Below are 139,921 nucleotides of genomic sequence, written 5' to 3'. Positions count from 1 at the left end.
CTTGCACTGTGTGGGAATAATACTGAGTTGCACTGCACTTGTCGCACATTTTAATTCATATCCACATGTATGATACGTTTTGAGAAGAGTTGTCCGAAAATGACTTTTTTAACAGATATATGCGGTCGTAGGCTGAACATGTTATTGCTAATTGTATTGTAATTTCCCACTGGATGCTTTAATAATGATAAATGTAACAACTTAAAAGCTTTCCAGATAAAATAAACATTTTGTGAAAAATAAGAGAACAACTTCAACTGAACTAACAAAAGTGCCAAAATAATGTCCCATGTAAATAAAATCAATTGAACGTAATTCAATAAAAGGAAAAACACAACTAGCGCTGCAACGATTAATCGATTAGCTCGAGTAATTCGATTGGGGAAAAAAAAGCTTCGACTCAAATTTTGATTCTTCGAAGATATCGTTTGAATAGGCGTGACATTGTAATAGTTTGTTACACACCTCCAGTGGCACCCGTGAATATGCCATAACTCGTCTAACATGGCTGAATTCAGCTGCTCCCTGTTAAGACCAACATAAGGTGTTTTTGTCTGAGCTATGATGTTTGTTTATGCATTCGTCATTTAGTTTAGAAGTATATTTATCAGTTTTTTGTGGAAATATGTGTTTGATCAATTTAAGAGCTTTGTGAAAAATATGTTCGCATTTTACAGCATTTAAGCTAGCTGACTTGAGGTTAGCCAATTGCTAATTTTGTTGTATTTAGATCTTCATTTATTTATTGTTTTATACCGTTTGAGGCTCAGCAGGTATATTAATTTGGATTTAAAGGCATTTATTGCTCTTGTGAAATGAAAGTGCAGTTCTGCATAGTTTGAAGCCAAAATAAATGTTATTGCAGGCATAAACACTTTCTTTGTTTTTCCATCTCCTAAAATTTATTCAGCAACGCATTAAATGTTCCTAATCCGATGACTCGATTACTCGAACTAACCAATCGATAGATTAAGCGATTACCTAAATTATTGGTACCTGGATTCATTACCCCATTATTGTTCGTCCTTCACTTAGCCTCTGGAAACAGAAATGTTGTCTAATCCATCTGCAGGCGGCAGGGAGATTGTTTTTTGATTGACTGATGATTTTACGACAATCTGCCTGTGTGCGGTGGTCCTCAGGGGCAACACAGTCTTCCTTTAGGCAAATCACTACCGCTTATGTCCACCGGCGTGGCTGAAATCAACCAAAACTGAAAAGTTACCAAGTGTGTCTTTAAGACATACGTCAAAGTATTACGAGGTTGAAGTCTTAAATTTATAATAAAAGCTGTAATATTACAAGATTCAAATCATAATATTACGATTTTTAAAAAATCATAGTATTTCGAGATGAACATCATAATGATATGTCACGGTATGTACCCTATGTAATATTACAACTTTACGTAACTATGTACTTTACGCAATATTACGAGATGTAGTATTGCACCACCTACATTAAAATAATGTAATAACAATATTTAGTTATACTAATATATATATATATATATATTTTGGGTTGTCAAACGATTAAAATTTTTAATCGAGTTAATTACAGCTTAAAAATGAATTAATCGTAATTAATCGCAATTCAAACCATCTATAAAATATGCCATATTTTTCTGTAAATTATTGTTGGAACGGAAAGATAACACACAAGACCGAAATATACATTCAACATACAGTACATAAGTACTGTATTTGTTTATTATAACAATAAATCAACAAGATGGCATTAACATTAACATTCTTTTAAAGTGATCCATGGATAGAAAGACTTGCAGTTCTTAAAAGATAAATGTTAGTACAAGTTATAGAAATTTTATATTAAATCCCCTCTTAATGTTTTTGTTTTATAAAAATTGTTAAATTTTCAATCAAAAAATAACTAGTAGCCCGCCACTGTTATGTCAATAATTACACAATACTCATGGGTGCTTAAGCCCAGTCGCACCCAAGCGCCAGCAGAGGGCGACAAAACTCCAAAAAACACAAGTAGCAAGTAACATTGCACTGTGCTGTCATTTTAATCTGTTTGAGCGGGGCATGTGCGTTAATTGCGTCAAATATTTTAACGTGATTAATTTAAAAAAATAATTACCGCGCGTTAACGCGATAATTTTGACAGCCCTACTTATTTTAAATGATACATTTATAGCTAACGGCTAGCTACAAATACAAAGGAAGTTCCACCAAACTCTTCTGTAGTTAGTTTTTCCCCAATTAAATTCCACGGCAAGCTTTTTACTGACCTTAAATGTATTTACCTAATGATCGCCTACGTCTAATAATACTAATCAACTACCGCAGCCTACTGTTGGCCTTGCGGCGCCGCGGGACGTGGGCGTAATGATTTGCGAGTCACCGGGGACCGGCGTTTAAGGGATAAATCACGATGAGGCAATGCTCAATGTGTAGTAAGTCTTGCTCTCTGGCCACAAATCCCCACACTGACACTGAATCTCCAAGGTATTACAGCAGGAATGCCTGCTATGTTGTTTCAACTAATGAAAGAATAAAGGAAAACAAATAGAGAGGGACAAAATTAATTAAAAAAAGAGGAGAGGGAAGAAAACAAAATTTGTGTCAATCAATTTCAGAATCTTTTGTTTGGACGAAAGATAACGCCGACAAATCGTTTTTTTTTTTTGTTTTTTTTTTATACTTATGAAAGATAAGCTAATCAAGCTAATGAAGCATCAACCAATCACAGTCAACCACAGTTTATCCTATATTAGGTGAAAATTTGAACTCGCAAGTTATAGTGCACTCATTTGAGTCATTACCTGCAATGGACAATGATAGACGTCCAATCCATTTTGCTGTTGAAACAGATTGGACGTCTATCAATGACAGCAGAATTAACTAGCGGAGTTCCACAAGGCTCTATACTAAATCCACTTTACATAAAGGAAAAATGAGCAAAGTCAAGGCATCAATAAAGAGAATATTAGCAGAAAATTTGCATTTTTTTCTCATATTTTGTGCTGATGTTTCTCCTTCTGGTGTGCACATCGTGGCCACCTGGGGGCAGTATGAAACTGATATACCGATATAGTCATATTAGTTGTTCTTCACAGAGGATACAGAAAATATGCTCGTCGCTATTGTTATATTATCTTTATGTGTCTTCGACGAGTTCACGTCTTCTAAAACTTTCAATGCTAATTTTTAGCAAGTTAACTAGGTTTTTCACTGTATGTTAGCATTAAGCTAGCAGGGCCTTTAGTTTTGAACATGGATTTGGCATATATAATGCTAAATGTCTGAACGGGGTTCAGGGGGTCAAGACATTCGATGTTTTTATGTCCTATATTTTAGTACTGCGACGATTAATCGATTAACTCGAGTAATTCGATTAGAAAAAAAGCTTCGAATAAATTTTGATGCTTTGAGTATTCATTATTATTGATTTGGCTGGATACACTACCCTCTAGTGGCAACAGTGAATATGTCAGAGCTCATTTAACATGGCTTGAACCAGCTGCTCCCTGTTTAGATCAACGTAAGGTAAGTTTTTTTGTGCTAATGTTTTTTAAATGCATTTGTAATTTAGGCTTGTTGGTACATTTAGCCGTTTTTTTTGTGGGAACACGTGTATGAATGATTTGTCAAGAGATGCTCAGCCCTGATGCGGTTAAAGACATTGCTAAAGTCCCACTGTCTGATAATTTTGAGCTTTTCAAGCCTAACTGCTATAAAAAAATAGTAATAATAAAATTAAAAAACTGAGCGAGACTGAGAGCTGTTGAAAAAGATTCCTGCCAGGATATCGGGTTTGCGTTCATCTAAACAGGCCTAAGTTTCACATCGAGTAAATATAAATAGAAATTGTTTTATAATTAAATATACTGTATAGAAATTAATTTTGGAACATTACACTGGCTTATATCACATGGTACAAGCTATCCGACGTATATAAAGACACACAAATTCATACCTATAAAACCCCCGTCCCCCAAATTTATGCGTCAATTGTGTCGTTTTCCTCACTTTTCACTATACAACCACAATCCACAAATCCCGAGTTAATCAAACTCGACTTTTGTTTAGTTTGGTATTGGCTTGTCTGTTTTTTCCCTCATTCAGAATTCAAACATAACATTCTCACACACACGTAGCCTCGATTGAGCTTCAGTCTGGTCTTTATAACGCTGGAGATGGAGATTGCACGTGTCACTGCGGACCTCACAGGAAGAAATGCATATTAAATGGAGTTAATATACTTATCTATATCACACATGAGGATAGCGAAGTGCTTAAATGAAGTGCTGTCTGCTGTTCTCTCACTCTTCAATGCCCCCGAGAGCAGATCGATACTCCCGCGGCATCAGATGACCGTTAATGTCTTCATCTTTTTGACCCAGGCGCTGAATAAAAAATAAAAAAAAACAGCGCCCTCTAGGGAGACTTGAAATGGGGAGCAATTCATTAACTAAATGGCTGCCTACTGCTGTGAATTTCAATGACTTTATTGCTTGTAGACGTCCAATCCATTTGAAGTGGGAGGGTTGGCAGCTAATGAACCTAGTAGGGCTGCAGCTATCGAATATTTTAGTAGTCGATTAATCGATAGACTAGTTAGTTCGAATAATCGAGTAATCGGATAAGGAACATGAAAAATTAAAATACCTGAGCTGAGCCTCAAACGGTATATACCAGTATATATTTTTTAAAATGAGGATCCATGTACAACAAAAGATCAATTGGCTAACTTACATAGAAAAAGTCCGCTAGCTTAGATGCTATAAAATGCTAGTGTTTTTTTAAAAAAAAAATTTTAACAATCCTCTTAACAAATGGTTCAGACACATATTCCCACAAAAAAACGGCTAAATAGACCTATAAACTAAACTATGAATGCATTAAAAAACATGAGTTCAAACAAAAACTTTGTTTACTTAGTCTTAACAGGGAGCAGTTGGATTCAGCCATGTGAAAAGAGGCAGACCAGAGGGCAGTGTATCCACCCTAATCAATAAAACTTAATCCAAACACTTTCAAAATAAACCATTACAACGTCACTTTAATTAAACGAATACTCGAAAGAACCTAATTTAATTCAAATATTTTTTTCTAATTGAATACTCGAGTTAATCGATTAATCGTTGCAGCTCTAGAGCCTAGTGCCATCATTGGCAACCAACAAATTAGGCATTACTTTTTTTCTAATCAAATTGATTAATCATTGCAGCAGTAATTCGCATGTCCAATCGTTCGTTCATTCGCTGCCGACCTTCCCACTCCAAATGGCTCAGATGTAAATTAGTTGCTAGTAACTCTATTGCTGACACTTAGCCTTAAGGCTTCTGTGCAAGTGTAAATTTAGTCATGGAACAAAATCTTTGGGCCCCATTGACAGCAATACACGTCCAATCCGTTTGAACTGGTATCGGACGTCTATAGCCGTCAATGATACACTTCCAAAACAAAAGCTGAATTTACTCTCTTCCTTTCAGCACTGCTCATCCCTCCATCCCAATCAAGCCCCCCCCCCCCACTTCACTAATGCACTCTTTCATGTGCTCTCCTGTTACCTAGCTCTGCCTCCGTCACCCTCCTGTCTCGTTGCTCTTTTGTAGGCATTTTTGGGGAGTAACGTGATCCAGCTCCCTATTTTCTCCCCACGGTGGTCCCGCTGGCCGCACCCCCTTTCCCAACGGGGTCCACCCGAGAAACAATGGGAAGACGACGGGGATGGAGTTGAGTCTGTGTGTTGTACCTGTGCCATCTGTTTGCTCATATCTAACAGCTGCCGATCTGAACTTTTATGTCAAACCTTTTTTCATACATTAACTTAAAAAGTAAATGAATTCAACTTATTACTCACTGACAACGGTGTTGTGTTGCACAAGTTCTGAAATAATCTTACAGTAATAATGATTTTCACCTTATCTCATAAAGGTTGCAGGCATGAAAATCTCACCTTTCGGCGAAATTTGCTGTTTTGAAGTCAAAAAAGGGTGACCTACGTGAATCGTGTAGATCCGAGGAGAAACTTTTTAAGGGTCGGGAGTAGGCATGTGCTGGTTTCCGGGGTCACGGTTTACCATGGTATGAAAACGTCGCGGTTTCAAAACCACTAAAATTATCTGTCATACCTTAGTACGGGATTCGCTATTATTTGTCATGTGTCAAAAATGCAGCCAAAATTGGCACGGCAGCGCTCATCCCTTCCCCTGTTGGTTGCTTTGTGTGTCAGTGACGCTATTCCAGCAAAACACAACACAAGGCGTTCTTCAATTTATTCAGCTGTCAAATCGTGATAACTGAAATATACAAAATGAATACATTTAAAACGTTGTACAATTGTATTTTTCCATTTGTGAGTAGCTTCAAGAGATTAGCACCAAGAAAAAGTTCGCCAAAAACAAAACACATTTTCCTTTCAAATTCAAAATACAAACTAATTAAAAATTTACAAAGGCGAATGTTAGCCTAGGCTTAGCTGGAAGAGCAACTTCGTCAAGGTTTTAAGTCTCACAACCGCTGAGTGAGACACAAGCTTCAAGTGGAAAAAAAGGATAGCGTGAAAGATCGCTAATTGCGACAGATGATCTTGCCCTAAGCACAAATTCACGTTCGCTGGACGGGGAGAGGTCTCCCTCCCAATATTTTTTTCAGATGAATGAATTTTCCAGCATCTTGGATTGTGGTAGCTTTAAAGCAGATTGTTGATCTGTTGATCTCATTAGTCAACACTTATTTGATATTACGATGTTTGAGTATTTTCTTAAGGCATCTTTAGTAGGTCCCGTCTGCATGTATCTAAATAAAACAAGCTGAAACCGCATGGTAGAACTTTGGGTGTCAAATTCGCCTCTTGTATGGCGTTTCGTCGGTGTAGCAAATTTTGGTAGAACAACGGTTTTGTCATACTCTCGTCTCAACCCGTCTATCCTGTTCATTTTGCTTTTGCTGCTAGTTTTATGAAATACCGACATTGCTGTCATGCTCATTAATGTCCCTCTCGGGCTCAAATTGAAAAGCTTGATGACATGTTTATGTCGCTAGAGTCATTTTCCGGAAGCCCGGCAGCGTAACCATGTTCCATTATTGCCCTGTGACGTCAACAACAATGGCGACCTACTAGTTAAACTAAGAGTGGTTTCAATACCAAATTATTTTAACTCATAGTAACGTTTATCTTTTAAGAACTACAAGTCTTTCTATCTGTGGATCCGTTTAAAATGCGTGCCGTTTTTGAACATAAGTGTACATATGTGTGTTACAGCTTTACAAATTGCCAAAAGTGAAGTAAAAAGCTTCAAAAAGCACAATTCCCTTGTTTGCTGTCTATAAAGCTGAACAACTTCACATTGAGTGAGGACAGAACACGTCGTAAAAAATAAGAGACTGAGGTACAATAAGGTACTGTTTACGCGACAAAAAAAAATGGCGGACGAGACTTTGGTGTTGTGAAGTCGAAATCATGTAAGTCAAGTACATCGTAACCTGGCGATTACCTGTACTTTTTGTTGTTCGAAATGCAAATAGGCAGGCCCCCCTGTCAGCCCATAGAGTGGCTCACAAGAAAGTGGCATTTTGGGCAGCTGTGGTATCCTGAGAGCTGCAGTCTTACATAAATTCAGAATTCAGAAAAACAATATAGAAAAGAATTATATCAAGTAAAATGAGCAAAGATAGGGGAACAAATATTTCTACAACATATGCAGTATATACAGTGGGGCAAATAAGTATTTAGTCAACCACTAATTGTGCAAGTTCTCCCTCTTGAAAATATTAGGCCTGTAATTGTCAACATAGGTAAACCTCAACCATGAGAGACAGAATGTGGAAAAAAAACAGAAAATCACATTGTTTGATTTTCAAAGAATTTATTTGCAAATCATGATTAAAAATAAGTATTTGGTCAATACCAAAAGTTCATCTCAATACTTTGTTACGTACCCTTTGTTGGCAATAACGGAGGCCAAACATTTTCTGTAACTCTTCACAAGCTTTTCACACACTGTTGCTGGTATTTTGGTCCATTCCTCCATGCAGATCTCCTCTAGAGCATGCATGCTGAAAGACCCAGCCACGTCTCATCTTCAATGCCCTTGCTGATGGAAGGAGATTTTCACTCAAAATCTCTCGATACATGGCCCCATTCATTCTTTCCTTTACACAGATCAGTTGTGCTGGTCCCTTTGCAGAAAAACAGCCCCAAAGCATGATGTTTCCACCCCCAATGCTTCACAGTGGGTATGGTGCAATTCAGTATTCTTTTTCCTCCAAACACGAGAACCTGTGTTTCTACCAAAACGTTCTATTTTGGTTTCATCTGACCGTAACACATTCTCCCAGTGCTCTTCTGGATCATCCAAATGCTCTCGAGCGAACCGCAGACGGGCCTGGACGTGTACTTTCTTCAGCAGGGGGACACGTCTGGCAGTGCAGGATTTGAGTCCCTGGCAGCGCATTGTGTTACTGATAGTAGCCTTTGTTACTGTGGTCCCAGCTCTCTGGAGGTCATTTACCCGGTCCCCTCATGTGGTTCTGTTATTTTTGCTCCCCATTCTTGTTATCATTTTGACGCCACTGGGTGAGGAGGGAGTTGAATGTCCGTGTTGCCTAACGACTGCCCCAAAACATCACTGCTCTAGAGGAGATCTGCATGGAGGAATGGGCCAAAATACCAGCAACAGTGTGTGAAAAGCTTGTGAAGAGTTACAGAAAACATTTGGCCTCCGTTATTGCCAACAAAGGGTACGTAACGCAAGTTTTGAGATGCACTATTGGTATTGACCAAATACTTATTTTCCACCATGATCTGCAAATAAATTCTTTAAAAATAAAACAATGTGATTTTCTGTTTTTTTTTCCACATTCTCTCTCATGGTTGAGGTTTACCCATGTTGACAATTACAGGCCTCTAATATTTTCAAGTGGGAGAACTTGCACAATTAGTGGTTGACTAAATACTTATTTGGCCCACTGTAAGTCTCTGTCTTATCAATCTTTGCATGTCAAGACTTCTTTTTCTTCTTCATCCCCCAAATCGATCCCCCTTTCTGTCCACTTTTTCTCTTTGAATCCACTTTGTCCACTCGGGTCCTGATGCCCTTCCGGAGACTGGAGCGTCATCTTTCATCCCTTAGGAGCAGAGAAGCGCCCCCCACCGGCGTCCCGCTGCCCCCACCCCTGCGAACGCCATGCATATTTAATGGCCACGCTCATGCAGCGGACAAATGATTTTTATTTTTGACAGGGGTGGGCGGCTCCAGTTACATAGGCCCGACGGTGAAGAATGCGCGCGCTCATGTGCAAAACAAGAGTCAAGAATGAACTTTTTGATAAGACGCGTACGTCCTCTTACTTCGCATGGAGCATTTGCTTAAATGTCCGACTGACTTGCGACGGGCCGGCGTCCAAGCCCGCAGAGGCCTTCATTAAATGGGGATTAGAGTCAATCTGAAAACCATTAACAACGACTTTAAAAGCCGCTTTAATACAGATTAGGTCCGAATTAGAATTGGCATTGTGAGACCACACGTGGTGACTCATGAGTACTGTATATGCACCCAGGTGGCTGCATATAGTCCTTCCTAAATAAATACAGTTGTATGAAAAAGTAAACCTATTGGAATTTGTCACATTTCTGCGTAAAATCACCATCAAATGTGAGCTGATCGCGGTCAAAATCACACAGATGAAATAACAGTGTCTGCTTTAACTAAAACCACCCAAACATTTATAGGTTTTCATATTTTAATGAGGATAGCATGCAAACAATGACAGAAGGGGGGAAAATAAGTAAGTGAACCATCACATTTAATATTTTGTGGTCCCCTTTGGCAGCAATAACTTCACCCAGACGCTTCCTGTAGCTGGAGATCAGTCTGGCACATCAATCAGGACAAATCTTGGCGCATTCTTCTCTACAAAACTGCTGTAGTTCAGTCAGATTCCTGGAATGTCTGGCATGAATCGCTGTCTTTAGGTTATGCCACAGCATCTCAATGGGGTTCACGTCTGGACTTTGACTTGGCCACTCCAGAACGTGTATTTTGTTCTTCTGAAACCATTCTGACGTTGATTTACTTCTGTGTTTTGGATCATTGTCTTGTTGGAGCATCCACCCTCTTTTCAGCTTCAATTGTCTGAAAGACGGCATCAGGTTTTCCTGCAAAACATCCTGATAAACTTTTGAATTAATTCTTCGATTAATGATTGCAAGTTGTCCAGGCCTTGAGGTAGCAAAACAGCCCCAAACCATGATGCTCCCTCCACCATGCTTCACAGTGGGGATGAAGTCTTGATGTTGGTGAGCTGTTCCATTTTTCCTCAACACAGTAAGTTGTGTGTTACTCCCAAATAATTCAACTTTGGTTTTATCAGTCCACAAAATATTTTGCCACAACTTCTGTGGAGTGTCCAAGTGACTTTATGCGAACATTAAACGAGCGGCAATGTTTTTTTTTAGACAGCAGTGGCTTCCTCCGTGGAGTCCTCTAATGAACACCATTCTTTTACCATAGTTTTACATATAGTTGACCTGTGCACAGAATTATTGGACTGTGCCAGTGATTTCTGTAAGTCTTTAGCAGACACTCTAGGGTTCTTTTTTACCTCCTGAGTATTCTGCGCTGAACTCTTGGCGTCATCTTTGGTGGACGGCCACTCCTTGGAAGGGAAGCAACTGTGCCAAACTCTCTCAATTTGTAGACGACTTCTCTAACTGTCGATTGATGAACATCCACACTTTTAGAGATGGTTTTGTATCCTTTCCCAGCTTTATACAAATTAACAATCCTTGACTGCAGGTCTTCAGACAGCTCTTTTGACCGATGATGCACTTCAGACAATCTTCTCATCAAGACAATTCTTACCTGGTGTGTGTTTTATAGTGGGCAGGGCAGCTTTAAACCACTCATCAGTGATCGGGCACACACCTAACTTAAATTGTTTGGTAATAATTGGTTTTAATTGCTCTTTAAGTCTCCTTAGTCAGAGGCTTCACTTACTAATTTTTCCCCTTTTGGCATTGTGTGCATGCTGTGTTCATTAGAATATGAAAACCTATAAATGTTTTGGTGGTTTTATTTTAAGCAGACAGTTTTTACATCTGTATGATGTTGACAAAGATCAGATCACATTTGATCGTGATTTTATGCAGAAATGTGAGAAATTCTAAAAGATTCAGATACTCGAACCACTGTAAATTGATCATCAAAAATGTTCAAAGAAGCAGGAACACACCATGATTCCATCACTGCCAGCCCTTCTCTCCCAGTCCAAATAGATCGGACGTCTATCACCGTCAATGGCATCCAATGTGTGTTCGTGCTCTGTTTTCTATTTCTGGTGTCTGTTTTCTTTCCTTTCTCCGCTCCCTCTAAGCCACTCGGAGGAATCTCGGCCATTTATTGGCACACAAGCAAAATCGCCCCGCGACCAAATAAGCCGGTGCTTTTTCAATCGGGTGGTCAAATCTGGACCCAATTAAACGGGGGACCCCCCCTCTTGTATTTCCTTCACACCCATTTTGAGGAAGACCCCAGATTAGAGGAATATTTTCCTTATTGCCGACTACTTTTGCGGAATTCCACGCAATGGTAATGGAAGCCACGTGTGGGCTCTAGTCGGAGGTGTCGCCGTTTTTTACAGTCGGACAGTTCTTTGATGAATTCCTATGAATTGACTCTTAACTGTATATTCCCTGCATTTCCATTGGTTGGATTGACTCCCATTTTGCTTATTTGGATGCTCGATTTTTGCTTGTCCAATCAGATTGCAGCGTTTTTGTATTGCTATGTTGAGCTCACCCGCCCAAATTCGTCTTTTCAGTGCGTGAGTGGCTCTTGATGATGTCAACATTTTCCTGTCGTCTGATTGGTTGGTCAACACTAACTATCAGCGTCCCTGGTGAGTACAATGCATTTTTTGAGTTGTTTTTGTCATATTATTAGGTAAAGATATATACTTTTCAAGATCTGGTTTGCAATGGTGTACCGCAAGCAACACGTCACTTCCGCTCATTAATATTCATGACGTTAGCTACTGTTGCTAAGGGAGGACACGGAACCGTTTGTCCCCAATAGGAAATGAATAGAAATCGTGTACGAAGGAGATGTTTACAAAGCTAAACCTACCAATTCTCTCCGAAAATTATGTCCCTGGTGCCAAATACACTTGCAAAGATGTGGAAGTACATAAAAATGTTCAGTTAAAGAAATGGCTTGAGTGTTGAAGGCTGAAAAAGACGAAAAAAAACAAGCCCACCTTAGCATAGCCTTCGCTTTTTTATCGTCACCTTTTTCTTACGCAACTCACAATGACATTCTCCTGTTTCAACAAGCTATCCTTTACCACCAGCCCTGTCTTTCTTATATATTATATCCTCTGGTTGTCCTACGTCTCTGACCGTTCTTGGGGGTAATTTATATTTTGTGCAGCGATTACAAATGCTACTCAATGACAGCCAACGAACACTTTTAATTTTTTTCATTGATAACGAATCTTAATTCTATAATTTATTTACACGTTCCCCTTCCTAAAGTTGGTTTTTTACAACATGGCCGCCGTAAAAAAAAGGAGCACTTTGTTGCCCATCCCTGGACGATGATAGACGTCCAATCATGTGGCCTTCCATCATCTGTTTGCTGTGAATTTTAAGGAAATTATCACTAGTAAATGTCCAATCGTTCATTACTTTGCTGTCGATCCTCCCAGTCCAAATTGATTAGAAATGTAGCGCCATCAAGATTTGAAATTGATCAAATAATCTTTTGAAAATCGGTTGAGAAATAAACTAGGTGTGACTTCATTTTACTGTCAATGCGTTGACTTTGATTGGAACGTAGCCTCACGGCGGCCATGTTGGTTGGGGCAATGAAAGATATTTTTAATGTGTCTGCTGTGATTTTATATGAGCTTAATGATAGTAGACGTCCAATCCAATTGAAGTGGGAGGACTGACTGCAAATGAACAAACGAGCTGTATTGTCTGACCAGGCTATGATAGCAATTACTTTACATTCAAGAGAGTGTGAATTAATTTAGTATTAAAAACATATTCGAATGTATATTTTCAAAAAACATATCGGTGCAACAATAGCATTAAGCAACTCTTAATTCTTGACGTGGACGCCTAATTTAGATCAAGCAATTAAATCGATACATGCTAACACAGGTTAGCATGTCACGTTCCTCACATCTATTGAAACTGCGACAAATAGTGATAAATTTATTTTAATTTTATATATTTGTTATGTATACTATATACATTTGGTTGCGTCCACACTGCCATTAACTCATTGTCTACCATTGACGGCACTAGACGTCTAATCTATTGAAACAAGGAGGGCTGGCAGTGAATAGTTTGCTACTACTAGTCATAAACTCATTTAAATTTACAACAGAAGGACAGTAAGCGCCACAAGACTGGACGTTTATCACCGTCAATGGAAGCCACTTAAACTAAGTATCGTGAAATTACTTCTTTGACCTTTGACCTCATCAACCTCAAATTTAATAGTTTAACCGTTTCCTGTTATACACACGTCCCACAAATTTGATAATAATATTAATCTCTTTATTCATTTTTGAGTTATCTTGAACATTTTCATAAGTAAATGTCGGTTTCGCCTACTGGTGGAGGTAATAATGTAAAGTAGTAGGGGTGCACGATATCCATTTTTTGAAACCGATACTGATATCGATAACTTCCTGCTCCTCATGGCCGATACCGATAATATATATATGATTTTCAATGTACATTCACCTGAGTTTTTGAACAACTGTAGGTCAAAAAATACTAGTGGTTGATTCAGCTTAGATTTGCCTTTGACCGAACCAGAATTTTCATGATGACATAAACATTATTATAATGAACAAAACAAAGACAGTAACAAAACTTTGCATACTGGAAAAACAGGAGTGGAAACAAACGCACAAATCCCAATCCGACACCGTGCCAAAAATATTGTTAATAGGGCCGATAATATATTATGTGATTGTATTTATTGGGATGACGTCATAATTCCTATTATCGGACTGATAATTATCGAACCGATAATTATCGTGCACCTCTATAAAGTAGTAAAGATCATCAGATTAATTCTGAGTGATGACGTCACTCACAGCTTTTCCGTATCCAACTCCAGTGGCTGACGGAGTGTACCAACTCACTCATTAACTGGGGTGTCACAAAAACTAGCGCAAATGTAGCACAAACAGATGGCATCCCTATGGGTCCATTTTGAAGTAAATGAGGGGCTGCGAGTCACGCCATCACTCGAAATTAATATGTTAAGCCCTCCATGTACCGCCATTTACATTCTTGCGCTACACGCAAAAATTGACCAAGCCGACGTCTTAACATTTGTATGATCAACATTTGTTGTTCAATGATTTCGCGCTGAACCGGAAACAACGTTCTGAGCGGGCCAATCGCAGTCCATTGACGGTCACGTCACTATGCGTTGACGTGATGCGTAGTCAGGATTTTGTGGAGGTGCACGTCAGGCTACGCTTAGGGTTGTCAGTGGTGGTTAACCTGGGTTCGGTGGGTAAGCCTAAGGGGTTTGGCGGAGGTAAACGCAGACCCCTCTTTTGGTACACTGATTAAATCTTGGCAAAGTGGCTTTTTGGACCAGGTTTTGGACTGGTTTGCTCTGCATTTACAGGCTTAATCGATTTCTTTTAACTGCTAGTCCTCGAGGAGGAAGGAGGAACTGGTTTGCTCAGTGGAAGGTTGACTCGCATTTTGTATGAGGGAATACAACAGACCAATAAGCAGCGTTGTCTCAAATTTTGACCTGTTTATAAAACATGCTGTCAAAATGAGAATAATTTTGAACTTCAATTCGCTAAATTATTAGCTTGCTAGCTTGGATATATCAGTTTTGAATTTGAAAAAAAAAAAGCTCTATTAACTAATTCCATTGAATCCACATGTTGAACATTTGGGGTTCGGTACATTTTTGCGAGAGTTGGTACGCTCCATCAGCCGCGGGGCAGGGATTGATGTCATCACTCAAAATTAATATATCAATATCTATAAAACGATAGCACAAACGAAAATTTGTACAGTACAATTAAGCACTAACGTAGCATAAATGAATGGCACCATTTTGGGTACAATTTGCAATAAATGGGAGCTGCGTGACATCATCACTTTTAATTAATATCTCAATATCTCAAAAACGCTAGCAGCACAAACTAAACATTTTACCGCACAAACGAAGCACAAACTATTGTAGTGCTGAAACGATTATTCAATTAACTCGAGTATTCGATTAGAAAATTAGAAGAAAAAAAATTCAAATTTTGCTGCTTCGAGTATTCGATTAATTAAAGTGGCGTTGTAATGGTGTGTTTTCAAAGTCTTTACATTTAGTTTTATTGATTTGGGTGGATACAGTGCCCTCTAATCTGCCTCGTTTCACATGGCTGAATCCAGCTGCTCCCTGTTAAGACCAACATAAGCTAAGTTTTTGTTGGAGCTAATGTTTTATTAATGCATTTGTAATTTAGTTTAAAAGGTATATTTAGCCGTTTTTTTGTGGGAATATGTGTTTAAACTATTTGTTAAGAGCATTGTAAGAAAAAAAAAAAAGGTTGGCATTTTATAGCATTTAAGCTAGCGGACTTTTGCTATGTAAGTTGGCCAATTGTTATTTTGTTGTACATATATCCTAAATATTTTTTTATACTGTTTGAGGCTCAGGTCAGGTACTTTTTTATATTCTTTATCGGATTATTCGAACAAACTAGTTCATCGATTAATCGACTACTAAAATATTCGATAGCTGCAGCCCTAAACTATTGACAACATTTTTAGCCATTTTTAATCAAAATGAGGGGCTGGTTGACCTCAGATTGACCAATAAAAGAATTGTAAATATTTTAAAAACGATAGCAGCACAAAACTTTACAGCACAAACTAGCACAAACAATTGACATCATTTTTTAAATAAATTTTCATCTGAACTTCACAGAGCTCTGCATTTGTACTCTTAATCCCCGAATCGGACGTCTAATTTAAATCAAGCAATTAAATATCGCCTGTTAGCCATCTCAACTCGATACATGCTAACACAAGCGTTAGCATGCCGCGTGCCTCCGCTAGCTTCTAGTTTAACCCTGCCCGCCCCGGTATTAGCCTCCTCAACAGTGAGCGCTTGTCTCCAGCGACGTTCGGACTTCCTGCCAACGTCGTCGGGGAATGAATGGCCGCTTGTTGGGACACTTTCACGGAATCCCGCTTGTCTGCGCCCTATCATTCTAAGTGGCGTTATTAACAAGGAAAGCAGAAGGAAACGGAGTCATCTGGCGGGCAAAAAAAAGTGCAAAAACACACGGCAGGTGATTGTGATTCATGTCTTCCTAATTGTAATGGACTTCAATCCCGTAAAAACAACACGCGGAGTAATTGTGCTGCGCGCCGAGTAATTGTGCCCACCTGGTAAAACATCATTTAGCGCGGCGCCCCTTTCCGTCCACTAACGCGGCTCTCACTACACCTCGGGGGAGCGGCCGCCTCTACCCTCGGACCGAGCTTTGATCGGCGTAATTGGATCGGATCGGCGCAGAAATCAAAGTCGAGGAGCGGAACACGTTGCGGTACAAGCAGTTGGGCGACGACACGTGGTTGAAATCACTGGCTGCGTTGGACGTCTAATTCATTGTATTTTTTCTGACTCCAGTTCCAAAATTTCCTGATTTGTATTTGTATTTTTATGTGTTTGCCTTTAATTCATTTTTTAAAATATATTTTACCTACAACCAATAGTGAACCCTAAAGTATGCTGACTTTATGCTAACACATTATGGGAAACAGCATACAAGGGCTAACAATTAGCATAAAGTTTAAATTGCTCCAAGCAATATGTCCTCACGCTGCCTGAGTGCGGACTATTTTTCTGTACTCTGCTGCAGTGAGATATTGCCATCTTGTGGTTGGAGGGGGAAACGGCAGCAAAATGAGGACTCATTTCAAAATGCAGAATAGGAAACGTTTTAAATTTTATGTGATTCGGTACCATTACTGTGATCCCTCGCTACTTCGCGCCCTCAGTCTATCGCAGATTTTTTTTCAATTAAAAATACAGTATTTTATCTAAAATGTTCAGTTACATGCATGCATACATGTAAAAATCAAAGTTTTCTTTTATATATATCGTATTCATGTCATAATAATGACATTTTCAGTGCTTAAATACCATTTATTGAAATATACATTTAATGTTTTTAAGGGAAAAACATGTCTTATATGTACTGTATCGCTTTCCAAGGTTGTTAAATCTGAATAAATACATTAGAAACACAACAATATATATATATATATATATATATATATATATATATATTTTTTTTTTTTTAGTTTAAATAACCTCTACTTCGCGTATATTTTATTTTCGCAGGGAGCGTTCCCCATTCCCAAATTTTCTTTTATACTGGCGCAAATGGGCTTGTTTTGTTGAAAAAAAGTTTTCATACTTTAAAAAAAAATTTTTTTTAGTTTTTTTTTAGCTTAGCTTCCATACCATTCACAGCAAAAAAAAAAAAAAAAAAAGAGGGATCTCTTAATATTGACCGCTAGGTGGGAGTGTTACTTTAAGGGATCCTTCATTGGTTAAAAAGAAAAAAATCTGTTCTTTTTTAACGAAAATAAATTAAAAGCTAAAAAACAAAATAAATGTTTTTTTAAAAAAATCATAATCAAATATTGTTTTTTTTTTTAACCACAAAAGTAGTCTTTAAAATTAACAGAACAAGGAAATAAATGCAATTTTTGAGAAAAGAAAAAAAAAAAATCAAAATTATATGCATACACGTTTGACCCTAAAGGGAGTTTTTTAATATCAAACAAAATAATAATTTAAAAAAAAATGTTGATTTAAAAACAACAAATTCTTACTGACATGATTGTTTTTGGAAAAGTAATTATAGTATTTACAGAACTAAGTTAAGCCCTAACATTCCAAACGGTCTATTGCTGTCAATGGCAGCCAATTGCTTCGAGTCCCTGTGAAGTGAGAGATTTGTTTCCTCGCTGAAATCCTTGTTAACTTTTTCTTCCGAAATTCTCATGGGAACAAAGTGAAAGCAAGCCGAAAAAATGACAGCATCAGCTGCCACTAAACGGGACGTATCGTATCCTTCCCTCCCTTTTCTTTTTCCCCTTTCGGGCAAACGTCCAACAAAACTATTAGCAAGTATGGGAATCCTCCCCTCCCTCCAGCGCCGAGGGGCAGACGGCCAAGTTTATTTTCTCCCAGGTGGTCCCTCAAAGGGTGGTGTCGGGGGCCCTGCCACGCCACCGCTGATGTATTAGGTGAGGGTCCTTGAAGTGACATCGCTGCGTCTCTTTTATTGCGTCGTCGGTTTCCTGTGGGCTAGACTTTGGCTCGACGTACTAGTGCAGTTTTGCTTCGCTTAGTGATGTTGTTTTGTACCAAAGTTGCTTTAGAGGCGTCCGTTTAGAATTAGAGGGGTTATTGTGTAAATTCGCTCTCGAATTCTAAGATTTAAGGAGCAAAACCTGGGCTGTCCCGTTTTCAAGATTCCTTTTTAGGCACATTTACAAAGTGGCGTCAAATGCTGGCATCTGGTGGTTGATAGTGGAATTGCAAGGGGATAAATATATACAGTATACATGAAATAGAATTAAAAATAAATGAATGTGTAAATAAAATAGAGGATTAATTAAAAAATATATATAAAATATCTTAAATAAATGATGCCTTCTGAATATAATAGACAAAAGCAACAAACAAACAACAAAATCAACTCATTCATTCATTCATTTAAAAGACGTAACCCTTTGTTGAATCTTTGATATTTACGACCATTTTTAATCAGTTTTGTTAAAAAAAAAAAAAAAAAAAAAAGGATAAATAAAGGATAAGTGGAGGAATAATAATTTAAAAAATAGAAATGGAAAATTTTTTTTTAAAAATGAACACAAACAAAATTATTGACGCCGTCCTAAAATACAGTGATCCTTTGTTTTTCGCAGATAATGGGGACCAGAACCCGCCACAATAGGTGAAGTAGTGTCACAACGTGTGTGTGTGTGTTCAACGTATTTATTCAGATTTAGCATTGGAAAGATATAAATATAAGACTTGTTTTTTCACTTTTTTTTCTGAGAGTATAATTAAAAAAAAACATGTGTATAAATATATTTTAATTCTAAGCACTTCAAGTTTTAAACATTTTACTGTCCCACCGAATTCTTTTTAGACAAGAATAAAGTAGAAAAATGCTTGTCTTTATCAAATGCTTCATTGAGTGAGTCCAGTCAAATTTGCTCAAGCTGCTCACTTAGAATGAGTTGCCACAGCAACAAGTTAAATGATGATTGACGCATGCGGCGCTTTGAAGTTCGAGTCTCTGGCAAGATCAAACCCAAACGTCTGTCAATCATCATTAAGCCTGACCAACAAAGAGCAGTGAGAGGGAGGAAGAGTGAGACTACGCGATCGGCTCGGAACAGCTCATCTGTATTTCATTTTTAATATGAAAAAAACATTTTAAGACGGACTGAGGGCTCAAAGTTTGAAGCGCGAAGTAGCGAGGGCTCACTGTTGTCACTTTTCCAGATTTATAAGGAAATGGGGGAAAAAAACAGCCATTGGTGGAGATGTAATTATTTTTGTTAAAAGTTAAAAAAAAAAAGATAAATTCATATTGAATTAAAAACTCAATGACAGAAATAAAATGAATGAATACAAATTTTAAAAATAATAGAAGCTCATTAATGAATTGAAAAATTCTGTGACTACCTGGCAACCAGTTTGGGGCTTTCCCTGCCTCCTGCCACATTGACTCCAGCACCCCCTTGACCCTTGTGAGAATAAGCGGTTCAGTAGATGTATGAATGAGTTGGAAAAAAAACTATAACAAAACTAAAAAACATAAAGTACAGCGCTGGCCAAAAGTATTGGCCCCCTTGCAATTCTGTCAGGTAATGCTCAATTTCTCCCAGAAAATGATCGCAATTACAAATGTTTTGGTAGTAATATCTTCATTTTTTTTGCTTGCAATGAAAAACCACAAAAAAGAATGAAAAAAATAATTACATCATTATCATTTTACACCAAAATGAAAAAAATAATTACATCATTATCATTTTACACCAAACTCCAATATTGGGTGGGTGGGAAACAAAAGTATTAGCACTTGGTAGCACAACCTTTAGACAAAATACCTGCGAACAACCGCTTCCGGTATCCATCAATGAATTTCTTACAATGCTCTGCTGGAATTTTTCTTTGCCCAACTGGTCCAGGTCCCTGAGATTTAAAGGGTGCCTTCTCCAAACTGCCATTTTCGGAATTAGCTCTGGACTCATTGCTGGCTACTTTAGAAGTCTCCAGTGCTTTCTCTCAAACCATTTTCTAGTGCGTTTTAAAGTGTGTCTTGGGTCATTTTCCTGCTGGAAGACCCATGACCTCTGAGGGAGACCCAGCTTTCTCACACTGGGCCCTACATTATGCTGCAAAATTTGTTGGTAGTCTTCAGACTTCATAATGCCATGCACACGGTCAAGCAGTCCAGTGCCATAGGCAGCAAAGCAACCCCAAAACATTAAGGAACCGCCGCCATGTTTGACAGTGGGGACCGTGTTCTTGTTTTTGAAGGCCTCGTTTTTTTTTGCCCTATAAACTCTATGTTGATGCATTTTCCCAAAAAGCTCTACTTTTGTCTCATCTGATCAGAGAACATTCTTCCAAAAGGTTTTTGGCTTTCTCAGGTAAGTTTTGGCAAACTCAGCCTCACTTTTTTATGTCTCTGGTTCAGAAGTGAGGTCTTCCTGGGTAGAGTCCCTTTTTATTCAGACGCCGACGGATAGTATGGGTTGACACTGTTGTACACTCGGACTGCAGGAGAGCTCGAACTTTTTTGGATGTTAGTCGAGGTTCTTTATCCACCATCAGCGCAATCTTTCGTCCAAATCTCTCAATTTTTCTTTCCCGTCCACATCTAGGGAGGTTAGCTACAGTGCCATGGGCTTTACACTTATTGATGACATTGCGCACGGTAGACACAGGAAGATTAAGGTCTTTGGAGATGGACTTGTAGCCTTACGTTTGCCCATGCTTCCTCACAATTTTACTTCTCAAGTCCTCAGACAGTTCTTTGGTCTTCTTTCTTTTCTCCATGCTCAATGTGGTACACACAAGGACACAGGTTGAGTCACCTTTAATCCATTTTAACTGGCTGCAAGTGTGATTTAGTTAATGCCACCACCGGTTATGTGCCACAGGTAAGTAACAGGTGCTGTTAATGACACAAATTAGAGAAGCATCACATGATTTTTCAAAGGGTGCCAATCAGTGTTTTTAATAACGGCGTTAGAATATAACGGCGTTACTAATGGCGTTATTTTTTTCAGTAATGAGTAATCTAATTAATTACTTTTCTCATCTTGGCAACGCCGTTACCATTACTGAGGCCGGAAAGGCGCCTGTTACTATGTGTTACTAAGTTGGTTGGATAGAAAAAGTCTGAGCGAGACGGACTCACGGAGACGAGAGAGCAGAGCAGGAGTGGGGAAGACGCCGTTGCAAACGCAATGCTATTGCTAGGTGGCTCCAATAATACCTGACTGTAGCCGATAGCCTACAAACTACGCCCACATGATACGGTAGATGTCACATATTATAGAAGTAGATGCAAATGACAGACACGGCTGCACTGGCAACATGTTTTAAGGACTACATGCGTTAGTAAATAGCCGCCATCTTAAAGCAGTGGACCTCTCAGGAAGGCTCTCTTGTCCTTCCTAGCGAACCTAAGTAACTTTTTTTTTTTTTTTTACCTAAAATGCTCCTAAATCGGCAAAATCTTGACTTAAATCTATCTTTAAATGATGAAACAGTTTTAAAACTTACACATGTTGAAAGTAGACAGAAGGGAACTAATGCAATAACGGGAGCAATTTTAACAACTTTAATGGTTGATTCACAACATTAAATGACTTCCACACATAGCAAAGGCTACTAGTTATCGCAATACCTCTGTGTCTAGTTAAGTGGAGGGTAAAGAATTGGGCTCGGGCCAATTGTCCCAAAAACCCTTTAAACTTCACATTATGTGACCGTTTTTTTGTTGTTGTTTGTTTTGGTTTTTTTTGAGAAAAAAAAACATGAAAATTATCACCAGTTACTTTGCCAAGTAACTGATTACTCTTACATTCAGGTAACTGAGTTACTAATAGGGTTGTTCCGATCATGTTTTTTTGCTCCCGATCCGATCCCGATCGTTTTAGTTTGAGTATCTGCCGATCCCGATATTTCCCGATCCGATTGCTTTTTTTTTTTTTTTTGCTCCCTATTCAATTCCAATCATTCCCGATAATTTTTCCCAATCATATACATTTTGACAATGCGTTAAGAAAAAAAATGAAAAAAACTCAAGTGAATATATACGTTCAATATACAGTACATAAGTACTGTATTTGTTTATTATGACAATAAATCCTCAAGATGGCATTTACATTATTAACATTCTTTCTGTGAGAGGGATCCACGGATAGAAAGACTTGTAATTCATAAAGGATAAATGTGACTTTGTATATTGTGACTAAATATTGCCATCTAGTATATTTGTTGAGCTTTCAGTAAATGATACTGTAGCCATTTAACTGTTCTGTGCAACCATGACTGTGCGTAGTGGCACAAATTGATATATCTTCTCTGTGTTGGGAAGTAACATAGGGGAGTAGGTGGCGGTAATGCCCCACGGCACCGAGGGGTAAACTGCCAATAAACAAAAAGAAGAAGAAGAAGAAGAAGTAACATAGGGTGTTAAGGAAAAGATCAACTACTACCGTTCTTCCCCACTTTGCTTCCCACGATATTTCTAATTGTTGAGAGGGGGATTTTAAGGCTTTAGCCAATTAAAAAGAGGCTCCAAAGATTGCCAAAATTCACTCTACTCATTTTACGCTGCCTGTTAGCTCTATATATACGTAAAACGGTGCCATTATAGGTTGAACGCGACAATGCGTGAGTGGGTCGTGCAGCGCTTGCGTTGATTGCATTAAATATTCTAACGTGATTAATCTTTAAAAAATTAATTACCGCCGTTTACGAGATAAATTTGATAGCCCTACTTTAAGCCAAAACTAAAGACTCTTGATGAATGTAAGACATTTGGTCTGTAACATTAAATACAATTAGAAAACGATTTATTTAAAATATATATATATATTTTAAAAAAGGCATGTTGGCACGATATTTTTTTGCCAATTCCGATACTTTGAAAATGATGCCGATCGATCGGGACATCTTTAGTTACTAACGCAATTACTTTTTGGAAGAAGTCATTTGTAACTGTAATTAATTACTTTTTTAAAGTAAGATTAACAACACTGGTGCCAATACTTTTGTCCGGCCCATTTTTGGAGTTTTGTGTAAAATGATAATGATTTTTTCCCCCATTCTCATGTGTTTTTTCATTGCAAGCAAAATAAATGAAGATATTACTACCAAAACATTTGTAACTGCAATCATTTTCTTGGAGAAATAGAGCATTTTCTGACAGAATTGCAGGGGTGCCAATACTTTTGGCCAGCACTGTATGAACCCAAACGCTAGTTCATCCGACAACATTCTTAGCTGTTTTTAACCGACTAGAAAACGTCTTCTCTCAGTTTTAGCAACTCTCTTGTTTTTTCTCTCCCAATGAAAGTATTTGCCAACAAAATGGCGACCAAGAGGGTGGGGGTGGAGGGGTGCTATCAGAGGAGGAGAGTGCGCCAGAGAGGCCTTTTGTCAGAATGCATAAATAACTGTCCGCGGGATGTAAACATCACCGGTCATAACCCAGTAGAATTAAAACAAGCGCTCTGGGCAAGATGAACTGAATTTTTTTTCCCTTTTTCTCTTAATTCCACTCACAAAGCACAAAAACAACTTCACGTTTACAGTTTTTTTTTTTTTTTTGCCTGAAATCACACAAATGGGAGCTTTTTAAAGCCGTCTTTCGTTGCGTTTGTTTACACAAAGGCGACCGCGTCCAGCGTTATCTTTTAGCAACAACACGGCTTATCTACTCGGGTCGGACTATTATTCCGAGGGGGGAACACAAACACACCAAAGGATAGCAAAATGTCAAAAGTGATACAAATATATATTTATAACATCTGTACAACTTCACTAGACATTTAAAAACACTTATGCATGAGTACGAATACAGACAGTTTGTCTTTGGACCAGCAAAGACAATTAAAAAAAGAAGAGTGACTTCAAAAAAAGAAGACGATGCATTTAAATAGTTGTGGGGTTTTTTACGGGAATGAAAAAGTTATTCCCACTCGAGAGTTTGAGGAGATGAGAGGCTGACTTTGAGTTCTCGTGAAGAGGGGGGTCACGACGCGGTGGTCCCGCATAAACGCGTGGAGCTCAGCATCTCCTTCAGATCGCTTTCCGGCTTGCCCGCCACCATGAAGGGCCACGTCTGTTGAGCCAAAAGATTCTTTACAAAATGTGATTTGTCCCTTTAAAACACCTAGATGCCTGATATTAATATTGAACAAAAATACATCAAAAAGTATTAGGAAATACTCGTACATAAGTACATGAAATGATAAAGATATATTGTTAGCCCCTTAGCATATTTGCCTAAATGATGTTTCACTGGATTAGGAAAACAAAAAAAACATATTTGTCTGAAAACAAATTGGCATTTTTTCTTGATATAGGAATGGTTTGTAAAAAGTGTTATGATTAGTTAAGATTACAAGCAGAAAGGCACGATTATGCAGAACTGAAAGGAGCATAAAGTGAGGCAGATTTCACAATTTGGCCAAAACTGACTTATACTATGAGGATAACTATATATTTTACATATATAGAAAATTAAAGTAAACTATACAACAAAATAGTGAAAAATTCTACATTGGTAACAAAAACAACAACAAAATAATTAAAGAAAATATTTCTGGAGTAAATTAAAACATAAATAAGAAGGAGGAATATTTTATTAATTTTTTTAAAAATTAAAATTGCATATTCTTTTTGAAATTTTTAAAAATTATTTAATTAATTTTTTTACTTAAAAAAAATCTTTAATGATTTTTTTTAGTTTGAGAATTTCTAATATTTAGCTTTATTTTATTTTTTTTTACCTTAAATTATCTGTATTTTTAAAATTAATTTCCCTTATTTAGTTTTTTAATTCAAAATTTTAGCTGTTTTTTTAAAAATTAATATTCTTTATTTAGTATTTTTTTAGATATAAATTAGTGCTGCAACGATTAATCAATTGACTCGAGTAATTAGATTAAAAAAAAGATTCAAATTATATTTTGCTTGGTTTGGCTTGTCATGGTTTTGAAAGTGTTTGCATTTAGTTTTATTGATTTGGGTGGATACAATGCTCTCTAGTGGCAACAGTGTTGAATGTTATATAACTCATTTCACATGGCTGGATCCAGCTGATCCCTGTTAAGACCAACATAAGCTGAGTTTTTGTTTAAGCTAATGTTTTTTTTTATGCTTTCGTAATTTTTTTTCTCCATTATTTTATTCATTTACTTTTTTTTTTTTTTTTTAACTTTTTAAAAAAAACATGATTTTTAAAAATTTGGGAATGTGTAATATTTGGCTTTATTTTTTTATTTCAAAATTTTAGCTGTATTTTTAAAACTAATTTTCTATATTTAGTTTTTTCTAATTCAAATTTTTAGCTGTGTGTTTTTTTTTATTTATTAATCTCAATTTAGTACTTTATATATAAATTAGTGCTGCAACGATTAATCGATTGACTTCAGTAATTTGATTTAAAAAAAAAAAAAAAAGATTCCAATTAAATTTTGCTGCTTCGAGGATTTATTTAATTAAAGTGGCGTTGTCATGGTTTGTTTTGAAAGTGTTTACATTTCGTTTTATTGATTTGGGTGGATACAGTGCCCTCTAGTGGCAACAGGGAATGGGATACAACTCATTTCACATGGCTGAATCCAGCTTCTCCCTGTTATGACCAACATAAGCTAAGTCTTTGAGCTAATTGTTTTTTAATGCATTCGTAATTTTTTTTCATGATTTTATCCATTTACTTTAAAAAAAAATGTTTCACTTAAAAAAAAAAAAACTTTTATGATTTTTTTTTTACTTTGGGAATTTGTAATATTTACCTTTATTTTTTTATTTCAAATTTGTAGCTGTATTTTTTTTAGACATTTTTTCAATGTTTAGTTTTTTTTAATTCACATTTTTGGCTGTATTTTTTTTTAAATTAATATTCTTTGTTTAGTATTTTTTAGATAAAAATTAGTGCTGCAATGATTAATCGATTGACTCAAGTAATTTGATTAAGAAAAATATTCGGATTAAATTTTGGTGCTTCGAGGATTCGTTTTAATAAAGTGGCATTTGTAATGGGGATGGATGAGGATTTGGGTGGATACACTGCCCTCTAGTGGCAACAGCGAATATGATATAACTCATTTCACATGGCTGAATCCAGCTGCTCCCTGTTAAGACCAACATCAGCTAAGTTTTTGTTTGAGCTAATTTTTTTTAATGCATTTGTAATTTAGTTTATAGGTATGTTGATCCGTTTTTTTTTTTTTTTTTTTTGGGAATATGTATTTGAACCATTTGTTAAGAGCATTGTTTAAAAAAAATTTTTTTTTTTAAAACATTAGCATTTTATAGCATTTAAGATAGCGGACTTTTGCTATGTAAGTTAGCCAATTGTTCTTTTGTTGTACTTAGATCCTCGTTTATTTTGTTATAGTGTTTGGGTCTCAGCTCAGGTATTTTAATTCTTTTATGATCCTTATCTGATTATTCGAACTAACAAGTTCATCGATTTATCGACTACTAAAATAATTGATAGCTGCAGCCCCAATATAAATCATGTTAATTGCAGTTATTTTACATTGGGCCTAATATTTTTTGCAATACGTGTGCATTGCTAGCCAGAAGCTAATGCTTTGTAATGGTATCATTTTTTTTTTTTTTTAAAGCAAAAGCATAAGTTTATTAATGTCTTAACTATTTAGCATTTATTTTTTTAGACAAGTTTACTTGGATATAAATCATGTTAATTATTCTTAATATTATTTTACTATGGGCTTAATATTTTTTGTGAGCCAAAAGTTAATGCTTTGTAACGGTTGTAAGTTTTTGTTTAAGCTAATGTTTTTTTAATGCATTTGTAATTTAGTTTAGTTTAATTTAGGTATTATTAGCCGGGTTTTTTTTAAACTGTGGGAATATGTGTTTGAACCATTTGTTAAGAGTAACGTTAGCATTTTATAGGATTTAAGCTAGCGGACTTTTGCTATGTAAGTTAGCCAATTGTTCTTTTGTTGTACTTAGATCCTCATTTATTATTATTTTTTTTTATACCGTTTGAGGCTCAGTTCAGGTATCTGAATTTTTATGTTCTTTATCCGATTACTCGATTATTGGAACTAACTAGTTCATCGATTAATCGACTACTAAAATAATCGATAGCTGCAGGCCTAATATAAATACTGTTTTTATGTACCAGTGTCTATACTGTATATATTTGTTAAGTGTCAATTCATGCATCATTGGGTTAAAACGTGTTCAAATAAATCATTTTAAACACAATTTTACACAATATCTCCCAAGCAATGCAAGAAAGTTTGAAGTTTACTGTATATTGGCCTTAGGTGTTTTAGAACAAAAATCTAGCTTTTAAAAAAAGGTCACACTAAAGGTTTGAAGTGTTGTTTTGTTTTTCTCTGAGAAAGCACACGTCCGCCTAAGAAGCCAAATTCAAAGCATCGCCATATTTGTTAGCGTCAACACTCCGACTCATTGTCTGCTTTTGATGGCACTAGACGTCCAATCTATTGGAACAGGGAGGGTTGGACCTTTGCGACTACTAATGGTAAACTCATTTAAATTCACAACAGAAGGACGTCTATCACTGTCAATGGCAGCCAGTGAGTTAAGCATGAAATGAGGTATCTTGAAAATCCTTATCTGACCTTTGACCTCATCACCACAAAATGTAATAGTTTAACCATTTACAAACATATTCTGAAAGTTTGAAAATAATCTTTTTGTTCATTCTTAAATTATCTTGAATTTACCTACTAGTGGAGGTAATAATGATGTAGTAAAGTAAAGAAAGACTACTTCAATTTTTTATGCCTGCGTAAAATCCATTCAGAACTTGTTCTCACCAGGTTGACAGGATGGACGTATCCGCTCTCGTACTTGTCGTTGGCCAGAACTTGCCTGAGGTGGGCGATGTAACTCGACGCCAGCCGCAAGGTGTCCAACTTGGATAGCTTGGTATCGGCCGGCACCCACGGCAGGGACGTCTTGAGCCGCGAAAAGGCTTTGGACAGGACCCGCATGCGGGCCCTCTCCCTCGCGTTGGCCGCATTGCGTTGCACCTGCTTGCCCTCCCGCAAGGTCCCGCTGCCGTCTTCGTCCTCCGCCGCGGAGGCGCGGCGCGACGCGGCCTTGCGCGCCGCCGTCCTGCGCCGCTTAGCGGGCGGCACTCGGCCCTCGCCGTTGGAGCTCTCCTCGGCGCTGGAGGTCAACTTGAGGATGCCGTCCAGCAGCTCGTCGTCCACGTCGCTCAGGGAGCCCGTGGACATGATCGGGGCGAGGCGGGTAAGGAGGCCGGCTTCAGAACGGGGGTGGCGTGGGTGCGCTCATGAGTGGTGGTCCACATCCAGGCTGGGGTTGTTTTATCTCTGTGAGCAGGGAGGGCGGCGGCCTGACAGAAGGGGAGGAGGAAAGCCGGCGGGACCTCCCAAATTGAATGAAGAAGCCTGGATTCAAGGTTTGTCAACTTTTCAAGCCTAAGCACAAACAAATATTACTGCTTTTTTTCTCATATGGTGTAAAAAGATCCAAGGTGACAGTATGACTGTATGATAACCTTAAACCAAAATGTTCCTGTTTCACACTGTTTTGCAATTACAGCTCTAAAATATGTTACTTTGAGATATCTGGGTTAAAAAGAAGAAAAAAAAACACCTTCTTTCCATTGAACAGGATTTTTAACATAAGTATAATGTTAAAGCAACACTTTGTAACTTTTGAGTTTGGTCCATTTTAGCGACACTGATGGACAAAAGCGGTAGTATTTTGCCTTTAGGAAGACTGTGTTTCCCATGAGGACCAGCGCACACCCGAACAGTGTCGTAAAATCATCAGTCAACCAAAAATCATTCTCCAGGTCACCTGCAGATGGATTAAACAAAATTTCTGTTTCCAGCGGCTCTGTGAAGGACGAATAGTAATAAATTAATTTAATTTAAAAAAAAATAATCCAGTTGTGACTAAATAATGGCATATGACGGTTAGCAACTGTGTGGCTTAGTATGGCTAAGCTCCTGCACCCCACCGAGTTCGGTTGAGGGGCGGGGGGTCACGCCAGTGAGTGATAGCCAGGCCAAAAATGTTTATTCTGTACATCCTGGTAGCCTCCCTTTTTTTCCCCCTCAGACAAAACTTTTGTCTTTTGTTGCTCTGCCATCTTAGCAGCATTAGCGCGAAAGCGTTTGCATTGACTTCCGTTTTTTATAATAAAAGGGGCAAGTGACGTATGCCGTAAAGCAGTCAGCACATTTGAAGGGTGTTTTTTTTTTTTGTGTGGCTGGGTTACTGCCACCTTCCTCAAAGTTAATTAGTGCCGGTCAAAGCGATACGGATCCGGTGTCATTCAACTAGTTGTCAGTCGACATATTATCACAAATGTTATGAAAATATTTATAAAGGTTCAAAAGTTGCCTAGTGTTGCTTTAAGTTAAAATAAACGGAAAAATATAACTGAAATATTCTAAAAGAAAGTAAAATAAATGCTGTTCTTTAGGTGATCCTAAACCCACAGTCGCAGCTAAACATTATTACCATTAGAAGAAAAATAATTGAATTATTTTCCATAAAATGCACATGTGTATGACTCGTCTCATGTTTACTTTAAACGCACACACTATTTCCTAGCACAGAGTTGTCAGAGAAAAAAAACACCAACTTTTACCACCGCTAGACACACTAACCACGCTGGTGTTAACTCTCATAGCTGGTGGGAAACGTTCATGACAGTGTTTACTTACGTTTAATTTTGTATAAATGCAAAATCACATTGGAGGTATTGGTTGGCCATCCTCCTTTGAGACGCGGCCGTCTGTAACTTTTCTGTAGCTGATGTAATCCCATACCAGCGATTTCGTTTTCTTCGTTGGGGAAAAAGTTTCACCCTTACAAAAAAATCCATGACAGAAAATTAACAATTTCAAGGCAACATTTCACATTAAAAAACGTTTGTAAGATAGCAGTCATGGAAAAATATATATAAATATCAATACAGTATAATATAGTGTAATATAATAATAGAATACATAATAAATATAATTGGCATGAAAAAGTCAGCTTCCTAAAAAAGTAATGTTAATGGAAAAATATGTGGTTTAAAAAATGCTTTTTAAAAAAAATGGTGTAAAAATATACTTCAAAATCAATGTGTAAATGGCATGGGTAAAAGTCCACATCTCAATCAGACAAAATTAAATTTTTTTAGGAAAATTTGAGCATCTATAAAAATATGGTTTGAAAAATCTCAGTCAAAAAAATGGGCAATTTTTGTAAATAGATTTCTATAGTTCAAAAGCAGTGTAAAAATATGGGAAAGAGTCAGCCTCTTAAAAAAAAATTCAATGAAAGGATATTTACATTTTGGTGGAAAAATTAAAACGTCTAAAACAAATCTGCACAAAATGGTTAAACCATATCAAAAGAAAAAAACTGGAGAGAAAATGAGTGTAAAAATATTTTTAAATCAATGTAGGGACCTAAAACAAAAGTTTTTGAAGAAAATTTTAACAAAGTATGTAAATGTAACGGGTACACAGAAAGTGTATCCGTTGAAGCACGTGGAAACCTCCCCGCCGATTCCTTCATGTAAGGTCGCTAACGGCTGCGCCGTTGGCCCGAGCTTTATTGGCGCAGTGGTTACCGAACTTGCCTGCCGACTAGAATCGTCGCGGCGCGCGGGTTCGCGTCCCAGCCTAGTCAGAGGTGGGAGCGGAACGCGGGGCGGCACAGAACAGACTCGGGTTACATAAACAAAAAAATTTGTAAAATCTCAGTCAAAAAAATTGTCAAAAAACAACAAAATTTCATTGTACTTGATATTACTTTAGATAAAATGGTGCTGATTGTGTTAAAAGACTACATACAGTATTATTGTATAAAATTGATCGAAGGCCCTTGAATCAACTCCAATTGAGTAATATCGGCAGATCTGTAACTCGCGTCAAGTTTTTATGTGCAACGAAAAAGGTCAAAAACCAAGTCGCATGTAAACCAAAGCATATAATTTTTCCCCCCGATTTTATTTCTTCCCACCGCTGATTAAGTCCAGCTATGTCATGACATTTCTAACAGGAAGTTAGCAAGATCAAGAGATCAAGTGTCCTTCGTTCGCATCCCCTTCCACTCACGCAACTTTCAGCACATCTTGCCAGTTAGCGGGGTGGAGTGCAAGGACAAGTGCTGTTTTGGGGGGGCTGGGTTAAAGATTAAGCGGGGGGTCTCATCTCAAATGGCAAAGAGGCGCCTTGGTCCCCTCTGATGTAATGGATACGAGGTACCCCGCAACCCCCCGTTTGGCCTTCCGCATCATTCGGCACCGATGCGCCACGCACCGGATCGCTGCCGCTTGAAAACGCTGGAAATAAGAGGTGAAGGGATAGCCACAAAGTCTCTCCTGGGTGGGCCCGGACGCAAAGTCGTAGAATTGGCGAGATTGATGATGCACCTCTGAGCTGCGCACGTCCGCCAGAGAGAAGAAGGGGAATACATGGTGAATAAAAGATGTCCGTGTCATTTTTTTGTTTGCTGAAAAAACATTATTTAGGAATTTATGATTCTTATTTATATTTGGTGCAAAGGTCTTCTGGCAATTGCTTCATTTTCTTGTCATTGTTATTCTTAGGACAAATAAATTGGCTTCATAGCGCGCTCAGATTTTTTTTTCTTCGAAAAGTCAGCCCTCGAAGCCGGTTTCACTTAGCAACATGAATTTTGGTAGGCGTGTCTATAATGAGTAGACCCAGAAAAAAGTCTCAACAACCTATGCCCAAAAAGACGCAGTCTGCCATTGCCCTTTCAATTAGCTATTTTATAGCCATTTTAAAAAATTTGAGGGTTACATTAAAACAAAATTCAGCCCACGAAGCCAGTTTCACTAAGGAACATGAATTTTGGTAGTCATGAGTAGACCCACAAAAAGTCTCAAGAGCCTATGCCCAAAAAGACACAGGCAGTCTGCCATTGCCCTTTCAATCAGCTATTTTATAGTCATTTTAAAAATTTTGGGGGTTCCCTTCAAAGAAAATTCAGCCCCCAAAGCCAGTTACACTTAGCAACATGAATTTTGGTAGGCATGTCTATCATGAGTAGACCTTCAAAAAAGTCTCAAGAATCAATGCCCAAAAAAACACACTCAATCTGATTTTCTCCTTTGAATCAGCTATATAATAGTCATTTTTAAAATTTTGAGTGTTCCCTTCAAAGAAAATTCAGCCCCCGAAGCCATTTACACTTAGCAACATGAATTTTTGTAGGCAAGTCTATCAAAAGTAGACCCACAAAAAAGTCTCAAGAACCCTTGCCCAAAAAGATACAGGCAGTCTGCCATTGCCCTTAAAATCAACTATTTTATAGTCGTCTTTAAATTTTTGAGGGTTCCCTTCAAAGAAAATTCAGCCCCCAAAGCCAGTTACACTTAGCAACATGAATTTTGGTAGGCAAGTCTATCAAAAGTAGACCCACAATAAAGTCTCAAGAACCCTTGCCCAAAAAGACACAGGCAATCTGCTTTTATCCTTTAAATCAGCTACTTTATAGTCAATTTTTAAAATTTTGAAGGTTGCCTTTAAAGAAAATTCAGCCCCCAAAGCCAGTTACACTTAGCAACATGAATTTTGGTAGGCATGTCTATCAAAAGTAGACCCACAAAAAACTCTGAAGAACCTATGCCCAAAAAGACACGCAGTCTGCCATTGCCCTTTCAATCAGCTATTTTATAGTCATTTTTTAAAAATTTGTGGGTTCCCTTCAATGAAAATTCAGCCCCCAAAGCCAGTTACACTTAGCAACATGAATTTTGGTAGCCATGTCTATCAAAAGTAGACCCACAAATAAGTTTCAAGAACCCATGCCCAAAAAGACAGTCTGCCATTGCCCTTTCAATTAGGTGTTTTCTGGTCATTTTAAAAATTTTGAGTGTTCCTTTCAAGAAAATTCAACCCCCAAGCCAGTTTCACTTAGCAACATGAATGTACGTATGCATTTATGACATAGGTAGACCCAAAAAAAGTAAAGTTGCATCGTTGTATATTGATCTTGACTCCTCATGGTGCTATTAAAACAAAGACCAAAGGATTCCCTCGTGTTCTTTGCCAGCTGTGACATTAGGCAACAGGTGGAAATAGGGGTGTTAGCGGTGGGGAGAGGTTGAAGAAAGACAAAATCGGGGGACCCGGGTGCTTATGGAAGGACACGCTGCTAATTAGCCGGTTAAGTGTCAAAGGTCACTCTGGTGGTCTGATGTCACCACCAAGGGACGGCTTCCAGATGTTGTTTGTAACAGGGGGGGTGCTTGTGGTCATCTAATCTCATAAGATAGTTCCCAAATTTTGTCTCGATAGAGACAATAATGCTTCTATTTAACTCATTTGCTACCATTGACGACAATAGACTTCTTCATAGGGCTGGCAGTGATCATTAATCAGTAATAATAAATGTCTCTGACTGAATTATTATGGAAAGGGGTGTTTCTGACTTGTTTAAAATAATTCAGCCCTTGGAAACAGTTTATTTCAGAAATTTGAATCTTGTTAGACATGTCCACGAGAGGTGGACCCACAAAAAAGTCTCAAGAAGCCATGTCTTAAAAGAGACAGGAAGTCAGCCATTTTTCTGTAAAGCAACCATTTTAGAGTCATTTTTCTGGCTCGATATTCTTCCTTTGAGCTTTTTAAAAATTCCGCCCCTTGAGCCAGTTTCACGTAGCAACTTAAAACTTAGTAGTCATGTCTATCATGAGTAGACCTGCAAAAAAGTCTCAAGTACTCATGCCCGAAAAGACACAGGAAGTCGGCGATTCTGCTGTAAAACACACATTTTAGGGTAATTTTTTGCTTGATAGCACCACCTCGATTTTTCAAAAATTCATCCCCTTGAGCCATTTTCACCTAGCAGTTTAAAACTTTGTAGGTGTGTCTATCATTAGTAGACCTACAAAAAAGTCTCAATAAGCAATGCTTGAAAAGACACAAAAACTCAGCCATTTTGCTGTAAAGCAACCGATTTTTGGCTTGAGAGCACCACCTTTATCTTTCAAAAAAATCAGCCCCTTCAGTCAGTTTCATCTATCAACTTAAAATTTATTAAGTATGTCTAACGTGAGTAGGCCTACAAAAAAGTCTCAAGAACCTATGCCCAAAAAGACACAGGAAGTCAGCCATTTTGCTGTAAAGTAACCATTTTAGGCTCATTTTTTGGCCTGATAGCACCACCTTGATTTTTCAAAAAATTCAGCCCGTTCACCCAGTTTCACCTAGCAACCTACAACTTAGTATGCATGCCTATCATTAGTAGACCTACAAAAAAGTCTCATGATGAAACCATGTCTGAAAATACACAGGAAGTCGGCCATTTTACAGTAAAGCAACCATTTTTGGGTCATTTTTTAGCTTGATACCACTACCTCGATTTTTCAAAAATTCAGCCCCTTGAGCCAGATTCACCTAGCAACTTAAATCTTTGTAGGCATGTGTATCATGAGTAGACCTACAGAAAAGTCACAAGAAGCCATGACTGAAAAGAGACAGGAAGTCGGCCATTTTGCTGTAAAGCACCCATTTTAGGGTCATTTTTTTGGCATGGGAGCACCACCTCGATTTTTCGAAAATTCAGCCCTTTGAGCCAGTTTCACCTAGCAACTTAAAACTTAGTGGGCATGTCTATCATGAGTAGACCTACAGAAAAGTCTCAAGAACCTATGCTCAAAAAGACACAGGAAGTCAGCCATTTTGCTGTAAAGTAACCCTTTTAGGCTCATTTTTTGCCTTGATAGCACCACCTTGATTTTTCAAAAATTCAGCCCCTTGAGCCAGTTTCACCGATCAACTTAAAACTTAGTAGGCATGTCTATCATGGGTAGACCTACAAAAAAGTCTCAAGAACCCATGCTCAAAAAGACACAGGAAGTCAGCCATTTTGCTGTAAAGTAACCCTTTTAGGCTCATTTTTTGGCTTGATAGCACCACCTTGATTTTTCGAAAATTCAGCCCCTTGAGCCAATTTCACCTATCAACTTAAAACTTAGTGGGCATGTCTATCATGAGTAGACCTACAAAAAAAGTCCAAGAACCCATGCCCGAAAAGACACAGGAAGTCGGCGATTTTGCTGTAAAGCACCCATTTTAGGGTCATGTTTTGCTTGATAGCACCAACTCGATTTTTCAAAAATTCAGCCCCTTGAGCCAGTTTTACCTGGGAACTTTAATCTCAGTAGGGATGTCTATCATGAGTAGACCTACAAAAAAGTCTGTATAACGCATGCCCGAAAAGACACAGGAAGTCGGCGATTTTGCTGTAAAGCACCCATTTTATGGTCATGTTTTGCTTGATAGCACCAACTCGATTTTTCAAAAATTCAGCCCCTTGAGCCAGTTTTACCTGGGAACTTTAATCTCAGTAGGGATGTCTATCATGAGTAGACCTACAAAAAAGTCTGCATAACGCATGCCCGAAAAGACACAGGAAATCGGCCATTTTGCTGTAAAGCAATCATTATTTTGACAACAAGCTTAACAAGAAACCAAACGTAGTCTTATTCACCACTGGGGAAACATCCCACGCATTTTCTATCACACAGAGGATTAAATCATAATTATAAAACAGGAAAAGGGAAAAACAACATCCAAAACGGAGCAGTTGCCGGGGAGTCTTTGCGAGGAATAACAACTGTAATCTGCGAGTGAAGCCGGGGGCGAGAAAAACATCATCCATCTTTGTCCGAGCGCTTCGGCTCTGTGTCCATTATCACACCCTACTCCCACCAACCCCCCACCCCGACGCACCCACACAACTTCATCCCAGTTCAAGTCCGTCTTTAGGCACATGCAAAAAAAAAAAAAAAAAATCAAAGTAAAACAAATAAAAAAAACAAAAACGGGAGGGCCAGGAGTGCAAAAACCCAGTGGGGAGTAACGGGGGACAGGATGTAGCGGACAATAAGAAAGAGTTATGAACATGTTTATTGGATTAGAAATATGATTACTCTATTTCAAAACGACAACAATCCCTTTGATAATCAGTATCCGGCGAGTTAATGGCCTGGAAGTCTTCCTTAGGAGTTGTTCAGATCGCTCATATCTCAAATCGCATTCCCAAAAAACTACATTTTTTTATCATGTAATGTGCTTGATGATGCTTAAACAAGGTGGGTGGGTCCCTCAATAGTTCTGCTCTCCGTCACATTAAACCAGTCTGGAGTTTATAAACAAAACCAAGCCACACCGTTGACTTTTCTGTCTGCCATGAAAGCGTTTTGTCCATGTTTATGTGTGCGAGTCTTCTAAATCCTCCGCGATCCCTTCACCAATCTAAGCTGAAAGTCCAGACACAACACGGAGAGTCAAAACAGTTGAGCGCAAACAAACTTTTAACAGCTAAGACAGAACAACACACAAACAGTTTAGGCTTTGCTTAAGAATTCAAAATAAATTGGGATAAAAAGGGAAGCCCACGTTTATTTTTGCTGTTTTGGTAGTTATATTTAGTAACATTTTTTAATTATGTGATATTTGTGTGTGTGTTTTTTTTTTTTTTTTTTTTTTTAATTAATCATAATACTTTTTACTTTTATAGTTGTATCCATTTCAGTACTTATGAGATTTGTTCAAATTTTTTTTTTGTAGTTTAATACTTGATTATCTCTGTATTTTTAGTTACATATTTTTATTTTATAAATTTTAAATTTAATTTGTTTTATTATGTTTATTGACTAATTACATATCTATTTGTATGTATTTTTTGAAATATTTTTTAATGAAATGTTTTCACTCGCATACAAAATGTATTTTTATTTAGATTTTTGTTGATTATGTATTTTATTTTACTTTAATATTTTTATCTAAATTGAGACATAAAGTTTGAATTTACATTTATTTTTTGTTTTCTGTTAGATTTTTAAGTGTTTTCTTTTTCATGAAGTAATTTGCGTTTATTTTCATTGCATTTATTTTATAAAAATGTTTATTTTATGTTAATTGGATAACTTTTTACATGAATAGTTGTGAAATATTTAAAAACTTGTTCAAACTTTTTTTTTTAAGAGAAGCATTTTATTGATTAATTGTATTTATTTAATTTTAAGTTCTTTAAATTTATTTACTTACATTTTTCTATTATATATGTTTTATATATGTTATATATATGTTTTATATTGCATATGCTGATTATGTATTTTATTAACTTTAATATTTTTGTGTAAATTGAGACATAAAGGTTGAATCAAAAGTTGTTTTTTCCTTGTTTTTTTTTTTTAGATTTTTAAATATTTTCTTTTTCATGAAGTAATTTGCGTGTATTTTTATTGCATTTATTTTATAAAAATGTTTATTTTATGTTAATCCAATAACTTTTTACATTAATAGTTGTGAAATATTTAAAAACTTGTTCAAACTTTCTTTTTTTAAAGTGAGGCATTTTATCGATGAATTGTATTTATTTAATTTTAATTTCTTTAAATTTATTTACTGACATTTTTTTCTATTGTATATGTTTTTAAAAAGTATTTTTAAGTGCTCATGAACATTTTTTATTTCAATTTCTGTTTATGTATTTTATTTGTATTTTATTTTTAAATTTTTATTTTATATATATATATATAGTATTTGTACCGTTTTATTTTTTAAAAAAAATTTTATTCCATATTTTGGTATATTATAAACACAATTATTTATTTATTTTAAAAGTTTTTTTATTTATTTATTTATTTTATTATTTTTTTTTGCTTTACTACTGTTCACCTTTAGTGCATCGTTTTTTACAAGCAAAAAAAAAAAGCATGATCTCACAGCATCCCTATCTTCCTCGACTGGCTCACTGATAGTAACCTGCTCTCATTATCAGTTCCCGGTTGCTCCCCAGCAAAATCTCGTCTCCTGCGAGCTGAGCCCGCCGCCCCGTCGGCGGATAAAGCCAAACCCCCGAAGTCCGATAGGGCCAGCGTGTTGACTGCTCTCCCTTGCCTTCCTGCCGCCAGGTCCCGCGGGCCCACCGCCGAGACTCTTTCCGGGCTAGCATCCACGTCCACCGTCCCCGCCTCCTCCTCCGCACGTCTGTCGAGGGAGTCATTCTGATGCACAGGGAGGTAACGCGTACAAATATTTGACTCAAGTGTTACGTGCACATAGTGTGCAGACACAGTATACAATCTCCACTTAATGTATAAACAGCACATCAATGTGGAATGAGTTTACATATAATAGGTGAAAATCAGAGGTGGGTAGTAACGCCTTATATTTGCTCAGTTTAGGTTTATGTATTTAGGTACTAGTTTATTAGTTTAGGTGACAATTATTATTGTGCTACCATCGCCAAAGAGATCGCCAACTTCTTCAGGTTTTTAAATGTTTCTTTCAGATCTTGTGCAACATAACACGCCTACTGTCCGCCCAGTGTTGTTAATAACGGCGTTAGAGTTTACTGTAACGGCATTACTAACGGTGTTATTTTTTGTCAGTAGTGAGTAATTACTTTTCCCATCTTTACAATGCCATTACCGTTATTGAAGATGGAAAGGCGTCCGTTACTAACCGTTACTACGTTGGTTGAATGACGAATGACGAGTGTCTGAGAGACACGGAGAGAGCAGAGCGGGAGAGGGAAGGAAGGGAAAGGGGTTGTGACGCCATTGCAAACGCGATGCTAGGTGGTTCGGGGCGTTAGCATAGCATTTGCGTTCTCGCTAGCATTAGCATTTGGTGTGGCGAGCGTCATGTTAATCGCTCAGGAAACTTTTTACATACAGTCGGTTGGGTTCAAGTGGGTACAATTAATTGAAAATAATGGACTGCTTTCATTTCAGTATGCATTATCATCACCAAGTGGATGTTGTCCTTGTAGATGCTACAATATAATAATAATAATTTGTTTTTTATAACCAAAAATAGTCACTTGCCTAAACTTTTCTTGAATGACATATCCATAAACCGTGTTTTTTTTTTTTTTTTTTTTTTAAATCAAAACAACTAGAGCAAATATTGAAGAGGGAAGAGATTCAAGCCTCACCTGCATATTGGGAAAAAAATATTATATATATATATATATATATATATATATATATATATATATATATATATATATATATATATATATATATATATATATATATATATATATATATATATATATATATTAGGGCTGTCAAAATTATCGCATTAACGAGCGGTAATTAATTTTTTAAATTAATCCCGTTAAAATATTTGACGCAATTAACGCACAAATGCCCTGCTCAAACAGATTAAAATGACAGCATAGTGAAAGGTGTACTTGTTGTGTTTTTCAGAGTTTTGCCGCCCTCTGCTGGCGCTTGGGTGCGACTGATTTTATAGACTTCAGCACCCATGAGCATTGTGTAAGTAATTATTGACATCAACAATGGCGGGCTACTAGTTTATTTTTTGATTGAAAATTTTACAAATTTTATTAAAACGAAAACATGAAGAGGGGTTTTAATATAAAATTTCTATAACTTGTACTAAAATTTATCTTTTCTATCTTTCTATCCATGGATCGCTTTAAGAGAATGTTAATAATGTTAATGTTGATTTATTGTTATAATAAACAAATACAGTACTTATGTACTGTATGAATGTCTATATCCATCTTGTGTCTTATCTTTCCATTCCAACAATAATTTACTGAAAAATATGGCATATTTTATAGATGGTTTGAATTGCGATTAATTACGATTAATTAATTTTTAAGCTGTAATTAACTCGATTAAAGATTTAAATTGTTTGACACCCCTAATATATATATATATATATATATATATATATATATATATATATATATATATATACAGTATGGTGTCTGTAATTCTGCTCTCGTGTGCTCTCGACTCCAGATAGGGTTTTGCTGTTTAAAAAAAAATATTTTTTTTGAAAATGCCTTCCTGTTCAAATTTTTTCTTCCCCAGAAAATTTAGATTTAAAGCTTTTCAATGCGTTATCACACGTGCATATCGGACACTTTTGAAAGTTGGCTAAATTGGGGGTCTCGGAGCGGAACTTCAAGTCACCTGAGTGTTTTCCGCCATATACAAACAAACACGAGCGCGTTAATGAGCAGGCACTTGTCTTCTTCCTGCCGGTGGGTTCACAGGATTGCAGGGGGTCCCGGGAGATTTGCGTTGCACCTCCTGTTGGCGTCCGGTCGCATTATGTCGGCCAAATCTCAAGGGACGATAAGAGTCGCACTCTTGGGGCTGAAACGTCAAAGCGCGGCTCATGGGCTACGTAAGGCCCGTCAATTTCTTTTGACTGGCCGATCTGGCGTTACATTCACAAGATTGTTTTATTGTTTGCATGAATGGGACCATTTTTTTGTCCAGTCGTAATTAATCTCATGAGATTTAGTGTGATTGGACAAATTGAACATCTAGCATCGTCAACGATAGTTAATGAATTAAATAACTGTTTGAGTTATGAATACTAACAGAATGAATTAAAAATCTTCATTTCAAGGTTGAGACAAGTTGGAGTGAAGTTGGGGTAAATGATCCAGCTCAATAGGGCTGGGCGATGTGGGCTAAAGTTTTGACAAGGTTAGAGCCGCTATCCGACTCCATCACGTTCATTTTGTAGCGTTAACCGCTAGCGTTAGCCTGTGGCCTGGCTACCAGTAGCCTGATTGGAGGCCGCCAAGAGTCTACTTAATGTTGGGGGAAAGTTTGGCAAAGCTCCCTTAAGTCCGACTCCATCACATTTGCTTGTAGCGATAGACGCTAGCGTTAGCCTACCGGGCTTCTGTTTGTTTGAGTTCCTAATAACCATGTGACTTAATATGTAAGCACACTGACTGCTTTCATAAAGGCGAATGAACATGGCCAAACAACACAGAGTCAAAGCGGGATGAAAAGACTATATTTTCATGTTTTATTAAATTACCGAATTTACGGACATGGTCAAAATTATGTAGGTCATCGTGAAGAATTTCGGTAACGGTAAATTTTTGGTATCCCGCCCAGCTCTCCAACACAAACACACGATTAACATTACTTGAGTAATTGATAGATATTATTTTATTGAATAAAATAAGTAATAATTATAAAATTATGGACTAAAACAGACGTAAAAATTCACAAATTTATTCATCTTCCATTGTGCTTATCATCACGAGGGTCGCGGGGGTGCTGGAGCTCACAATGGGCAGTAGACGTGTTAAGACCCCGGGGCAAAAGGAGACAAACATACTAAATATGAATGTTTAATAAATAACGATGGTATCGTCTGATCGATATTTCAATATAAAAAATATAATACAAATTCTATAACAGTAAAGAGAATAATGATCGCAATAATAATAAAAACATGCTAAAATGACCTTTTTTGTGCTCAATGAGGAAGCAAAAACGAGCAGAAAAGCGATGACACTTTTCTTCCAGCTCATTTTACAAGACTTGAGTCAAAAGGGGGGCACAGATCCCATCCATCAGTTAAATGGCGCTCCTTATCTATCTTTTCTTTTCCACCTGGGATGCTAATTAAAGATAATAAACCGTGCGGATCATTTCTCCGGCGCTCCAAACGGCACGTCACGCCTGTCCGCCGGACCTCGCACTCGCGCACATGTGGCCGCCCCGCCGCAGGTGCTCGCCGTACATCCAAAGTTCACGCCGCGATACGTGTTTACACTAGTGGTGAATGATGACGCATCGACTCGGACACACGTACGTCGATTCATTTGTCTTTGCTTTTTTTTTTTTGTTCTCCCGACACTGTTACTAGCCAAAACTAAGGCTTCACTGACGTAAACAGTTTGGGTCAAATTTTGCCTAAAACGCCTTCAAGGCAGGCTGCAGAATGTTTTTTTCCCCCTGAAAATTCAGCCCTTGAAGCCAGTTTCACATAGCAACAGGAATTTTGGTAGATATGTGTATAGTAGACCCACAAAAAAGTCTGAAGAAGCCATATCAAAAAACACCAAGGAAAGCTATAGCTGTAGTTGTGCTTTGAAGCAGCCATTTTGGTTTGGTTTTGGTTTTCAAAGAAAATTCAGCCCCTGAAGCCAGTTTCACACAGCAGCATGAAACTTGGTAGGCATGTCTTTCATGTGTAAACCCACAAAAAAGTCTCAAGAACCCATATCCAAAAACATACAAGAAAGCTGTAGTTGTGCTTTGAAGCAGCCATTTTGTAGGTTATTTTTAGGGTTCTTTTCAAAGAAAATTCAGCCCCTGAAGCCTGTTTCAAATAGAAACATGAATTTTGGTAGATACGTCTACAATAAAAAGACCTACAAAAAAAGTCTCAAGAACCCATGCCCGAAAAGACACAGGAAGTCGGCCATTTTGCTGTAAAGCACCCATTTTAGTGTCTTTTTTTTTGGGCTTGAGAGCGCCACCTCAATTTTTCAAAAATTCAGCCCCTTGGGCCAGTTTCACCTAGCAACTTAAATCTTTGTAGGCATGTGTATCATGAGTAGACCTACAAAAAGTCTCAAGAAGACATGCCTGAAAAGACACAGAAAATCAGACATTTTGCAACAAGCAACCATTTTAGGCTCATTTTTTGGCCTGATAGCACCACCTCGTTTTTTCAAAAATTCAGCCCCTTGAGCCAGTTTCACCTAGCAACTTAAAACTTAGTAGGCATGTCTATCATTAGTAGACCTACAAAAAAGTCTAAGAAGCCATGCCTGATAAGACACACAAAGTCAGCCAATTAGCTACAAAGCAACCATTTTAAGGTCGATTTTTGTATTGATAGCACCATCTTGATTTTTCGAAAATTCAGCCCCTTGAGCCAGTTTTACCTAGCAACTCTAATGTCATCAGGCATGTGTATCATGAGTAGACCAACAAAAAAGTCTCAAGAACCCATGCCGGAAAAGACACTGGAAATTGGCCATTGTTGGCTACTTAGAAGCAGCCATGTTATTTTCATGTAAGATTTTTTTCTAGTTTCTGTTAAACAAAAATTCAGCTCTTGAAGCCTGTTTTACTTAGCAACATAAATTTTGGTAGACATGTCTATCATGAGTAGACCAACAAAAAAGTCTCAAGAACCCATGCCCAAAAAGACACAAGAAGTGCGCTATTGTGCTTTGAAGCAGTAATTTTGGATATTTTGTAGAAGCCCTTCAAAAACATTTCAGCCTCCAAATGCTGTTTCACTTAGCAACATGAATTTTGGTAGACTTCTCTACCATGAGTAGATACACAAAAAAGACTCAAGAACCCATGCTAGAAAAGAAACAGGAAGTCTGCCATTGTGCTTTGATGATAAATTTGAATATTTCCACGAGCCCTTAAAAATTGCATGCAGCAACTTAACTTGTTTCTGTATACTAAAACACCTTGACATATGATTTTATAGAAACTCATAACACAAATTGTTGGAATACATCTATCGATCTAAGACTACCCCAAATAAAAATAACCAATTTTTTTCCCCCACACTATACAAACATAGCCCCATCTGCTGTTCCAACCTGCGCCATTGCATTTTCCACTCAGGCCACTTTTAACAGCATTATCTTTGACTTTTTATTGAGCACTAAGATGAAAGCACTCTTTGTCCATTAGCGAACAAAAGTTCAAATGGAATAAACTGTTGCGGAACGATTACGTTGCATTGCGTTTGGCCGGTGAGGACGAACCTGACCACACACCCACTTGATGCGGCTCTGTATTTATACTCCGACATAACTCAGAGGACAGATAATGGCCGAATGGACAGTCGTTAAAATAAGCGGGTGCACTTTTGTTTGAATGAACAAACCATCCTTGGCGTCCTTCCATCACGAGCCCGCTATCTGTATTAGGGTTGGGAACCTCTGGGTACCTTCCAATACAATATGATTTGCGATACAAGGTGTTATAGTTAGCCTTGTAACGATCATTTCACAATATGCCGATGCAAAAAACCTAGAAAATATTCTCGAATTGCCCTAAAATGAACAAGACCTGACAAATGCAACAAAATAATCAGAAATTTCCCCCAAACCAACAAAAAATGTCCCAACAGGAAATTATGTGTGGCAGATGCTGGTCTTTCAATGACGGGAAGCTCAAAGTGTGTCCGCCTGTGAATGCTTTGTGACGGTGGAGGGGCTGCTCGGTAGGGAAAGAAACTAGAGTGACAGAAGTCAAGTCTCCAAACAAAGAACACCAAAAATAGAAGTTCAGTTTTCCGCTAGTCGTTTTCAACAAACCAAGTATCGCTAGGATGATTATTATTTATTTTTATAAAAACCTGTCCTGTTCAGCTGTTTGACACAGTGTCCGGTTGGTCTGAACAGTTTTAATGTTTCAAGTATGACTTACTCCCATTGTGATGATTCAACATATCTCGGTTATTATGACAAAGCAGCGAATAGGAAGGGGTTATGGGGGAACAGAAGAAAAGAAACACAAGAGAAGAAAGAACAGAAACACAAACAAAATATGTTGGTGCTCTCGTCAGCTAGATGTATTTCCGGTTGACACCATGTGGGGGGCCTGTTGACCAAGGAAAGAAGAGGAGGGGGGTGGGGAAGTCTATAAGCTAAGTGATGGAAAGGGGTAGAGTGTACACAAATCAGCTCTGTGATCTAGAACCCAGTAATCGTGTGAATCTCTTGTGAGTGTAAGCTCGTTGGCAACCGACCCTACGCCGCACCACCGCCAGTCCGGCACCGGGACCCCCGACCTGAGTGTGCCCAATCACATCCAGCCATACACAAGCCCCACCAAACACGCGACAGCGACGCAGCGAGCGCCGATCCAGGGCCACGGCCCCCACCCAGCCAGCCCGGGGAGGGAGGGCGGTCCAGCAAAGAAGCCATCACGCCCGCCCTCATCCCCGTCCGTCCACTCGGCCCATGAGCCACAGCAACAGAATTCAAATTGATAAAATGCCTCTTGTGGATGCTAATATGACAAGATCAATCAAAAAGGGATTTAGCCTTGGAGAGATCATCCAATCATCATGCATAGAAACTGAGCGTCCAGGCCAGCTGAGCCCCTCCCACTGCCCAAAGACCCCCAGAGATGCACGTCGGATGGGTGGGATAAACCCAGCCTTTAGCTAATGACTCGTCTGGTTTCGCTGAGTGGAACAATGCAGTCAAAATGAATTGGACGTCTATTCGTGATAAACACATTGAAATTACGTTCGACATTCATCAGCGGCAATGAAATACGATTCCAAATTTGCTTCCGTCCACCCGTCGTATGTCGCAATTGGTTTCCAAGGAGGTGGAAAAACAAGTCCCAGTACAAAGAAAACAGCATACATCATCACAAGTACTTCCTCGCTTGGAGGGGTTGAAGCAGGGCTCGCTCGTGACAGATATGCATTCGAGAATAAAGCGTAAATGTGGTCTTCAGGAAGCACACTTGGAATGTTGAAAATAAGCAATCTGGTAAACATTAGAATTATACAGCATTTAAGCTAGCAGACTTTTGCTAATCAAGTTAGCCAATTGTTCTTTTGTTGTACTTAGATCCTCATTTATTCATTTTTTTTAATATAGTTTGAGGCTAAGCTTAGGTGCTAGTTGAGTCCAAGATTGAAGTAAAGCTCTGTCATGTACCAATGTACCAGCATATTGCCAGCATATTGCATCACACTCATGCATCACAAAGCTTCCATCACAAAGACTGTGTACTCTTTAATATGTCACAGAGACAACTGAGAACAGTATATAAGGCACGAAACCATAGCGTTCAGTGTCAGGTCGTCAGCAATTCAGGATACGTTTGCATGCTAACTAGCCATTACCGCTTGAACTGATTGTTTTCTTTGCCAGTCAACATCAATAAAATCCTGTGTCTGTGGTTCCTCCGTCGTGTACCAGACAAGCTCATCTAAATCCTGTATTATCATTGTTAGCACGCTAAAACTGCTGGTTTCCGATGCGCGCCTGAGCTTAGCCTCAAATGATATAAATAAATGAAGATCTTACGAAAGAACAAAAATTAGCAAAAAGGCTTTGATGCTATATAATGCTAATGTTTACCAGATTGTTCCTGGTGTGCACTAGAAACAATCAGGTGCGCACCAGAGGGTTTATTTTATTTCTGTCCATGTCCCTTTAGGTGCACTGTATGTCTTACCTATTTAAGACACCAAAGGTAGATTTCCTTTCTGGACAGCGACAGAAATGAAATAAATTTAAGCAATCTGGTGCACACCAGAAACAAGTTGGTGCACACTAAATTGTTTCTGGTGCGGACCAGAAACTGGTGCACACTATAAATAATTTGAAAAACAAAACCTGGTAAACATTAGTATTATATAGCACTTAATCTAGCCAACTTTTGCTATGCAAGTTGGCCAATTGTTGTAAACATTAGCATTACATATAGCATTTCAGCTAGCCGACTTTTGCTATGCAAGTTGGCCAATTGTTGTAAACATTAGCATGATATAGCATTTAAGCTAGCCGACTTTTGCTATGCAAGTTAGCCAGTTGTTGTAAACATTAGCATTATATAGCATTTAAGCTAGCTGACTTTTGCTATGCACGTTAGCCAGTTGTTGTAAACATAAGCATTATATAGCATTCAAGCTAGCTGACTTTTGCTATGCAAGTTAGCCAATTGTTGTAAACATTAGCATTATATAGCATTTAAGCTAGCTGACGTTTGCTATGCAAGTTAGCCAATAGTTGTAAACATTAGCATTATATAGCATTTAGGCTAGCTGACTTTTGCTATGCAAGTTAGCCAATTGTTGTAAACATTAGCATTATATAGCATTTAAACTAGCTGACTTTTGCTAAGCAAGTTAGCGAATTGTTGTAAACATTAGCATTATATAGCATTTAGGCTAGCTGACTTTTGCTATGCAAGTTAGCCACTTGTTGCAAACATTAGCATTATATAGCATTTAAGCTAGCTGACGTTTGCTATGCAAGTTAGCCAATTGTTGTAAACATTAGCATTTTATATAGCATTTAAGCTAGCCGACTTTTGCCATGCAAGTTAGCCATTTGTTGTAAACATTAGCATGATATAGCATTTAAGCTAGCCGACTTTTGCTATGCAAGTTAGCCAGTTGTTGGAACATTAGAATTATTTAGCGTTTAGGCTAGTGGACTTTTGCTATACAAGTTAGCCATTTGCGACAATGCAACAATTGGCTAAGTCGCATAGCGAAAGTCTTCTACCTTAAATGCTATATATTGCTAATGTTTACCAGATAGTTTCTGGTGCCCACTAAAAGCTTAATTTTTTTTTATTTCTCTGGATGTACCTTTTGGGGCTCAGTAGATTGATAAAAGATGCTTTTACAAAAACTTTTTTTTTGTGTGTCTAAATTGTTTTTTTTAAGATGAGATGAGCCGTTATTGGTCGCACATTGAGTCATTGATTTTTAACACACACACACATTAGAAACAAAGCAAAACCATCTAATATATAAAATATACATCTAAAAATTTTTTTTAATTATTATATAATATTTTTATTACAAAATATCTCTTCACATGTTAAAGCAGTACTTCTCAAAGAGCGGGGTTGCGCATGTGACCTCGCAGAACACTTTTTTGCCGTACTAGAATAAAGTGCAATTGCACATCCCCTCAGTGGGTGGCAGTGGCGCTCTCATTCTCAGTGTGTTCGCAGTATTTTTGCATTAAACAAGAGCACACAGCAAAGAGCAGGATATATGAAGTCTCCCGAAAGCTAAGAAGAGGAAATATGACAAAGTGTGCGTAGCATTTGGCTACACTTTTAATACAGTGGGTGACGAGGAAGGTATTGGCCCAAATATAAGACGGTTTTTTTTGCATTGAAATAAGACTGAAAAAGTGGGAGTCGTCTTATATTCGAGGTCTAGACATTATACCCATTCACGATGCTAGATGGCGCCAGATATCATTGAAGCGATGTTCTGTCATGATAGAGCGCAGCTACTAGTTTAACCAGTTTGCATTATTTTATTGCAATGTTTTTCCTCATTCAGATTTGTTTCAAGACTACAGTTCGACTTCACTTTGATGGTTAATGCAGTTTTGTTGTTTTATTGCAATAGATTGGTTTATTTACATTTGAAAAACCAGAAGCCCATCATTTACAAATGTGATTGCACTTTAGTTTACATATTTAAATGTTCAAATATTAAAATTTGAATGAGGCAAAATAACATGCTTTTACTCTCAAATATATTGTCATAATCATTCGTTTAAGATGTAATGTAATTATTTTCTGTATAGAAATTAATTTGGTGTTCAAAAAGTCTTTTTTTCAAACTTGAGTCTTGAAAAAGAGGGGGTCGTCTTATAATCAGGGCCGTCTTATATTCGGGCCAATATGGTATATTGAGTGTCCAAAAATTGGAGATCGACCGATATGGGCTTTTCAGGACTGATTAATAGTAGTTAGAGGGGCCAAAAACCGATTTTTGTAGCTGATATTCATTTGCAGTAATAGTGTAAAAATTGGCGTAAAAAAATAAAATGAATAATGCAAACACTGAACTTCATTGAAATGCCCAAAGCATGTTTATTGAATCACACAAATAATATACACAAAATAATAGGTATAAAAATAACTTTAGAGACAAATGATACTATTTATAGTGGTGGAAATTTGGGGGGGGGCGAAACATTTTCTTCTTCCTGGGGGGACGTAACAGAAAATAAGTGAGAAGCACAGTTTAGAGAAATAGAAAATAAACAGATATTGCATAAATCAATTTTTAAAAAAATATTTTTAAACCACCGGACTTTATTTCGCTCACGCAGTTGTTCACAAAGCGGTGAACCTTGCCTCATCGCTTGCCAACAACCCAGCCTGTTTAATGAAAAAGCCCTTCCATTGTCCATCATTGCCTTTCTTCTAAGGCTTCTCGTTGCAGTTCCCAAACTCCAAATGAAAGCGGGTAACCCAAGCTGACCTTTTTTTCACAATCAAAGCGGAAACTGCGCCGTCGAAAGCCAGCAACTCCATCTCCCGAAATTTTCGGGCCCGTAAATCTCGGCGCGATGGGAACGGGAGGTCCGGGACGCCGCATGTCTGAGTCCCGTTTTATAGGCTCCATCTTTGAAGGACTTCCTGCTTCGGAGTCATACTAAAAGAGGATCGCTCATCTTTTGTGTTTTTCCTGATCGAACGCCGTCAATTTGACCACGTCGGCGTATTTAGTTAACGTAAGCGAACCCCTAAGATGTGGTTAGCAGTGAGCAAATATTTTGATGATGATGAAGTTTTCCGAGAAGTTTTACTCTCAAACGCCCGTGGCCTTTGGATGACTCCCCGAGGAGACCATTCATTTCGATAGTAGTGCGTGCGCATTTGTGTGTGTGTGTGTGTGTGTGCAAACAACACTCACTCTGTCAAGGTCAAGAATTTTTGTGAGCTTAATCATATTCACTAGAGATGTCCCGATCGATCGGATCGGGTTCGATCACGTCATTTTCAAAGTATTGGAATCGGCAAAAAAATATCGGCCATGCCTTTAAAAAAAAAAATTATTTCTTTTTTTAATTAAATCGTTTTCTAATTGTTTTTAACGTTACAGACATAATATGTTACACTCATCCAGAGTCTTTAGTTTAGGCTTAAGGTAGGGTTATCAAATTTATCCTGATAACGGCGGTAATTAATTTTTAAAAAAATGTATCACGTTAATATATTTAACGCAATTAATGCATGCGTTGCACAACCCACTCTCGCATTGTCGCGCTCAATCTGTAATGGCGCCGTTTTACCTATATAGAGAGATAAAAGGCAGTGTAAAATGAGTAGAGTGAATTATGGCAGCCTTTGGAGCTTTTTTTTAATTGGCTAAAGCCTTACTATCCCTCTGTCAACAATTAGAAATATCGTGGGAAGCAATGTGGGGAAGCAAGGTAGCAATTGATCTTTTTCTTAACACCTTATGTTATTTCCCAACGCAGAGAAGATATATGAATTGGTAGCACTACGCACAGTCATGGTTCCACTTCCCATCATGCATTTGGGCATGGCTACAGTATCATTTACTGAAAGGTCAACAAATACACTAGATGGCAATATTTAGTCACAATATACAAAGTCACAAGTCTTTCTATCCGTGGATCCCTCTCACAGAAAGAATGTTAATAATGTAAATGCCATCTTGAGGATTTATTGTCATAATAAACAAATACAGTACTTATGTACTGTATGTTGAATGTATATATTCATTATTTTCTTAATGCATTGCCAAAATGTATATGATCGGGAAAAATTATCGAGAATGATTGGAATTGAATCGGGAGCAAAAAAAAAAAAGCAATCGATCGGGAAATATCGGGATCGGCAGATACTCAAACTAAAACGATCGGATCGGGAGCAAAAAAACATGATCGGAACAACCCTAATGTTCACGAAGAAAAACTCCGTCGGTGCAGTGGATTGCCATCCCAATACTTTTGTCCTTTTATTTTGGGCGTGACCCTTGACCTTTCCTGCCGCGCACTTACGCTTCATGTTTGTTTTCATAAGCTCGGCGAGAGGAAGAAGACACTTATCATCGCTTGCGGTGTTGATTATTTAGGGTTTTGTCAAGTTTTTAGGATAATTGTTTTCTGTTTAATTTTTTTTAAGCCTTTCAGAGCCCGTGGTGACTACAGTGGACAAAGATACTATTAGCTTAACGATCGTTTCCAGTTAAAATGAACTGGACGTCTATTGCCTAAGTGGCAGCCAAGGATTGAAGCTATATGAGATCACTAAATAAGATTTCCAGAGCAAAATACACAGGGGTCACACTTATTTCAATTCGTTTATTTATTCTTTTTTTTTTTTCTTTTTTCAATTTAATAAAAATTTGTTTTCATTTACAGTGCCCTCCATAATTATTGGCACCCCTGAAAAAGATGTTTTTTAGCTTTTTTTTAAAAAAAATTCAAATAATATGGGACCCTAATGGAAAAAAGAGAAAAATCCAACCTTCAATACAAGTGCATTCATTCAGTAGGGAAAAAATCCCACATAAAGAAAAAATAACTTGACACCAAATAATGTGTGTCACAATTATTAGCACCCCTGGTGTTAATACTTTGTACAACCCCCTTTTGCCAACAAAACAAGGTCTGGGGACTGAGATGGCCATGGGAGGAGCTGGATTTTGTGTCTGGTGAACCATTTCTGTGTAGATTTGGCCATATGTTTAGGGTCATTGTCTTGCTGAAAGACCCAGTGACGACCCATCTTCAGCTTACGGGCAGAGGGCAACAGATTTTGATTGAAAATGTCCTGGTATTTCAAAGCATTCATGATGCCATGCACCCTAACAAGGTTCCCAGGGCCTTTGGAAGCAAAACAGCCCCACAGCATCACTGACCCACCCCCATACTTCACAGTGGGTATGAGGTGCTTTTCAGCATGCGCATCTTTCGTGGCACGCCAGACCCACTTAGGGTGTTTGTTGCCAAAAAGCTCAATCTTGGTCCCACACAAAAATACGCACAGTCGCTGGGACCGTGTGCTTTGGTCAGATGAGAATCGAGACTGTTTTGCATCCATATCTATAAATAATTCAGGGATTTAAGCATTTATTCACAAGAATTTAACCGGACAAGCTCTGTTTACATCAAGCGGCCGCTAGCTACGTTCACTAACAGACTAGCATTGTACTTTGCCATATTTATGGAAAATAAAAGCTAACTTCATGTTTTTTTTTTTCTTTCTTTTAACCAAGAATCAAGACTGTTTTACATCCATATCTATAACTAATTCGGGGATTTAAGCATTTATTCACAGGAATTTCCACCGGAAAACCTCAGTTTATATACGGCAGCCGCCACATTGACTGACAGACTAGCATCGTACTTCGACATATTTACGTAAAATAAATGCTAACTGCACTTTTTTTTTTTTTTTTTGCTTTTAACCAAGAATCAAGACTGTTTGGCGTCCATGTCTATAAAGAATTCAGGGATTTAAGCATTTTTTGAAAATAATTTTCAACGAGAAAAGCTCTTTGTCTCTAAATCTCTAAATCCACTCGGTTAGCTTTGACGGCCATGCCAATAATGCAGGCCCCCTATTAATCGGCCCCGTGTCCTGTCAATATCATTATGAAGTCTATACCTCAATTAATTCAATTTGATTTTTTTTTTTTATTATTTGTATTTCTGTTTATCTATTTCTGCAAAATACACTAATACTACAATTGAATGTCAAATTGTGGCCACAAACCTTTGTCCTGCTGGCCACAAGTGGCCCCTGGACCAAAGGTTTAAAACCCTTGACTGCCTAAAAAAAATGACCCCCCCCACACACACACACACAAAAAATTCGTGCATGAATGAGTTAAACACATTTTTTAAATCACATCAATGTATTGCTTTAGAATATAAATAAACTCCCAGTCAAAATGGATTGGACGTGTATCGACGTCAATGGCAGCCAGTGAGTAAATATATATATATATATATATATATATATACTTTTTTTTTTTACTGATTTAAAAAAAAAAAAAAAAAAAAATTTTCTAATTCATCTAAAATGTGCTTTTTTTTTTTAATTATTTGTTTTTTTTTGTATTCAAGTCCATTTGTTTATAAACATTTCTCATTTTTAATGTTTTTTTAACTAAATCTTACTTTAAGTGTCTAGTTGTGGAAACTAACAGTAAATTAAGGACCAGAAACAGAGTTATCTCAACCTAATAAAAAATAGCGCACACATTAAACTGTCTTTACTTTTTTTTTAAGGTACATTAAATTACAGCCCCTTAGAGACCGTCCTGTTCTTTATTTTGTGTGTGTAATGTTTCCGCTGTATTTAAGGATAAATCTAATCCACGTGCGAAATGAAAATGTCAAAGATAAATGACGTGATGATGTCTGAAGGGTGTGTCAGCAGATTTGAATAAATGATCAAAATCAACATGCTTTTCGTGACAAATGTTGAGCAGGTGGTCTAGGAATACACTTGGCGTTACACAATTTCCTATGGAGAAAAATGCTAAAAATACCGCTACGTGAATGACAACTAGACACTCCTGACGGATGCTCGTTATTCCCCTTTAGCGGTGGTTTTCGGCGCGAAGCCAAAGATTGCGCATGCGTCAGTGTTATCGTTAGTCGGGCTAGTCTAAACACGGTTTGTGCAGGTGTGTTGGCGTTAGCGCCGTAAATCAAGCTTCTTGCGCTTACTTCAACTCCTCCGGGCTGGAAAGACAGATTTAGCATTCTTTTTCAATAGGTGATGATTTCTTTTAATTAGGAGAAATGACATGAGTTGGTTGATTGGTAGGCTGGTTGGGTAATTCATGTTCTTTAATGGGTCTTAGTTAAATTGGTTGGTTGTTTGGTTGGGTGTTTTTTAAGTTGATGATTGGTTGTTGTTTTTTGTAGGTTATTGGTTGGTTAGATTGTGTTTGGGATTATGTTTTTTGGTTGTGTGGCTGACTTTTTGGTTGGTACTACTAGGTTGGGTGCTTGTTATGAGGAGTTGGATAGTTGGGTGGTTGATGGTTGGTAGGCTGGGTGGTTAATAAATGTTCATGGGTGGTTGGTAAATTGGTTGGGCGTTTTTTTAAGTGGAGGATTGAGGTTTTTGGTTGGTTGGTTGGTTGGTTGGTTGGTTGGTTGGTTGGTTGGTTGGTTGGTTGGTTGGTTGGTTGGTTGGTTGGTTGGTTGGTTGGTTGATTGGTTGATTGATTGGCTGTTTTGTTATATGTTTGTTGGTTGTTTGACTGGCAGGTTGGTTTTTGGTAAGTAGGTTGGTTGCTTTGTATGAGGAGTTGGATGGACAGGAGGTTTGTTGTTTGGCTGGCTGGCTTGTTATGTTGTTTGTTGGTTGTTTGGCTGACTGACTGGTTGGTTGGTTGGTTGGTTGGTTGGTTGGTTGGTTGGTTGGTTGGTTGGTTGGTTGGTTGGTTGGTTGGTTGGTTGGTTGGTTGGTTGGTTGGTTGGTTGGTTGGTTGGGTGAAGTGATTGGTTTGTTATTGATTTGTTGGTGGGTTGGTTAGTAAATGGGTTGGAGGTTGGTTGGTTTTTTGTGGGTTGGTGAGATTGTTGTTGGTTGGTTAGCTGGCTGGCTTACTGGCTGGGAAGTTGGTTGGTTTTTGTGGGTTGGTTGGTTGGTTGGTTGGCTGGCTGGCTGGCTGGCTTACTGGCAGGTTGTGTTGGTTGGATTGATGGTAAGTTGGGTGCTTGGTTAGTTGGTTTGGGGGTCGTTTGAATGGGTGATTGACGGTTGTTTTTTTATTGATTTGTTTATTCATTCATTGGCTAGTTGTTTGGCGTCCTGGTTGGTTGGTAGGATTGGTGGTAAATTTGTTTTTTGGTTAGTTGGTTTGGTGGCTGGCTGGTTGGATGTGTGGGTGGATTGATTGTTTCATTATTGATTTGTTGGTGAGTTGGTTAGTAAATTGGTTGGTTGTTTGGTTGGGTGTTTTTTAAGTAGATGATTGTGGTTTTTTGTAAGTGGTTGGTTGGGAGGTTGGGTGGTGCCTGTTATGAGGAGTTGGATGGTCGGGAGGTTGATGGTTGGTTAGTTAGTTGTTGGTGAATTGGTTGGTAGGTTGGTTGGGTGATTATTGTGGGCTGGTTAATGGCAGTTGGTTCGTTGGTTGATTGTTTGGGTTACTAGTTGGTTGGGTTGGTTGGTAGGATTGGTGGTAGGTTTGGTTCTTGGCTAGTTGGTTTGGCGGTTGGTCGGTCGGTCGGTCGGTTGGTTGGGTGAAGTGATTGGTTTGTTATTGATTTGTTGGTGAGTTGGTTAGTAACTGGGTTGGAGGTTGGTTGTTTTTTGTGGGTTGGTGAGATTGTTGTTGGTTGGTTGGTTGGTTAGCTGGCTGGCTGGCTTACTGGCTGGGAAGTTGGATGGTTTTTGTGGGTTGGTTGGTTGGCTGGCTTACTGGCAGGTTGTGTTGGTTGGACTGATGGTAAGTTGAGTACTTGGTCAGTTGGTTTGGGGGTCGTTTGAATGGGTGATTGACGGTTGCTTCTTTATTGATTTGTTTATTCATTTGTTGGCTGGTTGTTTGGCGTCCTGCTTGGTTGGTAGGATTGGTGGTAAATTTGTTTCTTGGTTAGTTGGTTTGGCGGCTGGCTGGTTGGATGCGTGGGTGGATTGATTGTTTCATTATTGATTTGTTGGTGAGTTGGTTAGTAAATTGGTTGGTTGAGTGTTTGGTTTACTGGCCGGTTTGGTTGGTTGGCAGTATCGCTGGTAAATTAAATACTTGGTCACTTGTTTTGGTTGGATGGGTGATTGACAGTTGGTTCGTTATTGATATGTTGGTTGGTAAATTGGTTGGTCTGGTGGTGGGTTGGTTTGTGGATGTGAAGTTGGTTAGGAGTATCGGTGCTCGGTGCATGTTATGTAATTATGTAGAGGGTTAGTCGGCAGTTCCTGATAGGTAAGTAAGATTCTGTTGCTAAGTAGGTATGTAGTGTAGAATGGCTAGAGGTAGATAAATGCTTGTTCAATCAAACATTAAAAAACATGTAGATATTTAACATAAAACAAATAATAAGAGTGGCATTTTGAATGCTGCGTGTGTGCGTACAATGTCGAGTGGTTCCACTAAGAATGAAGATGATGTAAACAGGCTGGGTCGTTCCCACGTCTCTGTTTACTCTGGCAGATCCCAGAGCTGCACCGGTACGCTGCTGGATTGACTCACACGCCGTCTGTCTTTGTCTCCGACACACGTACACACATGACAGCTACAGAGTCCTATTCATTAGGCGTTATAGTTCCATATACATCCACGATTGTTGAAAATTCACAATGAAGTCAACTGTATCAATGAGAGAATGTTTTTTTGAAGAACTTGTTGTTTATTCTCACACATATCTGCGTGCTTTAAGTGCTCACATCTGCCTAAGAAAGAAAAGCAGCATTGTAAACCTCTGCAATAAACATCTCCGGACATCTCAACAACGCTCTCGAGCACCATGAACGTGAATTATAAAGATACATTTCTCTTTACGGCACTCATTCATGAGGCCCAACGCTCTCATTGATAACACAAACATTCCCACTAGCTTGTAAACACTATCTCAGCTCTCCTCCTTCTTTTCATAGCCTCCCCAGAAGCTTTCCAGAGCAGATGTCGGTTCCTCGCCTCCCCATTGGAGAAGTAGCGAAATCTCCACGTAAAACTGCTTTTGAAATCAAAAGCCAGTAAAACATTTTGCTCAGAAATCGTTCAGTTTTGTTCAAAATTTCTTGAAATATCGGAATGTGTTTAAGTGATGACAATTTGGAAATTGGGAATTTTTGCAAGAAAGATGAAGTCGATGGACATAATTTGCTTTTCTGGGCCTCACAGAACAATGTCCCCCAAGCCTTGAGTTTGACACCTTTCGCTCTTAAGAATATAAAATTTATAGTAGGGCTGTCAAATTTAACACTTTAACGGGCGGTAATTTTTTTTTTTTAATTAATCACTTTAAAATTTTTGACGCAATTAACGCATGCACGGAATGACCCTTTCATGCGTTGCCTCAAACAGTTTACAATGATGCCGTTTTAGCACATGGAGAGCGAAAAGGCAGAGAAATGCGAGTGGACACAGGCTTTCATTGGGCCGCGCCTTTAATTGGCTTAACCTTTGGCAGCCACTACTAACATTCATGGTTCCCCAACTTCCCATCATGCATTTGGGCAGAGCATGAGACGATTTTTTTCATAACACGCTTAATTGAACACAACGCAGAACATATTGTATACCATTTGCAGCCACTACTGACAGTCATGGTTGCCCAACTTCCCATCATGCATTTGGGCGGAGTAGAAGACGTTCTGTTTCTTAATACGCCTAATTGAACACAACGCAGAACCTACTGTATACCATTTGCAGCCACCATTGACAGCCATGTTTGCCCAACGTCCCATCATGCATTTGGACTAGGGTTGTTCTGATCATGTTTTTTTGCTCCCGATCCGATCCCGATCGTTTTAGTTTGAGTATCTGCCGATCCCGATATTTCCCGATCCGATTGCTTTTTTTTTTTTTTGCTCCCGATTCAATTCCAATCATTCCTGATAATTTTTCCCGATCATATACATTTTGGCAATGCAAGAAAAAAATGAATAAAACTCGGACGAATATATACATTCAACATACAGTACATAAGTATTGCATTTGTTTATTATGACAATAAATCCTCAAGATGGCATTTACATTATTAACATTCTTTCTGTGAGAGGGATCCACGGATAGAAAGACTTGTGACTTTGTATATTGTGACTAAATATTGCCATCTTGTGTATTTGTTGAGCTTTCAGTAAATGATACTGTGGCCATCCCAAATGCATGATGGGAAGTGGAACCATGACTGTGCAACGTGCTACCAATTGCTCCACATTGCTTCCCATGATATTTCTAATTATAGGGAGAGGGATTGCAAGGCTTTAGCCAATTAATAAAAGGCTCCAAAGGCTGCTAAAGTTCACTCTACTCATTTTGCGCTGCCTTTTATCTCTCTACATCGGTCAAACGGCGTCATTACAGATTGAGCGCGACAATGAGTGAGAGGGTCATGCAGCGCATGCATTAATTGCGTTAAATATTTTAACGTGACACATTTTTTTAAAAATTAATTGCCGCCGTTATCGGGATAAATTTGATAACCCTACCTTAAGCCTAAACTAAAGACTCTGGATGAGGGTAACATAATATGTCTGTGACGGTTGCTCAAATTCCCATCATGCATTTGAGCAGTTAAGAGCATTTAAGTCAATACAGTATCATTTAATGAAAGCACAACAAAAATAATATCCCCATCTCTCAAAAATAAAATAATGTTCACAAAAAGAAAAGCGCTCAATGCAAAGAGATCTGGCATTCCCAATCAAAATACCTATGCAAAATAATACTCTATTCAAACATTAAGTTTAGCTCATCCAATACACTAGATGGCAATATTTAGTCACAATATACAAACTATCAAAGTTACTATAACTTGTACTCACATTTATCTTTTAAGAATTACAAGTCTTTCTATCCGTGGATCCCTTTCACAGAAAGAATGTTAATGTTAATGCCGTCTTGTGGATTTATTGTTATAATAAACAAATACAGTACTTATGTACAGTATGTTGAATGTATATATCTGTCTTATCTTTCCATTCCAACAATAATTTACAGAAAAATATGGCATATTTTAGAGATGGTTTGAATTGCGACTAATTACGATTAATTAGTTTTTAAGCTGTGATTAACTCGATTAAAAATTTTAGTTATTAGCAATTGTTTCTACAAAATGGATAAGCGACAAGACTTTTGTCAGGGACTGTATGTTAATTGTTGTGTCTTTATGTTGCGATTAAAAGATGTAATTATTGTCCAACCCTAAATTTAATTAAACACGTAATGTGTTGCAATATTATTTTACCTTAATTTAAAAATTTTGTGGCATGACAAAACGCAGTAATGTAACCGACACTGTTGCATTTATTTCTAATTTCTCGATTTAGTGAACAATTAATAGGCTACCGTTTAACTTTATTGGTATTATTTACAGCTATAGTGTACTGCAATGTTTCGTTATTGTTTCATCTACAATTTAACACTGAAGGCTTCAACCGGAAAATACTTTTATTTTTTTAAGCTGAACCCGGAAACTGTTTTCGTCGTTGGCACAGTCGTTTGTATTGTTTTTTTTTTTCTCGCCAAAACTGCGGAAGGAATAAACAATTCTGTTGACGGGGTTCACTCTTAGAACTTCGGGGGCTCCCGCAATGAAAAGCGGATGAGGTAGCGAAAACAACTCAATAGCAACATTTCACATCGATTCATCACGAAATGATATATAAAGGCGGCTACACAATTAGCTCGGGATGCTAACAACTTTTCATTCATAGTCAAAACCGCTCTGGTGCTTATAATTATTCCCTTTTCTCCTTTTTAACGTCACAACGCTACGATAATTCGTATGCCGGTTGTTGCGTGGCGGTGAATTGATAATAAGTATCCGTAATTTGATAAATAGCATCACACCCTTCACTAGAGCTTAGATTAGCTTTCAAGCTAGCCGAGTTGACGTAAACGTGCGCGTAACGCACGATTTTGTCCCTGCTCGACTATTGCGTTTATTAATCAAAGCGTCTGTCGTGTTTAGTCGGAGGGGAAACTCGCAAAAGTAGCTTGTGAGGGTTCTCAACAAAGCTAAGAAACAGGTGTAACACAGTCTTTGTTTGTATTAAGGAGGTTTGTGGCTAAAAGACTGCTTGCGGTTGAGGATCTGGGACAGGAAGTGGGCAAATTTACTCGGAAGCGGGCAAAATAAAACGATCAAAGAGCATTATCTACACGTCAAGGTAGGTTGGAAAGCATTGATCAATCATGTTCAAGTGCCGTTTTCGACTGTGGGGTTTGGCAATTAGCCCTAATTAGACGTCTATTGTCGCCAATGGCATCTAATAAGTAAACGGTTTCAGCGCCAATGAATTAATATGGCGCAAATAGTAATGGCTGGTGAAATAAAAGTTTGGACGTCTTGAACCGTCGATGGCAGCCAGGGAGTTGAATTCTTTTAGATGTATTTTCCACAGTTTTTAAAATAATAGAATATTTAATATTAACTTATTACCTGCCGTAGACAATAATAGACGTCAATTTGAATTAAACTCGAAGGAAAAGCTGTGAATGCTCATCTTTTAGCGGTATCGTCATATTTACGTATATGATTACAAAATAAGTGAAATTTTGAATATCACATTCATAGAAAAATGTAGAGATGTCTAATGTTATCAGGTGACCGATAATAGTGGCCGATAAAAGCATATTAAAATGATAAGGGATGATATCGACTAGGGCTGCAGCTATCGATTATTTTAGCAATCGACTAATTGATCCACTACTTATTTCGAATAATCGAGTAATTGGATCAGGAGCTTTTAATGTCTTAAAGAATCAATTTTGGGAGGCTTGCTAAGATTTCACTTTCAAAACAGCATTAAAAGCGGATACAAAATAACATTCCTGAGTGTTTCTTCAAATAATGCATAATTGCACTTTCATTTTTCAATTAAACTATCTGAGTTTAGCCTTGAACACTATTAAAAAAATGAATATCTAAGTACTATTAGTAAGACTTAAGTACTACAACAAAAGAACAATTGGCTAACTTGCATAGCAAAAGTTTACTGGCTTAGTTTTTTAAAAATTATTATTACAATGCTTTTAACAAATCGTTCAAACACGGTATTCCCACAAAAAATGGCTAAATGTCTCTTTAAACTAAATTACAAATGCATAAAAAACATTATGGCACAAACAGACACTTAACTAATGTTGGTCTTAACAGGGAGCAGCTGGATTCAACCATGTTAAATGAGTTATGTCATATTCACTGTTGCCACTAGAGGGCAATGTATCCACCCAAATCAATAAAACTAAATGCAAACACTTTCAAAACAAATTACTAAAACGCCACTGTAATTAAACGAATAATCGATGTATCAAAATTTGAATCTTTTTCCTAATCGATTTACTCGAGTTAATCGATGAATCGTTGCAGCACTGATTTTGACATCGGTTTTTCAGTATCGTTTTGGACCATTATGTATGTTGTAGGGCTGCAGCTATCGATTATTTAAGTAGTTGATTAATCGATGAACTAGTTCGAAAAATAGAATAATCGGATAAGGAACATAAAAAATTAAAATACCTGACCTGAGCCTCAAACGGTATTAAAAAAAAAAAAATACTAGCAAATGATCTGTGTACAATAAAAGAACTGTTGGCTAACTTACATAGCAAAAGTCCTCTAGCTTTAATGCTATAAAATGCTAACTTTTTTTTTTACAACGCTCTTAACAAATGGATCGGATACATATTCCCACAAAAAATGGCTAACTATACCTATAAACAAAATTACGAATGCATTAAAAAAAAAAAAAAAGCTTATGTTGGTCTTAACAGGGAGCAGATGGATTCAGCCATGTGAATTAGGTAGACTAGAGGGCCTTGTATCCACCCAAATCAATAAAACTAAATGCAAACATTTTCAAAACAAACCATTACATTGCCACTTTAAATTAATGTGAATGAATACTCGAAGCAGCAAAATTTAATTTGAATCTTTTTTTCTAATTGAATACTCGAGTTAATCGATTAATCATTGCAGCACTAGTATGTTGTCTTCAAGGTGAATGTAGAAGCCTTAGTACAAGGGCTGGTCACAGTTTAGCACAGCAGTTCTGCTTATTGACCATTAGATGTCACCAAACTAAGATGCTTGTGACTTTTAATATCAGCATCCAGTGGGGTATTACAATACAATTAGCCATCATATGTTAGGTTCACGACCACATGTATCGGGATCGGGTTTTGGGAATTGGACAATATCAGGTTATCTGTTCAAAAGTCATTATCGGACAACTCTGGAAAAATGGATTTCTGTTCTCGCCAGCCTTGAATCTGCGCCACCAGCGCTTCACGTCATGACGATGGCGGACGAGTGAGAAGCGAGCCCCGCGCGGTCGTCTGTTTGCAACCCTCACACACACTTCCTCCATGGATTCCAGCAACGATGACACTCTGGACATCATCGTCACCAACGTGGTGGCGACCTTCCGTACCAGGTGCCACCTCAACCTGCGCACCATCGCCCTGGAAGGAACCAACGTCATCTACAAGCCGGAGGTGGGGGTAAGGAGCTTGACGCCTCAACGTTTAGGTTTGTGATATTTTGGGGGGTTTATCATCATTAGAGTCTGTGCCATTTTTTAGAAAGTCCTCATGAAGCTTCGGAAGCCCAAGATCACCGCATCCATTTGGTCCTCAGGGAAAATTATTTGCACTGGTGCAACGAGGTAGGACGTTGAAGTTTGACTAATTTGCGGTCTGTTCAAACTCCTGACTTTTGTTGTTGTTGCATTTTTAGTGAAGAAGAGGCGAAGCTAGGCGCCCGTAGGTTGGCCAGATGTCTGCAGAAAATTGGCTTTAAGGTGGGAAACCGCCATTCATGTGTAGATCCGTCAATCTAGAGGGCTGACGGCGTAACCTGGCTTGTGTTCAGGTGCGCTTTTCTGCCTTCAAGGTCGTGAACGTGCTGGCCGTCTGCTCCATGCCCTTTGCTATCCATCTGGTGGATTTCACCAAGAAGAACCGGCCTATTGCCAGGTGGGTTTGTATTTTAACATTGGCCAAGTGGGACCTCTAGTGGTGAGAGTGATGTAAGGCAATCCAGCAAAATGACGTGAATTTTTGATTTTTTTTTTTGCATACGTTTTATTTTTTAGAGTTAGTGCTTGTGTTTGATTATATAGGTGTTTTACATTTTATTGTTATATTAGTTTAACTTAGTACATACCTTTTGGTTTTATTTGAGTTGTCATTATTATTTTTTTGTTCGGTCTATATTTAATACGTTTTTGATATCTTTCAATAGCTTATTTTTACTTCTTAGAGTTGATACTAGGGCTGTCAAACGATTAAAATTTTTAATCGAGTTAATTACAGCTTAGAAATGAATTAATCGCAATTCAAACCATCTATAAAATATGCCATATTTTTCTGTAAATTATATATATATTCTGTAAAATAAATTGTTGGAATGGAAAGATAAGACACAAGATGGATATATATACATCCAACATACGGTACATAAGGACTGTAGTGGGCATTTCACTCTACTGTCATTTAAATCTGTCTATACTGTCCTCACTCCGAAGCGTCTACTTTTTCCAAAGCTAGACAGCTAGTGAACGACGCCTTAATAATTAGACTTCTTCATTTTTCATCTGATTTATTAATAAAATGGCCTCAAACCATTGTCCTCTTTAGACCGTCGTAAAACTACAACAACAAAAAGTACACAAGCATTGCATTAGCAACAACGTTAGCTTAGCACGCTATACAGGTTCACTAAACATAAACAAAAAGCGTCTCATACAAAATATATGGCGGAAAACACAGACAAGACTGGAAAAGCAGTTTCTGCTCTTGCACCCCTCTGTAAAAGAAACTGCTGTATTTTAAGCCAAAACAACTGTTGAGTTTGATAGAACAATATGTCTATATGCTGAAATAGCAGATTCATGGCGCATTAAGCACCCGAACTATTTTTAATTTGTCCGTTTTACTCCAAAAACCCCCGTTTACAGACGTCGCGCAACCGCTTTTGTTTCAACCCAGCCATAAAACGAAGGTAATTAATTATATTTATTATTCAAAATGTCTGTCGTTTTTAGATTAGAATCATTCATTGATGTCTCATATTTCGTTTAAAAAAGAAAAAAAAATTTTTTTTTAATTATTCACTCACATATTTTAAACCTTTAAACAAATGATGTTACAATGAAAAAAATGGCGTCTGTAAAAAAGTCACGGATAGCGACCTCATAAATATCGCTTAATTGTATTTTTTTGTTACTGTCGCATTTTCTCCGATATATTAGATGATTAATAATCGATCCAAAGAAAGAAAAATGGGGGAAAAAACGGTTTAAAAGGGTAAATATATGAAAAAGAAAATCTCGACCACTCCTTGATGTCTGCAATTTCTGCATCGCGACCCTTGTTATATTACCATGTTTCACCCATAAAATCCCCCCAAAATCTGGCTGTGGCCATTCACAGCTATGTCTTGACTCTCAGCGACACATGCTACATGGAGTTTTTGGATCGAAACAAGGTAAGTATGCGATAATATCTCGTTAAAGTCATGGCGTCTGTAATTCTGCTCTTGCGTGTTCTCACCTTCAGATAGGGTTTAGCTGTTTAAAAAACATTTTTAAAAAAATGCCCTCCTGTTCAAAATTTTTCTTCCCCCAGAAAATTGAGATTTTAAGCTTTCCAATGATGTATCACACATGCATATCGGACAATTTTGAAAGCTGGCCAAATTGGGGGTCTCAGAGCGGAACTTCAAGTCACCTGAGTGTTTTCTGCCATATAACATTTCGCTTACTAACATAATATGTACATTTTTTACACCAACCATACTTACGGACAAATCTTGTCCAAGGATATAAGCACAACATTATTAGCCCGAGACGTCGTGCAGCCATAATGAACTGGCAAGAAAACAATAAACCATGTCGCAAAGCGACCACAAGAGTTCGCTGTTGGACAGGACAAAAAGCCTTGCTGTAAAACTTACCAAAAGGCAGAATACTTTCTGAGCGGGACATGTGCGTTAATTGCGTCAAATATTTTAACGTGATTAATAAAAAAAAAATAATTACCGCGCGTTAACGCAATAATTTTGACAGCCCTAGTTGATACTTTTTAATTTTTTAAAGGGCTAGCTTTTTATAATTATTTTATGGATTTAGAAGGTAGGAAGGTTTGCATTATATTATTTTTTGGGGGGGTCATATTTTGTCTTCCTTCATTTATCGCACCACCTGATTGTTTCTGGTGCGCACCAGAAACAATCTGGTAAACATTAGCATTATATAGCATTTAAGTGGGCGGACTTTTGCTATTATCAAATGAACCACCCTGAAGCTTTGAACCAATTGGCTGCAAAGCTTCATTGCTTCAAGAAGCTTCATTTGGCCATCAGTGTTCTCTTAGGGGAAACAGTCAACCTCTGCTATCACCACTGTTGTCGTCCAACATGCCTCTTAGCATGCATTGTAGCGCTACAGATGTAAATAACAATCAAAATTCATGTTCTGTGCTAATTATTTCATCAGTTACTGTTCTAGTTATTTCATTAATTGCTAGTTATGCTATTTGGTAACACTTTATTTGACAATGGCGCCATAAGACTCTCATAAGACCATCATAATTATGACATGACACTGCCATAAGCATGAATGAATGCTTATGACATGTCAATTTGTGTCATCCGGCAGATTATCTCACTTTTGAATGGATGTAAAGATCCGAGCTGGACATAAATGGAGTTAGTGACCTAATTCATATTGTCATTAACTCATTCACTCCCAGCCATTTTCACCGGTGCAACCCCCTTCGGTCCCGGCCGTTTCACTGGATTATGACTGATTTTGCAAGGCCCACAGAAAATTCTGTTCTATTGCTATACAAACCAAAGAAAAGATTACTCTTCTTTCAGCAGGAAAAAAAAAGTTAGTTCATATCTTTTTCCATTCTTTAGAAATCAGCATGAGAAAATAGCTTAGTTTGAGCAATTTTCCAATTTCTTTTTGTAGACGTAAACATTTCAAACATAACTTTGACTTTAACATGGCTATTTTTTGCTTTATTTACATCCCAAACATCTGAATAATGTTTTCCTTTTACAAAATAACATAAACAACAAGACAAATAGAGCTTTTGATAGCAAAGTAACAATTTATTTACACATAACTAACTGAGAGATGACGCTGTTGTTGCCGCGACAACCACGTAAACTTTTCCCTCATCCCCGCCTGTCTCATGAAGATGGATTTTTTTGAGTCCATGCGGGGTCTGCTTGGCGAGTAGCACGGACTCAACGACATTGTCCACTGCACTGGTGGTCCTGGTCGTTCTGCTCGGTCATCCAGCGCCTGGCATCCCGTAGAACGTATTTATACATTTTTGGGAGCAAATGAGTTAATGCCTTTGATACTGTCATGTCATAATTGTAACGGTCTTATGGCAGTCTTATGACGCCGCTGTCAAAGAAAGTGTTATCTATTAACCCCCTAGAATCAACAAATAAGCCGCAGGATTCCAAATGAGGGGAAAAAAGTAGCGACCTATAGTCCGAAAATTACGGTAATTACTTGTTATTTTATATTCACACTATTTCCCCCTCTGATTTGTGCCGTTTTTATCTACTTTAAACTACTCTTAAATCCTGTGATTTTGTTGAAACCAATTCTTGTGCTACTAAATGTCCAAATAGAATAAGTAAAAATGTTAAGGTTTTTAAAAATCTATGGATAAATATTGAGTATAAAATGTTGTTTTTGTCCAAGTTATGAGCCGGAGCTCCACCCCGCCGCCACTTATAGGATCAAAACCATAAGAGCCACCATCCAGGTGTTCTCCACGGGCAGCCTCACAGTCACAGGTACCTTACACGCACACCAAAAAAGCATTCCGGTCACGTTGCGTCAATAATCCTGATCCCCGGAAGAATTTTGGCGCCGCCGTACTGATGTGTGGCTCTCTTCTCACGTCGGGCCAGGACCAAACGTGCAGAACGTGGCCACGGCCGTGGAGCAGGTCTACCCGCTCCTCTTTGAGTGCAAGAAACCGCTCTGCAAGTGAGTCTCGGTCCAGTCACGCCAAAACGGAGCGCTTCTTGTGGACTCGCTACCGTTTAAAAAGTGCACACGCTAAAAAATCGTTCCGCCACGATGGCGCCGAAGCTCATTTTCTCCGTCCACGGATCAAAACTTCTCATCTCATGTTCAACAGCGACATACACTAAGTTGCTCACTTCTTGTACATTTCTATATATACTCACTGTAAATTGTAAATATATGAATTGTGTGGTTTTTTTTTTATGCTAACGATTCCAGGATTAGCCCTGTGAGTGTATGGACAAAATTTTAGGATTTCCGCACAGGTTGATACAAAGTTTCAAACTGTAATGATTGCCGTGACGGGAGAGCCCTTCCTAATATTTATGCTAACGTGAAAACCCCAACTTTTAAAACTCGTGTATTATTAATTCCCGTCAACGTAATTTAAATGGCATCCAAGATAGCTCGATGTTTTTCCACCGCTTAAAAATGTGTGACTTTTGTATTTTATATGAAAATAAAGATCTTAAAAAAACATAGAAGCTGTTTGTGTTGTTGAAAGAATGGGAACAACTTTTAAAAAAGGATATTTAATAGTCATTGTTTGGAAAAGTTTACATTTTGCTACACCTGCTAGCATAAAAAATGCTATGTCATTCTCAATTTTTAGCAAATTGTGGGGTAAAAAATGCATACTAAAGCTCATCGTTATTTTTTGGAACACATGAACATAGGCGTGTGACAATATATCGAAAAGGTGATATACAGTGCTGGCCAAAAGTATTGGCACCCCCGCAATTCTGTCAGATAACGCTCAATTTCTCCCAGAAAATGATTGCAATTACAAATGCTTTGGTAGTAATATCTTCATTTGTTTTGCTTGCAATGAAAAGACAAAATTTAGAACATGAGCATTTTACAGAAAACTCAGGTGGGAAAAATGGGCTGGACAAAAGTATTGGCACCCTTTGGAAAATCGTGATGCTTCTCTAATTTGTGTAATTAACAGCACCTGTTACTTAAATGTGGCACATAATAGTTGGTGGCAATAACTAAATCACACTTGCAGCCAGTTAAAATGGATTAAAGTTGACTCAACCTGTGTCCTTGTGTGTACCACATTGAGCATGGAGAAAAGAAAGAAGACCACAGAACTGTCTGAGGACTTGAGAAGTAAAATTGTGAGGAAGCATGGGCAAATGTAAGGCTACAAGTCCATCTCCAAAGACCTGAATGTTCCTGTGTCTATGCACAGTGCCATCAATAAGCGTAAAGCCCACGGAACTGTGACTAACTTCCCTAGAGTGGACGGAAAAGAAAAATTGACGAGAAATTTCAACGAAAGATTGTGCGGATGGTGGATAAAGAACCTCAACTAACATCCAAACAAGTTCAAGCTGTCCTGAAGTCCGAGGGTACAACAGTGTCAACCCGTACTATCCGTCGGCGTCTGAATGTAAAGGGACTATGATAGGATACTCAGGTAGACCCCACTTCTGACCTGGAGACATAAAAAAGACAGCCTGGAGTTTGCCAAAACTTAGCCGAGAAAGCGGAGGATCCCTGATGTTTTGGGGTTGCTTTGCTACCTCTGCCACTGGACCGCTTGACTGTGCATGGCATTATGAAGTCTACAAATTTTGCAGCATAATGTAGGGCCTAGTCTGAGAAAGCTGGGTCTCCTTCAGAGGTCATGGGTTTTCCAGCAGGACAAATTTCCACAACACACTTAAAAAAGCACTAGAAAATGGTTTGAGAGAAAGCACTGGAGACTTCTAAAGTGGCCAGCGATGAGTCCAAACCTTAATCCCATAGAACACCTGTGGAGAGATCTGAAAATGGTAGTTTTGAGAAGGCACTTTTCAAATCTCAGAGACCTGGAGCTGTTGGAGATGGACTTGTAGCCTTGAGATTGCCCATGCTTCCTCACAATTTTGCTTCTTAAGTCCTCAGACAGTTCTTTGGTCTTCTTTCTTTTCTCCATGCTCAATGTGGTACACACAAGGACACAGGTTGAGTTGACTTTAATCCATTTTAACTGGCTTCAAGTGTGATTGTTATTGCAACCACCTGTTATGTGACACGTGTAAGTAACAGGTGCTGTTAATGACACAAATTAGAGAAGCATCACATGATTTTTCAAAGGGTGAATACTTTTGTCCGGCCCATTTTTGGAGTTTTGCGTATAATGATAATGATTTGGGTTTTTTTTCCATTCTCTTTTGTGTTTTGTCATTGCAAGCAAAATAAATGAAGATATTACTACCAAAGCATTTGTAATTGCAATCATTTTCTGGGAGAAGTTGAGCATTATCTGACAGAATTGCAGGGGTGCAAATACTTTTGGCCAGCACTGTATTAGTGATAAACTCATACCAGAATGACAAAAATATTTTGTTTTTCTGTGTATTAGTTGATTTGTTGAATGACTTCCTCACATGTGTATCGATAATTGTTGTATCACCATATTGTGAGATTAGCGTGAGCCTTGTATCGTATCGTTAGGTGCCCAGATGTTGTCACCCCGACATGACAAACCATGTAACGTGAATTTGGAGATTTCTAATAGCGCTGTTAAAATAGCGGCGCGTGTTGTCCACCATTTTGTTTTTGCAAATTTACCGGTGATAAAACAGCACATTTTTCATTATCTTGATATACTTTTTTTTGGGATCATTCACATTTGTAAAGGTTGTTATCACTTATCTGTAGTGTGAAAATAACACAAACATCCCCTTTACAGCAACTTGAATGGTAAATATTCCCGTTTTTCTTGTAGTCGTCACAAGATGTTTGAAGGCATCTCTTTGTTTTTCGGGACTTTCTTGCACAAGCTGAATTGAAAGTGCTTCCTAGATAGAGAAAGCAAAAAAAAAAAAAAAAAAAAAGAAGTTGTGTGACTATTAGCGTCGTAATTTAGCCGCTACTCACTTTTTAGCTAGTTCTTTAGAGATTTCCTCCAGCGTGCGTCCTCGCGTGTCAGGCACGCAGAGGATGACGAAAACCAGCAGGATGAAGCTCATGGCGGCGTACAGGAACATCATGTTGGGGACGCCAATTCTCTCTGGAAGGAAAGCATTTTTGGCAGGAAAGGCTAGCATGTTTCAGTGCGGTTTACGAACCTGTCATGGTGAGGAAGGTCATTGAGATGAGCAGGTTGGTAGCCCAGTTGACAGCCGACACCACTGACACTGCTCGCCCTCGGATGCTTGTGGGGAAGATCTCGCTGAGGACCACGTACACCACTACAGAAACATGCAAATAGTGGAAGCTTGGCGTATTGGATGGATTTTTATGAGCAAATGAACATGCTAACTTGTGTCATGGTTACGTTGCAAATTTAGGGGCGTTCAGAGACAACTTGCTAGCGCATGTGACATTATCCATCAACATAGTATCTGAAAGTAGCAGTGTACTTTTGTCGTGCTAGCTTTTTTGCTACGTTTGTGAGGAGACAAGTTATTTCCAGGTACATGTTGTGTTCGTGAGAAGACACTTGGTGCCACTACTGAAGGATTTAGGACTAACACTAGATGGTTTGACAGATTGAAAAAAATGGATATCCACAGTTTTCTATGACATAGCAGCTTTGCTAGCATTGTCAACGAAGGCTTCGTCTAATGTTTGGTGCTGGTAAAAGCTAGCCGTGAGGGCTCTGACAGATTTCAAAGGAACTGCCAACTAGAGTGCAAGTTAAAGTTGCTATGTTAGCACACGTATAAGTTTTTCTTTGATTTGCTAACGCGTGTGACGTTATCCAACAACATAGTTTCTGAAAGAAGCAGTGTACAGTCGTAGCTTTGTTGATGTTTGTGAGGAGACGAGTTACTTCCAGGTCCATGTTTGTGAGAAGACATTTGGTGTCACTACTGAAGAAGGATTTAAGGCAAAAAAGATATCCACAATCAGGGGCGGACTGGGACTAAAAAGCAGCCCTGGACTTTGACTCAGCCCAGCCCACAAGAATCGCTATACGAAGGGAAACACAGACCCCCTAGGGGGTCCGGGGGCATGCCCCCCCCGGGAGACTTTTTATTTATTTATTTTTTTTTACATTTCATTGTAAAATGCGGCAATTTCGTTCACTTTGAGAGAAAATGAAGAAAATGTGTCTAGACTGTGACTGTCTGACTTGGGGCGCTCAAAGTATTGCAAGGCTGAACTGGAGTTGGGTTCATTTTCTGCACTAGCTCTATGATCAGCCTGAAAAAACAAATGAAAATGTATTTTTCAAAGCAAATTTTATGTATCCAATCGATTACAATATATCTCTGTCTATAAAATGATTTCATTTCATTGTTTATGCCATAATTCAGTGGTCTCCAAACTATTCCACATAGGGCCGCAGCGGGCGCAGGATTTCATTCCAACAAAACAAGACAACACCTATGCACCAATCTGGACTCTTACAAGTGTAATCAGTTGATTGCAGTCAGGTGCTGCAGAAACTTCATTGGTTAAACTGTCGGTACTCAATCGGTTGAAACAAAAACCAGGCCCCACAGCGGCCCTTGAGGACCGGTTTGGAGACCCCTGCCATAATTAATCTTGCCATACAAATAATAAATTTCAATGAAAATACAATAACATTTTCAAGACAAATCCTGGATACATAACCTTCATTGGAAAGTATTAACCAGGAAACAAAACGATATATACATGATTAAAAATATATATCATATCAATTTAACGAACTAATCTTTAAAGTAAAACCATTCATTTTATTAATATTTTGTTATGTTTCTTCTGAATTAATATTGCTGCTGCGTGTGCATATGTTGTTTTACAGCTAAAATATTTTTCCTTAGGAGAGTGATAGTAGGACTAGCATACTGTAACTTGACACGATTGCAAACGGACTAGCTGGCACTAACCCTTTAATTGTCATTTATTTCATTTAAAATGTACCTACCTGGTGGATAACAATTGCAAGTATACCGAGCAAGTGACCCTCTTCGTCCCTTTTTACTTGCCCTGCGCTTGTCTGGGGAACTTCCTCCAGCTAATCGTTACACCCTCCCTCTTCTTTTCTCTCTCCCTGCACCGGCGGCGGCTGCACGTCAGAGCGGCTCCCCCTCTCACCATCGCCGGGGCTGGGCTGTTGACTTGTTACCCGACGCGGCCGTTGCAGCCAGACTGCTGCTTGCGAAAATATTTGTCAACATATGACATTTTAATGCTTCGCTCTCCAGTTTCTTTAATTTTTTTCTCCCTAACCTTCTCTGCGCCACCCTTCTCTTTTCTTTTTTTGCCACCACCATCCATATTGCGCATTGACGCTCGTCGCTAGTTTGCTTCCACAAAGAACCAATGAAGGCTACTTTGTGCTTTCTTCGTTCGGACCGGCGATGAACAGCAAGGCGCATTGCTGCCACCTGTCAGATTGGATACGAACTGTAGATAATCAGAGGCTAGGGGGGATAAAAACAGTGATGTATAATGAATGGCGGCCGCCGGCCGTCCAGGGCACCGGCCGTTCTGTGATCCTCCAGAACCCACAGATTACCAGTCCGCCCCTGTCCACAATTTTCTATGACATAGCTGCTCTGCTAGCATCGTCAACGAAGGCTTCGTCTGATGTTTGGTGCTGTTAAAGAACAAGTTAAAGCGAGCTGTGAGTGCTCTGACAGATTTCCAAGGAACTGACATCCGCAGCGTGCCAAGTCAAATTTGTTATGTTAGCACACGTTTAGTTTGAGGCACTAATTGACGGAAGCACCATCTGATTATTTCCATCACAGAAGACATTTACAATGCGCTATTACCAAGCTACAGTGGTACGAAAAAGTATCTGAACTAGGGCTGCAGCTATCGAATATTTTAGTAATCGAGTAAACGACTGAAAATTCTATCGATTAATCGAGTAATCGGATAAAACAAATATATTTTTAGGTGAAGAGCAATTATAAATATACATGAGAAAACAAGACATTTCATCTAATCTTGAACCATTTTCAGTCAATCAATGTCTTTATTTTCGATGTATATTGTTGAAAACAGCCAACAATTGCATCTCAGATGTAACTAGAATTAAAAAAAAAAGACAAATTCACTACTTTCACTCAAAAAACCTTTAGATCATATTAAAAAATATATATATTTATACCTAAAAATGCCATTACGCTTGATAACACACATCACTTAAAAGTTAGGATTTTTTCCCACCTGTTTCAATTGAATTTCTATTTGTGTCAAGCCATTTTTAAGTTCTAGTTAAGTTTTACGCTACTCTAAACTGTAAGTCCTGATAGGATTTTGTGTTTTTGCAGTGTTCAAGATAAATGTATGATACAGGCTGTATTGGAGCACATTAGTGACCAGTGCTACTTGGTGTTTTATCCAGCAATGACTACTAAGCTAAAATTGATAGTTAGCATTATTGAGTTTTTATTTTACACCCTTATCACTCAACAAAGCTATGTTATGTTAAAGCCTGTATGTAAGACACGTTAGCCACGCATCGAAAGTGGTCATAATTAATAGAAACCTAGCCCTCCGCAGGGCTAACGTTACGTGAGCTAGTGACTCAGACAGTAACGTTAATCTTATTTTTTAGCGCTTAGCGCTCTTTATTAGCGCTTAGCGCTCTACTGCTTTAAGATGGCCGCTGTTTATTAACGCTGCCCAGACGCGGCCGAGTCTATCACATTGCATCTAGTTCAACGTACATGTGATCTCTATGAGACTCCTCAGATGCTACCTGCTACCAACTTAACATCATGCGGGCTAGTTTTTAGCAACGTCGGCGTAGTTTGGAGCGGCTGTCGGCTGCGGAAATGTTTTTTATATTTTTTTATTGCTTCTTCCTCTACGCATGTGACGTCAGCGCGTTGTCCCGTTAAAAGTAGTCCGAGCGAAACGTGATGCTTAGAGCTGTCAAAATAAACAATTACTCGAGGTGAATAAAATTACTCGGATCAGTTTTTAAACTCAAGTTACTCGAGTTGCTCGAGTATTCGTTTCAGCTCTAATCTGAACCTTTTGGAATTTCTCACTTTTCTGTATAAAATCACCAATCAAAATCACACAGATGAAAATACAGTGTCTGCTTTAACTAAAACCACCCAATCATTTATAGGTTTTGATTTTTTAATGAGGATAGCATGCAAACAATGACAGAAGGGGGAAGAATAAGTAAGTGAACCCTCTGCCTAAGAACACTTAAAGAGTAATTAAAAACAATTTTTACCAAACATTTGAAGTCAGGTGTGTGCCCAATCACTGATGAGTGGTTTAAAGCTGCCCTGCACTCTATAAAACACACCTGGTAAGAATTGTCTTGATGAGAAGCATTGTCTGATGTGCATCATGGCTCGGTCAAAAGAGCTTGACCTGCGATCAAGGATTGTTGATTTGTATAAAGCTGGGAAAGGATACAAAACCATCTCTAAAAGACTGGTTATCTATCAATCAACAGTTAGAGAAGTTGTCTACAAATGCAGAGAGTTTGGCACTGTTGCTTCTCTCCCAAGGAGTGGCCGTCCACCAAAGATGATGCCAAGAGTTCAGCGCAGAATACTCAGAGAAGTAAAAAAAGAACCCTATGATGTATGCTAAAGACTTAGAGAAATCACTGGCACAATCCAACATCTCTGTGCACGCATCAACTATATGTAAAACTATGGCCAAAAATGGTGTCCGTGGGAGGACTCCATGGAGGAAGCCACTGCTGTCTAAAAAAAAAAAAAAAAAACGTTGCTTGTTTAATGTTTGCATAAAGGCACTTGGACACTCCACAGATGTTTTGGCAAAATATTTTGTGGACTGATGAAACCAAAGTTGAATTGTTTGGTAGTAAAAATGGAACAGCTCACCAAAATCAACACATCATCCCCACCGTGAAGCATGGTGGAGGGAGCATCATGATTTGGGGCTGTTTTGGTACCTCGGGGCCTGGACAACTTGCAATCATTAATGGCAGAATGAATTTAAAAGTTTATCAGGAAGTTTTGCAGGAAAACCTGAGACCGTCTGTCAGACACTTGAAGCTAAAAAGAGGATGAACGCTGCAACAAGACAATGATCCAAAACACAGAAGTAAGTCAACTTCAGAATGGTTTCTGAAGAACAAAATACACGTTCTAGAGTGGCCAAGTCAAAGTCCTGACTTGAGATGCTCTGGCATAACCTCAAGACAGCAATTCATCCTAGGAATCTGACTGAACTAAAGCAGTTTTGTAGAGAAGAATGGGCCAAGATTAGTCCTGATCGATGTGCTAGACTGATCTGCAGCTACAGGAAGCATCTGTTTGAAGTTATTGCTCCCAGAGGGGGGGGCACAAAATTCACTTACTTATTTTCCCCCTTCTATCATTGTTTGCATACAATCCTCATTAAAATCTTAAAACTAGGGCTGTCAATATTATCGTGTTAACGGGCGGTAATTAATTTTTTAAATTAATCACGTTAAAATATTTGACGCAATTAACGCACATGCCCCACTCAAACAGATTAAAATGACAGCACAGTCTAATTTCCACTTGTTACTTGTTTTTTGGAGTTTTGTTGCCCTCTGCTGGCGCTTGGGTGCGACTGATTTTATGGGTTTCAGCACCATGAGTGAGCATTGTGTAATTACTGACATCAATAATTGCACAATGGCGTGCTACTAGTTTATTTTTTGATTGAAAACATTAAGAGGGGTTTTAATATAAAATTTCTATAACTTGTACTAACATTTATCTTTTAAGAGCTACAAGTCTTTCTATCAATGGATCGCTTTACCAGAATGTTAATGCCATCTTGTTTATTTATTGTTATAATAAACAAATACAGTACTTATGTACCGTATGTTGAATGTATATATCCGTCTTGTGTCGTTCCATTCCAACAATAATTTACAGAAAAATATGGCATATTTTATAGATGGTTTGAATTGCGATTTATTACGATTAATTCATTTTTAAGCTGTAATTAACTCGATTAAAAATTGTAATCGTTTGACAGCCCTACTTAAAGCCTCAAAATGTTTGGGTGGTTTTAATTAAAGCAGTTTTTTCATCTGTGTGATTTTGACAAAGATCAGATCATATTTGATGATTTTATGCAGAAATGTGAGAAATTCCAAAAGGTTCAGATACTTTTTCATCCCACTGTATGCTAGCGTGCTGCAAGCCAAGAAAGTTAAGCCAATGCTTAGCTCCAAGAAGAACAAGTTGAGGCTAGCAATGAGTGGTTTGACAGATTGCTGCAATGCGCCATGACCAAGCTATCCTAAGGCTAGCACGGACAAACATTAAAGTTCATCAAGTCATGTGATGCTTACTTGGCCCCAATCCGATGGAGAAGGCGGCGACAAACACCAGTAAACTGATGAGCGACGCCCACTTCAGCGAGGAAGATCCTCCGTCCAAGACCCCGCTCAACACCGACTCTTGATTGTCCGTAACCCATACGGGGGTGACGAGCGTCGGGGTGTCAGTCCAGTTCCGATCCCACGCGAAGACGGTGTCGTTGGGTGGCGGCTGGCTGACGCACAGGCTGGAAAGTTCGGTGTGACTCTGCAGCGTCAGCGCACCCAGTGCCGCTAGGGACATCATCATGGCGACCGCGCCGGCGCACAGGAAGCTCTTGGGCCCCACGCGGTCCACCAAAAGCACGGCCGGGATGGTGCCCACCACTTTGACCACGCCGAAGCCGGTGGACGCCAGGGCGGCAGCGGCGTCGCTGTGGAAGCCTACGCCGCGTAGCAGGGGCGACGCGTACGACAAGATGTTGGGCTGCCCCGTGGCTTGCTGGAGAAACGCTAGCGCCACGCCAGTCAGGAGTCGTGATCTTAGATTTGACGCTTTGCTAAAGAGCTCTGCGAATCCGTGTTCCGACTCCTCCTTCAACGCCATCTGAATTTCCCGCAGTTCTCCTTCCACGTCATCCCCGGCGCAAACCCTCAGGCGCGCCAGAACCTCTCTGGCGCGTTCCGACTCGCCCCGCGCTACTAGAAACCTCGGACTGGACGGGAGGAAGGCCATCGCGCCGATTTGAAGCAGCGCCGGCGGGATCACCAGTCCGAATGTGTACGCCCAGCCTTCGGGGAGCGTGGCGAAAGCGTAGCTACACCCGAACCCCAACATCACACCCAACACTAGCATCAGCTCATAGAGCGTCACTAGCAAGCCCCGCCTCTCCCGCGGCGAGATCTCCGCGATGTACAGGCACGCCGCCGTGCCAGAAAGTGACGTGCCCATTCCGACCACGATGCGGCCCGACACTAGTGCCGCTAGCGAAGCAGGCGCCACTAGCGGGATGGTGCCCGCCACCACTAGGGCGGCGCTTAGTAGCAGGGAGCGCCGGCGCCCGTAGCGGTCCAGGACAGGACCGCCGGCTAGGCAGATGAGCAGAGCGCCCACCAACGGAGAGCTGACCAGCAGCTCCTGTTGGCGGCACGAAAGCGTCAGAACGCCGCGTAGTTGAAGGAGCACGCTAGACGTCAGGCCCATCTCGTAGCCTAGCATAAGCCCGCTCAAGGACGCCGCCGCAGCAGCCACTGCCACCAACCGGCTGCAACCTGGAGAAGAAAGAAATGCATGTCTGTGAGTATTGTTGTCTGTTTTTGCTAACGTGAGTCGACACATTAGCTTAAACTAGGGCCGTCAAAATTATCGCGTTAACAAGCGGTAATTTTTTTTAAAAATTCATCACGTTAAAATATTTGACGCAATTAACGCACATGCCCCGCTCAGATTAAAATGACAGCACTGTAATGTCCGCTTGTTACTTGTTTTTTGTTGTTTGGCGCCCTCTGCTGGCGCTTGGGTCCAAATGATTTTATGGGTTTGGGGAGTGAGCATGGTGTAATGACATCAACAATGGCGAGCTCCTAATTTATTTTTCAATTGAAAATGTTACAAATTTTATTAAAACGAAAAGATTAAGAGGGGTTTTAATATAAAATTTCTTTAATTTGTACTAACATTATCTTTTAAGAACTACAAGTTTTTCTATCCATGGATCGCTTTAAGAGAATGTTAATAATGTTAATGCCATCTTGTTGATTTATTGTTATAATAAACAAATACAGTACTTATGTATCGTATGTTGAATGTATATATCCGTCTTGTCTTTTCGTTCCAACAATAATTTACAGAAAAATATGGCATATTTTATAGATGGTTTGAATTTCGATTAATAACGATTAATTAATTTTTAAGCTGTAATTAACTCGATTAAAAATTTTAATCGTTTGACAGCCCTAACTTAAACATAAATCATGTTGACTGTTATTACTCTGAGATGTACGATTTTTTGGCTCCCCATTCCGATACACGGCCATGCTGATACGTATTTTTAAGGATTTTTTTTTTTTTTTAATACTAAATTTCTGCATACTCACTTAAATGTAAAGTCATTGTATCATGGCTTGGTCAGACACTGCTTAACTCATTGGCTATTGACAGCGCTAGACGTCCAATCTAGAGCTGAAACGAATACTCGAGTAACTCGAGTTTAAAAACTGCTCCGAGTTATTTTATTCACCTCGAGGAATTGTTTAATTTTGCCAGCTCTAAGCATCACGTTTTGACCAGACTACTTTTAATGCGGGACAACGCGCTGATGTCACGTGCGTAGAGGCGGAAGCAATAAAAAAATTTAAAATACCTTTCTGTAGCCGACAGCCGCTACAAACTACGCCGGTGTTGCTAAAAACTAGCCCGCATGATGCTACCGCAGTAGCAGTTAGCATCTAATGCGTCTCATAGATATCACATGTACAGTGCCTTGCAAAAGTATTCGCCTCCCTTGAATCTTGCAACCTTTCGCCACATTTCAGGCTCCAAATAAAGATATGAAATTTTATTTTTTTGTAAAGAATCAACAAGTGGGACACAATCGTGAAGTGGAACAACATTTATTGGATAATTTAAACTTTTTTAACAAATAAAAAACTGAAAAGTGGGGCGTGCAATATTATTCGGCCCCTTTACTTTCAGTGCAGCAAGCTCACTCCAGAAGTTCAGTGAGGATCTCTGAATGATCCAATGTTGTCCTAAATGACCGATGATGATAAATAGAATCCACCTGTGAGTAATCAAGTCTCCGTATAAATGCACCTTCTCTGTGATAGTCTCAGGGTTCTGTTTAAAGTGCAGAGAGCATTATGAAAACCAAGGAACACACCAGGCAGGTCCGAGATACTGTTGTGGAGAAGTTTAAAGCCGGATTTGGATGCAAAAAGATTTCCCAAGCTTTAAACATCTCAAGGAGCACTATGCAAGCCATCATATTGGAATGAAAGGAGCATCAGACCACTGCAAATCTACCAAGACCCGGCCGTCCTTCCAAACTTTCTTCTCAAACAAGGAGAAAACTGATCAGAGATGCAGCCAAGAGGCCCATGATCACTCTGGATGAACTGCAGAGATCTACAGCTGAGGTGGGAGAGTCTGTCCATAGGACAACAATCAGTCGTACACTGCACAAATCTGGCCTTTATGGAAGAGTGGCAAGAAGAAAGCCATTTCTCAAAGATATCCATAAAAAGTCTCCTTTAAAGTTTGCCACAAGCCACCTGGGAGACACACCAAACATGTGGAAGAAGGTGCTCTGGTCAGATGAAACCAAAATTGAACTTTTTGGCCACAATGCAAAACGATATGTTTGGCGTAAAAGCAACACAGCTCATCACTCTGAACACACCAATCCCCACTGTCAAACATGGTGGTGGCAGCATCATGGTTTGGGCCTGCTTTTCTTCAGCAGGGACAGGGAAGATGATTAAAATTGATGGGAAGATGGATGCAGCCAAATACAGGAACATTCTGGAAGAAAACCTGTTGGTATCTGCACAAGACCTGAGACTGGGACGGAGATTTATCTTCCAACAGGACAATGATCCAAAACATAAAGCCAAATCTACAATGGAATGGTTCAAAAATAAACGTATCCAGGTGTTAGAATGGCCAAGTCAAAGTCCAGACCTGAATCCAATGGAGAATCTGTGGAAAGAGCTGAAGACTGATGTTCACAAACACTCTCCATCCAACCTCACTGAGCTCGAGCTGTTTTGCAAGGAAGAATGGGCAAGAATGTCAGTCTCTCGATGTGCAAAACTGATAGAAACATACCCCAAGCGACTTGCAGCTGTAATTGGAGCAAAAGGTGGCGCTACAAAGTATTAACGCAAGGGGGCCGAATAATGTTGCACGCCCCACTTTTCAGTTTTTTATTTGTTAAAAAAGTTTAAATTATCCAATAAAAGTTGTTCCACTTCCGATTGTGTCCCACTTGTTGTTGATTCTTGACAAAAAATTTAAATTTTATATCTTTTTGAAGCCTGAAATGTGGCGAAAGGTTGCAAGGTTCAAGGGGGCCGAATACTTTTGCAAGGCACTGTATGTTGAACTAGATGCGAAATGCCAGAGTCAGCGGTGTTAGTAAACAGCCGCCATCTTAAAGCAATACACTTCACAGCGCTAATAAATAAGATTGTTACTCGCTCACGTAACGTTAGCCCTGCGCGTGGCTAACGTGTCTTACATACAGGTTTTATTTAATCTGTGAAAACATAGCGTTGTAGAGTGATGAGGATGTAAAATGAAAATATGATAAAGCTAACTGTCAATTTTAGTTCAGTAGTCATTGCTGGATAAAACACCCAGTTGCACTGGTCCCTAATGTGCTCCAATACAGCAGGTATCATACTGTAACGTTGACAAAGAGTCACCCGCTTCGTTAGGTTGCAATTATTTATTTTTTGAGATCTTGTGAAACGACAACAACAACAGAAAGGCACGTCTCTCGCTCTCCCGCACCTCCCTCACCCCCGCACGTCACGCGGTGCATTCAGGAAAGCATGCAAATATCCCCGCCATATTATAACCTGATATGTTACAATACATTTATTTTGAACACAGCAAAAACTCAAAATCCTATCAGGACTTACAGTTTAGACTAACTTAAAACTTAACTAGAACTTAAAAATGGCTTGACACAAATAGAAATTCAATTGAAACAGGTGGGAAAAAATCCTAACTTTTAAGTGATGTGTGTTATCAAGCGTAATGGCATTTTTAGGTAAGAAATATATATATATGTGTACACATATATATGTATATATATATTTTTTTTTTTATAAGATCTAAAAGTTTTTCGAGTGAAAGCAGTGAATTGGTCTTTTTTTTATTCTAGTCACATCTGAGGCAATTGTGGGCTGTTTTCAACAACGTACATTGAAAATAAAGACATTGATTGACTGAAAATGGTTCAATATTAGATGAATTGTCTTGTTTTCTCATGTATATTTATAATTGCTTTTTACCTAAAAAGAAATGTTTTATCCGATTACTCGATTAATCAATACGATTTTCAGTCGATTACTAAAATATTCGATAGCTGCAGCTCTAGTCCAATCTCATGCCGCAACGATTAATTAACTCGAGTAATTCGATTACAAAAAAAGCTTCAAATCAGATTTTCAAGGATTCGTTTTAATTAGAGTGGCGTTGTAATGGTTTGTTTTGAAAGTGTTTGCATTTAGTTTTACTGATTTGGGTGGATACACTGCCTTCTAGTGGCAACAGTTGATGAATACATTGATTCTGAAATAATCGATAGTTGCAGCTCTAGACCAATCCATTGAAGGTGGGAGCAAATGAACAAACGTGAAATTAGCACTGATGCTAAATCCCGTTAGCCTCTCTTTAGTGTTTTACATAATATATTAGCATTAAGCACACAAGACTTTTAGACAAAACTACGAGGTTTGGTTGAACATTTTGTTGTCTTCAAATATACAGAATGTAGTTTTCTTGAACTAAATGATAAAACGTAATATTTTCGAGTGGCTTCCAACCGTTAGCTATAAACAAAGTCTGTTACGTAAAGAAATCCCACGACTAATACAAAAGCCGTCATAATCTGTGACACAATGTTTGTACTTTTGGAATTTGTGCCTTTTTCCTCGCCAACTCAATATTCATATCACAAAAAGCTTAGCATTTAAACCAGGGTGTGTAGACTTTTATCCTCACTATGTGTACACAGCGCGAGTACGTTAGCGCAACATTCCACAGCTGATTGCGTCTTTGCTCTCAAAAAGTGCCGAGTAAGCCACAAAAGAGTAAACGAGAAGCACGCAGTCGTAATCTAATTATTCGACCTCATCAGAAATTCCCGTCAGTGAGGTTTTTTTTTGTCCCCTCCCCCGTTGCGCCTGTCGTGACTAGCTTAAACAGGCGTCGTAATAATGTAAAGAAACACAGCTGCAGACTGCGGGATTCTCGACAGACATTTTATGTGGATGAATGTATGTATGTGGTTTTTGCTCGTTAAAAAAACTGGAAAAACAAACCCAATAACCTACGTTGTATAAGGAACATAATGTACAGAATGTACTCTGCGCACGCTAGCCGCGATTTATGAATGTGATGATTGGACGAATATGGCCATCAGCATTTTAACAATTTTTACTAATGCAACGATTAATCGATTAACTCGAGAAAAAAGCTTTGAATCAAATTTTGCTGCTGCAAGAATTTGTTCAATTCGAGTGGCGTTGTAATGGTTTGTTTTGAAAGTGTTGGCATTGTTTTATTGATTTAGGTGGATAAACTGCCCTCTAGTAGCAACAGTGATTGTGACATTTTTATGGTAATATGTGTTTGAACGATTTGTTAAGAGCTTTGTAAAAAAAATATATATATATATATATTTTTTAAAAAGCGCGACCATTTTATAGCATTTATTAGTTAATTGTTAAGTTAGTTAATTGTTCTTTCATTGTACTTAGTTCAGAATTTTTTCTATACCGTCGTGGTAATATGTGTTTGAACTATTTGTAAAGAGCTTTGTAAAAAAAAAAAAAAAAAGTTAGGATTTTATAGCATTTAAGCTAGCAGAGTTGTGCTTTGCAAGTTAGCATATTGTTCTTGTGTTGTACTGAAATCAGAATTTATTTATTTTTATACCGTTGTGGTAATGTGTTTGAACAATTTGATAAGAGCTTTGTTAAAAAAAAAAGTTTTTTTTTAAAAAGCGCGACGATTTTATAGCATTTATTAGTTAATTGTTAAGTTAGTTAATTGTTCTTTCATTGTACTTAGTTCAGAATTTTTTTTTATACCGTCGTGGTAATATGTGTTTGAACTATTTGTAAAGAGCTTTGTAAAAAAAAAAAAAAAAAAAAAGTTAGGATTTTATAGCATTTAAGCTAGCAGAGTTGTGCTTTGCAAGTTAGCCAATTGTTCTTGTGTTGTACTGAAATCAGTATTTATTTTTATACCGTTGTGGTAATGTGTTTGAACAATTTGTTAAGAGCTTTGTAGAAAAAAAAAAAAAGCGCGACGATTTTATAGCATTTATTAGTTAATTGTTAAGTTAGTTAATTGTTCTTTCATTGTACTTAGTTCAGAATTTTTTTTTTATACCGTCGTGGTAATATGTGTTTGAAATATTTGTAAAGAGCTTTGTAAAAAAAAAAAAAAAAAAAAAAAAAAAAAAAAAAGTTAGGATTTTATAGCATTTAAGCTAGCAGAGTTGTGCTTTGCAAGTTAGCCAATTGTTCTTGTGTTGTACTGAAATCAGAATTTATTTATTTTTATACCGTTGTGGTAATGTGTTTGAACAATTTGTTAAGAGCTTTGTAGAGAAAAAAAAAAAAGTTTTATATATTTATTTACATTTATAGCATTTACGCTAGCCGACTTCTGCTTTGCAAGTTAGCCAGTTGTTCTTTCGTTGTACTTAGATCAGCATTTATTTTTTTACCGTTGTGATAATGTGTTTGAATGATTTGTTAAGAACAATGGAAAAATAAAATAAAAGAATTAAGCATTTAAGCTAGCGAATTTTTGCCAAGCAAGGTAGCCAATTGTTCTTCTGTTGTACTTAGATCAGCATTTATTTATTTTTTTATACCGTTGTGGTAATATGTGTTTGAACGATTTGTAAAGAGCTTTGTTTTAAAAAAAAAAAAAAAAAGTTTGCATTTTATAGCATTTAAGGTAGCGGAGTTGTGCTTTAGAAGTTAGCCAATTGTTCTTTTGTTGTACTTAGATCAGCTTTTCAGTAGTATTTATTTTATATACCGTTGTGGTAATACGTGTGAACGATTTGTCAAGAGCTTTGTAAAAAAAAAAAAAAAAAAACATTAGCATTTTATAGCATTTAAGCTAGCGGACTTTTGCGAAGCAAGTTGGCCAATTGTTGTTTTGTTGTACTTAGATTTTTTTTATGCAGTTGTGGTAATATGTGTTAGGACGATTTGTTAAAAGCTTTGTATAAAAAAAAAATAAAAATAAAAAAAAAGACAAAAACAGTTGGCATTTTATAACATTTAAGCTAGCGGTCTTTTGCTATGCAAGTTAGCCAATTGTTCTTTTGTTGTACTTAAATCAGCATTTATTTATTTTTATATCATTGTGGTAATATGTTTGAATAATTTGTTGAGAGATTTGTAAGAATAAAGAATTTTATAGCATTTAAGCTAGCGGATTTTTGCTAAGCAAGTTAACCAATTGTTATTTTGTTGTACTTAGATCAGCATTTATTTTGGTTTTTATACTGTTGTGGTAATGTGTGTTTGAACGATTCGTTAAGAGCTTTGTACAAAAAAAAAAAACCTTAGCATTTTATAGCCTTTAAGCTAGCAGAGTTGTGCTTGCAAGTTAGCCAATTGTTCTTTTGTTATTTTTTATACTGTTGTGGTAATATGTGTGAACAATTTGTTAAGAGCACTGTAAAAAAAAAAAAAAAAAAAAAAAAAGTTAGCATTTTATAGCATTTAAGCTAGCGGACGATCGCTAAGCAAGTTAGCCAATCGTTCTTTTATTGTACTTGTATCGGCATTTATTTCATTTTTTTAATACCGTTTGAGGCTAAGCTAATGTATTTTAATTTAGTTTTAAATGCATTTATTGCTCTCGTGAAATGAAAGTGCAATTCTGCACAGTTTGAAGAAACACTCAGTAATGTTTGTAATTCAATTATTCGAACTAACTCATCTATATATTACTCAATTACTTAAATAATGGATAGTTAGTATGTTAGTTTGTATTTGCAAAAAATAAAAATGCCCCTACCTGGACCCGGTGCTGTTTTTTCGGTGTCATGGCAGGTCATCTTGGTTTTGCTGTCAGAGTCCATCTGCGAGAGCCGAGCAGCAAACCTGCCAAATTTTGAAGCAAAAAAACAACTTTGTTGCAAAGACTAGAAAATAATCATTATGATCAATGTGTCAAGGCCTAATCTTTGTCTTCCACTCAAAAGTTGTGCTGACCTCAAATCTACACCCGTCTGTAAGTTTGTTACAACAGTCAAGCTAGGAACACTTACTCATTGAAAAATATACTAGAAGAAGACCAATTTCTTGCTTATACGCCAAATTACTGACAACAGATAAGCTCGTTTTTGACCTACGACGCAATATATGTTCCTGTTCCCTGGAATTTGCAGATTTTCACCAGAAATGGGTAGAGGAGCCAAAAGAATTTACTCAAGTAAGAGTACTGTTACTTCTAAATAATATTACTTAAGTACAAGTAAAGTATTCGCTGAAAAGAATACTCAAGTAATGAGTAACATTGTGACTAACTGCTTACAAGTTCTATTGTAAATATTTTTTCCCCCAGCACAACTTAATCTTAATGAACTGTTATTACACTGTACTATAACCTATTACATGACCATACTAGGCCAAAAAGATACACAAAAATCATCAAATTCAGACTAGAACAACACTACAAAACATCACCTGTCCAAAGAGCATGAGTGCCCTCTAGTGGGGAAATAAGTTACCTCTCATTAGTATAATGGAGTCATGTGGTTATTGTTGTGACGTCTCATTGGCAAAACTGAGACGGCCACTGTCGGCATCTTTGGCAATAATAAAGTCAATATGGAGAATAAAGATTATAAATTAGGGCTGTCAAAATTATCGCGTTAACGCGCAGTAATTAATTTTTTAAAATTAATCACGTTAAAATATTTGACGCAATTAACGCACATGTCCCGCTCAGACAGTATTCTGCCTTTTGGTAAGTTTTGCAGCAAGGCGTTTTGTGCTGCAGCACAACAGCGAACTCTTGTGGTCGCTTTGCGACATGTTTTTTTTTTTTCTTCTTGCCAGTTCATATGGCTGCACGACGTCTCGGGCTGAAGCCTACGTTGTAATGTTGTGCTTATATGATCCTTGGACAAGATTTGTCCGTAAGTATGGTTGTTGTAAAGAATGTACATATTATGTTAGTAAGCGAAATGTTCTATTTTTTGTGTGAGACGCTTTTTGTTTATGTTTAGTGAACCTGTATAGCGTGCTAAGCTAACGTTGTTGCTAATGCAATGCTTGTGTACTTTTTTTTTGTAGTTTTATGACGGTCTAAAGAGGACAATGGTTTGAGGCTATTTTATTAATAAATCAGATGAAAAAGGAAGAAGTCTGATTATTAAGGCGTCGTTCACTAGCTGTCTAGCTTTGGAAAAAGTAGACGCTTCGGAGTGAGGACAGCATAGACAGATTTAAATGACAGTAGAGTGAAATGCCCACTACAGTCCTTATGTACCGTATGTTGAATGTACAGTGGGAAAATCCATTGGCAGTGTATCAAATACTTGTTCTCCCCACTGTATATATCCATCTTGTGTCTTACCTTTCCATTCCAACAATTTATTTTACAGAATATATATAATTCACAGAAAAATATGGCATATTTTATAGATGGTTTGAATTGCGATTAATTGCGATTAATTACGATTAATTAATTTTTAAGCTGTAATTAACTCGATTAAAATTTTTAATCGTTTGACAGCCCTATTATAAATGTAACGACTCTAGTGTAGCCCAAAGTCGTGGAGTGCGCTATATAAGTATAACACCATAACACCATAACACCATAGTGTTTCTTCACAGATCTACTCAAGTAAAAGTAAAAAGTATTGCGTGATAAAACTACTCTGAGAAGTAATTTTTACTCAAAACGTTACTCAAGTAAATGTAACTGAGTAAATGTATTGTGTTACTACCCACCTCTGATTTTCACTATAAATTGGTGAATTTAATAATTACTGTAAATCTTGTAAATAAGTATTTTATTACTTTTTCTGTTGAAAACAGGTCCATGTTTTCCAGGAACTGACGTCATTATGACACTTTTAAGACAATGTTTAGAAAATGGGTGTGCATAAGTCTTCTGTTGGTTTTGCGTTCCATATGTTAATAAAATCTTGTGGAAGATTCAAACAAAAACAAAAAAAGACTTAGAAATGTTATTGAGTGAGTGTTTTTAGGGAAAAATGCTTTTAATGGACATTAATGATTTAAAAAAATCAGGTAAACTAGTAAACACTACTAACTTTGAGCCTTGCGGCCTTACTTTTTAATCTTTACTTCTCAGTATCCATGGTTTGAAGATTACCCCCAAAAGTTAGACATTACCCCATCCAATAATAATAATGCCCGAGTCCACTCGTGACGTCACATTGTGACGTCGTCTAAATCGTTCTGGTGCAAAGCCTTCAAAAAACTGACAAAAGTTGACACAAAGTTTAAAAACAAATCAAAAGAAGTAATACTGACAGATTTTTCGTTTCCTACCTGCTTGCTGTCTGTTTCAGACTCGACTTTGTACCTCCATTAGCTTTCGTCACGCAGTTTTTCTCGACTTACTCCTAAGCTCGTGCTCGCGGGCCTTCTTGTTTTGGTCAAGCTAACTTCGCTAGCCACGCCTGCTTTCGCCGGAAGGACCAATAGGAAGCGCGGGTACTCAAAGGCAACACCCATATTCGCTTGCTATTGGTCCAAACCTATTCAATAATATAAATGAATGCTGTCTAGCGAAAAAGTACCAAGAATGTGATAATATTTGTTGTTTTGTGTTGAACGTATATCCCTGGAAGCTATTCTTCTCGGAAATAACCACATTTTAGAATTTTTTTATATCCTTGTGAAGCCTTTTATATCACCACACACCTGTCCCAACACGAGGTCAGACAAGAAATACAAACATGAGACCTCCATTGCCCCCCAACGCTGCATTTGTCTCACGTACTTACTAATATACACTTACAAACGTGTATTTCGGAGCCGGGTCATATTTTCAGAGCATTTGATTCCCACCGCGAGCTTATTATGTAACGCAATAATCAACAAAAAAGGTGATGGGGGCGGTGTCCTGCTATGTCAGCAAATATTCTCTGGACATAAATTCATAATGTTATATATCTACCCATTATCTGACGTTTTTATTACCGGTAGCCTAATAGCGACAGTCTAAAGGTCACTGCTAATTTCCATGTGTAGTTTTTTCTCAAGTCGATTGTCAATAAATTCAAGACGAAAATTGTCCGAAACTTGTGCTTTTCTTTTTTTAAACGCTCCCTATCGCCTCTTACGTCATTATAATGCGACACAATTAACTATTAAATATATTGGAGTAAAAATATATATTGTTAAATGAAGTATGTTGCTTAAAAGTTGCCAGAAGTCCAAATTTGAAAATAAACAGTGACACCTTACTGAACGTAGAGTGCACTACAGGTTTACGACAGTATACTAATTTACGACAGGGTCACTAAGGCAACGCTAGCCAGTTTTTAAACTTTTTATGCCTCGTTCTCAGCCGTCGTCAGTATTACCTCATTGGTAAGCATTAAAATCCATTACATAATTGTCATCCGCATTTTAATTCATCACAAATATGGCCGTCATGTTGAACTTTACCGCGTTTGTTTTTAAATGGAAATTGCTAACCGATAGTTAGCAGCTATGCTAAGCGTCGTTTATATACTGCACGTTTATTGGTGTTTTCATTATACAGTTTATTTCATGCTCAGTGTCGTAATATGTTTTACCGTGCAATGTGTGCACAATTTACGATATAATCTTCTGTGTACAAATTGAAGTATGTTCATGATAGTTTCTAACGCTTACACAATGTCAATATTTTCCTTGTTAGTGTTTTGGTGTCCCATTTCAACTTTGCTACTGCTTCTGGATGACCTCAAATGACACGTCCTGACACGTTCAATAATCATGAGCTCTTGACTATTTTTCAGTTGTTTTGAAGATTTTCTTGCAAATACATGAAATATGTATAAGGATAATTGCACAAGCTGAAAACAAATGAGCCACAAACCTTAGTTTTTTTGCCTGGATTTTTTTGAAATTTTAAAAATTGAATTAGGTGACTTCACCTAAATTTCTCTTTTCCTGGCTATTCCTGATTAGTCGGTTGTTCATTTTACTAAAGGCTCATACCGCGATGCCTTTAAAATGCACATTCCCTGGATGTCACAGCGCACCGCAAAACACGGTGACGTTATTTAAACTACCGAAAAATTTGGAGGTGAAAAAGAGGTGGGTGGACATCTTTAAAAGCTACGCGCACCGAGATCTACGAGTTAACAATCAAACCCGTCTCTGCAGCGATCATTTAACAATGGACTGTTTTGTCGACTTCAACCAGAAGCAGCAGGGCTTCACCCGACATTTTATACTGGTTAACGGGGCGGTACCGACTGTCTCGCCAGCTGGACTTCAACCGGAGCCCCCGGGCGGCAGTGACTCACGCCTATCCTCTCCAACGACGAGTGTAAGTTGAAATTTGCACTGAAAAAATTAGTATTTGAACTAGGCCTGCAAGCAGGACTAAACGAGCCCTCGCACTTTGACGCAACTCGGACGGGAACCAGGTCAGGGTGGTGGCAGATCGTCTCCCTCTCATCATCTCCTGAGAACCTAACTTTCGGAACTTGCCTCTTGTTTTTGGGATTACAAATACATTCACACACCTAGGTGAAAAAGCCCCTATTGAAGACAGTCCTTCAAAAAAGGGGGCGCTATTGAACTGTGCAGCCAAAATGAATCTTCTAATTGGGCTAATTCGACCAAGTGTGCCAAATTTTGTGGGTTTATAAGCTGCCTAAGTCCCTGAAAAAAATCTACTTCCTTTTAATGGCGAGCAAAGGGCCATCACGGCAACAGACGGAGACATGTGGACATGGGCCTTAAATTGTAGTCTTACAAAAGGTCTAGAAACTACAGTGACCAACCTGAAAAGAACTAAATATGTATAAGTAAGATGAGTGACTTTCTGTTGCCACTAGTTGGTGCTACAGAGTTGATGCAAATGACCCCTCAGGGTATGACTCAGATCGCGCAGATATGTTGTATGTCTGCCAAGTTATGACTGTTCAGAATTTGTGGCGAGACGAAATGGCGACGGTCATTTTCACTTTCCTGTTTGGACCCCTCCGCTTCAATGAAACCTCAATATTTTTTATCAGGCACCTGAACACATTTCTTAGGGCTTCCCTGAAACAGGTTTGAGGTCAATGGATTTTTTTCCCTTGGAGGAAGAGCCTGTCTCATAAAAAAATCGCATTTCCTGTATAGGCCTAATGGGTAATATTTCAATGCGGTCGTGTTCAGGCTGGGATACCTCACATACATGCCAGATATGAAAAAGATTGAACCTTGTATGAGGGAGTTTTTAGTCATTTTCTGAATGTGGTGTTTCGCCCCAAAAAATGGCCGACTTTGGCACCCCGCCCAGGTCAGGCCTGTGAATTAAACTCAAGTTTTGAGAACCTAAGATCTCATATGTCTCACCAACTTTGAGGAGGATCCAAATAACACTCTAGGCACCAAGGTCTCAAATGTGCACCCTGTTAATCAATAAAAATTTTGCATTCAATCTAAAATACCTGATTTCCTGTTGGGTTTGGAATATGGATGCAAGAGACTTTTTGAAGCAGTTTTGCACAATGTATCGACACCCCAAATTTCATCGCTCTATGCTGAAAAAACCTTAATGGAGAGGCCTTTTTTAAAAATTCAAGGGGGCGCCACTGAGCCATTTTGTCACTTTTTTTTTTTGCAACGTTGCAAAATAATCCAAATTTACGTGAAGCAAAGGTGCAAATTATGGTGAGTTTTCGAGCATGTTCAGGCCTCTAATTTGGCCATTTTCATTCGCTGAGGAGAAAAAATAATAAGAATCCTTTGCATTACAATAGGGCTTTCGCACACTTAGTGCTTGGGCCCTAAAAATATCGTAGTCCACATGAAACGGGTTTAAAGTTGGGCTGTCAAACAATTAACATTTTTAATCGAGTTAATTACGGCTTAAAAATTAATTAATCGTAATTAATCGCAATTCAAATCATCTATAAAATATGCCATATTTTTCTGTAAATTATTGTTGGAATGGAAAGACACAAGACGGATATATACATTCAACATACAGTACATAAGTACTGTATTATAACAATAAATCAACAAGATGGCATTTACATTATTAACATTCTCTTAAAGCGATCCATGGATAGAAAAACTTGTAGTTATTAAAAGATAGATTGATAGATAAATAGAAATTTTATATTAAAACCCCTCTTAATGTTTTCGTTTTATTAAAATTTGTAAAATTTTCAATCAAAAAATAATCTAGTAGCTCGCCATTGTTGATGTCAATAATTACACCATGCTCACTCCCCAAACCCATAAAATCATTTGGACCCAAGCGCCAGCAGAGGGCGCCAAACAACAAAAAACAAGTAACAACCGGACATTACACCCCCGTCATTTTAATTTGTTTGAGCGGGGCATGTGCGTTAATTGCGTCAAATATTTTAACGCGATTAATTTTTAAAATTAATTACCGCCCGTTAACGCGATAATTTTGACAGCCGTAGTTTAAAGTTGAGCACCTTGCCGTTGTTGGTTTGTTTTCAAACAGCTTGCCATTCCAAAAAGAGTGGAGAAAGCCTGCCAGTATGAGGAGACGCCTAAATATTATCGAGAAATTAGATGCCAAACTGACTATTTCATAAGTAGAAAACATGCCAAAACGCAACTCTCATATCATACCCTGGGAAGAAGATGTTCTAAAGGTAAATTTTCTTTATGGTTACTGTCAAAAACACTACTCAGTGTCTCTCACTTTCTATTCATAATTTTAAGAATGCTGTCAATTCAAACAAATGGATTGGATATCTACTACTGATTGGCTGATTCGTCTACAACTAATTGGTGAGAAGGTTCTTCATGGCAAATTTTTTTGTTCAACTTATTGGGTGTCGCTGACAGTGCTAGATGTCCAATCTATTTGAAGCGGGAGTGGTGCCAGATGATGATGTAATTTTTAGTGCTTTATTAATACCGATACCAATACTAGTATCAGTACAACAGTAATTAATACAAACATATGCGTGTATGTTTTCCAGGTGTACAAGTTGCATTCGACGCTACTAATGTGCTTATGGGTGAAACATTAGCACATCTTCATCCTTTGGGTTCCTCAACTCCCCTAAAGCGAAAAAACGGGCAATCAGATGACCCACCGGCAAAGCAAGCGGTTGTTGGGTCTGCTTCTTTTCAAGAATCGCAAACAGATTCCATTAGTGCAGATTGTAAGGAAAACTCCTCATCAGAATTTGACAGCAGCGACAGCGAGCGGTAAGTCAACGTTTTTCTGTTATATTGTGTCAGAGAGACAATAGAGCTTTATAAAATAGTTATTGTCATCAATTTAAAATCAGCTAGTTCCCGGATTATGAACGAGTTCCGTTCCAATGCTGGCAATCTAACTCGAATTTCCGCATAAGTTGAAACGAACCTTTTAAGTGCCCCAAAATAACTATCCAAAAAGTCCAAAAGTATTGCATTTTGTTTAATGATGAAGGATACACTGCCCTCTGGTGGTAGCATTAGGTCTGGCTGGACTGTCGCCTTTTATAATAATAATACCGTAATTTCCCGAGTATAACGCGCACTTTTTTTCCCCTAAAATCAACTTGTAAAATCATGGTGCGCATTATAAACGGGTCCATGGATGGAGACAGAAATATATCTATATATTATATACAGTGCCCTCCATAATTATTGGCAACCCTGAAAAAGATGTGGTTTTTAGCTTCTAATATTTTTTTTTTATTCCAATAATATGGGACCTTAATGGAAAAAAAAAAAAGAAAAATCCAACCTTCTATACAAGGGCATTCATTCAGTTTGGGAAAAAATCCCACATAAAGAAAAAAATATTTGACATCAAATAATGTGTGTCACAATTATTAGCACCCCTGTTGTTAATACTTTCTACAACCCCCTTTTGGCAACAAAACAAGGTCTGGGGACTGAGATGGCCTTGGGAGGAGCTTGATTTTGTGTCTGGTGAACCATTTCTGTGTAGATTTGGCCATATGTTTAGGGTCATTGTCTTGCTGAAAGACCCAGTTACGACCCATCTTCAGCTTTCGGGCAGAGGGCAACAGATTTTGAATTAAAATGTCCTGGTATTTCAAAGCATTCATGATGCCATGTACCCTAACAAGGTTCCCAGGGCCTTTGGAAGCAAAATAGCCCCACAGCATCAGTGACCCACCCCCATACTTCACAGGGGGTATGAGTGTTTTCGTGGCACGCCAGACCCACTTAGTGTTTTGCCAAAAAGCTCAGTCTTGGTCTCATCTGACCAAAGCACACAGTCGCAGTTGAAGCCTGGGACCGTGTGTATTTTTGTGTGGGACCAAGATTGAGCTTTTTGGCAACAAACACTAAAAGTACCAAAAAGGGGAGAGTAAAGATTTGTATCCTTTCCCAGCTTTATACAAATCCACAATCCTTGATCGCAGGTGTTCAGACGTATCTTTTGACCAAGCCATGACGCACATCAGACAATGCTTCTCATCAAGACAATTCTCACTAGGTGTGTGTTTTATAGTGGGCAGGGCAGGTTTAAACCACCATCAGTGATTGGGCACACACCGGACTTAAATTGTTTGATAAAAATTGGTTTCAATTGCTCTTTAAGTCTCCTTTGCCAGAGAGTTCACTTACTTATTTTTCCCCCTTCTGTCATCGTTTGCATGCTATCCTCATTAAAATATGAAAACCTATAAATGTGTGGGTGGTTTTAGTTAAAGCAGACACTGTATTTTCATCTGTGTGATTTTGACAAAGTTCAGATCACATTTGATGGTGGGTTTATGCAGAAATGTGAGAAATTCCAAAAGGTTCAGACACTTTTTCATAGTAAGTACTAAAAAGAATAAGATATTTTGTATGTTTTCGAAAAACGTATTGGTATCGGGAGCCAAAAAACAGTAGTGGTGCAACACGGTGGTTTTTAGTCTTGGCACAGCAAATCCTGTATTCATGTTGAACTCACCCCTCTTAAAAGTATTTTTATTATATACAACAATCTTTTATTATCATTTTAAGGGTTCACCTGGCTGCACTGCATTTTAATGAAAACTCATCACTTATTCAAGTGAGCAATGCAGACAGAGAAAGGAAATTCTTGATATCTGTTCCTTAGCTCAAAAGTGGGGAAGTAGTAAAGACTAAACTCACTACCGGTTTGTTCACTGTCAATTTACTTGATCATATGTATTGTAAATGTGTTCAAATAATTGCTCTAAAGTAATGCGTACTAATGTCGCCTTATGTGCCCTCTTGTGTGTTTTAGCTTATGTGAAAGAACTGATGGACATCCTTTTTAATGAAGTTGTCGACGACTCGGCACCGTTTGTTGCCGAGCTGAAAGCAGGATGAGCGACCGCAGAAGGCAGACGCTGTTGCGAGGCACAAAGTAGGTGTAAAAAAGAGTTAAAGGCAAGTGCCAACTTTTGAAAAGCCTTATTACAGATACTCCATTTTTTGAAATTCGGAGTTGGCAACCAATATCCTTTAATTAATTTTGACTTTCTCCCTTTAAGAAAGTTGGAAAATGAAATGGACTCTTGCGTGGTTACAAGAGTACTGTAGTATTTCTGATAATTGAAATTGTATAACTGCCGCTGCTGCTACTGCAGCTTGAGATTAGCAATTACCTTTTCCTAACCTTTTGATCTGTGCTCGCCCTATCGTTCCGTTAACACATACGCCAGTGTTGTGTAAGGCCACTGAAAGGTAGCTTGAGGCCATTGGATGAATCGTGTCGCATTATAATGTGATGTTTCACATTTAAATGTGAGAAGAACGCTAAAAGAGGAGCAGTTTTAGGAAAAAAACATTTTTTGAAGGATAAAAATTCATGACTGCAGTCTAATTTTTTTTAGGGGAAAATGTTAAGCCATTTTGTTGGCATCGTTGTTGTCTTTTCCCAGTTTAAAAAAACAAACTCAAATACATGGTTGTTTTCGAAAGAGAAAAAAACGCCATACTATACATGGTCATTTTTATGTTTTGATTTTTTTTTTAGGATTAAAAAGGCCTTACTATACATGGTCGTTTTTTTGAGGGGGGGGATAGATAAATAAAAACTTGCTATACATGATTATTTTTTAAGAAAAAAGCCTTTCTATACATGGTCGTTTTTTGGGGAAAAATAAATAAAGCCTTGCTATACATGATTGTTTATTTATTTATTTATTTATTTTTAAGAAAAAAACATTTCTATACATGGTCGGTTTTTTTTTTTTAGAAAAAAAAAAAGCCTCACTCTACATGGTCGTTTTTTAGGCAAAAAAAGCCTTACTACACATGGTCTTTTCTTTTTCGAGAAAAAAAAAGCCTTACTATACATGGTCGTTTTTTGAGGAAAAAAAGCCTTACTATATATGATCGTTTTTCAGCAAAAATAAAGCCTTACTGTACATGGTTGTTTTTTGGGGAGAAAAAAGGCTTCACTATACATGATCGTTTTTTTAGGCAAAAAAAGCCTTACTATATATGATCGTTTTTCAGTAAAGATAAAAAAGCCTTACAATACATGGTCGTTTTTGGGGAGAAAAAAAGCCTGACTATACATGATCGTTTTTGAGGCAAAAAAGCCTTACTATACATGGTCGTTTTTTGAGGAAAAAAAGCCTTACTATATATGATCGTTTTTCAGCAAAAATAAAAAAGCCTTACTGTACATGGTTGTTTTTTTGGGAGAAAAAAAAGCTTTATTATACATGGTCGTTTTTCTAGGCAAAAAAAGCCTTACTATACATGGTCATTTTTGGGGGGAGAAAAAAAGGCTGAATATAGATGATCACGTTTTTTTAGGCAAAAAAAGCCTACTATACATGGTCATTTTTTGAGAAAAAAAGCCTTACTATACATTGTCAGTTTTTGGGAGGAAATAAATAAGTAAAGCCTTGCTATACATGGTTGTGGTATTTTTTAGATATATGGTCGTTTTTTGGGGAGAAAAAAGCCTTACTACACATGGTTGTTTTTGAGGAAAAAAAGCTTTACTTTATATGATCGTTTTTCAGCAAAAATAAAAAAAAAGCCTTACTATACATGGTCGTTTTTGGGAGAAAAAAAGCCTTACTATACATGGACGTTTTTTGAGAGAGAAAAAAAACATTACTATAGATGGTTGTTTTTTATCGGAAGAAAAGCCTGACTATACATGGTCTTTTCTTGAGAAAAAAAAAGCTTTACTAAACAGTCAGGTTTTTTTTAAGAGAAAAAAAGCCTCACTATACATGGTCGTTTTTTTGGGAACAAAAATAGCCTTACTAAAATGATCATTCTTCGGCAAAAATAAAAAAAGCCTTACAAAAAAAAGCCTTACTATACATGGTCTTTTTTTTTCTTGAGAAAAAATAATGCCTAAAGCCTGAATATAAAAAAAACTCACTAAACATGGTCGTTTTTTGAGGAAAAAACTTTACATGATCATTTTTTAGGGCAAAAAAGCCCTACTATACATGGTCGTTTTTTTGAGAGAAAAAAAATACGTTACTATAGATGGTCGTTTTTTTATTGGAACAAAAGCCTGACTATAAATGGTCTTTTCTTGAGAAAAAAAAGCTTTACTAAACGGTCGTTTTTTTAAGAGAAAAAAAAAGCCTGACTATACATGGTCTTTTTTTTTTTTTTAAGAAAAAAAAAAGTTTTACTGTAAATGGTCGTTTTTCTCGGGAAAAAAAGCCTTCCTATACATGGTTGTTTTTGTTTTGTTTTGTTTTTTTTTAGCAAAAAAAAAAAGCCTTACTATACATGGGTCGTTTTGGGGGGAGAAAAAAAGCCTGAATATACATGACTGCGTTTTTTTTAGGCAAAAAAAGCCTACTATACATGGTAAATTTTTGAGAAAAAAAGCCTTACTATACATGGTCAGTTTTTGGGAGGAAATAAATAAGTAAAGCCTTGCTATACATGGTTGTGTTTTTTTTTTTTTTTTTAGATACATGGTCATTTTTTTGGGGAGAAAAAAAGCCTTACTACACATGGTTGTTTTTGATGAAAAAAAGCTTTACTATATATGATCGTTTTTCAGCAAAAAAAAAAAAAAAAGCCTTACTATACATGGTTGTTTTTGGGAGAAAAAAAGCCTTACTATACATGGTCGTTTTTTGAGAGAGAAAAAAAACATTACTATAGATGGTTGTTTTTTATTGGAAGAAAAGCCTGACTATATACATGGTCTTTTCTTGAGAAAAAAAAAGCTTTACTTAACAGTCGGGTTTTTTTAAGAGAAAAAAAAGCCTCACTATACATGGTCGTTTTTTGGGGAATAAAAAAGCCTTAATATAAATGATCGTTCTTCGGCAAAAATAAAAAAGCCTTACAAAAAACAGCCTTACTATACATGGTCCTTTTTTGGGGAGAAAAAAAGCCTTACTATACATGGTCATTTTTTTGGGAGAAAAAAAAGCCCTACTATAAATTATCGTTCTTCAGCAAAATTAAAAAAGCCTTACTATGCATGGTCGACTTTGGGGGAGAAAAAAAGCCTTACTATACATGGTCGTTTTTTGGGAAGAAAAAAAATCCTTACAATACATGGTCGTTTTTTGTTTTTTTTTTTTTTAAGAAAAAAAAGCCTAACTATACATGGTTGTTTTTGAGGGGAAAAAAGCCTTACTATACATGGTCGTTTTTTGGGGAGAAAAAAAAGCCTTACTCGACATGATCATTTTTTTGGGCAAAAAAAGCCTTACTAAATATATATGATGGTTTTTCAGCAAAAATAAAAAAGCCTCACTATACAAGGTCGTTTTTTGAGAGAGAAAAAAAAATGTTACGATAGATGGTCATTTTTTATTGGAACAAAAGCCTGACTATACATGGTCTTTTCTTGAGAAAAAAAAAGCTTTACTAAACAGTCGTTTTTTTGGGGGGGGCAGGGGGGGCATACATAGTCATTATTTGAGGTCGTTTTTTTTGGGGGGGGGGGGGCATACATAGTCATTATTTGAAGAAAAAAAAAAAGCCTGACTATACATGGTCATTTTTTTAGGAAAAAAGCCTGACTAAACACTGCCGTATTATTGAAGAAAAGAGCCTCACTATACATGGTCTTTTTTTTTTTTTTGAGAAAATAAAAGCCTTACCATACATGATCGTTTTTTTAGGCAAAAAAAGCCTTACTATACATGGTCGTTTTTTTTGAGAGAATAAAAAAGCCCTACTACACATGGTCGTTTTTTGAAGAAAAAAACCCTTACTATCCATGATAGTTTTTTGGGGGGAAAAATAAGCCTTGCTATACATGGTTGTTTTTTTTGGAGAAAAAAAAAGCCTTACAATACATGGTCGTGTTTTGAGGAAAAAAAGTCTATAAATGATCGTTCTTCAGCAAAAATAAAAAAAAAAGCCTTTCTTTACATGGTTTTTTTTTTTTTTTTGGGAAAAGAAGCCTTACTATACATGGTCCTTTTTGGGGAGAAAAAAAGCCATACTATTATACATGATCATTTTTTAGGCAAAAAACAGCCTTACCATACATGGTCATTTTTTTAAGAAAAAAAAAGCCTTACTATACATGGTCCTTTTTTGGGGAGAAAAAAAGCCTTACTATACATGATCGTTTTTTAGGCAAAAAACAGCCTTACTATATACATGGTCATTTTTTAAAGAAAAAAAGCCTTACTATACATGTTTTGTTTTTTTTTAGGAAAAGAAGCCTTACTATACATGGTCTTTTTTTTTTTTTTTTTTGGGAGAAAATAAAAGCCTTACCATACATAATCGTTTTTTTTAGGCAAAAAAAGCCTTACTATACATGGTCGTTTTTTTGAGAGAATAAAAAAGCCCTACTATACATGGTCGTTTTTTGAAGAAGAAAAGCCTTACTATGCGTGGTAGTTTTTTTGGGGGAAAAAAATAAGCCTTGCTATACATGGTTGTTTTTTTTTTTTTGGGAGAAAAAAAAAAGCCTTACAATACATGGTCGTGTTTTGAGGAAAAAAGTCTTACTATAAATGATAGTTCTTCAGCAAAAATAAAAAAGCCTTTCTTTACATGGTCATTTTTGGGGAGAAAAAAAGCCTTTCTGTCCATGATTGTTTTTTAGGATAAAAAAACAGCCTTACTATACATGGTCATTTTTTTTTTAGAAAAAAAAAGCCTTACTATACGTGGTCGTTTTTTGAGGAAAAAAAGCCTGACTAAACACTGTCGTTTTATTGAAGAGCATCACTATACATGTAGTTTTTTTGAGGGAAAAAAAGCCTTACTATACATAGTCGTTTTTTAGGCAAAAATAAAATAGCCTTACTCTACATGGCTGTTTTTAGGCAAAAAAAAAAAAAGTCTTTCGATACTTTTTGAGGGGAAAAAAAGCCTTACTATAATTAACTCATTCACTCCCAGCCATTTTCACCGGAGCAAGGCCCTTCGCTCCCGGCCATTTTACTGGATTTTGACTGATTTTGCACGGCCCACAGAAAGTTCTGTTCTATTGCTATATAAACATGGAACCCACCAAAAGAAAGATTAGACTCTCTTCTTTCAGCAGAAAAAAAAAAGTAAGTTCATACGTTATTTCATTCTTTAGAAATCAGCATTAGAAAATAGCTTAGTTTGAGCATTTTTCCAATTTCTGATGAAAAAACGGAGAAAATGAGCTTTTTGTAAACGCAAAAATTTCAAACATAATTTTGACTTTAACACGGCTATTTTTAGCTTCAGTGACATCCCAAACATCTGAATAATGTTTTCCTTTTACAAAATAACATGAACAACCAGCCAAATAGAGCTTTTCATAGCAAAGTAACAATTTATTCACACTTACCTAACTGAGAGATGACGTTTGGTGGCTGCGACAGTGGTTAAACTTTTCCCTCATTGCCGACTGTCTCGTAAAGATGGATTTTTTTAAAAGTCTTTTTTTGTGGTGACCACTGTCTCGTTCACCAGGCGAACTTATGTTCCTGGGGGGGAACTGGTTTGGCCGTGCGCGTTTCCGTGCAGGACCCTCGAGCGTGCGGTGGAAGTGAGCAGCAAGCTGCGGAGGGGCTCTGCTAGCTTCCCTAATAAAGTTGTACTGTTTGAATTGAGTTGTGGGCTCTTAACAAATGCGCTACTGCCCTCAAGTGGCCAGTTTTATTGCTTTAAAATGGGTTTTGAGGCTTGTTTTTTGTTTTGGCGATAGATCGAAAGCTCTAGATGCTTCTTGTACAAAAAAAACGCAAAAGACGTATAAATACGTAATCGGGACACTGAAGCATTTGGAAATAGAACGTATTTATACGGTTCCGGGAGCAAATGAGTTAAAGTTCCAAGTTTTATTGCAAAGCCATCATAGTCACATAAACTCTCCGAACAATTTTACAATGTACAGTACATTGAAACATTAACATGACATACATCTACATAACATGGTTTTAGTTTTCTGTTCTATATACATTGCAACCTTACGCGTCCGCAAATATACAAACTAACTTAAATAGAACTTAAGATCAAGAGGAAGAAATTCTTTCCGCTAGGTGGTGCTGTGCTAAGACTTTCCATGGCAACATAGCGGCGAGTCTCTCCTTTATTATTTCTGTGTGCAAAATGACCGGTCGTGTAAAAAAGGCACCTCTGAGCAAAACGCTCGCTCTGTAACATTCACTTGCTCCCTTTTTCATCTCAGCCAAAACAAAAAAGGGAATGCGGAGGAAAGGAAGAGGACGGATCGCTACGTCGACGTTTCAAAGTATTTACACACAGCAGTTTGTCGCAAAGTGCCAGTTTACGGGGAGGAAAGGGGGAGCCGGGCGGGGCCTATAGGTAGGAGTCCATGGAGGGGGCGTAGGAAAAGCCCACGAAGGCCTCGGCCGCCTCTTTGATGCTGGACGTCACCAGGGCGCTGTCGGGCGAGCAGCCGATGGAGTTGGGGACGGGCTCGTCGGTGAATTCGGGGTCAAAGTGCCGCAGGTCGTTGGGGCCCGTCTGCAGACAAGTTAACATCAAATGTTATTTTAATGTGAAAGGTGATGTGACAACACATTTTAACCTGAAAAGGTGTGATGTTTTCGCATAAAACCTCACTTAAATATTACTGGTGCACGATAATTATTGGTCCGATAATAGGAATTATGACGTCATCCCGATAAATCCAATAAAATTATTAATAGGACCGATAATATGTACTGTGCTGGCTTTACAGTTTACACTAGTATGGTAAAGCATTTGACCATTTGCGGGGCATTGCTCCCACCTGCTGGTCAGAATAATTCGCATCTATTTTTTATTACAGTAGTTTGGTTCACATTACAAGCTCATTCACATACACATTGCGGTGTCTAGCGGAAGCATTGACAATCGTGAATGCTTTCTGTTACATATATTTCCGAGGCGTAAACGTAAGTATTTTATGTTTACTATAACATATGGATGTGCAACATTACTTCTGTGGTAAAGGGTCATATGTACAGAACTTAATACCGTACTGGCCCAAATATAAGACGGTGTTTTTTGGATTGAAATAACACTGAAAAGAGGGGGTCATCTTATATTCGCGGTCTAGACGTTATACCCATTCACAACGCTAGATGGCGCCAGATATCATTGAAGCGATGTTCTGTCATGACAGATCTCAGCTACTCTTTTTAGTTTAACCGGTTTGCATTCTTTTATTGCAATGTTTTTCCTTATTCAGATTTGTTTCAAGACTACAGTTGCAGTTATAGCAATTTTGTCGTTTTATCACAATAGATTGGTTTATTTACATTTCAAAAACCAGAAGCCATTCATTTACGAATGTGATTGCACTTTAGTTTACACATTTAAATGTTCAGATATTAAGATTTGAATGAGGCAAAATAACATGTTGTTTCGGATGCACTGTAATTATTTTCTGTATAAAAATTAATTTGGGGTTCAAAAAGTCTTTTTTGAAACTTTATAATACAACAATTTACAGTATTGGCCCGAATATAAGACGGCCCTGATTATAAGACGATCCCCTCTTTTTCAAGACTCAAGTTTGAAAAAAGACTTTTTAAACACCAAATTATTTTTCATACAGAAAATAATTACAGTACATCCGAAAGGAATGATTATAATAATATATTTGAGAGAAAAAGCATGTTATTTTGCCTCATTCAAATCTTAATATCTGAAGATTTAAATATGTAAACTAAAGTGCAATCACATTCATAAACAAATGACCTCTGGTTTTTGAAATGTAAATAAACCAATCTATTGTGATAAAACAACAAAATTGCATTAACCATCAAAGTGAAGTCTAACTGTAACTGTAGTCTTGAAACAAATCTGAATAGGGAAAAACATTGCAATAAAATAATGCAAACTGGTGAAACTTTAGAGTAGCTGAGATCTGCCATGACAGAACATTGCTTCAGTGATATCTGGCGCCATCTAGCGTTGTAAATGGGTATAACGTCTAGACCGCGAATTTAAGATGACCCCCACTTTTTCCGTCGTATTTCAATGCGGAAAAACACCGTCTTATATTCGGGCTAATACAGTAATAGTTGTGTATATAAGTGTATTGTTCATTTTGTTGTATATTGAGTATTGAATATGTGTACTTTCACAATATTAAGACGTGTGTGTCTTCCCATAAAAGCAAGAAAAGACCAAGCCTTGTGGTTTATGGAAGTGCATCCATTGATTATGAAAAATCTGGCGAGATCAAAGGCAAATCCATGTTGAATCCACTATTTATATATTTTTTGAAACCTCCAGGTATTCAAAAACTCAGGTTATACATTTTTTAAATTATATATTATCGGTTATCGATATCGGTTTCAAAAAATTGATATCGTGCACCTGTATTAAATATGACACTAACACTAATTTTATTGCAGAAAATTAAGGTTTAACATGAACATATATTCTTTAATGTTAACAGTTACTCTACATTTTGTATGCAATTAGCGTATGTAATGTATTGTATGCAATTTTGTGTTTGTCCACTTGATGGCACTATAACCCTTTTTGTGTACTTTTCCTGTTGGCCTCCATATAGTAAATGTCAAGTCAGGTCTTTTACTATTTGTAAAGTAGGCTTTTTTCACACGATTCAATCAATATCGATGTACTCACCACGTTAGGGTTGAAGGGCGGCGTGATCTTCTTGGCGTTGAGCTCGTCCCAGTTAATGGGCGAGAAGAACATGTGGTTCCGGATTTCCACCTGAGAAAGAGAAAAAAATGATGCAAGTTCAGCCATGTGACGAGTTACAAAGCAGACGGCGGGAGAAAAGCGCTACTTACAAAGTCGTCGGCGCAGCCCAGCCGCTTGGTGCGCTCCTTCTGCAAGAGCCCCTCCAGCAGGTGGCGGGCGGCGTTGGAGATGTTGGGCTTGAGCTGCAGAGGCTTGTTCAGGATGTTGTCGTACATCTCGGCCGTGTTGCGGCTGTAAAAGGGCGGCTGAGCGAAAGGGAGGGCTCCCGTTAGCGTCCCGTACGCAAAAAAAAAAAAAGGGGAAATGGCAGCGCTCACCAGGCCGTAAAGCATCTCATAGAGGACGGCGCCCAAGCACCACCAGTCCACTGTGCGATCGTACGGCTGCTTGTGCAGAACCTCAGGAGCCAAATACTGACAAAAGATGAACAGCTATTCAAAATTTGATCATTTAACCCTATTTTTGGTCATTTAAAAAAATATATATTAGCAATTAGTATATCATTTTTTACACATTCATTCATTGTTATATTTGTTCGTATAATTACAAATACTGTTCATTTTAAAATGACTTTTTCTTAGTGTATTTAACTCATTGCATGCCATTGACTGCGATAGACGACCGCTTTAAACTGGGAAGATTGGCCGCAAATGCTCATCTCTCAGTGCCATTAATGGTGCTAGACAGCCAATCCATTTAGACTGTGAGGGTCTGACATAAACCGAATTTCTGCGAAAGTCAGAATTAACCCTTTAAGTATCCAAAAATAACTATTCAAAAAGTCCAAAAGTATTGTATTTTGTTGAATGATGGAGGATACACTGCCCTCTGGTGGCAGCGTTGGGTCTGGCTGGACTGAAGCAGACTCAGATGTCTGACATAGATAAAGGACAGCTGTGCTCTGGTTGGCCCACATAAGGCTGTAAGTTATTTCAGCTAATTTATGTTTGTGTAAGCATTTGTAATGAAGTTTACAGCTACAGTTTGTGGAGTTACGTGTGAGTGATTTGCTATGAGAATTGTCAATAGCATTCATATCATTTAAGCTAGTGGACTTGCTTTTTTTTTTTTTTTAAATGTTCACCAGAAGTACGTTGCTAACTGCTAACCGTAAGCTTTACACTCCGCAAAAATAAGCTCTTTTTGTCATCGGATGTGGTGTCAGTCATCAATTTTTTTCATTTTTTTCGTTTGCAAATACTGTTAAGCAGGGATTTTTCATGTTTGACGTGTCACCTTTTAACCGCAAGTTTGCGTTTTGAAGAAGACTACCAATGTTTTTTAGCAGGCTAAAGTAGGTCGCCTTTTCCCCCATTAGCCTCAATGTAGCAATGCTAACATTTACAGTTGTTAATACAGATGTGTTTCCTTATTTTGTATGAACTTTAATTCTACGGCGTGTTGATGACCAATAAACATCTATGAAAAGAATTGGAGTCTCATATGCCATCAACACGCACGTACAAATGTATGCACGCACGCGCACGTTGATAAAACACAGCCATGAAAACTACCGCCCTTTTTATTTACTGTGCGATAAATGGACTCATTGCATATCGCGACAGGCTTAGCAACTGCAATAAAACATGTCGTTAGTTAGATGGACTTACAATCTGACAGCTCGTAATTGTCTCCTGTCTTCCAAAATTACAACTGGGTGACGGCGTTTCAGGTGTTCATTCACGGCCGACGTGCAGCCAACCTTGGCATTGAAGAGACAGGACACAACAGTGTACCCTCGTTTGTTTCGTTGAAGTAAGTCAATTTTTTGGCCACTCTGTTGCGCTTTTCTGACTTTGTGCCGCTTTCCCCGCTTGCATACCAAGCGTCCGACATTAAAATAACCTCCCAACACCCCCGCCCATAAAAATTTTCTCCTCGGATATACACAATTCACGTAGGTCACCCTTTTTTACTTCAAAACGGCGAATTTTGCTGAAAGGTGAAAGATTTTCATGTCTGTATTATATTTTTTTTAGTTAAATTATTAGGGAAAGCAACACTTTTCCAGTTTTGGTCGAATTTAGCGACACCAGTGGACAAAAGCGGTAGTGTTTTCCCTCAAGGAAGACTGCGTTTCTCACGAGAACCAGCGTACAGTGTCGTAAAATCCTGATTTACCGGTCGCCTAATTAATTAAAAAAAAACGTTTTTTTAAAAGCCGATTAAATGACATTTTTGTATGTTTTGTATGTAATGTATCACGTTAAAATGTCTAACGCAATTAATGCATGTGTTGCATGACCCACTCATTAAAGCCTTACAATCCCTCTCCCTACGATGAGAAATATGGGAAGCAATGTGGGGAAGCAAGGTAGCAATTGATCTTTTTCTTAACCCCTTATTTTATTTCCTAACGCAGAGAAGATATATCAATTGGTAGCACAACGCACAGTCATGGTTCCACTTCCCATCATGCATTGGGGCATGGCTACAGTATCATTTACTGAAAGCTCAACAAATACACTAGATGGCAATATTTAGTCACAATATACAAAGTCACAAGTCTTTCTATCTGTGGATCCCTCTCACAGAAAGAATGTTAATAATGTAAATGCAATCTTGAGGATTTATTGTCATAATAAACAAATACAGTACTTATGTACTGTATGTTGGATGTATATATTCGTCCGAGTTTTATTCATTTTTTTTCTTAATGCATTGCCAAAATGTATATGATAATTATCGGGAATGATTGGAATTGAATCTGGAGAAAAAAAAAAGCAATCGGATCGGGAAATATCGGGATTGGCACTCGGCAGATACTCAAACTAAAACGATCGGGGTTGGATCTGGAGCAAAAAAACATGATCGGAACAACTCTAGTAATTAGGTAATGAATGTAACTGTGGCTAAACAATAGCATATGATTGTTAGCAACCCTTTAGCTTAGTGTGGCTAAATTCCATGTTAAAACAACCATTTGTCTTTCATGCTTTAAATTGAATTTTGAAGTTTTCACATCAATTGTTGTGTTTCAAAGTTCAAATTCTAAATGAATTAATTTTTGTGTGTGTGTGTGATTTTTTTCTTTAATCTTTGATTTGTTTGATACGTGCGTAGGAACAAAGTTTGCCGCCGTCAGTGACGTTTCCACAGTTAAATGTCCGGTTAACAGTGTTCATATGATAGCACAACAAACACAGAATTCGCACATCTTCACTTTGGACAAAGTTTTTAAGAACCATCGCTTAAATGTACGTGTGTCTGGATGATAAGCCAAACCGTAGAAAAAGTTCTTTTTGCCAAATACCTTGCTATGTGTAAAAATGTTCTTAGATTCCAAGTTTTGACTTCTGATTACAATTCTATTTTTTTGTTTGCTCGTTTTACCTCCGGCGTTCCGCAGAAAGTGGACGTGGTGCCGTTGGGCTCGATGTTCTCCTTGCACAGGCCGAAGTCGGTGAGGACCACGTGCCCCTGCGAGTCCAGCAGGATGTTCTCGGGCTTGAGGTCGCGGTAGACGATGTTGAGCGAGTGCAGGTAGCCCAGCGCGCTGGCGATCTCGGCGGCGTAGAAGCGCGCCCGGGGCTCCAGGAAGCAGCGCTCCCGCTGGAGGTGGTAGAAGAGCTGCGCGCCAAAAGACAATGGGGGGAAATGGACCTCTAATTCTGGACTTCCTTCCCCGGCGGGGCAGGGCGAGGACTCACCTCGCCGCCGTTGATGTAGTCCAGAACAAAGTAGAGCTTGTCGGCCGTCTGGAAGGAGTAGTGGAGACCCACCAGGAAGGGGTGCTTGACGTTCTTCAGGAGAACGTTACGCTCGCACATGATGTGTTTCTCCTGGACAGATATTAAAAACCAGAGTATCGATACTCAATTATTAGTGCCATCAATGGCATTTCAAAGATGAGCATTTGCAGCCTAGTTTAAATGAAATGAATGTCGGTCGTTTTTTTGGGGGGGCGGGGGTAAAAAATAATGACCAATGAATGAACACTGAAAGAATTAATAATAAAAAATAATCATTTTTTTATTTCAGGACACTTACTGTTGAATTTCGGGTCAATTACTAGATTTTTTGTTTTGTTTTTGATAAAACATGACAGCTAACAATAGAGGAACACTGAAAGAATGAATAAAGAAAACTTTCTTTTTTAATTTTAGACATTTGGGGGTCATTCCAGGTCAGTTCCTTTTGAGTTGGGGGTATTCCTGGGTTACTTTGTATTAATTTTGGGGCACTTTGAGGTTGTTGGTTTTTTTTTTTGGTTCAAAAATAATGACCAATAAATGAACACTGAAAGAGTGAATAAATATTTTTATATAAATTTTAGAACACTTTTTATTGATTTCAGGTCACTTATAATTAGATTTTGGGGCATTTCCAGGTCCCTTTTGATTTTGGGGTATTCCTGATTCACTTAGTGTTAATTTTGGGATATTTGTGGATTTTTTTTAATGGTCAAAAATAGCAAGCAACAATAGAGAAACACTGAAAGCGTGAATAAATAAAACATTCATTTTTAATTTTAGTGTCCGCCTGTTGATTTTAGGTCACCTCTGGGATTTTGGGGGGCATTTCCATGTCATTTCCTTTTAATTTTGTGGTATTCCTGGGTCACTTTGTGTTAATTTTAGGGCAATTTGAGTTTTTTTAGGGGTTCAAAAATAAAGACTAATAAATGAACAATGAAAGAGTGAATACATACAACATTTAAATTTTAAAACTCTTCTTATTGATTTCATTTCCTTTGGGGGGGGGGGGGGGGGCTGTGTCAAAAATAATGACCAATGAATGAACACTGAAAGAATTATTAATTTAAAAAAATGCTCTTTTAATTTCAGGACACTTACTGTTGATTTCGGGTCAATTAGTGGATTTTTTTGGGTTTTTGATCAAACATAACAGCCAACAATAGAGGAACACTGAAAGAGTGAATAAATAAAACTTTTTTAATTTTAGACATTTTGGGGCAATTCGAGGTAATTTCCTTTTGATTTTGGGGTATTCCTGGGTCAGTTTGTGTTAATTTTGAGGCAATTATTGTTTTGGTTATTCTTTTTTTTTTTTAGGGGGGGGGGGTCAAAAATACAACCAACAATGAGGAACATTGAAAGAATAATTAAATAAAACTTCCCTTTTCTAATTTTGGAACACTTTCTATTGCTATTGATTTCTGGTCACTTATGGTACATTTTGGAGCATTTCTAGGTCAGCTCCTATTAATTTTGGGGCAATTTGAAAATATTTTTTTGCAAAAAGTATAATGGCCACCAATGGAAAAAACACTGGAAGAGTTTTATGTACCATACTTTTCGGACTATAAGCTGCACCAGACTAAAAGCCACCACTCACCAAATTTGACGCGAAAACAGCATTTTTTCATAGATAAGCCGCACTGGAGTATAGGCCACAGCTGTCCTCGCTGTATTATGGGATATTTACACCAAACGATATTAACCGGTAACACTTTATTTGACAGCGGCATAATAAGACTGTCACAAAACCAAATGAACCACCATGAACCAATGTGCTGTAAAGCTTCATAGCTTCAAAAAGCTTCATTTGGCCATCACCGCTCCTTTGGGGGTGACAGTCAACTTCTGCTGCCACCTGCTGTAAACACTGTTTTTTGTCCAACATGCCTCCTAGCATGCATTGAAGTGCTAAGGATGTAAATAACAATCAAAATTCATGTCCATCAAGCAAACTATCTGACTTTTCTGAGATCTGAGCTGGACATAAGTGGAGTTAATGACATAATTTGCCAATTGACACTTAATGATATCTGTCATAAACATTGGTTAATGTCCATGATAGTCTCATGTCACAATTATGGCGGTCTTATAACAGTCTTATGACGCCACTGTTACCTATTAATCCAAATAAATCAACAAATAAGCCACGGAATTCAAAATGAGGGAAAAAAGTAGCAGCTTATAGTCCGAAAATTATCGTATAATTTTTTTTTAAATGCATCAAAAATGTTTTTCAGTATTTTGGGGAATACTGATATCAAGTTGAAAATATGCGTACGGTGACAACAGTAAAAAATGAGTTAAATAAATTACCTCCTTCTTCTTGAGGATGGCCTTCTTCTGCAACACCTTGACGGCGTAGAACTGATCGTCCGAGCGGTGCCGGGCCAGCAGTACCTTGCCGAAGCTGCCCTTGCCGATCACCTTGAGGAAGTGGAAGTCGTTGGGTTTGGCCGAAGGGTTGGACGACGGGCCCAGGTTGATCTGCTGCGTCGGGCTCGGCTGTTTTTTGTGTAAAAGACACCGTGTCAGCCACGCAAAAACACGGCGCCAAACTCAACGTCATTGGTTTAAAGGGACTCACGGGAGGGGAGGGGCTACTGCTCATCAATTCAGCATCCTGCGCAGGACTCAGGTTCAGAATGGACTGCACCTCCGGACTACAAAAAACATCAAGAAATCAAATCAGATGAGGAAAAAAGTACAACATTTAAGATTGTTTTAAGACTATCCGAATTATGGAGCAACTAAGTAACGACAAAGCATTTTGATAGTTGATTAACTACTGATTATTTTTAACAAGAGTTGACTCATTGGCTTGTAAGTAAATTGCATGTTATTTAAAGTTGAATTACTTTGGGCTTGATATATTTTAGCTGGAAATACGTATTGGGAAAAAAATGAATGTAACTTGTTTTATAAAGCAAAAGCAAATTTGCAAAAAAAAACAAACTAAGAATTCTACGGTGCTTTGTTTTTTTTTTAATTTAAATATTTTTGAAGAATTTGATCAAATAAAAAAAATGGTTAAAAAAAAAAAATCTTAATTCGAGGACTGAAACCTTAGAATTTTATTGTTTTAAAATTGATTTTTTTTTAGAATATTTTAGGAATTAATAGTTTTATAAAATGCACCCCCAAAAATTGGGGGGGAATATTTTTTTAATTTATTAGTCGTCACTCAAATTCTCTAGAAAAACCTGCTATTGACATCCCTAGACGTCCAATCCATTTGAAGTGGGAGGGTTGGCAGCAAATGAACAAAAGTCCAAACCTCAAAGTTCAAATGGACTGGACATCTCCTAGTGATAATCTCAATTACATTAGACGTCTATGGCACTGAAAGAGTTATGGCATTTTTTTTTTTTTCATGGACTTTACCAAGCAATAATGACTAATTTTTGAATGCATACTCACTGTTTGCACGCGTACGCGTTGGTGGCGAGCCTCTGAATGAAATCGTTCAAACCCATCTTCCTCTGTTTCATGAAAGCTGCAAGAAAACGGAAGAAAATCCTCACATCACTCCATTTGCGCGCAAAATTCCACGCATAAATATCCAATTCCATACCGCTAACTAAGGCCCCGAGCCCTTTGGACTTGGAATAAGTCATCTCCGGCTCTCCTGAAGTTGTTTTAATCGTCATGTTGCCGACTTGTACCAAAAAGTAAGTATATAACAGTTTCAAGTTGGATTCCTTGCTTTTATGAAGCACTTGGGGAGGAGGGAGTTATACTTCCGGGTAGGCGGTACTCGACAATTTGATTGGACGAGTCGTGCCGGGAACGGACCAACCGCACGCCCCGAAATTCACACGGTCACGCCTTCAATCTCGTGTACATCGCGAAGAAATAACAGTCACAAAATGTTCCTTTGACAAGTTGACGCAATAACACTTTAGCCTGAGGACTTTGGGTGATGTTAAGAGTGGAAAATGAACAGAGACGACGATAAAACGTTAAATAGTGAAAGCTAATTGCAACCAGATGTGCCCGTAAATAACAACGGACATAACGTAATAAAGCGCCTATGATTTTCAATGTACAAAACCTCAAAACTTGCTAGTTTCGCCCCTTTCTAGTCATGCTTTATAGCTTATGGGCCATGGCTGTCTATTGGTTAGCATCACTAACCTACAACATTATGTAAAAGCATGGAGAAAGTTAAAAATTCCTTACATTTCAAATGGAATGCGCTTCGTTCATTTACATTAGCTTTTAGAAAGATTGCTTGCTTATTAGGTACAATTTCGCAAAAACTTTCTACAACTCTTTATTCATTTGTTAATTTATAAGGTGGAATTTAGCTAAAACTTTCCACAACTCTTTATTCACACACTTGAGTACATTTTGGGCTGGATCTAGTTTCCCCACATCCCTATTCAAGTCGATGTGCAATCAAGCAAATAATGAAACTCGGCCTATCGGTTACTGCTCAATTATAACAACGCAGTGACGCAGGCTCCCTTGACACACACAAAAAAGAAAAATGGGAGAGTCTGAATAGGAGAAGGGAAGGGAGGGGGTCTGATGCAAAAAAAGTGGCTGGTAGTGGAAAAGTACAGAGTGAATGGGGATACATTGGGGGCATCAACATATACAAGTTCAATGCAAAAAAAAATGCACTACTGTGCACAGTGTCATTATGTAAGACAGCTGGAGTTTTATCTAGAGTGACCGATATCATCTGAAAGGCCACGTCCACTTTGTCACACATTAAGTAAGACAAAGTCTTTAAATAACTGCGATAAAAAAAGTGTAACATCAAATAAAATGTTCTAAATTCGTCACAAAGCCACATTTTACAATAATACACCCAATAAACGATTCTGGGACATGCGAAATCATATTGTTGACGAATGCAGCATATTCGTGTGATAAATGGCGCGTTTACGTGTTTTCCGTAAAGTAGGTTACTGCCATCTTACGTAATGCCCCCCGTTCACCCCCCGAGTGTACATACATTTGTTATACATCCTCCATAAGTGGACTATAACCCTTTTTACGTTTTTGTGTTTGTAAAAGTGACGTTGACGTCAAAGTCGGGCTCGTACTCACACGTTAAAACGCTCGCGGTGGTGTCTTTCATAAGGACGTTCCAATGTCCGAGGTTGCAAGTGAAGGTGGGCTCCGAGAGGTGAGCACACTGGGGCGCATTCCTCAACCAGGAGGAGACTTTCATCTGAGTCTTTTTCTTTTTTTCTGCTCGCTTCTTGCGAGCCTCGAAGGCGGAGACGTTCCGCCTTTCCTGACAATTTGCTGCGTTCAAGGAGGTCCACGGAAAAGTCGGAATTTGGAGAGGCGGGCACGAAAAAGGGCTCGCACGCATTTTTAAAAGCAAATTAAAATCTGACATTTTTTTTACACGTACTAAAAAGCAAAAACTGTCATTGCCAGGTCTTCCACTTCAAAATGATTTAACGTGTACAATACCTATTATACCTGCCTTTCATTGCTATTTAAAATATATATACACTAGGGCTGTCAAAATTATCGCGTTAATGGGCGGTAATTAATTTTTTTAATTAATCACGTTAAAATTAGGGCTGTCCAACGGTTAAAATTTTTAATCGAGTTAATTACAGCTCAACAATGAATTGATCGTAATTAATCGCAATTCAAACCATCTATAAAATATGCCATATTTTTCTGTAAATTATTGTTGGAATGGAAAGATAAGACACAAGACGGATATATACGTTCAACATACGGTACATAAGTACTGTATTTGTTTATTATAACATTAAATCAACAAGATGGCATGAACATTTTTAACATTCTCTTAAAGCGATCCATGGATAGAAAGACTTGTAGCTCTTAAAAGATTAATGTTAGTACAAGTTATAGAAATTTTATATTAAAACCCCTCTTAATTTTTTCGTTTTAATAAAATTTGTAAAATTTTCAATCAAAAAATAAACTAGTAGCCCGCCATTGTTGATGGCAATAATTACACAATACTCACTGCGCTTAAACCCATAAATTTAGTCGCACACAAGCGCCAGCAGAGGGAGACAAAAAACACAAGTAACTACTAACAAGTGCACATGACGCTGTGCTGTCATTTTAATCTGTTTGAGCGGGGCATGTGCGTTAATTGCGTCAAATATTTTAACGTAATTAATTTAAAAAAATTACAAATACAGTAATTATGTCCCGTATGTTGAATGTATATATCCATCTTGTGTCTTATCTTTCCATTCCAACAATAATTTACAGAAAAATATGGCCTATTTTATAGATGGTTTGAATTGTGATTAATTACGATTTATTCATTTTTAAGCTGTAATTAATTTTTAAAAATTAATTACCGCCCATTAACGCGATAATTTTGACAGCCCTAGTTAAAATATTTGACGCAATTACCGCACATGCCCCGCTCAAACAGATTAACATGACAGCATAGTGCAATGTCCACATGTTACTTGTGTTTTTTGGAGTTTTGTCGCCCTCTGCTGGCACTTGGGTGTGACTGATTTTATGGACTTCAGCACCCATGAGCATCAGCACCCATGAGCATCGTATAATTATTGACATCAACTATGGCAAGCTACTAGTTTATTTTTTGATTGAGAATTTTACAAATTTCATTAAAACGAAAACATTAAGAACTTGTACTAACATTTATCTTTTAAGTACTACAAGTCTTTCTGTCCATGGATCTCTTTAAGAGAATGTTAATAATGTTAATGCCATCTTGTTGATTTAATGTTTTAATAAAATACAGTACTTGTGTACCGTATGTTGAGCGTATATGTCCGTCTTGTGTCTTATCTTTCCATTCCAACAATAATTTACAGAAAAATATGGCATATTTTATAGATGGTTTGAATTACGATTAATACGTTTTTAAGCTGTAATTAACTCGATTAAATTTTTTAATTGTTTGACAGCCCTAGTAATAAATAATATGATTTGACAACTTCTCCAACTTACCAGAATCTAGGAGAAAACAAAACAGATGTGACTTTTCTTTTTAAGGCTGCTGTATAACTTGCTCGTTTCATCGTGATGAATAAATTATCATGTTAACGGGTGGTAATTAATTTTTTTAATTAATCACGTTAAAATATTTGATGCAATTAACGCACACGCCCGCTCAAACAGATTAAAATGTACAGTACAGCGTAATGTCCGCTTGTTACTTGTTTTTGGGTGTTTGGCGCCCTCTGCTGGCGCTTGGGTCCAACTGATTTTATGGGTTAGTACCATGAGTGAGCATGGTGTAATTATTGACATCAACAATGGCGAGCTACTAGTTTATTTTTTTATTGAAAATTTTACTAGTTTTATTAAAACAAAAAAATGAAGAGGGGTTTTAATATAAAATTTCTATAACTTGTACTAACATTTATCTTTTAAGAACTACAAGTCTTTCTTTCCATGGATCGCTTTAACAGAATGTTAATGTTAATGCCATCTTGTTGATTTATTGTTATAATAAACAAATACAGTCCTTGTGTACCGTATGTTGAATGTATATATCCATCTTGTGTCTTATTTTTCCATTCCAACAATAATTTACAGAAAAATATGGCATATTTTATAGATGGTTTGAATTGCAATTAATTACGATTAATTTTTAAGCTGCAATTAACTCGATTAAAAATTTTAATGTTTTGAGAGCCCTAATATGCACATAATTACACTAATAGTGTTTGAATGATAATAAAAATACATGGAAATACTTTAAAAATATATTTTTGTCTGCATTTTTGGTCATGTAGTACAGCAGTGTAAATCAAAATCAAATAAAAATGCCCCCAAATGGGATTTGAACTGCCCCAATCCATTCAACTGGTCTGGCGAGAGCCCATTAAAAATCAATCGGCTGTTTGTGTTTGCAGCACTTTGCCTCCCGATTGGTCGCCGCGACCGACGAGCGCCGCCGCCACCCGCCGTCATTGTGCTGGGCAACAAAGAGCTCAGTCAGCGCCGTCACAACGACCCGCTTTGTCCCAACTTTTCCGGGACGGCTCGCTCTTTACGGACGGCTAAGTGTTGTTTGCGTAAGGAGGCGGGGCCTAACGCAGCGATGACAAACGGGCTCTGAATTTCACAATGAGCAAAATGGGCACACTTTCAATGTGGAAATTATGAAGTCATACAAAAACATGGGAAAAGTACCAAAACGTTGGGGTGGCAGCGAGTCATGTTTCAGTGCCAATGACGGCAATACACGTCCAATCCATTTGAACTTGGTAGTCAAATATATTTGACTACAATCGCTGTCAATGGCAATCAATTGGATTTGACGACTGTCAATAGCAGTGAATGAGTTACTAATAAAATTTCACTTCTTGTATAAAAGGCTTAATATGAATGTGAAACTTTCAGAGGTCAAAGTTTGTTCATTAAAAAACAAAAAAAACCTTGGAGTTCATTCGGTTGAGTTTGTTTTCATTCAATTTAAATTCATTACATTTTGTTTTATTCACATTTCTTTACTTTTTTTTTTTTTTTTTTAACTCATTTTGAAATTCTAATGACTTCATCCATGGTAGACGTCCAATCTATTTGACGTGGGAGGGGCCGGCAGCAAATGGATATGATATCTACCAATGATAAAATCATTTAAATTCACAGCAGTATGATTGGACACCACATGCTTGGACGTCTATTATCATCAATGGCACTGAAAGACTTAAAATTAATAATCATAATAGTGATTTTTACAATATATTAGATAATAATTGCAGAAAAGTGCACAAATGACCCAAAAAAAAAGTCATGGGTTACGACGTAATCTGCATGTGAAACTTTCACGGGTCGGCGTTTATTCATTTTCAACTCTACCCAATTTTGGAACATCAGTCAAACTGTCAACGACTATTTTTCTAGCCGCCATTTTCTCCTGTGTGGGCTTGCCCCTTAAACCAAAACAAACGCACGCCCACGCCAGACGTACGCATCACCGTCCCCGTGTCACCGCATGTTTTTCACCTTTTCGCGACCTCGCCTAACCTAACTTAGTCCTCAGTAGTCCACCGCCGCTTTATCAATTCTTTTACTTTGTGATCAGAGCCACAATTTTGACTTACATATTTCCATAGTACAGCAATCTAAGAGACCAATTGGGCTATTTTTTGCGCCCCCAAACACGCCCGGTGAATAAAGCAGGCTTTTACGTAACCATTCCAGACTTGATTCACATTCATCAGCGGACAGCTCAGATCAAAATGGTCTCTTTTCTCCCCGCCGGGCCAAGTGACACAACAGTGTCCCACAGGCATTCACTCACAAGCCGCGGTTGACATCTATCGCTGTCAATGGGAGTGAGCGAGGCGTGATTATTCAACGACGGCCTTCCCGACCGCACGATGCAAGTAGTAATTTTGGTTTTGGAACAACATGTATGACGTGGTTAGAGCCAAATAATAACGGCATTAGGTAAGGAAAAATCTTGTGGCTTGTGGAATTATTTTCCAAGCAAACAACAAGATTGGGAGCCAAAATCAATGCAAAAAAAAAAAAAAAAATGGAATAACAAGCTACCGTGCTTCTACGGAGCACCCCGGGTGCCAGGGTAGAAAAATATATTTTTCATAATCTGTACCCACAGTTTACTAATCTGTACCCACAGTTCACTAATCTGAGTAGAGTTTACTAATCTGTATCCACAATTTAATAAACTAACTACAGTTTAAAAATTTGTACTCACAAATGAATAAACTGTACCCAAAATGTACTAATCTGTAACCACAGTTTACTAAACTGTTCTCACAAAATAATAAAATGTTCCTATAGTTTACTTATCTGTACCCAGAGTTTACTAATAGTTTACTAATCTGTGTGCCATTGACTAATCTGTGCCCACAAATGAATTGTTACTACAGTTTACTAATCTGTACCACAGTTTACTAATCCGTGTGTACAGTTTACTAAACTATACCCACAAGATAATAAACTATACCTACAGTTTAATGATCTGTACCCACAGTTTACTGATCTGTACCCACAGTTTACTCATCTGTACCCACGGTTTAGTAATCTGTACCCACAATATAGTAATCTGTACCCACAGTTAACTAAACTGTACCCACACAAATGACTAAACTGTAGGTACAAAACATGCAATATTGATTGATGACAACTGAAAGTGTCAGTTTTCATAGCTACTCGAGAAAATGTGCATTAGTCACCCTTCAAAACATTTTAGTTCGTCAAGGGCAACCTGTGTCAACAAGATGCTTGCTTGTTTGGTCTGTCGGCTTTTGGAGTCTCCAGCAAACCAACTTGAGGTTTCCGAGTCATTGCTAAACTGTGGGTACAGTTTAGTAATCTGTGGGTACAGGTTCGGTAAATTTTGGGTACAGTTTAGCTAGCTGTGCATACAGATTCGTAAATTGTGGGTACAGTTTAGTAATCTGTGAGTACAGATTAGTAAATTGTAGAGACAAAAGTGGCCTAATACTCAACATTCACTGTCATCAAAAACCAGAAGGCTGACTCACAAGCCGCCATAGTGGCTCTTTGGACTTACCGTTGTCGCCGGGGCAACAGTACCCATCCACTTCTGACTCATTGTGGTAGTAAAGGTCCATAGCCTGTGGGGGGGGGGACACTTGGCATTACTCCATGGAAAACATTTACCAGTCAAAAAAAAAAAAAAAAAGATACAAAAAACATGACTTCCTCTTACTCGAAACAAAAAATGAATTGGCAGGCGTATTATACTGGGTCACACGTTCTTGGCTTCCTATCACACTTAAAAAAAAAAAAATTAAGCGGCACCGCACCCTTAAATCAGCGGGAAGACAACTTCCTGCCCTACTTTCTTTTTAATGAAGCTGCGTTGCCGAGGTGACGCTGCTTTAAATCACAGGCCGACCCGTGTAATCTGATGAAGGCGGCGGCTGTTTCATTGGCACGTTCTTCATCTCCTTGACTACCATTGACGGCACTAGACGTCTAATCCATTTGACGTGGGAGGGATGGCAGCGCTCGCTACTAGTGATAAACTCATTTAAAGAGTTTTAATTTTTGTACATGGAATAACGTCCAATTATTGCAATCATAATAATACAAGTAAGGAGCTGAAGTCATGTTTTTCTTGAGCGAGAAACATTTTTTTAGGCGCCGACGATTACGTAAAAGACGAGCTGAGGCGCGCTCACTTTTTGTTGACTTGTTTTTGACAATTCCTTCACGCCACGTGCATCGTTTTCGCACGTGCGGACACGAGCGAGTTTGGGCCTGTTCGACGCCTCCTACAAATCTTGTCAACAAGAAATTCAATTAAATGTGTTTCTATATTTTTTCGGTTTGATGGGTTGCAGTTTTGGCCATTCTGAGCCGGATGATAAACATTGAAAGTAGTGTGAGCAAGTGTGATCGCTAGAAACTAGTGCTCTTCAAGTGTAATGTGAAAACTGCAAGCAGGACTGAACGGGCCCTCGCACATCTGACGGCACACAGCTCAGGGTGGTGGCGGATCGTCTCCCTCTCATCATCTCATGAAAAACGAACATGTTTTTTTTTTGTGGAACCTCTTTTGTGTCGTGGGCATGGCTGACATAGGTGTTTTTGTATATCCTGGGATGAGAATTCACACACACCTAGGTGAAATAAACCCTATTGAAGAGGGTCCTTCAAAAAAGGAGGCAGTACTGAGCTGTGCAGCCACACCCTTTATTCAAAAACCCAAATAAATCTTCTAATTGGGTCAATTCGACCAAGTGTGCCAAATTTCTTGGATCTATAAGCTGCCTAAGCACATGAAGACATCTACTTCATTTTAATGGTGAACAAAGGGCCGTCACAGCAACAGACAGAGACATGTGGACATGGGCCTTAAATTGTAATATTACAAAAGGTCTTGTAACTACACTGACCAACCAGAAAGGAACTGGATATCTATAAGTAAAATGTGTGACTTCCTGTTGCCACCAGTGTTGTTAATTTTACTTTAAAAAAGTAATTAATTACAGTTACAAATGACTTCTCCCAAAAAGTAATTGCGTTAGTAACTCAGTTACCTGAATGTAAGAGTAATTAGTTACTTGGCAAAGTAACTAGTGATAAAAAAAAACAGGTCACACAATGTTTAAAGGGTTTTGGGGACAATTGGCCCTAGCCCAATTCTTTACCCTCCACTTAACTAGACACAAGGGTATCGTGATAACTAGATGATAACCTTTGCTATGTGTAGAAGTCAGTTAAAGTTGTGAATCAACCGTTAAAGTTGTTAAAATTGCTCCCGTTATTGCATTAGTTCCCTTCTGTCTACTTTCAACATGTGTAAGTTTTAAAACTGTTTCATCGTTTCAAGATAGATTTAAGTCAAGATCTTGCCGATTTAGGAGCATTTTAGTTTAAAAAAATAAAAAATAAAAAAAGTTACTTAGGTTCGCGAGGAAGGATCTCTACACCAGAGCCTTCCTGAGAGGTCTACTGCTTCAAGATGGCGGCTGTTTACTAACGCATGTAGTCCTTAAAACATGTTGCCAATGCAGCCGTGTCTGTCATTTGCATCTAGTTCTATAATTGTGATATCTACTGTATCATGTGGGCGTAGTTTGTAGGCTATCGGCTACAGTCAGGTATTATTGGAGCCACCTAGCATCGCGTTAGCAACGGCGTCTTCCCCACTCCTGCTCTGCTCTCGTCTCCGTGAGTCCGTCTCTCTCAGACATTTTTTTATTCAACCAACTTAACGCACGCCATTCCCGCCTCAGTAACGGTAATGGCGTTGCCAAGATGAGAAAAGTAATTACTTAGATGACTCATTACTGAAAAAAAATAACGCCGTTAGTAACGCCGTTATATTCTAATGCCGTTATTAACAACACTGGTTGCCACTAGTTGGCGCTGTAGGGTTGATGCAAATGACCACAACAGGACCCACCAGGGTGCGACGCTCATTAATCACAGGAAGTTTGGCACAGATATGTTGTATATCTGCCAAGTTATGACTGTTCAAAATTTGTGGTGAGACAAAATGGCGATGGTCATTTTCACTTTCCTGTTTGGACCCCTCTTCTTTAATGAAACCTCAATTTTTTCATCAGACACCTAAACACGTATCTTAAGGCTCCCCTGATGCAGATTTGACATCAATTGATTTTTTTTCCCTTGGGGGAGGCGCCTGTCTCATAAAAATGTTGTTTCCTGTTCCCAGCAGGGGGCGCCAGGCATAATGGTTAATATTTCAATGCAGTTACGTTCAGGCTGGAATACCTCTCATACACGCCAGATATGAAAAAGACAAATTTGGATCAGGGAGTTATTGGTCTTTTTTTTTTATTTGGCGTGTTGCCAAAAAAAAAAAAAAAAGGCTGACTTCGGTACCCCGCCCAGGTCAGGCTCGTGAATTAAAACTCACTATTTTGATAAGTTTACAACTCATATGTCTCATGAACACTCTCTCCAATTTTGAGGGGGATCCAACAAACTCCCAAGGCGCTAATGTCTCAAAAATCCACCCCGTAAATCACAAAACATTTCACATTCAATCCAAATTACCCTATATCCTGTTGAGTTTGGGATATAGGCCCAAGAGACTTTTTGGTGCAGTTTTGCACAAGGTATCGACTCTCCAATTTTCATTGCTCCATGTTGAAAAAACCTAATAGGAGAGGCCGTTTTGAAAAATTTAAGGGGGCAAAGTTGAGCCAATTTGTTACAGATTTTCACAAGGTTGACAAATTATCAAAATTGACGCCAAGTTTTGGTATGTTTTCGAGCATGTTAAGGTGAAAACGAAAGCTTGCTAGTTTGAAAAAAAATTAATAAAAATTTGTGAAATACTAATCACTAAAATCAATTAAAAAAAGAAATTCTGCATATTATGATAATGATATATATATTTCATAATAATTTAATATTACAATTTTTAGATTTATATAATTTAGATAAATAAAATTAATTTTCCGGTGTTGTCGGAAAAATAAACTCGAAACATTTCCAAATAAATAACAAGCTACAAAAATTCTTTGTAATATTCCAAATGTTTTTTTCCAGAAAAAAATTCCGACTGTCTAACGCAATTGTCGATAAACACTACGTTTAAGTGCTCGCCTGCGCGCGTTGTCGCGGCTGCCATGCGTCATGGCCGCCGTAAAATCCGCCGCACGCCCAACACTCCGGAGGGAAAGGGGGCGCTCCCCAAACGCCCGACCCCCAAGACAGTCCACCGACGTCGGGCACGTCTCTGTCCTTGGCTTCGCCGTGCGGGCGTGACAACATCTTCCACTTCCTCACCTGCGAAAACCACATTAAAGATTATGTTTTAGTGCCATTGACGGCAATAGAAATCTAATTTTGTAAAAGATCATGTTTCTTACAGTGTTCGTATTCTGTCAACACCAATTGAACATTCCCATTTTTCCTGAAGGTCACACTAATCTAGTAACCTAAGTGCATTTCAGGTTACATTTATGCACTGACATCTTTGTGATTTTACCGCCTGGGGCTCAACATGTTTTCCATGAAAAAGTGAGGCGCGTAAAATCCAGTCTGCCTTTTAACTCATTCACTGCCATTGATTGGGAGCGGTCGATGAGCAATCCTCCCAGTTTAAATTGGACGTCTACTGTTCTTTGCAATACAACATTAAAAGTAGGATTATGCATTTTATGAGAATTGCGTGTGATTAACTGTGATTAATCGCATTGTCGTACGCACAATCCAATAATGAACTCAAAAGTACTATTGAGCACACTTGTACCACAAAAATGAAGTTATTAATCAGTGATTGCCATTAAAACAGCACAGCATAGGGTTTGATATCCAAAAAAGGGGACACTCGGCATGGCCTCGAGATACTTAGATTTCACTCGAAGTTCCCTCAAAGATGCCCTAACTTAATATTGAATAAAATGAATATTTAATGTATTAAAAGTGTGCCTCCTCCGCCTGGATGGAAAATTCAGTTTTATAACAAAATAATAGCTATATAACGAAAGACACAAATTCAAATTCTCAGAGGCTACTCAACAGGCTTTCTTATTTCTAAAATAATAGAATGATAATATTGTTTAAAAAATTGAATTAAATAATGATTTTTAAAAAAATGCCTCTTCTGTATTAGCGAATCATTATTGAACGCCCTAGACAGGACATAAAATGTGCACCTGTCCGGGCAAAAGAGGACGCTTGGTCACCTTAACATACAGTTGTGGTCAAAAGTTTACATACACTTGTGAAGAACATAATGTCTTGAGTTTCCAGTTATTTCTACAACTCTGATTTTTCTCCGATAGAGTGATTGGAAGAGATACTTCTTTGTCACAAAAAACATTCATGAAGTTTGGTTCTTTTATGACTTTATTATGGGTTCACAGAAAAAGTGATCAAATCTGCTGGGTCAAAAATATACATACATGGATCTGAAAAAGCGAATCATTGACTTGAACAAGTCAGGAAAGTCACTTGGAGCCATTTCAAAGCAGCTGCAGGTCCCAAGAGCAACAGTGCAAACAATTGTTTGTAAGTATAAAGTGCATGGCACAGGAAGAAAACGCAAGCTGTCACCTGGTGCTGAGAGAAAATTGGTCAGGAGGGTGAAGATTCAACCGAGAATCACCAAAAAGCAGATCTGCCAAGAATTAGAAGCTGCTGGAACACAGGTGTCAGTGTCCACAGTCAAGCGTGTTTGCATCTCCATGGACTGAGAGGCTGCCGTGCAAGAAGGAAGCCCTTGCTCCAAAAGCGGCACCTTAAGACTCGACTGAAGTTTGCTGCTGATCACATGGACAAAGATAAGAACTTCTGGAGGAAAGTTGTGTGGTCAGACGAAACAAAAATCGAGCTGTTTGGCCACAATGCCCAGCAATATGTTTGGAGGAGAGAAGGTGAGGCCTTTAATCCCAAGTACACCATGCCTACCGTCAAGCACGGTGGTGGTAGTATTATGCTGTGGGGCTGTTTTGCTGCCAATGGAACTGGTGCTTTACAGAAAGTACATGGGACAATGAAGAATGATTCAAATTCTTCAAGATAACCTAAAGTCATCAGCCCGAAGATTGGGTCTTGGGCGCAGTTGGGTGTTCCAACAGGACAATGACCCCAAACACACGTCAAAAGTGGTAATGGAATGGCTAAATCAGGCTAGAGTTAAGGTTTTCGAATGGCCTGACTTCAACCCCATTGAGAACTTGTGGCCAATGCTGAAGAAACAAGTCCATGTCAGAAAGCCATCAAATTTAACTGAACTGCACCAATTCTGTCAAGAGGAGTGGTCAAAGAAGCTTGCCAGAAGCTTGTGGATGGCTACCAAAAGCGCCTAATTGAAGTGAAAATGGCCAAGGGACATGTTACCAAATATTAGCACTGCTGTATGTATATTTTTGACCCAGCAGATTTGATCACTTTTTTCTGTTCACCCATAATAAAGTCATAAAAGAACCAAACTTCATGAATGTTTTTTTGTGACAAAGAAGTATCTGTTCCAATCACTCTATCAGAGAAAAATCAGAGTTGTAGAAATAACTGGAAACTCAAGAGAGCCATGACATTATGTTCTTCACAAGTGTATGTAAACTTTTGACCACAACTGTAGCACAGCTAGCAAGCTAATCACTAGAGAAGGGAATTGTATCTTCTCTCCTATTTACTGTTTGAATTACTCTTACACACTCAATATAATCAATCAGTAAATAGTACCTTTTCTCATATTTACTGTTTGAATTACTCGCCCAATATAAAACAAATAACATTTATATCATAGGAAAAAAACTGAATATACTTGATATTATGATCACTTGGACTTGAAATGATTAGAATTTGCAGCGTCAAGATAACGGGCAGATAAGGACAGAACAGATACAGGACGCCTTCTGACCATGGAAGCTTAATGCGCGTCATGCAGCTGACTGAGCAAGATTGATGCTGACAAGAAGGTGATAGGAGAGAACTCTACAATCTCACGTCTGCACCATCAAATCCCGCAATCAGCTCTTCTGGACAGTCCAGAACAAATGGCGGGTCGTCTTGTCTTGCCACAAGGAATATCGGATATGGAGGAACCCGCGACTGAGAAGTGAACACTCAGCACACACGTGGCGCCGAGGATGGCAAAATCCTTAACTTTCGTTTCCCTGACAACAGTAACGCCTGAATCCTCCCGTCCAATCCACAACAGACAATAATCCTAAACAACGCCCAAACACACCCTTCTTCCGGACCACAGCCCGCCTCGCCAGAGCCTTTAAAAGACTGAATGTTTAACTAATCGTTGTCATTTTTCTTGGGAATTTTTTGCTGACTTGTGATATGGTGAACCTTGATCCGCCTGGGTCTCTCTGTGCTGTATGATTCCTGCCAACTTGGCATAAATTGTCAAGTTGTGTTTCGAAGCCTTTTTTCAGATTTTAAAATGCTGTCAGTACATGGGGTTACGACTGAGGTGAACACGCAGAGTTTGGCCTTTTGGCCGGGTTGTCGGGGTTCCACCGGCCCGGGTCTTCGGAATTGCGATAGCACGGTTCAGCTGGTATGATTACGGCTATCAGGCTAAAAGGTCAGATTTTTTCACTCGCTAATATTTGCAATAAATGCTAATTAAAAAAAAAAAATCTCTTTTTACTGCTCGCCCAAGTACATATATTGTTTTGATGTGCCGTGATAGTGAGTAGTAGAAGGACATTTATGTTAAAAACACAGAGGCTGGCAGCAATCGCTCTAATGGATTGGACTTTCATCACCTTATCAAAACATGACACAGATCCTATTTACTCTCAGCAGGCGGGCCTAAGCGGGATGTTTCATGTTGTCATAGCAACCCAGCTGGGTGTCAAGTAAGTCAAAGTACTTACATTCTGTGCTCTAAGACACATGAAAAGTGAGATTTGTATCAATAAATCAATGCTGAAAAAAAATAAACGTGGAGATGTAGCATCGCTGCTCTAGAGCGCCTCGTTGTTGGCTGCGAGTGTGTGAATAATTGGACGTCTATCACTGTCAATGAGTTCAACATATTAGCTCAGTTTGTGAGTTTTCTGGAAGAAACATTTGATCTCTTTCACGTTCTACTGCTGCTCACTGAAAAACAGACAACTCGAGTATGAAACAGCTGTGAAAAGTCGGTCAAACAAGTTCCAAATCTTTGTTCCTCAAAAGCATTACCTCGAAAAGTAGGTCAGGTAACGTGAGGCTGATCAAACGCAATAACATATTTGCCGTGTAACCCAAGGGCGTAGCTTTGCATAGGGACGGTAGGAGCATAACACTAGCAACTTTTCAGGATGCTCAAATTATCCCCACCTACCTTTTAAGCAACCTTATTTGCGTGATATAATGACTTCAGTTATATAGGTCATTTAGATTGTCTTCCTATATGTTGTAAGGATAGAATTGATACTACCATTATTAAGTGAATTACAGAACTTTTATTATGTTCAGACTTACACTGACCCCTTTTCACTCGCTGAATGTGCCAGTCCATTTTTTCCCCTAAAACACACGTTTGACTGGCTGATGACTTGACCCTCCTCTCCCCACACACACACACCCATTCACAGCCCGACAGAAATACAACATGCCGCCTCCCCGACCCCCTTCAAAGATGAGGGATATTAGAAGTTTGTTTTTATGCCAGCAGCAGCCACTGTAAGTAATGTAAAAAGACGTCAATGTTGTGAAGGTGGGGAACACTCCACTAATTTTTCCACTGCTACAGCACTTCAAGTCGATTTTACTCACTGAGATTTCTTGAAAAAAGAAAACAGCTAGCTGAAAATAAGCTTAACAGACTTATTTTAATTAATCACGTTAAAATATTTGACGCAATGAACGCACATGCCCGGCTAAAACAGATTAAAATGACAGCACAGTGCAATGCCAACTTGTTACTTTGTGTTTTTTGGAGTTTTGTCGCCCTCTGCTGGCGCTTGGGTGCGACTGATTTTATGGGCTTAAGCACTCATGAGCATTGTGTAATTCTTGACATCAACAATGGCGGGCTACTAGTTAATTTTTTGACTGAAAATTTTACAAATTTTATTAAAACGAAAACAATAAAAGGGGTTTAAATATAAAATTTCAATAACTTGTACTAAACATTCATCTTTTAAGAACTACAAGTCTTTCTATCCATGGATCACTTTAACAGAATGTTAATAATGTTAATGCCATCTTGTTTATTGTTATAATAAACAAATACAGTACTTATGTACCGTATGTTGAATGTATATATCCATCTTGTGTCTTATCTTTCCATTCCAACAATAATTTACAGAAAAATATGGCATATAATTACGATTAATTAATTTTTAAGCTGTAATTAACTCGGTTAAAAATTTTAATCGTTTGACAGCCCTAATATTTAATCTTAAAAAAACTCTTTTGTCAGAAATGTTCTTAATTCAAGAATATTGTTCAAAACATTATTTGAAAGAATTTTTTTCATGATTTAGGTGAAAAATGAACAACTTTTAGATGTATGGGCTCAATACGAACAAATAGTAATATTTACTTAAAGTGGAAGAATCTGATGCATTAATCTGTTAATTAGCCTTTAACACTCTAAAAAAGATTGAGAAAATTATTTGACTAGATTCAACAAAAATGATCAGATTATAAATTAGTTATAAATTTGCAGTGTGAAAGTTAATATAGGTTAATACAGATTTATTTTGCATTAATCATTTAGCCTATCAATTAATTAGGTTCATACTGGTGAGAAATGTAGTCCTGACCACCATTCACCAAATATGTTTGGTCATATTAATGTCCCGTCCCCAGCAAAAAGTATACCTGCAGGTTATGCTGTTACAGTGGGGCAAATAAGTATTTAGTCAACCACTAATTGTGCAAGTTCTCCCACTTGAAAATTTTTGAGAGGCCTGTAATTGTCGACATGGGTAAACCTCAACCATGAGAGACAGAATGTGGGAAAAGAAACCCAGAAAATCACATTGTTTGATTTTTAAAGAATTTATTTGCAAATCATGGTGGGAAATAATTATTTGGTCAATACCAAAAGTTCATCTCAATACTTTGTCATGTACCCTTTGTTGGCAATGACGGAGGCCAAACGTTTTCTGTAACTCTTCACAAGCTTTTCACACACTGTTGCTGGTATTTTGGCCCATTCCTCCTTGCAGATCTCCTCTAGAGCAGTGATGTTTTGGGGCTGTCGTTGGGCAACACGGACTTTCAACTCCCTCCACAGATTTTCTATGGGGTTGAGATCTGGAGACTGGCTAGGCCACTCCAGGACCTTGAAATGCTTCTTACGAAGCCACTCCTTTGTTGGCCTGGCTGTGTGTTTGGGATCATTGTCACGCTGAAAGACCCAGTCACGTCTCATCTTCAATGCCCTTGCTGACAGAGGGAGATTTTCACTCAAAATCTCTTGATACATGGCCCCATTCATTCTTTCCTTTACACAGATCAGTCGTCCTGGTCCCTTTGCAGAAAAACAGCCCCAAAGCATGATGTTTCCACCCCCATGCTTCACAGTGGGTATGGTGTTCTTCGGATGCAATTCAGTATTCTTTCTCCTCCAAACACGAGAACCTGTGTTTCTACCAAAAAGTTCTATTTTGGTTTCATCTGACCATAACACATTCTCCCAGTCCTCTTCTGGATCATCCAAATGCTCTCTAGCGAACCGCAGACGGGCCTGGACGTGTACTTTCTTCAGCAGGGGGACACGTCTGGCAGTGCAGGATTTGAGTCCCTGGCGGCGCATTGTGTTACTGATAGTAGCCTTTGTTACTGTGGTCCCAGCTCTCTGTAGATCATTCACTAGTCCCCCCGTGTGGTTCTGGGATTTTTGCTTACCGTTCTTGTTATCATTTTGACGCCACGGGGTGAGATCTTGCATGGAGCCCCAGATCGAGGGAGATTATCAGTGGTCTTGTATGTCTTCCATTTTCTAATAATTGCTCCCACAGTTGATTTCTTTACACCAAGTATTTTACCTATTGCAGATTCAGTCTTCCCACCCTGGTGCAGGTCTACAATTTTGTCTCTGGTGTCCTTCGACAGCTCTTTGGTCTTGGCCATAGTGGAGTTTGGAGTGTGACTGACTGAGATTGTGGACAGGTGTCTTTTATATCGATAAGGAGTTAAAACAGGTGCCATTAATACAGGTAATTAGTGGAGCCTCGTTAGAAGAAGTTAGACCTCTTTGACAGCCAGAAATCTTGCTTGTTTGTAGGTGACCAAATACTTATTTTCCACTCTAATTTGGCAATAAATTCTTTAAAATTCAAACAATATGATTTTCTGTTTTTTTCCCCACATTCTGTCTTTCTTGGTTGAGGTTTACCCATGTTGACAATTACAGGCCTCTGTAATCTTTTCAAGTAGGAGAACTTGCACAATTAGTGGTTGACTAAATACTTAATTGCCCCACTGTATATCGTCCCTACCAATATTAAGACCAAAGCTACTCCCTTGGTGTAACCAGTTTAACAAGCTGGCTGTACACGAAGACTGGACTAGCAGTCGTAGAGTTCACCGGATCATAAACGGCCGGCGTTACGACATGATTGCAGCGACTAAAATGTGCATTTTCGTGTCAGGAGAAAAAGGTCGCGGCCTTCGTGCGTGACCAGCGACTCATTAACCGCCGTCTATGGGAAAGCGTGACGGCCGCGGTTACATCACCGCGGAGGGCCATGTGAAAAAGTGCTCGTAAAATGGCTCGCCGGCAATCGCTCAAATGGTGTCGCTGGCGCTGGAAATTCCAACGTGAGCTCGCTTGTCATCATTTCCCAAATTCTGATGGAAATGTATCATAGTAGAAGATCAAATTGAACATGTTTTGTATTGTATTTGTATTGGAAGGTTTAACCCCAGAAAATGCATGGAACAAATAATCACCAAAAAATGGTTGGGGAATGGAATACTTACCGTATTGGCCCTAATATAAGAGGGCGTTTTTTGCATTGAAATAAGACTGAGAAAAAGGCGGTCGTCTTATATTCGCGGTCTAGACGTTATACCCATTCACGACGCTAAATGGCGCCAGAAATCATTGTTCTGTCATGACAGATCTCAGCTACTCTCACGTTTAACCAGTTTGCATTATTTTATTGCAATGTTTTTCGTTATTCAGATTTGTTTCAAGACTAGAGTTACAGTTAGACCTCACTTTGATGGTTAATGCAGTTATTGCAATTTTGTCGTTTTATCCCAATAGATTGGTTTATTTACATTTCAAAAACCAGAAGCCATTCATTTCCAAATGTGATTGCACTTTAGTTTACATATTTAAATGCTCAGATGTTAAGATTTGAATGAGGCAAAATAACATGCTTTTTCTCTCAAATATACTGTTATAATCATTTTTTCAGATGTACTGTAATTATTTTCTGTATAAAATTTATTTGGTGTTCAAAAAGTCTTTTTTTCAAACTTGAGACTTGAAAAAAAGGGGGTCGTCTTATAATCAGGGCTAATACGGTAAGTACCCCCCCAAAAATTGTAAACTACAAAGAAAATTAAATTGAAAAATACAACCAAAAAAAAAAAAAAAAAAAGGAAAATTCTAATGAACTCTTAAAAATATAAAGAAAAAGGAAATTATGGAAATGATTTAAAAATAAAAGTTAGGGCTGGCAATGGTTATTCATCACGTGAAATTGTGATGAATCACATTCCGTATAATGAATTCAAAAATAGGAATTTGCACACTTATTCTAAATGTATGTGTAATATTATTGTGTATGTGTAATATTATTAAAATATGAATGTATTTTAACTCACAATGAGTTAATGCACCGTTAAGAAAATGAACTGAGATTGAGATTACCGTTTGACTACAAGCCGCTACTTTTTCCTTCATTTTGAAGCCTGCGGCTTATTTGTTGATTTATTTGGGTTAATAGGCAGCACATGCCTCCGAGAATGCATTGCAGTGCTACAGATTTTATATCATCAAAATTCACGTTCTGTTCTAATTATTTCTTCAGTTACTGTTCCAGTTGTTTCATTAATCGCTTGTTATGTATTTGGAAATACGTTTTTGACTGCGGCGTCATCAGACTGTCATAAGATGGTCATGATTATGACATGACACTACCATGGGCATTACTGAATGCTTATGTCAGGGTTCACTAAATCCGGACCTCGGTGCCAATTTTTCTGTCGTGTTTTCCATGTTTCCCTCCTCCAACACACCTGAATCAAAATAATCAGGATCGTTATCAGGCTTCTGGAGAGGTTGCTACATAATCATTTGATTCAGGTGTGTTAGGGGAAAGAGACGTGGAAAACACGACAGGAAAAGTGGCACGAGGTCCGGATTTAGTGAACCCTGGCTTATGTCATTAAGTGTCATCTGGCAAATTATGTCACTCCATATATGTCCTGCTCGGATCTTTTACATCCATTCAAGCGAGATAATTTGCCAGATAAAACGAAATGACATCTGTTATAAGCATTCATTAACGCTCCTGACAATGTCATGTCAGAATTATGATTGTCTAATGACAGTCTTATGGAGCCACTGTCAAATAAAGTGTCACCAAAAACCATAACTCGCAATTAATGAAACAACTGGAGCAGTAACTGAAGAAAATATTAGCACAGAAAATGAATTTTGGTTGTTATTTACATCTGTAGCACTGCAATGCATGCGAGGAGGCATGTGGGGAAACAACAGTACTGATAGCAGGTGGTAGCTGAGGTTGACTGTCTTCTCCAAGGGAGCAGTGATTGTAAAACGAAGCTTCTTGAAGCAATGGAGCTTTGCAGCCCATTGGTTCAAAGCTTCATGGTGGTTCATTTAGTCTTCTCACCGTCGTATGATGCCGCTGTCTAATAAAGTGTTACCAAATACCATAACTAGCAATTAATGAAACAACTGGAACAGTAACTGAATAAATTATTAGCACAGAAAATGAATTTTGGTTGTTATTTACATCTGTAGTGCTGCAATGCATGCTAGGAGGCATGTGGGGAAACAACACTACTGACAGCAGGTGGTAGCTGAGGTTGACTGTCTCCTCCAAGGGAGCAGTGATTGTAAAATGAAGCTTCTTGAAGCAATGGAGCTTTGCAGCCCATTGGTTCAAAGCTTCATGGTGGTTCATTTAGTCTTCTCACCGTCGTATGATGCCGCTGTCTAATAAAGTGTTACCGGTTAATATCTTTTGGTGTAAATATCCCATAATACACTGAGGACAGCTGCAGTTTATAGTCCAGTGCGGCTTATCTATGAACAAATGCCGTTTTCGTGTCACATTTGGTGGGTGGCGGCTTATAGTCAGGTGCGTCTTATAGTGCGAAAATTACGGTAATCGAATTCTGTGTAATCATGAATTCAAAAGCACTATTGAGCATATCTTTATTTTACTGTCGTATTAATAAAATATGAATCGATACCAACTCACGAGACAATGAGTTAATGTGCAATTAGTATAATTAACTGTGTTAATACAGTTATAAACTCTTAGTTAACATTTGACTTAAAAAAAAAAAAAGTACATTGAATAAAAATTAGGAATTCGTTAATTAGGAATTTTTGATATTTAAAAAATTAATAATAATCCATTTTGACCGGCATGGGTTTTTGAAGGGTAGTGCTATTGTAGTAATCACATCCATGCTAAGTTCTGTTAGCCTGTCATGTTTTACACACAGTATATTAGCATTAGCATTAAATTTCGAATGACCTCACCTTGCAGCTTTTGTTTTTGTCACACAATCCCGACGATTCCGAGGCGGGATCCGGAAGGTAGAGGTGGGCGGGGCCACCGGCGTAATAAGGCGGGGCCCCGTAATAGTGGCAACAGCTCGGGAAACACGGTTCGTCGGAAAGCGGGCACCTGACGCACGCCAGGCGTTTGCCCGCCACCTTCTCCGCACTCACTTTTGGGTTCCTCATCCATCGACGCACCTGCAAAAACAAACAAAAAAATTGATATACATACAGTGCTGGCCGAAAGTATTTGCACCCCTGTAATTCATTCAGATAATGCTCAATTTCTCCCAGAAAATGATCGCAATTACAAATGCTTTGTGAGTAATATCTTCATTTATTTTGCTTATAATGAAAAAACACAAAAGAGAATACTTTTTTTTTTTTTTATCACTATCATTTTAAACAAAACTCCAAAAATGGGCCGGACAAAAGTATTGGCACCCTCAGCCTGGTAATTGGTAGCACAACCTTTCGACAAAATAACTGTGCTTCCAGTATGCATCAATGAGTTTCTTACAATGCTCTGCTGGAATTTTAGACCATTCTTCTTTGGTCAACTGCTCCAGGTCTCAGAAACGTGAAGGGTGCCTTCTCCAAACTGCCATTTTTTAGATCTCTCTACAGGATTCCGGTCTGGACTCATTGCCGGCCACTTTAGAAGTCTCCAGTGCTTTCTCTCAAACCAATTCTGAGTGCTTTTTGAAGTGTTCTTGGGGTCAGTGTCCTGCTGGAAGACCTATTATCTCTGAGGGAGACCCAGCTTTCTCACACTGGGCCCTACATTATGTTGCAAAATTTGTTGGTAGTCTTCAGACTTCATAATGCCATGCACACAGTCAACCAGTCCAGTGCCAGAGGTAGCAAAGCAACCCCAAAGCATCAGGGACCCTCCACTATATTTGACTGTGTATGGAGGTAGATTTGTGTCTTTATTATTCAATCAAAAAAAAAGTTGCTTCAATCAAATAAAAAGTTGCTTCAATCAAAATATATATTTTCAATCGAAGAAAACGTCTCTTCAATCAAAAAAAAATGTGTTTGAATGCAAAAATAAATTTGAAACTCAAAAAAATATATTTGAAAACTATTTTTCTTTGATTGAAATTTTTTTTTTGATTTAAGTCAAGTATTTTTTTAATTGAAACACCATTTTTGATTGAAGTCATGTCATTTTGCGTTTGGACCACATTTTGGCTAGGACATTTGTGTCTTTATTATTCAATCAAAAATTAAGTCGCTTCAAACAAACAAAAAAATATTTTCAAAAGAAAAATCACTTCAATCCAAAATTTTTAAAAATTCAATCGTAGAAAAAAAGGTTTGAATGTGAAAAAATATTTGAGACTCAGAAATTCGCATTTGAACACTTTATTTTTTATTCAAACCGTTTTCTTTGATTGAAGCAATCCTTTTTGTGTTCAAGCCATATTAGGGGTAGGACATTTGTGTCAAAATCATTCAATCGCAATAAAAGTTGCTTTAATCAAAGACTATTTTTAATCAAAGAAAAAAAATCATTTGCAAAAATATATATTTTTTTATTTGAAATATATATATTTTTTTATTGAAGTATCACTTTTTTTGAAAAGCAAAAAGTTTTAAACTCTTTTTTTTTTTTTTCAAAGTGGGAAAAGTTTTGAAGGCACTTTTTTTCGATTGAATCATTTTGACACAAAGATTCAACTTCAACGCTAGTTCCGGTGTGTTTGAGTGGCAGCTGATTGCGCCAATTAAAAAAACGAGGTATTTTCTTTGAAGACCTCGTTTTTTTCCTGTAAACTCTATGTTGGTGCCTTTTCCCAAAAAGTTCTACTTTTGTCTCATCTGACCAGAGAACATTCTTCCAAAACGTTTTTGGCTTTCTCAGCTAGGTTTTGGCAAACTCCAGCCTGGCTTTTTTATGTCTCTGGGTCAGAAGTGTGGTCTTCCTGGCTATCCTACCATACAGTCCCTTTTCATTCAGACTCCGATGGATATTACGGGTGGACACTGTTGTACCCTCAGACTGCGGGACAGCTTGAACATGTTTGGATGTTGGTCGAGGTTCTTTATCCTCCATCCACACAATCTTTTGTTGAAATCTCTTGTCAATTTTTCTTTTCCGTCCGAATCTAGGGAGGTTAGCCACAGTGCCGTGGGCTTTACACTTATTTATGACACTGCGCATGGTAGACAGAAGCATTCAGGTCTTTGGAGGTGGACTTGTAGCCTTGAGATTGCCCATGCTTCCTCACAATTTTGCTTCTCAAGTCCTCACACAGTTCTTTGGTCTTCTGTCTTTTCTCCATTCTCAATGTGGTACACACAAGAACACAGAACAGAGATTGAGTCAACTTTAATCCATTGTGATTTGATTATTGGCACCACCTGTTATGTGCCACAGGTAAGTCACAGGTGCTCTTAATTACACAATTAGGCAAGTATCACATGATTTTTCAATTGGAGTTTTGTGTAAAATGATGATGATTAATTTTTTTCCCATTCTCTTTTGTGTTTTTTCATTGCAAGCAAAATAAATGAAGCTATGACTACCAAATCATTTGTCATCGCAATCATTTTCTGGGAGAAATTGAGCATTATCTGACAGAATTGCAGGGGTGCCAATACTTTGGGCAGCAGTGTAGGGACAATTTAGAGTGTTTGATCAGCCTAGCATGCATGTTTTTGGGATGTTTGGGGATACTGGAGTACCTGGAGAAAACCCACGCAGGCATGGGGAGAACACCGGAGACCGGAATTGAACCCTTGAAAAGTGTGAGGCGGTCATGCTAACCACTCTTCCACTGTGCTGTTTGTATACTATTGTGTTACTTTTTTGTAAAAAGTATATATTTTTTTAAATCAATATGTGAATAGAACTGGAAACGTAATTCAAGAATTAGATGCCTAATGCACAATAAAAATAACAAAGAAAATTATTTTTTTTAAAAATTAAAAAAAAGGAAATGTATCAAAAAATAAAAATTAATAATGAAATAAATAATAAGATTGAATAATACAAATACATAATTTTAAAAAAATGAAATAAATAACTAATAAAACAATTTAAAAAGTAAAAAAAAAAAAAAAAAAACATTTTCAGGGAATATAAAATTAATTCATTCTTTCTACTTGCGTTACACTTATCCTCACAAGGATTGCAGGGGTGCTGGAGCCTATCCCAGTTAGGTATGGGCATTAATATATGAATACTTGATTATTATTTAAATGATTATTATTTTTATCTTTTTTTTTTTTTTTTTTAATTTTGGGATATTCCAATTCTTAGCTTTATTTTTCAAATTAATTTTCTATATTTAGGGTTTTTTGTTGTTGTTGTTTTTAATCAATGCTGTTGTTTATGTACTTATGTAATCCTCCTCAGTGTCTGCCATTGATGATGCTCGACTTCCAATCCATTTGAAGTAGGAGGCATGTTCATTCACTGCCAAATGGATTGGATGTCCACTATTGATAAACTAATGACAAACATTTCAATTTCCAGCAGAAGGATGATTGGAGGCCAACTATGACATCATTGCATGTTTACCTACTCCAGCGCAGATGGAGCCAGGAGAGCGAGTGGGCATCTCGTGCCAACGGACATCGTGCGCGCGTGCCAACTCACCTTCCTCTTGACGAACTGAAAGGCCGAGCACTTCTTGAAGGAGAACGCCGCTTTCTCGCCTCCTCCTCCTCTCACCAGCTTCATGGCCGACACGCTAGCCTCCGTCGATCCCAGGGTGACGGACGGCGGAGGGCTGCCGAAAAACAAGAGTTCAATTGCGCAAGATGGGATGCTTTCGTGCCAGAGGAGGATGCGAGCAGGAGGAGGAGGCGTAGCAACCAGAGGGAGAGCGAGAGAGAGCCAATGACGTCATGTATCGTTGGATCAGTCAGCGACTGTTTTGCAGCATTTTGACTGGTATTTTCAAGAAAAAATGTTCAGCATTAAACATAAAAAAAGAAAGAGTGGACTCGGTTCTTTCACCAGGAAAAAAATTGGGGTTTCTAGCTTTTTCAGTCACAAAAATCGACAAAAAAAGAAGAAAATTAGTTTTTTTTAATGAGAACAACAGAGTTGGTGTTTAAAAAAATGTATATATATTACTCTTTTTTAATTGCATAAAAAATATATTACTATGTTTAATAAATATGTGCAAGTGTATAATAATGTTAAATATCTAATTAGAAATTGAAAATATTTACAAATAAATGTAAAAATTATAACATTTTAAAATGTTTTTGTGATAACAATGATACACAGTTGACATTGACAAATTCAAAATATACTGTATACAGTACTGGCCAAAAGTATTGGCACCCCTGCAATTCTGTCCGATAATGCTCAATTTCTCCCAGAAAATGATTGCAATTACAAATGCTTTGGTAGTATTTATTTTGCTTGCAATGAAAAAACACAAAAGAGAATGGGGAAAAAAATTAAATCATTATCATTTTACACAAAACTCGAAAAATGGGCCGGACAAAAGTATTGGCACCCTTTAAAAAAATCATGTGATGCTTCTCAAATTTGTGTAATTAACAGCACCTGTTACTTGCCTGTGGCACATAACAAGTGGTGACAATAACTGAATCACACTTGAAACCAGTTAAAATGGATTCAAGTTGACTCAACCTCTGTCCTTGTGTGTACCACATTGAGCATGGACAAAAGAAAGAAGACCAAAGAACTGCCTGAGGACTTGAGAAGCAAAATTGTGAGGAAGCATGGGCAATCTCAAGGCTACAAGTCCATCTCCAAAGACCTGAATGTTCCTGTGTCTACCGTGCACAGTGTCATCAATAAGTGTAAAGCCCATGGCACTGTGGCTAACCTCCCTAGAGTGGACGGAAAAGAAAAATTGACGAGATTTCAACGAAAGATTGTGGATAAACAACCTCGACTAACATCCAACCAAGTTCAAGCTGTCCCACAGTCCGAGGGTACAACAGTGCCAACCCGTACTATTCGTCGGCATCTGAATGAAAAGGGACTCTTTAGTAGGATGCCCAAGAAGACTTCACTTCTGACCCAGAGACATTTAAAAAAGCCAGGCTGGAGTTTGCCAAAACTTACCTGAGAAAGCCAAAAACGTTTTGGAAGAATGTTCTCTGCCCAGATTAAACAAAAGTAGAGCTCTTTGGGAAAAGGCATGAAAAAAAAAAACGAGGCCTTCAAAGAAAAGAACACGGTCCCCACAGTCAAACATGGCAGAGGTTCCCTGATGTTTTGGGGTTGCTTTGCTGCCTCTGGCACTGGACTGCTTGACCGTGAGGATGGCATTATGAAGTCTGAACTGAAGACTACTAACAAATTTTGCAGCATAATGTTAGGGCCAGTGTGAGAAAGCCCTCAGAGGTCAAAGGTCTTCCAGCAGGACAATGACCCAAAAGCACTAGAAAATGAAGAAGAATGGTCTAAAATTCAAGCAGAGCATTGTAAGAAACTCATTTATGGATAGCGGAAGCGGTTGTTCGCAGTTATTTTGTCAGCTGTAGGATCAGCTGAGGGTGCCAATAATTTTGTCTTGCCCATTTTTGGAGTTTTGTGTAAAATGATAATGATTTAATTTTTTTCCCCATTCTGTTTTGTGTTTTTATTAAAATAAATGAATATATTACTACCAGAGCATTTGTAATTGCAATCATTTCCTGGGAGAAATCGAGCATTATCTGACAGAATTGCAGGGGTGCCAATACTTTTGGCCAGCAGTGTGAGTATATACTGTATCTATGTATTGAGTAAATGGTAAATAAATAATGAATCATGATAAATATTCAAAATAGAACATTTTAGGATTAGAAATAATTAGATGGAGCCTAGGTAGTAAATTTTTTTTGTAATGGCGTTTCTTCACCGCACCACATAGCCCAAATCGTTTGACCGACCGTCACCATTCAAATATCGAATTGACCGAAATTTGCATGCGACGCAGGGAATTTTTCCAATGACCCCCCATTATTTTCCGTTCGCCTGTAAAAATGGGTTTACTAAAACAAAAAATAAATAAATTTCAAGCTCTATCCAGCTCTACTTTTTGACAAATCACATAATTTACACATGAAAAAATCCAAGACGGAAAGGGGCATAACATTTGTATACAGATTTTGCCAAAAACTTACGGTTCCCCAAAATTCACCAAAAACTGTCCCATTAATTTCTAATGGGATACCATTGACAGCCATGTACGTCCAAATTTCCCATTCATTTTCAATGACAGGAAAACATACTCATACTGTAGGTCCTTGTTATTTTGGATTATCTACCATGACAGCCCATTCATTGCGCCCAAGTAAGTCGATGCCATTGAAAGTCATGGACGTCCATGCCATTGACGGCCATGTACGTCTAAATTTCCCCATTAATTTTTAATGGCAGAAAAACGTGTAGTTGTGATTTTTGACATAAAAACAGCCCATTGACATTACACTGGCACCCAAGTACGTCGATGCCATTGACAGCCATGCAACAAGACTTGTCCTCGAAATGTCCCCAAACCAACAGGAATTCACCTAATAGATCTGTATCTACCACAACAAAGCCCCATCGTGATTTCTGCAGAAATTGCAGTTTCAAGGTTTTTAAAAAAATGTTTTTACAATTTTTTGATAAGAATGCATGAGATTAAAAAATTTAAAAATGTAGATGTAAAATTGGGATGGCGTGGCTCAGTGGTAGAGTAGTTGTACCCCAACCCAGCGTTTGCGGGTTTGATTCTCTGCCCTCAATGTAGAGTAAAGCGCTTTGAGCACCTTGAAAGGTGGAAAAGCACTATACAAGTATAACACCATTAGTATATACTGTATAGCTAGTGTGTATATATATATATATATATATATATATATATATATATATATATTTTTTTTTTTTTTTAATTGTAAATAATGTAAGTAAATAATGATAAATATTAAAATTTGAATATTTTAGAATTAAAAATCATTTTAAAATGATTTAAAATTTTTGTGAGATGACATGACATCAAAAAAATATTGTTTTCATATATTAAAGATATAAAATAAACAACAATTAGAAATATCTTTGAAAAATTAAAAAATATTGGATTATTAAAAATGGTAAATGACCACTTCTAAATGAGTAGTAATAATTTAAAATTATTATTATTTTTTTTTTTTGTAATTATTATTTTATTAAATTACAAATACTGGGATTGTTAAAAATAGTAAATGAGTAATGACCACTTCTAAATGAGTGGTAATAATTTAAAATTATTATTATTATTATTATTATTATTATTTATTTATTTATTTTTTTTAAAGGTTTTTACAATTTTGTGATAAGAGTGCATGGTATTAAAAATGTAGTATATACTGTATCGCTAGTGTATATAGTGTAAGTAAATAACATTCAAATGAGAATATTTAAGATTTAAAAATAATTTTAAAATTGATTTTACATTTTTGTGATAACAACGCATGACATTACAAAAATTAAATATTGTATTCATATATTATAGATATATTATAAACAACAATTAGAAATATATTTTCTAAACTATTAATAAAAAAAAAAAATTGGAATATTTGGATTATTATTAAAAATGTTAAATGACCACTTCCAAATGAGTAGTAATCATTTATAATTGACTATTTAAATGTGAATATAATATATAAAATTGTACTTTTTATAAGAAAAATTCCAAATCTTCAAAAACATTACTCTTTGGCTGCCGTTCACGACGACAGAAGTCCAATCACGCAACACATGAATGGAACAGAATGTATCGCTAGATGTCCTATCCATTTGACGTGGGAGGCTTTCGCTGCCAACCTCCCACTCCTAATGGATTGGATGTCCACTTGTGATAAACTCCTTGAAATTCAAAACGCAATGTTTCATCAACGGCAGCCAAACTACCGACGCAGCAAAAGCAGCATGCAATTTTCTGCCTCTCACCTCGATGTGAATCCGCTTGCGTCCGAGTGGATGCCCGGACGGACGACGTCACTGCCGCTGTCCTGCTGCAGTCTTTGCGCTTTATCAATGGAGATGCTCCGCGGCCAGCCAATCAGCGGCCTTTTTGTCTGCCTCCCTCTCCTCCTCCCTCCATCTTCATTTCTCTCAATGGAACCCGCGGAGCGTTTAACAGCGCGTGTTCGCCCTTGACTCGCCTACCTACACCGTCCGGCCTTTAACGTCAAATGTCTGCACTTGAAACCATCGAAACCCTTTGCTCTCGATTCTAGCAATAAAAAACCCAATTATGATCATTTTTTTTCCAAAATATGAGTTGGTAAACTTACATGAGAGGGACAGGAACGCGAGGAAGCTAGCTCAGGCTAATTCCAAACAAAGAGACGAGACAACGAGGAACACCTGGGCAAGACAGAGGGGCTTGGGGAAGCTGATTGGCTGATGCTAACGAGCACAGGTGCAAGAGATAATCACTATTACCGTACATAAATACGGTTTATGGGCCATTCTCACTTTCATGGGTCAATTTGGGGTCAGTTATTCATTCTGGTGCATTTTCTTTGTTAACACATTGGCTGACATTGATGTCCAATCCATTTGGACTGGGAAGGCCGAATGATGCAACCTGAAACGCAAGAGCTAGCATGACGGTACTACCTGACTCATTGAGTGACACTGCAATACATCTAAATTTATAGGAAGTGACCTGTAAGTACCCTAAAGTTACAAAGAAGTGACCCATAATCAACAGGAAATGACCCATGAATAGGAAATGCCCTGAAATCAATAGGAAATGGCCTCACGGTTACCTCCTCACGGCAGACCCCGTCATTCCCGCACCTCTTTTAACGCACCACACACATCATTGCTCCACACGTCTTAAAAATTATTAACTGTAGTCTCCTTACTGGCACATTGCCATGTGACTTTAAGCATGCAGTAGTAGAACCTTTATTGAAGAAAAGAGGCCTAGACTCCACCCTCTGTTCAAATTTTAGGCCCATTTCTCATCTTCCATACATCTCTAAAATACTAGAAAAGGTTATCTATAGTCAGCTGCTACCATTCCTTGAAGAAAACCAGATTTCGGAACCATTCCAGTCTGGTTTTAAATCCCTCCACAGCACTGAGTCGGCACTTTTAAGAGTATCAAATGATATACTTCTGGCAACAGACTCTGGCAAGTTTGTT

At 37.9% G+C, this 139,921-nt stretch overlaps 4 protein-coding genes and 1 long non-coding RNA gene across 13 annotated transcripts; 2 read left to right on the top strand and 3 right to left on the bottom strand.

Annotated features, from left to right (window-relative positions):
• Nucleotides 1-18,804: 18,804 nt before the first annotated feature.
• On the bottom strand, nucleotides 18,805-28,766 carry tcf21 (transcription factor 21). The gene is made up of 2 exons (XM_057822349.1): nucleotides 28,132-28,766; nucleotides 18,805-24,422 (listed from the first exon to the last, which is right to left on the bottom strand). Exons 1-2 carry the CDS (start codon nucleotides 28,552-28,554, stop codon nucleotides 24,333-24,335), a joined length of 513 nt encoding a protein of 170 aa, XP_057678332.1. The 5' UTR covers nucleotides 28,555-28,766; the 3' UTR covers nucleotides 18,805-24,332.
• On the top strand, nucleotides 28,679-66,809 carry tbpl1 (TBP-like 1). 3 transcript variants are annotated; one of them, XM_057822347.1, is made up of 8 exons: nucleotides 28,679-28,742; nucleotides 38,247-38,354; nucleotides 61,547-61,785; nucleotides 61,867-61,949; nucleotides 62,021-62,084; nucleotides 62,156-62,259; nucleotides 66,015-66,109; nucleotides 66,227-66,809. In XM_057822347.1, exons 3-8 carry the CDS (start codon nucleotides 61,651-61,653, stop codon nucleotides 66,307-66,309), a joined length of 564 nt encoding a protein of 187 aa, XP_057678330.1. In that variant the 5' UTR covers nucleotides 28,679-28,742; nucleotides 38,247-38,354; nucleotides 61,547-61,650; the 3' UTR covers nucleotides 66,310-66,809. The 3 variants fall into 3 exon arrangements, with proteins under 3 accessions (XP_057678330.1, XP_057678328.1, XP_057678329.1); XM_057822345.1 differs by lacking the exons at nucleotides 28,679-28,742; nucleotides 38,247-38,354 and adding an exon at nucleotides 58,748-58,887; XM_057822346.1 differs by lacking the exons at nucleotides 28,679-28,742; nucleotides 38,247-38,354 and adding an exon at nucleotides 58,971-59,450.
• A 1,539-nt stretch (nucleotides 66,810-68,348) lies between these two features.
• Nucleotides 68,349-86,946, bottom strand: slc2a12 (solute carrier family 2 member 12). The gene is made up of 6 exons (XM_057822343.1): nucleotides 86,812-86,946; nucleotides 84,302-84,387; nucleotides 75,553-76,791; nucleotides 69,410-69,532; nucleotides 69,219-69,351; nucleotides 68,349-69,139 (listed from the first exon to the last, which is right to left on the bottom strand). The coding sequence occupies exons 2-6, from the start codon at nucleotides 84,363-84,365 to the stop codon at nucleotides 69,070-69,072; spliced, it is 1,629 nt and encodes a 542-aa protein (XP_057678326.1). The 5' UTR covers nucleotides 84,366-84,387; nucleotides 86,812-86,946; the 3' UTR covers nucleotides 68,349-69,069.
• LOC130907363 (uncharacterized) lies at nucleotides 79,608-94,563 on the top strand. Of its 4 annotated transcripts, none has more exons than XR_009061454.1 (4): nucleotides 79,608-85,427; nucleotides 88,682-88,807; nucleotides 91,440-91,671; nucleotides 93,683-94,563. It is a non-coding gene; the product is annotated as an uncharacterized LOC130907363 (long non-coding RNA). The 4 variants fall into 4 exon arrangements; XR_009061455.1 differs by lacking the exon at nucleotides 79,608-85,427 and adding an exon at nucleotides 85,438-87,858 and having other exon boundaries at nucleotides 88,746-88,807; XR_009061452.1 differs by lacking the exon at nucleotides 79,608-85,427 and adding an exon at nucleotides 85,438-87,858.
• A 5,087-nt stretch (nucleotides 94,564-99,650) lies between these two features.
• On the bottom strand, nucleotides 99,651-138,861 carry sgk1 (serum/glucocorticoid regulated kinase 1). Of its 4 annotated transcripts, XM_057822338.1 has the most exons (14): nucleotides 138,713-138,861; nucleotides 134,423-134,555; nucleotides 130,792-131,010; nucleotides 120,237-120,419; nucleotides 116,701-116,764; nucleotides 109,635-109,710; nucleotides 108,802-108,877; nucleotides 108,531-108,719; nucleotides 106,167-106,298; nucleotides 105,850-106,086; nucleotides 102,834-102,929; nucleotides 102,606-102,761; nucleotides 102,436-102,525; nucleotides 99,651-100,314 (listed from the first exon to the last, which is right to left on the bottom strand). In XM_057822338.1, the coding sequence occupies exons 2-14, from the start codon at nucleotides 134,504-134,506 to the stop codon at nucleotides 100,147-100,149; spliced, it is 1,770 nt and encodes a 589-aa protein (XP_057678321.1). In that variant the 5' UTR covers nucleotides 134,507-134,555; nucleotides 138,713-138,861; the 3' UTR covers nucleotides 99,651-100,146. The 4 variants fall into 4 exon arrangements, with proteins under 4 accessions (XP_057678321.1, XP_057678325.1, XP_057678323.1 ...); XM_057822342.1 differs by lacking the exons at nucleotides 120,237-120,419; nucleotides 130,792-131,010; nucleotides 134,423-134,555; nucleotides 138,713-138,861 and adding an exon at nucleotides 116,860-116,993; XM_057822340.1 differs by lacking the exons at nucleotides 116,701-116,764; nucleotides 120,237-120,419; nucleotides 130,792-131,010; nucleotides 134,423-134,555; nucleotides 138,713-138,861 and adding an exon at nucleotides 111,276-111,561.
• Between the last annotated feature and the right edge of the window lie 1,060 nt (nucleotides 138,862-139,921).

Source organism: Corythoichthys intestinalis, chromosome 19, assembly GCF_030265065.1.
Source record: "Corythoichthys intestinalis isolate RoL2023-P3 chromosome 19, ASM3026506v1, whole genome shotgun sequence".
In the NCBI taxonomy this organism is placed as follows: domain Eukaryota; kingdom Metazoa; phylum Chordata; class Actinopteri; order Syngnathiformes; family Syngnathidae; genus Corythoichthys; species Corythoichthys intestinalis.
This window is presented reverse-complemented; position numbering and strand designations above follow the sequence as displayed.

Coding starts and splice junctions, on each gene's coding strand:
- slc2a12 (XM_057822343.1), bottom strand. CDS start 84,365: ATGGACTCTGACAGCAAAACCAAGATGACCTGCCATGACACCGAAAAA. Junction 69,533..75,552: donor CTCCATCGGATTGGGGCCAA/GTAAGCATCACA, acceptor ATGTTTCTGTAG/TGGTGTACGTGGTCCTCAGC. Junction 69,140..69,218: donor TCTAAAGAACTAGCTAAAAA/GTGAGTAGCGGC, acceptor TTCTCTATCTAG/GAAGCACTTTCAATTCAGCT.
- tbpl1 (XM_057822347.1), top strand. CDS start 61,651: ATGGATTCCAGCAACGATGACACTCTGGACATCATCGTCACCAACGTG. Junction 61,786..61,866: donor TCTACAAGCCGGAGGTGGGG/GTAAGGAGCTTG, acceptor GCCATTTTTTAG/AAAGTCCTCATGAAGCTTCG. Junction 61,950..62,020: donor ATTTGCACTGGTGCAACGAG/GTAGGACGTTGA, acceptor TTGCATTTTTAG/TGAAGAAGAGGCGAAGCTAG.
- sgk1 (XM_057822338.1), bottom strand. CDS start 134,506: ATGAAGCTGGTGAGAGGAGGAGGAGGCGAGAAAGCGGCGTTCTCCTTC. Junction 116,765..120,236: donor AGCCGCGACAACGCGCGCAG/GCGAGCACTTAA, acceptor CCCCCCCCACAG/GCTATGGACCTTTACTACCA. Junction 102,930..105,849: donor CTTTCTGCGGAACGCCGGAG/GTAAAACGAGCA, acceptor ATCTTTTGTCAG/TATTTGGCTCCTGAGGTTCT.
- tcf21 (XM_057822349.1), bottom strand. CDS start 28,554: ATGTCCACGGGCTCCCTGAGCGACGTGGACGACGAGCTGCTGGACGGC. Junction 24,423..28,131: donor ACGTCCATCCTGTCAACCTG/GTGAGAACAAGT, acceptor TTGGCTCAACAG/ACGTGGCCCTTCATGGTGGC.